This window comes from Balaenoptera musculus, chromosome 1 (assembly GCF_009873245.2).
Source record: "Balaenoptera musculus isolate JJ_BM4_2016_0621 chromosome 1, mBalMus1.pri.v3, whole genome shotgun sequence".
Lineage (NCBI taxonomy): Eukaryota > Metazoa > Chordata > Mammalia > Artiodactyla > Balaenopteridae > Balaenoptera > Balaenoptera musculus.
The window spans coordinates 58,247,194-58,369,089 of record NC_045785.1 but is presented as its reverse complement, the minus strand read 5'-3'; the positions used below and the strand labels follow the sequence as shown (position 1 = coordinate 58,369,089).

The 121,896-nt window shown below is 44.4% G+C and overlaps 1 long non-coding RNA gene across 2 annotated transcripts; it reads right to left on the bottom strand.

Annotated features, from left to right (window-relative positions):
• Positions 1-6,433: 6,433 nt before the first annotated feature.
• Positions 6,434-106,180, bottom strand: LOC118890702. Of its 2 annotated transcripts, none has more exons than XR_005018810.1 (2): positions 105,888-106,180; positions 6,434-6,680 (listed from the first exon to the last, which is right to left on the bottom strand). It is a non-coding gene; the product is annotated as an uncharacterized LOC118890702 (long non-coding RNA). The 2 variants fall into 2 exon arrangements; XR_005018811.1 differs by lacking the exon at positions 105,888-106,180 and adding an exon at positions 35,776-35,900.
• Between the last annotated feature and the right edge of the window lie 15,716 nt (positions 106,181-121,896).

The window sequence follows — 121,896 nt, the reverse complement described above, 5'->3', positions numbered from 1 at the left end:
GAGCAGACTTGCTCGTGAAACTAGGCCCTTTTGACCCCTGCAAAGGGTCTGCCTTACAGGGAAGTAGTGTAAAGTGAGGCCAGAAAACATGGTTAGGGTCCAATATGGAGAGAACTCAATACTGAAATAAGACATTTGCCGGTCAGTTTCTGTGAGCAAGGGGTGTCTTTAATCTGGTGTGCCAGCCTGGAACTCCGGACACAGGCTAGGGGAGAAATAAAGATTTGGGATTTGTGTGCCCAAAAGTGGTAAAACTATAGCTTACATTTTCACAGAGCTTTAGAGTTTGCCTAGCGCTTTCACACCCCAGGTATTTGCTAATGCTCACGATAACCTTATCCTTGGGGTGGGCAGATAACTCCCATTAAGTGCGTTACCACGTGTGAAATGCCTACTTTAAAGTGGGTGCTTAATTAAGGTCACTTCCTTTTGATAGACAAGACAATGAGGGTCAAAGATGTTAAGCAACTTGCCCAAGTCCACAGAGCTAGTACTGTTGGAGCTAGGAGTGGAACACAACTCCTTGCTCCCAGCTTATTCAGTTTTCCACACTTTACGTTGTCAGCCCAGTTATCAGTTCTGTATATAATTCATCCAACAAACAATTGAGCACCTATTGTATGTCTCATCAAGTATCAAGCTATAGAGATGCAAAGACAAATATGTGTCATGCTCGCAAACCATTGGGGAAAATAGACTTAAATTTTTTTTTAAAAGCAATTTGACAAGTGCTGAGATGGCAGTGGGTGCACAAGTGTTATGGAAGGGGTTGCATGGGGGAGAATGGCCTCACAGAGAAGACCAAGTTTGCACTGAGCCACGTATCCAAATTATGCTCTCACAGACGGTCTGAGTCTTGCACTTAACCCTCGCAGAATGTCAAGTGCTAGTGGACCTGCCAGAACCAGGGAGCCTCCAAGGGGAGGGACAGAGAGAGTAGAGGATGTAGCAGCCAAGGGAGCGCACCCTCGGATCTCCCTCCAAGAGAACAGGATGTGAGGATAACACAGCTGACAGCTCCCAGCTGCTGCATCCCTGTCCCCCGGGGGTGCACGCAGCAGTCACATGGAGGTGACATTCCCCGGGCTGCTCCCTGCTACTGTCAGAGTATGGCAAAGGCACTACAGCCAGGACATTCCTGCCCAACACAGCAATCCTCCAACAAATCCTCCAGAGCTCAGAGCTGCACAGCAGGCAGCCCGGTCCTCCTTCCTTCCTCTCTGCTTTTACAGGTGTCAGATCTGCATCGTGCTATGTGCTACGAGGCTCTCCCCACCTGCTCCTGCTCCCTCTCCTTCAACTGACACACTGAGTTAGACAGGAAGAGACACCGAGGGCAAATCGCTTGGGAAAGGCCTTCATCTTGAGCAAAGAGAGGAGGAGAACGAAGGAGACCATGGAAATAAGAGGAAACCCAGCAGAAAGCCCTGTGACCAAGACTCGGAGAGCAAATGTCAAGAGGATGGTCCCCAGTTGTATCCTGAAGAGAAAATAAGACTAGTGAGAAGACTCATAGCTGCCTGCCTGCTACAACAGTCTAGAAAAGTGTTGACTGAACTTAATGAACAGAAACGGAGAACTATCAAGGTATTTAAAGCCAGCAGCTGCACAGAAAAATCCCCAATTCTCAGTTGGTTTAACCCCATAAAGGTTTGTTTTTCACTCACAGCAAGGCGGGTGGTGTGGTTTGCCCACGTAAAGCAGGAGTTGCTGGTGATGCCAAGAAAGGTGGGGTGGGGGGATTTTTGAGGGTCTGACTTCGGAGTGGCTGGCGTCACTTCTTCTTATACCCCATTTACCAGAGCCCAGGTGCACGGCCCCAACCTAACAGGAAGCGGCGGGGGACGGCGGGGGGGAAAGATCTGTTCCCGAGTGCCTGGGCAAACCCATGGCGTGATCCAGAGATCATTCCACGTGGAATATGCCAGTGTTTGTCAGTTAGGAGCTCATCATAAACCTTCAAAAACGTGAGTGCATACATGAGGGACGGGGCGAGAAGTTCCCGGGGCATTTAAACCTGTGAAAGGTTTTAGCAGAGTGAGCAGACAGTCCAATTGCAGGGAGTGAGTGAAAGGGGGGTTGGGTGTAAGGAAGTGGAGGTAACTCAGTGCTGCCTCCCAGAATACTTCTGCTCACCTCCACCCTCCTACCCCAGGGTTGAGAGCTGCCCTCTCATCTCCCACGCACGTTTTGCATCTGCCCGTCCCGCACGAATTCACTTCAATGGGCCGAGAGCTCTGTAAGGAGGGGTGGTGTGTGAGGCGTGTCTGGACTCGCAGCCCCTAGCGCGGTGCCTGGCACAGAGTCACTGTCTGTTGGATGAATGAGAAGTGTTCTCCACCTGGAGATTCTGACATCGGGCATCTGGGCTGGAGAAAGGGCATCCTTCCTTTTATTATTATTTTTTTTAAATTGTGGTGAAATATACATAACATAAAATTTACCATTTTAACCATTTTTAAGTGTACAGCTCTGTGGCATTAAGTACATTCACATTGTTGTGCAACCATCACCCCCAGCCATCTCCAGAACTCCTTTCATCTTGCGAAACTAAAACTCAATACCCGTTGAACAATAACTCTCCATTTCCCCCTCCCCCCTTCCCCTGACAACCACCATTCTACTTTCCGTCTCTATGACTTTGACTATTCTAAGTACCTCATATAAGCAGATTCATACAGTATTTGTCCTTCTGTGACTGGCTTATTTCACTTAGTATAATATCCTCAAGGTCCATCCATGTTATACAGCTTATGTCAGAATTTCCTTCCTTTCTAAGGCTGAGTAATATGCCATTGTATGCATATAGCACATTTTGTTTGTCCACTCAGCTGTAGATGGACTCTTAGGTTGCTTTGACCTTTACTATTGTGAATAATGCTGTTATGAACATAGGTGTACAAATATCTCTTCAAGATCCTGTTTTCAATTCTTTTGGATATATCTACACTTTTTTAAGGTGGTTCGGGTGATCTGAAGTACAGCTAGGGTGGAAAACCTTTTTTTCATGCAAAAGAGGAGAAGAGGGTTAAAGGGAATGATGAGGAATGTAGGAGTTTGGGAGAATGAGTGACCATGGAAGGGTCAGGAGGAGACGGGCACGGGTGGGATCCTGGCTACAGTGGAGGAGTTTATGTGGCCAGGAACCACGGGAAGACAAGGAGGAGAGTCACAGGACTCTGGAAAGGAGAGGATGTCAGATGACCTAATTCCTTAAGTAGAGATGACGTCATTTGCTGACTAGAGCAGGAACGGGGGTGAAAGTGAGGCTGGGGCTGGAGGAAAGAAAAGATTCACAGCCGTTGTGGAGAGGAATGCAACTGGGAGATGATACAGGAAGATGAACGAAGGCCAGAGACAAGGAAAGGACCCAATGGCGTGTGTGTTGGAGGAGAGGGGCTGCAAGTATCAGGAATTCCTTTTTATTAAAGGCAGGGAGTGAAGAAAGTTGGTGGCAAGTGTGCTCAGAAACAGAAATCTTTAGAAGGATGGCAGGATGTCTGCGAGGCAGATGGACATATGGCAGGCCAGGTCACATGGTAGGCTCAGGGATCCAGGGCAAGGTGGAGAAAATGGATCGTGGAAACCATCCAGGTTTGGAACCCGGCCAGAGGATGTGGCAGAAGGTCAAGGGAGGCTACACGCCAAAGAAGTGCTGAGCATTGCATACCTAAACAGACCCATGCTCTTACAGAGGCTTCCTGGTACAAATAAGGAGAGTCACTGTCACACATACACAGACGATATTATTTTATCTTATCCCATCAGATCAGTCGCAATGTCCTGCAGAGCCTGACTTTGAGCAGAGCCCTCTCTACCCCTAGACCGACCGTCTTCCTAAGCAGTGAAAACTTGTCGCATAGATCAAGGTCCTCCTGGCTGCATTCGGGAACCAGAGTTCTCCCCTTGTGCCTGCCTCATTGCTCTGTCACTGCAGCCAGTGGCCCAATCTGGGGCCACCAGCAATAGATATCTAACACCTCAGGGAGTCCCCTCAGTGAGTCAAGGCAGTGACTTTGCACTTCTGAAGCCCTTGCCCTTTTACTATGGCAGCTGTGGGCTGCTGTGACAATGTCCCCAGTGATCTCATTTTGAGCTCGTCATCGTAAAGAGGAAAAAAATCAGAAGTTTTCTAAGCAACTGTACTAGAAAATCCATTCCCATCCTCCTCCCTTCCTCCCCCTCCCTTCCTCCTAGAGGACCCAATCTATCTTTTTGATCTGGAACTTTCTTTATCCGGCATCTTATGGCAAATAGGAAGCTTTGTTCATATTTCCCTCCGATGCCCCCATTTACCCCTGAGTCTTCGTTGGCCTTGTTCTCTTTCCCTGCTCTGTGGGTCTCAGCCTCATCCCTGTATAATTGCTCAGACGTCCCCCCTGCCTGCTCTGAGAGACCTGTCAGTTGCTGCTGGCTGCTTGCTGTCTGTTATCTTTTACTTGCTCCGCTGGGCTTCTGGCTGCCCTCTGGACATTGCTGCTGTTCTAGGATCAGATACGGATCTGTTTGTTTTTCTAAGCAGTCTCTCACATGAGCATTTTGCTGTCCACATTTTATCGCCTTTCTCCCTTTTTTGTTTCCCCCTCCTTGCCTATTTCCTGTTGAGAGAAGGCATGTAAGAGGCTCTCCAGAAGGCAGGCAGCCTCGGGAAAACACTGTCCTACTGAAGTCCTTGGACGTGTCCAAAGTGACAGTGTCCTTCAATTGCAAATGTGCAGGCAGCCTGGCAAGTGGCCTGCCGACTCTGGTACAACCCAATCATCAGAGGGTATGGAGGGAATAAACATTGTTTAATAAATAGAATAGCCAGACAAAGTTACCTCTAAAAGATGTGAGGCTGGGAAAGGAAAAAGATGAAAAGGAAGTGTCCCCTCATTCTTCTGTGTGTAGCGTGAGGCTTCTGATTGATAATGGGAAATGAGGCCCCTCCAGGCTCTCTTTGAAATGCCCAGGACCCTCTTTGCTCCATTTCTAGCTTGCTTCTACTTCTTTCCAGCTTCAGCAGAGCTGCTGAAATTTGACCTTTCTGTTTGCCTCTAGAAACTAGCACTGGCCCTTGGCTTCCTGTGTTTGTACCGTCAGCACGCCCTGGGGATTTAGGCTGTTTCAATTCTTGATTCTTCAGGCAGAACATCCCACACTAATTTTGGTCCCATTTTGACCTAACACCAGGTGTTATAGTCGGGCTTTCCCTCTCTGTCCAGGCCTTCAGAGGCTGTCAAGTTTGGGAGGTGGACGGGGTGGTGGAACACAGTTCACAAGGAAAATTTTTTTTTAATAATTTAAAAAAATTTATTTATTTATTTATTTTATTTATTATTTTTTTGGCTGTGTTGGGTCTTTGTTGCTGCACACGGGCTTTCTCTAGTTGTGGCGAGCGGGGGCTACTCTTCACTGCGGTGCACAGGCTTCTTATTGTGGTGGCTTCTCTTGTTGTGGAGCACGGGCTCTAGGTGCACGGGCTTCAGTAGTTGTGGCACGCAGGCTCAGTAGTTGTGGCACACAGGCCCTAGCGTGTGCGGGCTTCAGTAGTTGTGGCATGTGGGCTCAGTAGTTGTGGCTCGTGGGCTCTAGAGCACAGGCTCAGTAGTTGTGGTGCACGGGCTCAGTAGTTGTGGCACACGGGCTCAGTAGTTGTGGCGCACGGGCTTAGTTGCTCCGCGGCATGTGGGATCTTCCTGGACCAGGGATTGAACCTGTGTCCCCTGCATTGGCAGGGGGATTCTTAACCACTGTGCCACCAGGGAAGTCCCCAAAAGGAATATTTGAAGGATGCCCTGGGTGGCAGAAATGTGAGAGGAGAGAGTTTCAAGAAAGGAGTGGAAAGAGGTTTAGAATAAGTTCTTTGCAATATGAGTAAAAGAAATATAGTGGAAAAAATCAGAGCATCAGTCAAAAGTTAAGAATATCATGAATACAAAATTGGCAAAGGCCTTAAGAAATAGGGATAAATATTAAGTCAAATATCTGAGTTAAATGTAAGAATCTGTATAAGAATCAGATCTGTGTAAAATGTAATAATAACCATCTAGACCATCAATTCACAACCGGCTTACACTATTTAAGGTAATTACTGTACCACTCCATGATCAACAAAGTGAGGATACCTGGCTTTGCTCTTTTGTTCTTTCACTGACCTATTTTACAGATTTTTTTCTGAACACCAGCCAAGTGCCTGCCTGGTACTAGATGCTACGAGAGATACAAAGAAGTATAACACCTAGTGCATGCCCTTAAGATAGCTAGATGCATATAAATTTAAGATTAAAAAAAAAAAGGTGCTGCAAGAGAATATAATTATCTATTGAATAAGTACTGTAAGTCCTCATAAGGGAGCATCCCTGGGGGTTGGATGGAATCACAGAGGTTTCCTGGAGAAGGTGAGCCTCAAGGGACCTTGATGAATAGGTAAAATGATAAAGGAAAAGCGGAATCCTTATGCTTAGTGATGATTTACTGAGTTCTCATGATATATGACAAACTATAGAAGAGCTGTCTCAGGTTAAAATCAACAAAGGACATCTTTACTATCTTCCAAGACCTAGAATAAGAGAAGGCGAAGAAGACTCAATGGCGAACACCTGCTATCTGGTTGTTGGGGTGATCGGTCGGGCGTGTGTGTTTCAGAGGCTGTATGGTATCTTCACCATGGTACACACCTGGAAAGCACGTTCTGTGACCTGGAGAACAAGAATATATGTTTAGAATGTGTTCAGCTTCCAATAACAGGATGCTTGATTAACAGTGGCTTCAATAATAAAGATGTTTAATTATCACACAAAACAAGAGGTCCACAGTTGCTATAGCTCCCCACATATACCCTGAGGGGCCCAAGGTTTTTTTTTTTCTTACTCTGCCATCCTCAGTGAAATTGTTTTGCATGTCCTTAGGCTAATTTCCCTATGGTCACACGATGACAGCTGTGACTCCCACAGAACTTCATTCCAAGCGTGAAGAAAGGGGCAAGGGCCAAGGTTGTTCTCCTCCTGAGGCTTCATCTTTCCAAGAAAAAAGTCTTTGATAGAAGCTCTTCAGCAGATTTTCCCTGAAATCTCCTTGGCCAGAACTGAACCATATGCCTACCTCTGTAGCCAATTACTGGCAAAGATTTAAGCCACTCATGATTCATCTCCTTGGTCTGGGGTAGATGCCCATCTTCCGTGAGATTTAGAGATCTCTGCTCACTTTCTGAATAGACCCAGAGTTCTCTTTGGCAGAGAAGGGAGTGAAGATGGTGTATAAACAGACAGTCATTCAGCAGCATTAAGGGTCTCTGCCCAAGTGTCTGCTCCAGTGGCTACGGCCAGCTTCTTGCTTTGCTACAGCCAGCCTTTGACCTTGGCCTTCATTCACAACTCTGAATTTTTTCCCACTTGTCAAAAATTATTGTTCTTGCACGATAGATCTGACTTATACAAGAGGGGTGGTAACTCAAAACTCCAAGCAGCAAACCCTTATTCAGAGAAAACCTCTTGACCATACCCCATAAAATTGCTGAATGAATGTACTTTCATATGTTTTAAATTTAAGAAATGTTAAAGTTAGGTAACACTCTCACAACTCCCTCCTTTACTAGACTGGCTACAATGGAACCAGCCAGTCTCTAGACCCAACTGCTTTAGATAGCAGGGCTTCTCATACTGTAATTGTTAGGGGGTTTTTTTGCCTGAATTCCCTACTGGATTGAAATCTAGAGGACAGGATTCAATGTCAAACAAGTCTGCACCCTGAACTCCAGAACTCTGTAGTCCAATACAGTAGCCACTAGCTACACATTTGAAACATGGCTAGTTTGAAATGAGATGGAGGAACTGAATGTTTAATTATATTAGACTCTAATTAATTTAAATTTAAAACTGAATTCAGTTACTGGAAAAGTTTTAAGTATGCTTGGAACAATTCAGGAATGTGAATCTACTTTTCCAACTGTAAATTTTATGAAATCTAGATATAGATTGACTACTTCCAATGAGAACGTAGCATCTGAATTGAGAGGTGCCCTAATATAAGACATATACCAGATTTTGAAGACTTAATATAGAAAAAAGGACGAAAAAATATCACAAATAATTTTTATATTGATTGCGCAATACAATGGTAATATTTTGAACATACTGGGTTAAGTAAAATATGTTGACATTAATGTCACCTCTTCTTTTCACTTTCCTATAGTCACAGCTAGAAAATTTTAAATTACATGTGTGACTTCCTTTAGATTTCTCTCCGACAGTGCTGCTCTAGGACACAGGGAGCACTCGAATGTTCCCCGAGTGAATACGTGAGTTCAGTGACTTGATCAAGGTCACTCAGAAAGACTCAGAATGGAGTCTCGGGCTCCCTGGATCCCCACTCCCTCTTTCTTTCTCCCACTCACTGTAGCCTCCTTTATCCCACTCTGTGCTTGCACCTCACATTCTCATGCCCACCTGTAGGACAGAAACTTTCCTTGTGGGACTGAGCTTTGCAAACTCTGAGGACAGGGAGGAGCATCTGTGTTGAGGTCTGTGCTGAGCATCTGTGTAGAGGCAACAGCTTATGGGAAATGGAGCTCTCTCTGATGGAGAGAAGTCAGTGATCCAGGACGCCAAATCTCGGAGAACCCTTTTGTTTCATATTGTGCCGTTTCTGGCTATCTTTTCTGAGATCGCCAGTCATCTCAAGGTACCTTCGCATTCTGAAATTTCTCTCAGTGAAAGGATGGTTTTATACTTCTGGGCAGATTGCTTGCCATCCCCAGGGCTCTGGTGACACAAAACAGGCAGGAGTAACATAGGCTGTGTGCACACAACCAGAGAAGACCAAGAACTTCGGCCATCCACGCTGCTCGCCAGAGAAGCTCAGCACTGCCGTGGGCAGGAGAGCAGGGCTTTCTCAGACTCTGCGCCAGATGATTGGCTCCAGCTCCTCAGAGTCCAGTCCATTCTCCCAGACTGCAGTCGTTACAGAACGGCGCTTCTCCCGCAAAACATGCACAGAGCCACCTGGGCCTGTGAATCATACACCGAAGTGAGAGCACGGTAATTCCACATTTTCAGTTTTACGTCCTCATGTTCATGCTGGAAGTATCTTTATGAAAGATTTCATTCAGTAGACATTCATTCAACAAATATTTATTGAATACCTGCTATGTGCCAGGCAATGTGAGTTGCTGAGATAAAAGAACACGTACGGATTTACTGGTCGGAACTATACATAAATTACTTATTTACCTGAACTATAAATAAATTGTGTATAAATTTATGTGAACTATCAGAGGCACAGATAATTTGTAAGAGCATAATCCAAAGATGCATCTTTACATAAAATAGTATACTCTCCATCCTGATTCAAAACCAGAATCTCTCTGAATGAATTTTTTGTCTCTGACAGTGACATTAAAACATTTGGTGTACTTCTAGAAATCTATTCTAATGAAATAATTAGATACATGGTCAAGATTTATATACATGGGTGGATATTACACTGTTATTTAAAGGAGAAAAAAATGCAAACCCTCTAAATGTTGAATAAGAGAGGTTTGATAAAAGTTGGGCCCATCTATATCATGACAAGTCATTACAGATCAAGTTTTAAAGAATATTTAGTGATGTGAGAAAATGTTTCCCTTATATACTAAGATTTAAAACTCAGGATATTAAAATATACATGGTAAATGTTTTCAGTTTGGAGGAAGATCTATAAATGCAGGGAAAAATAAAGACTGGAAGGATATATACTGAAATTAACAGGGTATCCCTGGGGGTGAGATTATGCATGGATTTTATTTTCTTCTTTACATTCTATATTTTTAAACTAGTCTACATAATTGTTTATTATTTTTGTAATGAGAAAAAAATAAACTTTTAAAAGAAATTTGGTGTAGTAACATTATTTTCCTCTATGGAATTAATTTTTAAATATAAAAAAAATACTATCCCTCTAACATTTCTACATTTTCTTAAATATTCATTCTGGATCTGGCATGCTTGTCTCTATTAAAACTTTTGAATCAATTTGTAACATTGTGACAAATTGTGTTTATGACACATCCTATGGCAATTAACTTCATAAATTTACTTCTTGCTATCACATGGTGTAATACCAATTACCTCCCTAGGCTATTGAGAAGACTGGATGATACAAAGAATGTGAGGAACCTCATCCAATGCCACGCATAATGAGCCCTCACCACTGGTTCCATCCGCCTCTGCCTGGATTTATTCCTCTCACTACTCTCTGCCTTGTACAGTGTTAATTTTTTAATAATGAATAATTCACTTCTTTTATCATTGTGGTAAAATGTACATAAAATAAAATTTACCACTGTAATCTTTTTTTAAGTATACAGTCTGAGGCATTAAGTACATTCACATTGTTTTACAACAATCACCATCATCCATCTCCAGAACTTTTTTCATCTTCCCAAACTACAACTCTGGACCCATAAAAAAAATAAATAAATAACTTCCTACCCCCTTCTCTCCCCAGCCCCTGACAACCACCATTCTACTTCCTGTCTCTATGAATTTGACTACTGTAGGTACCATATATAAGCAGAATCATAGAGTATTTGTCCTTCTGTGACTGACTTATTGCACTTAGCATAATGTCCTCCAGGTCCACCCACGTTACAGAGCGTGTGTCAGAATCTCCCTCCTTTTTAAGGCTGAGCAATATTCTACTGAATGTATATAGCACATTTTGTTTATCCATTCATCCTTTGATGGACACCTGGGTTGCCTCCACTTTTTGGCTCTTGTGAATAATGCTGCTATGAACACGGGTGTGCAAATATCTGTTTGAGCAATTCTTTTGCTTGAAGTAGAGATTGTTGGTATGGTATTTTAAATTTTAAAATTCCATTTAAAATTTTTCATGGAATGGCAAACTGTTTAGTTTTGTTAGTGGCTGCACCATTTTACATTTTCTAGTGTCATTTTTATTCATGTTTCTTCTCTCAGATTAGGTTGATATCATCCTGCGATCAAGTGCATTCACATCCAAACCACCCGGAGCAACTAAAAAATTGCCACAAGCTTTGTAGATACTCAATAACTATTTGATGGACTCACAGATACAAAGAACAAACTAGTGGTTACCAGTGAGGAGACGGAGGGGGGAGGGGCAAGATAGGGGTAGGGGATTAAGAGGTACAAAGTTCTATGTATAAAATAAATAAGCTACAAGGATATATTATACAGTGCAGGGAATATAGCCGATATTTTATAATAACTTTAAATGGAGTATAATCTCTAAAAATATTGAATCACTCTGTTGTGCACCTGAAACTAATATAATATCGTGAATCAACTGTACTTCAAAAACAACTTACCATTAAAAAAGCTTTTTTGCTAACCTCTAGAAGCTCATTTCCATTCTTAATGTGTTCCTTCTTCTCTTCGTCATTCTTCTGTCAGCTCTCATGTACTGTGATTGAGTAGACCTCTGCTAATAATTTCCATATCCTTAATGATTTATAAACTTTGGTCATGTTGCTCCTTCTTTTAGTATCATTCAGCCTTTAAAACCTCAGACAAAGGAGTGAGAAAGACCTGGCCTCAAGTCCTGGCCTTCCCACTTACTTATAAGTTACATGACCTTGGACAACATGATAACCTCTTGTTTCAGATATTTATTGCTGTGTAACAAAACACTCTTAAGACTTAGTGGCTTGAAACAGTAACCATTTTATTATTCATTTCAATTCTGTGGGTCAAATTGGTCAATTCTTGTACAACACATGGTGTCCGCTAGGATCACTCACATGGCTGCATTCATCAGCGAGCTTGGCTTGGGTTCACGTGACCAAGAGGGCCTCACTCGGATGTCTGGCACTTCAGCTGGGGTGGCTAGAATTGCTGGGGGCTTGGCTGGGCCACTCTTTCTTCATAGCTTCTCATAAAAACTGGCCCCTTTCTCTATGAGGCCTTTCTCTCTCAACAGGGCAGTTAGACTTCTTTCCATGGCAACTGGCTTCCAAGAGAATAACGACACACATTGCCAGCTGTCTTAGAACATGGGCCAGAATCAGCCCAGTATCACCTCCAGTGTATTCTAGCCATGGCAATAGCCATGAGCCAGCCGAGACTCAAGGGGAGGGGAAATAGACGATAACACTTGGTGGGAGGAGGGCCAAGTGTGTCCTGGGAGGGGAGGAATTGGTGGCCATATTGGCAAAAAACCCATCTCTAAGTCTCTGTTTCCCCATCTGTAAAACTGAAGATACTAATAGATGCTATCATTATAAGATCATAGTGAAGATTCAATGTGATAATGCATGCAAGATGTACACTAATCATGACTCCAATCATTATTATTATTATTGCTATTTTATTCCAATCAGGGTGGAAGTTGTTCAGGGTCATTCTGAAAATCACTTCTCTTTCTTTAATAAGATCAACACCGTACTAATCATCACCACAAAGAGGACTGGAGCCAACATAAAAACCTCTATCCTCCCTGGCACAAGTCAGACCTCCCTGGGAATCCTCAGGGTTTTCCAGTCTCCATGACTGCTCCCCACTTCCCTCTTGCGGGGTGGCTCTTGGAGTGAAAGGTCATCAATATTTTTGGGGCCCACTTTCAAAATGCAACAGCTTCTGCAATTTTTATGAAATCAGCATTTTGCTTCTTGGAAAATCTTAATGCCTTTCTCTCTTTGAACTCTGAGATTTCACTATGTACTTTCATGAAAGAAAAATAAAAAGCAGAGGGTAGCACAAAATGCACTCACTTCATAACTCAGATCTTCAAAGAAACATGTCATTTCCATGCTGATTTGGTGTTCCTCACCAAATCGTATCCATTGGTGAGTGGGAGGAAAGATTCACTCAAGAGTGGATCTGAATTGAAGAGTAGTCTAATATGATCATTTAAACAGTTCCTTTTAGATGGGGTACCATGTCTCTTAGACACTCTTTCCCTCCTCCTGGTTTCCTCCCTAAACTGATCCCATATGGATATTGAGGCTTCCTGGACAAATGGAAGAGCCAAGGAAAAGAACTTGCCCATAAGCTTTTTGAGCCTGATGTCCTTTGCAGGGGCTGGAAGAAGGTACATTTTAAAAATATATATTTATTTATTTACTTATTTGGCTGTGTTGGGTCTTAGTTGCGGCATGAGGGATCTTCGTTGTGGCATGAGGGATCCTTCGTTGCGGCGCAGGCTTCTCTAGTTGCAGTGTGTGGGCTTCTCTCTAGTTGTAGTGCGTGGGCTCCAGAGTGTGGGCTCAGTAGTTGCAGCACGCAGGCTTAGTTGCCCTGTGGCATGTGGGATCTTAGTTCCCTGACCAGCGATCGAACCCGCGTCCCCTGCATTGGAAGATGGATTCTTAACCACTGGACCACCAGGGAAGTCCCAGAAGGTACATTTTTAATAGTTCAATTTCTTCCATGGTTACTGGTTTAATGTTTCGACTTCTTCTTGAACAAATTTTGGTTACTTATATTTTCCTAGAAAATCATCCATTTCATGTGGGTCTCATATTCATTGGTATAAGTTGTTCATAAATGTTCCCTTTAAAAAGTACCCTCTATATGTGTACATTTCATACCTTTTCATGGCTGATACTACCTATCAAATATTTTCTCTTTTTTATCAATCATTCTAGCCAAATAATTTTTAACCTTAAAAAAGCAAACCTGTGGCTTTATTGATCAAGTTTGCTGAGTTTTCTCCATTTCATTATTTTCTTCTTCTATATTCATTAACTCATTTCTTACCACTTACTTTGGCTTCATTTTGTTTTTCTTTTCAATCTTTTTTTTATGTTCTAATAAATAAATGTAGGGCTAGCGTTTTCTTCTGAAACTTGCTTTGCCATATCCCATTGGTTTTGATGTGTGTTTTCATTGTGGTCCAGTTCCAAGCAGTTTACTTCCTCTTTAAACCAAGAGATCTTTAGAAGTGTGTTTTTATATTTCAGGAGTATAGTGGTTTTTTTTTTTTTTTTTGGCTCCCTGTTTGTTAATCTCTAAATTTATTGAATTCTGGTCAATGAATGTGGCCTGGATAATAACAGTTTTTAAAAGTGTGTTGTTATTTCCTTTGGGCAAAGAACAGAGTCAATTTTGGCGAGCTCTGCATGTGTGCTTTTAACTAAAAAGAAGGGCTTAATATTGCATTATTTTTACCTTCCAGTATTGTCATAACTTCTGAGAAAGGCAACAATTTAGTTGCATTGATAACATTGGACTCATTTGTTCAACAGATCTTCACTGAGTGCCTGCATATTCTAGGCACCATAGGCTTTGGGAGACAGAAAGATGAGCAAAAACAGGTGCAGTCCACCCTTGTGAGTTCATGGTCCAGTGGGAGAAGCAGGTATGAACCACAGAGTCCCTTTAGTGAAGCAATGAGGCAAAGAAAAAAACATTTGGTTCTGTGAATGCATATCACAAAAGATCCTGTACTGGGGGAAGCTCTCCTGATATTAGAACAGAGAGCCAAAAGGTGAGTGGAAACTAACTAGGATAAGGACTGGGGAAGGGAGAGGAAGAAGAGCGTGTCACAACGCTCTGTGTGAAATGTGATCAGGTATATGTGGTGGGGCCCTGGGAGTAGGCCAGGGCAGCTGCAGCACCCATGGTGGAATGTTCACTGCACTGGCCGAAGCTGGGAAGTTTGTGTGTGTGTGTGTGTGTGTGTGTGTGTGTGTGTGTGTGTGCGCACGCGCGCGCACGCGCGCGCTGGCAGGAGGAGGTGCAGACCATATAAGGCCTAATAAAGAATGTTTATCCTAAGGGACTTCCCTGCTGGCGCAGTGGTTAAGAATCCGCCTGCCAGTGCAGGGAACACGGGTTCGAGCCCTGGTCTGGGAAGATCCCACATGCCGGGGAGCACCTAAGCCCATGCACCACAACTACTGAGCCTGCGCTCTAGAGCCCGCGAGCCACAACTACTGAAGCCCGCGGGCCTAGAGCCCATGCTCCGCAACAAGAGAAGCCACCGCAATGAGAAGCCCGCACACCGCAACAAAGAGTAGCCCCCGCTCGCCGCAACTAGAGAAGGCCTGTGCGCAGCAACAAAGACCCGATGCAGCCAAAGATTTAAAAATTTTTTTAAAAAAAAGAATATTTATCCTTAAGAAAAATGGGAAGTCAGTAAAAGAATTTAGCTAGGCTTATGGGACCATATTTGTGGTTTTAAGAGATATTTTGTAATGTTTGCTCAAGGAGTTTTTTATTCCTTGATGTTGTGCATAGAGGGGTCCCACTTCCCTTCTTGCCCTTTAGCAACATTGATCTAAATATAGTTAAGAAAACTAATCCCCAGGTGCATTTTCTATTAGAGGCCTGCAAATTACCCTGTACCTTTGGAACCAAGTCTGTACTGCTAGTGTAATAGATTATAATAATCATAACAATAAGAATCATATAATAATGGCTACCATTTTTTGAGCATTTGGTCTGTGCCCTAGTTCTGTGCTAGGTCCTCTACAAGTTTTATCTCATTTGATCCTCACAACAACCTTATGAGCTTTTTTTTTTTTTTATCACACATGTTAATCACCATGCCTGTCACCCTTTGTAAGGGAAACTCCCTGCCTACAACCTTCGTTGAATGGGGGATGCCCTCAGTGTCTTTGATTCATCTGATGTGATTATCCTCACACACACACACACACACACACACACACACACACTCATTTCTGATTGGATCAGGGGTGAGCCCAGGACCCAACAGCAGCAAATCCAATGGCCAGCCAGCAGTTTTTAGGGTATCATAACACAAAAAGCCTTGTCCAAATAGATTCTTGATTTTAGACATTTCAAGTTGGGATGTATAAAGCAAATCAGTTAATTGCAGAAACTGAAGTTGAAAGATGAAAGGCCAGCGAGGCCATGATGGGCCTGAGTAAGTCGAGGGCATAAGTAAGTCAAAGGTACAGAGAAGCAGAAGCTGGAAAAACTGGTTCATAGAAGGAAGAGAAGCAGATTCAAGAAGAAGCCAACTCTTGGACAACAGCTGAGCCATGTGAATGATGGGCACTAGAGAAAAGATCCACACATTCCTGCCTTGGCATCCAATTCCAGTCTCTGAAGCCCAGCCGCAGTGTGGTTCCTCCTCCCAGCTTTGCATGAGATACCTGCCTCCCCTGTCAGGCATCCCCAGAAGCTCATTACCAGAGTGCACCTGGAGGAATCTCCGCTCCATGAAACATGAGAAACAGCATTCTCGGGTGCAGATGAAGAAATAGAGGCTCAGAGAGGTTAAGTAACTATCCCAAATTGACACAGCACATTGGCAGAGCAGAAATTCAAACTCAAAGGAGTGTGACTGTAAAGCCCTCATCCTTAAGCATAGTACTGTTAATATTATAGCAGCAGGAATTATCTGCTTAAAAATATTTGCTCAGACCTTTATCTTTTTACCTTGAAAATAAACACCGGGGGTACACTACTCTCAAATTAGTAAACTAAGTGACCTGGCATTATTGGCCTATTGTTAAGTACCACAGCTTAATAATATTTAACATGAGATGATCATTGCTCTTGAGTGGACTACACAAAAGCAGTGTTTTGACCTAGTCAGCTATTTGGAGAGCGTGGCTGGGGGTGGTGGAGGGGGGCACGGACACATCAAAAGATGGGTTTATAATTTCTCTTCCAAGAACTGATTAGTCTTGCAGGTCTGAGACCTGATTATCCATTTAACTGGGGAGTGGCCATGGATGAACTGGATCATGTGAAAGAAACTTCTAGCAATCACTGGGAAGCAGACAGCTGCTAATCCAGTTTTTGGCTGTGGAGGAACAGAGCTGGGCACCCAATCAACCCTATTTGTGGTCCTCTAAGTGGAATGTCCTCTTCCTTGTAAAAGGGTTTCCAAGTGAAGTGGCAAGGGGAGTGAGTCCACAATGAATTTACTGAGTGCCTAGTAAGGATGAGGCCTTGTGCCCAAGGAAAGTGTAAAGGTCAGAGTCATCGGTCCGCAAAGACTTAAGTAGGTCACCTTTGCTGTGACACAGCAGGAATGCTCTGAGATTGCAGCCTTCTTGTAAACCACCAACACTTTCTCTCCCAAGACCCTTCTTGCATGTGTGCAGTGACCCAGTTGTCTCTCCAGATGGTCCCAGGTCCCGTACTGAGGGCCGTGGAGATCTTCCTCTTTGGTGTCCCTTCTCAGCAATGCCTTATGTGTCCTGAGCTAATTGCAGTTGAAGACATTTCCTTTTCTGACCTTTGCCAAACCACCTTTTACCTAATTCCTGGTGTTTACCCTGTTGAGAGGGGGTGTGGCCAGAACCCAGAGACCAGACAGACCCACAGAAGCAAGAGAGATTAGGAAAGTCCCAGTGGGATGCCACAAGCCCCAGCTACATGTCCCATGAGTGTCGGCCAACAAACTGAGTCACAGAGTCCAGCGGCAAAGATCAAAACCAAGCCTTGAGGGCAGACACCGGATTCCACAGATTGTCCCCCGGGTCCATTTTCACTCTTCTTTCCTTCTCCATATACCCACTATTACTCACTGAATGTTTTTCTTTTTAAAATTCATTTTTATCTTTTATTTTTTTAAATAGGCAATCACTTTTATTTATTTTTTTAATAAATTTATTTATTTTATTTTTGGCTGTGTTGGGTCTTCGTTGCTGCATGCAGGCTTTCTCTAGTTGTGGAGAGCGGGGGCTACTCTTTGTTGCGGTGCACGGGCTTCTCATTGCGGTGGCTTCTCTTGTTGCAGAGCACCGGGTCTAGGTGCACAGGCTTCAATAGTTGTGGCTCTCAGGCTCAGTAGTTGTGGCACACAGGCTTAGTTGCTCCACGGCATGTGGGATCTTCCCGGACCAGGGCTTGAGCCTGTGTCCCCTGCATTGGCAGGCAGGTTCTTAACTACTGCGCCACGAGGGAAGCCCCTAAAATTCATTTTTAAACTTAAATAAGTAAAACTGTGTATCAGTAGGGTAAATGAAGAATGAAGGTCACTTGTCAAAAATAAAAAAGGAAGCCTTAAAAATAGATTTAACTATCAAGGTAGAAACCGTCTGTCCACATTTTACCTAAAATTGTAGGTCATGGCCATGGCGGAGTGCCTGCCTCACCTTGGCCTGCCTTGGGCTGGAGTGTCCAGGCCTGACCCAGAGTCAGCCTTGCACGTGGGGCCTGTTTCCACCACCTGTGGTTGACAGACTGAAGTGACTTCAGCTAGCTGGACCTGTTTCCTTCCCCATCAATGGGGGACCACAATAGTACCTGCTTTGTAGGGCTATTGCAAAGATTAAATGAAATAATGCAATGAAAGCTCAAGGCCTGGCACACATTATACACTCCACAAATGCTGTCTATCTTTTCCAGAGCTCTCCCTATAAGTGCACTTGTGATTTTCAGACCGTTCATCCCAATGTTTGTTTGGGAAGCATGGTTTTTAATCAGTAAGGCCAAAGTTCAACTTGAAATAGAAGGCATCTAAGTGATGAAACAGAGAGAAAAATATAATTATAGTGCTATTATTGCTCAGGATGAGAAACAGTAAACTAGAACAATGGTTCATGAGGAGCAACTGGCCAAGATTAAACGCATCTTTATGAAGGCGGTCAGGACTGCCTCTAACAGAAGGGGCTGGCCCCGCCCCCTGGCTCCACCCCCTCACCCAAACAGCCCTGTAGCGGAACCTAACCCTGGCTTCTTGGCAGCAGTGGGAGTGAATCAGGTCAGCCTGAGTCCAGAGCCCTGAGTCCTGAGCCCCACTTGGCACAGCTTCAACCACAGGTCTGGGGTCACTGTCGTGCCTGCTCCAGGCCAGAGGCCTGGCTCCCTGCACTCAAGGTGCCTCTCAGCTTGGAACACAGGGGCACAGCTGTGGCCAGTTCCCAGCCTCCGGCACAGCAGCTTCCAGACATTCTGCCACAGAATTTTCCCAAATGAAACTTCCCCCCTTCCTGTACAGCTTGGCTCTGGCCACCTTGAACTCCTCTCACTTTCAACCACTTCCTTTCTTTCTCAACACGAGCTTCCCTCCACAGGCCCTGAGTTTCTTCATCATGTCACTTCACCCACCTTCCAGGACACTAATCTACCTTCCTCCTCTCCTCTCCTCTCTCTCCTCTCATTCTCTTATTCTTTCTTTTTCACCCTACCTTCTCCTCCCCTCCCTTTCTTCTTTCCCAAATGTTTTGAGAGCATTTACTAATGGGCTAGGTATTGTGTTAGAGATTACTGTGGTAACAGGATCCTTGTCTTTATGGGATGCTTTCACTAAAAGGAAAGACTAACACTAACAAATAATTTCTTGAATAATTATTTAATTACACCCATAATAATGCTGAAAATAAGGGATCCAAGTGGGCCAGATCCTACAGACCTGACTTGACATTGTCCACAACCAGCTGGCATATCTAATGTGCTAGATGGGGACTGCCCTGTAGAGCAAAGATTGTGTCTGCTTCACATTATATCTCCAGGGTCTAGTACAGAGCCTGGCATGAACATAGTAGACACTCAACAACTACTTGTGGAATCAATGAATAAAGTGCTTTTTAGTATAACCTGTTAGTGCTCATTTAGACATGGGAATCATGAGGGAAAGTCCCCTTTCTCAATCCCATCTCCTCCCCTCACCCTATCAACAGTCAGGTAATTAATAGCCAATTAGATGCTAAAGGAATGAGGTGTCAAGGAATAGAGGAAGGCCAAGTATTCTCCTAGATTCTCTGCCCTCAGCTCTCCCACTGAGGAAAATGTACCCAGAACCTCCCTTCCAGGAACCCCCAGCTTTGGGGACAAAAAAAGGGCAATCCCTCTGCCTGGCTTCACAACTTCTTTGGTGTGGAGGCATTTTGACTACCCTCACCATGGCCAAAAATTTGTCTTTCAATTCACATCCGCTTTGGGACTTGTTATTCTGACTGCCTCAATTATGTAGGAAGCAGTGGGTTACTGAAAATCATGCTAATATGAACAGCTATGAAAAGATATTAATCCAAAATGAGGGGCAGGGTACAACTTCTAGTAATAAGTGAAAGGAGAAAATATCCAGAACACGTCTACTCCATAACAGTTTCACTTCAAACTGGAAAATAATAATAAGGTGTTAAAAGATGGGAGGAAACAAACTGACAAAGTAAACAAACCCTCCAATTACAGCACAGGTACCACTGAGAGGAGGGCAGAGTACCACTGTCAGCCTCAGGCCCTCAGGGAGATGTGTGGAGGTCACGATGTGTGAGAAGGGAGAAGATGGGCCATCGGGCAAGAAATAACCAGCCTTGGGCTTGACCTGAACTTGAGCTGGCTCTGATAGGAATCTGTCCAACTTGGCAGTGATGTGACAGTAAATTCCATGGATTTGAAAGCACAATTCACAGCAAAAAACTTGATTGCATTTTGGACAGAATTATCCTCATTGTTACTGAGCTGGACAAAAAAAAATGTGCAAGAGATGCAGCATCTGTAACTGTCTGGCCTGGGACACAATTGGTCCCTTTCTCCCTGGTACCCAGGGGAAGTAGGCTGATATAAAGGCTGGTGAGGTCACCTTCAACGCACCGTGTGTGCGCCGGCAGGCACGTCAGAGCGAAAGAGAGACGGATGCTCAGCCCACTTTGGGACAAGCAATAAGCTCAGCATGTTTGCTTCATAAACTCAGAATTTAATAGCTGTAAAGGATGTTAGAAACTGCCCAGTCCAAAAGTCCTGAAGTAGTTCAACCCCATTGTTTCCAGGGTGAGACTGAGGTCAAGACACAGGAAATGACTTACTCAGAGAGCATTGCTAAATTGGTAGTAGAGCCAAGACCTGCTCACAAGGTGCCTTCTTCTACTTCAATTTCCTCATGTGGTAGAGGTCAGTAAATGTTAGCCATCATCACCTCTGTTACTATTATATGCACTTTGCACACCCTGTGGCAATTAGATTGTATCTTCCTGCCTTGTGAATGCAGAAACTGAGAATCACACAGCTAACGAGGAGCAGCCCTGGAACCCTGGTGTTCTGATGCCACTGCTGTGCTCCCTCTGGTCCTCACACTGTCTCCGTGCACGCCGTGTCCCGTGATCTGTATACTGTGAAGCTCTGAGCCTAGAAAGACCCTGTGATTGTTGGTTCTAGAAAATAGCTCTGCTAACTTTGTCTGCACAGCGGCTGGGCTGTTGGGATGCTCCCCATGGGGACAAACGAACAACCTCTTCAGGATGACTCTTTTCTTTCTGGTGAGTGTACAACTGGGGACCGTGCTAGAAAGCAGAAGCAGTTCAGACAGGATGCTGGAGAGGCAGACAAGCAGCATATCCCAGAAGGGCCCGGTCCAGGTTAGGGTGCTTGGATTTTAGTTTACCTATGGAAACGCTGGTGCAGTTTGAGGAATCAAATGCCGTGGCAAGATCTGTGCTTGAGGTATTTCGTGCTGGCGGTTGGGCGAAGGATGGTTTTGAGAGGGTTGGAGGAGAGGTGGGGAGGACTGACGGGGGTGGCAGCTTAGGGGAGATGATGGTCGTAGGGGAGCAATGGAGGGGCAGACTGAGGCCAAAAAGGGTGGAGTCAGGGTGAGTCTCCAGTTTGCAGCTTTGATGGCTGAGTGGGATGAGGGAGGAAGACACATGGCACCGGGGGGAAGACTAAGAGTTCTGATTTAGACAGTTTGAGATAAAGATGCCCAAAGGATATTTGAGCCTGGATTCCTCCAAAGCAAGGCCTGGCACACAGATTTATGTGCTGGTCGTTTATTTCAGAAGTGATCCCAGGGAACAGGAATGAGAGACCAGGGAGGCTAATATAAGACAGCATGGAAAGTCAATCAAGGATGTGTATTGTGTTGGCCCCTCCATGGGACACTAGCACTGGATCCTCCCAGGGCCTCCTGGGGAACTTACACTACATCTCAGGATTGGCCACCAAAGAGACAAAAGGGAGAAGCATTATCCACTGGTTCTTGTACCTCATTGGTCCAGGGCTTCTCCATGGAATGTTATGCCCTCCCTCTGCCCCCATATCTGAGTTGCACATGTGTAAAGGTCAGGCACTTCCACAGGTAGCCGGGATGAATGAATAGGTGTCCAGGGGCATCAGAGAAGCTCCAAGGCGGAAGCAAGGTGTAAGCTACTTGCTGAGGTAAGTTACTATGTGAACTAAATCAAAGCCAGGGCTGAACTGCCTGCCCGAGCTGCTTCTGGACTTGGAGGTGAGACCAAGGGTCTGTAAGATGATGCACAAGAGGCATCCAATTCATGAGACATCTAGGTGGGACTGTCCAGTGGGCAGATGCATAAATCATCTAACCACTTCTCTGGTGGCGCAGTGGTTAAGAATCTGCCTGCCAACGCAGGGGACACGGGTTCGAGCCCTGGTCCAGGAAGATCCCACATGCCGTGGAGCAGCTAAGCCTGTGTGCCACAACTACTGAAGCCCACGAGCCTAGAGCCCATGCTCTGCAACAGGAGAAGCCACTGCAATGAGAAGCCCGTGCACAGCAATGAAGAGTAGCCTCCGCTCGCTGCAATTAGAGAAAGCCCGTGTGCAGCAACGGAGACCCAATGCAGCTAAATAAATAAATTTTTTAAAAAAGAGGAGAAGAAGAAGAAGAGAGGCGGGGGCTGGAGATAAAGATTTGGGAATCATCAGTGCACAGGTGGTGGTTGAAACCATGGGAAAGTGAGCTGAGTGCCAAGAACAATAAGCTGAGGACGGCAGCCTGGGGAACACGTCAGGGGAAGGCAGAGAAGAGGCGCCCAAGGCAGAGCAAGAAAGGTTAGGGAGGTAGAAGGAAGCGTGCAAAGTGTGGTTCCGCGGGAGCCAAAGGGGCAGCAAGGGGACTGGTCTGAAGGTCTCTAATTCATCACAGGCCCTTAGAAACCCCACCAGGTCTGGGACTCAGGAGGTGGTGGGTGCTATCAGCAAGAGGAAGTTTAGTACAAGTGTGGCATCGGAGGCCAGAAAACAGTGGGCTGAGGTATGAACAGGAGGCATGAAACTGGAAGGAATAGTACAACCTGCAGAGTCACGGTGATTGCCCTCACACAGGATGAGGACAACAAGGAGGTGGGAACAGATTTTAGGACAGAGAGTGAGGAGATGAGGGAGATCAGACAAAAAACGATGCACTCTTAGACTGGGGGAGCACACGAGCTAGAACTGGCCATTTTTCTTTTCTGACTGTAACCTTCACACCTGAGGATCACAGGAAGAGTCTGCTCTAGCACTCAGTTATTGCTATTCGTCGGTTAGCATTTACGAAGCCTCGTGCAAGTAACTGAGGACAATACAAGAATGACTGTGATCCCGTCCCTGCTTGTCAGGAGCACTCAAGCTTAGAGCCTGGGAATTAGCTATGCTCCAGAGGAAGTTAGAAACTGGGCTGGGTCAGGGATGCTGATCTGGGGTCCAGGAGTCTATTTGTTCTTTCAACAAATTTGCTGAGGGGCTACGATTGGCCAGGCCTGATCCAGGTGCTGAGAATACATCAGACAACAAAACAGACCAAAATCTTGCCCTCGTGGACCTTGTATCTTAACAAGATGTATTAGTCAGAAGGGTCTGCAAAGCATCAGTGGCTTAACCAAGCAATGCTTCATTTATTTCTCCTTCACACAAAGTCCACTGTGATTCTCCAGGGCAACTGTCCTCCAGGCAGTGACTCAGGGGCCCAGAAGGCTTCACCAACTCAGTCTGAGGTTCCTTGGTTGCTATAGCGGAGGAACAGAGGAGAGACGGGAACCTGCCATGGGCTGGTCAGTACAGCAGGAAATACCCACCACACTTTCCTTCAGGACTCGTCACATGGCCTCACCTAATGACACACAGGCAAGAAATCTGGAGGAGCAAATGGAATAACTGGTAAGCACTATCATTTCTGCCCCTTGTGAGGAGACAGCCTATAGACATAATAAATAAATAAGTTATATACTATATAAGAAGGTGGTTAAGTTCCATGGGAGAAAGAGAGCAGGGTAAGGTGGATGGGCAATGTCTGGGTTGGGGGGGAGCATTTTTAAAGAGGGTATTCATGGTAGGTTTCATTGAGAAGGTGGCATTTGAGCAAAGCCTTAAAGGAGGTGAGGGAGCCATCTGAATATCTGGGAGAAGAGTGGCCTCGGCAGAGGGAACAGTCTGTGCAATGGCCCTAAGGCGGGAAGATGTCTTGGGGAGGAGAGAGCAGTAGTAGGAAGTGAGGTCAGATGGGTAAGGAGGGGGCGGAAGGAGGAGAGGAACAGTGTACGGATTGGGTAGGGCCTTAGAGGCCATTTGTCAAAACTTTGACTCTGAGGGGAAAGGAAGCCACTTATAGGACTGGAGCAAAAGAGCGTGCAGCTTTAACGTGACTCCTCTGGCTGCTCTTTGGAGAAGAGGCTGTAGGGCAGGGAGGCTTCCAGGAAACCAGATAGAAGGCCGTGCTAGTCACCCAAGCGGGAGATGGATGGTGGCTGGGGCCAGGATGGTAGCACCGATGAGAAGCAGTTCAATTCTGGACATTTTTGTAAGTCCGAGCCATGAGGCGGAGTTTCTGGAGCTTTTGTGCTTCATCAGCTCTGACTGTTTACGTCACAACAGTCCAGAGTTCCCGAGATGAAAGTGAGTCCGGGGTGGGGGGGAGGAGGCTGGGAGAGCGAAGGTGGAGGGAGGGGGCAGGTAGCGAGTCCAGTGACAAGGCTGAGAACTAACTGGACTCTAAGCCACGCCCTTCCCTGCGCAGCGAGCCTGCGGAGGGATTTGCCTTCAGAGCACGAGGAACCTGCTGACGGCACGGTCATGCCCATTTCCCACGAAACCCCAGCCCTGCAGTCTGGCCACCTGTCAGTTATCACAGATACACGTTAAACAGCAAGGTGAAGAGCCTGAGGTCTGCAAAGTCAAGATGACCTTAAAAGCCAGGTCAGAGTCAGAAAAGGAACGCTGGTGCCCTGCCTCCGGGCTTCGTGCAGCTGCTTCCTTCTCCTGCTCTTCCCTCTTTGACCCATTTTTACCGAGGTCAGAAGAATTGGGGCAGGGGGGAGAGACGATCCGAGCGAGTCTTTCCGACCTATCCTGTCATCCCACCTCACTCCTCTGCACTTGGCACAGGCTTTGGGAGTCCCCGCACCCGCAGAATGTTCAAGTCTAGCCCTGTGAGGTGGATAGAATGTATCAGGAAGCACAGCAAAACAGCCGCAGTCTGTGTAGTGGTTGGAGGTGAAAAGCAAAGACTCTGGTATTAGAACTGGTTCCAATCCCAGTTTTGTCACCAGTTAGTTATGGTACCTGGGACAGTTACTTTAGCTTCAGTAAGGTTCAGTTTCCCTATCTGAGAAATGGGGATAAAACCTATGTCATAGAATTGTTACAACAGACATTATTGTATGTAAAGTGTCTGGCTCAGAATAGGAGGATATGACAGATCCAGTACGTTGGTTTGCTCAAAATCTTTTCTCAAACGTCTTCTGCCTTCCTCTACTAGAGAGGGTAGAAGAGGGACAATACTCAAACTCCCAGCTCTTCTGTAGCTAGGGGTGGCCATAAAACCCAGTTAGGGCCAATGGGATGTAGGTAGAAGTCCTTGACTTTTCCAAATAAAAAGGCAGGGCTTCCAAGCATCAAGTCCTTACTCTTCTCTCCACCCCTCTCCCCCACCTTCTTGCCTGGAACTCAACTGTGAGAGTGGAGGTAGAGCAGCCATCTTGCAGTCATGAGGTAACAAGACAAGAATCATAAGCAAAGGATGATGGGGTGGCAAGACAGAAAGCACTGGGTACTTGAGGACATCGTGGAGCTTCTATTTTAGTCCATGGCTACCTGCCCAGAAATTTATTGTTGTGTGAGACAAATACCTCCTCACTGGTATTCACCAGTGTTTGGTGGGGTTTCTGCTATGTGAAGCAAACACAATATCAGTAGCTATCATCATCATCATCACTGTTCTCCTGCATCTATCACAACTTCCAGTCACAGATTTAGATTTTATTATCTAATTGGGGAGCCAATTAGGATTTATTAAATGAACCTCTAAGGTATCATTTCCCAGGGAGTATTCCAAGAAACACTGGTTCTTCCAGATATTAATAGGTGTTCTGAGAAAAGAAAACTCTCTACTGTCAAGTGAACAAATGGTGGTACCTGGCAGAGATATTTTAACAGTGATTTCAAGCCGGTGTACTATCTGAGGGTTTTCCAAAGGATATGTGTAAAAAAAATTATTTTAGAGAATCAGGTTCAGATCCTCAGCTACCATAAGTACTCTTTGCAAAAATTAATATGTCTAAAGACTCCTCATTAGGGTTCCTCTCTCCCTCCTGTCTTTTCATCACGTCCATCTTCCCACCTTACAAAAGAAAGGTGCATCTCCCGCCCGACCAGAAATTACCCTGATGCAAGGCACTAAAGTTGTAGAAAGCTCTGTGCCACAAAGAGACGATTCCGAATATTGCTGTTTAACTGGATTCTAATGGCCAGGTCATCCTTTTGCAAGCCTTGTGGTTCCCAATTCTTTGCTTTCAACAGAATTAAAGGACACTCTAATTGAATTGTCAGCTGATAAATCATTAAAATCTTTTCTTAATGATGAATGACCATGTGATCTTCGCCGTATATCTTTGGAATAGTGCAGACGTGAGTGGCAATGCTATTAAATCTATTCTCACCTACTTATTTATGTGAACACAGCTTCTCAATGCCTATATCTGTAAAAATAATAAATAGGAATAGAATGGATGCTGCACCCTGTCTCATTCTAGCAATAAATAACCCACCCACGGATACAAAAAACAATTGAGAAAAAGCGATACTCAGCTTATTAATGAATGCAATTCCAATAAAAATTTAATTTTACGTTTAATAATTTTGCATCATAATGAATTGTAATATTTGTCTGTTGTTTTGACTAATTCTGTGCTAATGATAACTAAGTCCAGAAGAAGAACTTTTACAACGCTTTGCAGCCCTCGACTTACATTTGCTTGTGTGTGTGTAGGTACAGAAGTATGATAGAGTGACCAGTAAAGGCCTTTAAACATTTAAACATTATTTTAGAATAAAATTCTGTGGGAGGGATTTCCCTGGTGGTGCAGTGGTTAAGAATCTGCCTGCCAATGCAGGGGACACGGGTTCGAGGCCTGGCCCGGGAAGATCTGACATGGCACGAAGCAACTAAGCCCGTGCACCACAACTACTGAGCCCGCGTGCCACAACTACTGAAGCCCACGCACCTAGAGCCCATGCTGTGCAACAAGAGAAGCCACCGCAGTGAGAAGCCCGCGAACCTCAATGAAGAGTAGCCCCCGTTCCCTGCAACTAGAGAAAGCCCATGCACAGCAACTAGAGAAAGCCCGCGTGCAGCAACCAAGACCCAATGCAGCCAAAAAATAAATAAATGAATGAATAAAAATTAAAAAAAAAAAATTCTGTGGGAAAAGTGGAAAGGAGAAAAATGGTGACCATGTGTATTAAAGAAAAGCTTGTTCATGTACTTTTAAACTAGATGGTGGTGGATATCAAATTCTTGTAGCTGGTGTCAAATTGCTGTGGTATTTAGAATTCCTTGGAAAATATTTAAGAGAGCAATGTAAGAGCTTTATTTTTAAATGGCAATATTTATAATATGTCAGAAATCATATCCTTTGCAACTATTTAAACTTATCGTGAAACTTTTTAGATGTTTATTTAAAAAATGGATGGAGGTATACAGTTTTCAAACTTTTGGAGGAGTATACAGGCAAAAATTTGAAGATCACTGCCTTAGAGGATCTGCTTTCATGGATAGATAAAAATGCCAAGTATTAAGAATGATATTGTGGAACTAGTGCTTCTACAATCATTTATTCTTCTGAAAAAGGCTAATTATAATCACTGCCTTGCATATTATACTGTACCCAGCATCCTTTACACATAGATAATGCAAAGCTAAACTTTACTCCTCTCTCTCTCCCACTTAATCACAAAAGACAGCTGTTTGGAATCCAAAGTTATTAATCTATTAATAAGATTTCATCTAAATTGTGAGGACAAGAATATAGTCTACAATCAAGTAGCTTAAAAGAGAAATACATTTGTAGGACAAAATACCAAAAAAAAAAAAAAAAAAGGATAGGATTCATAACAAAAAGCAAATTAAATATGTTGTCAGTGAGAGCTCAGTAGGAAAAATAGGCAGTGCCAAGGGATGAGAGTTAACTGCTCTGTCCCAGCTGTCTTTTGAAGAACGTATTGTCTACTTTTATGGGATGCATATGTTGGGACCCAGTAGATCTAGAAAGAGATGGAAAAGGCAAAGAATAGCAATCAAGAACAATGAAGATCTGATTTTACTGAAAGGCCTAGATTTCACTTTAAAGTAGTTCACTTATTAAAAGATTTATGTTTCTGTCTAAATAGGAAGTCAAATGGTAACCCAGGGGATGTTTTAGAGTCAAACCTCTCAGAAGAAGGGAATTACTCAGGGTGTATTAAGGATACATTAATATTTTTTTGAAGGGATATTTGTTTTGGTAAAGAATCTTTGGTGATCAAAATTCCTGCTTAGACTTCTTCCACTGTATAAAAGGAAAAATGGGATAAAAGTGAAGAAAATAAAACTTCAGATTATCACAACCATTGTAAGATGATCGACTTGTAGCTTGACTCAATTCTAATAACTAAAGCCAACTTTTGGTTAATAATCATAAGAGATGCTATTAATAATATTAATAATAACTCAATTTATTGGTTACTAACTAGTACTTATAACTGAATAAATTATTCAGTTTCATAACTAATTGTCAAGCTTCATTTAAGCCAAAAGTCCTAACATCTCCTCTGGTAGAGGTGTCATAATGATCTAAAGACAGGAGAGATGTAGGAAAGACCCGACTGATTCACAGTAGGGACTCTTGACATTTGAAAATAAGGAGTCAAGAGAACAGGGCAGTTCTCTCCAGCCCACCCAGGAGAGAACAGAAGACCTGCTTTTAAGAAATCAAAACAACAACAAAACAATTCTCTCATTTCCAGTCCACTCCAACATCACATATCAAGTGTTAGTTATTTTGGAATGAAGAATAAGACTTTTCCCCAGTGAATTTGCTCCTTCTTCTGCATTGCCTTGCTCATTGTGAGTCTACAACCTGTACACCTGCACACGGCAGCCTTGATTCACCATCTACCATTCTCGCACACTAGAAACCTGGGAATCATCCTTGGTTTCCTCTAATATTTCCCTCATCCACTTCTCTCCTTCTGTCTGTCTCCTAGCAAAGAACTCAAACATGTATGGAATAAATGACCTGATTTAATATGATCTATGATTGATCTCTTTCTTCAAGGAGTGCTCTGTGAAAAATGAGGAGCTGGATACAAAAACCCCTTGTCCTTTAGCTCTTCAGGTGCCACCTCCTCCAGGAAGCCTTGCAGACCCCCTTCCACCAATCAGACTCGGGTATGTGACCCTCCTCTGATCTCCCAAAGCACCCTGTGCTTACATTTGCCGAAGAACTTATAATTCTGTCTTGCAACCATTAATTTACTTGCCTGAGTCCCCCACTAGTTAGAGACTTTTATACCTGGATCCCCAGTGCCTAGAAGAGTATCTGGTGCAAAATACAAAGACAATGAATGTTGTTGAATGAATGAATGAATGAATGAATGAATGGTACAAGGAATAAGTACAATAAGAGGTACCCACAAAGCAGTCCTATGGGGAGACATATGAAAGAGCAGCTAATTCTGCTATTAGGGTGAGTCAAAATATGAGTTGGAGTTTCCCTAGTGAATAAGGCAAGGAAAGGTGTTATAAGCAGAAGGAACAGCATGAACAAAAGCATGTGGGCAAGAAAGCACATGAAATATTTAAGATAATGGGAGCCTGGCAAAGCTCAAGAACAGCTTTGAGTGGGAGGAAATGGGGCAGATGTGGCTAGAAAAGTTGTTTTAAACAAGTTGTAAAAGATCTGGAAGAGATATCAAGGGGATTGAAAATTATAAAGTAGAAAGTCACTGAAGTTTTTAAGCAGTAGTAACATGATCAGATCTCTAAAAGAGAAAAAATACTTTGTTTCCTTTTTGGTAACTAAAAGCCATAGATCTAACTTCCTCCATCTTTATATTTCTTGCTACTTCATGAAAATAAAAAAACAAAGGCCAGCTGAAGCAATTCCTTGCCTGGTCTGAACTAGGCACTTTTTTTTCTTTTCCTTGTTTTCTGGCCAGTCGCTTGGTGAAGCGAGTGCATCATACAGCTGGGAAAACACGAGCTTCTCGAGTTTGTTTGGCTTTGGAGCTATGTGGGTGAGCGTGAGTCTGGGCAGTGTGTCAGCTCCTTCCTGAAAGTCTGGGTCAAGGAAGTCCACGACACAACCTTGTTTACTTGATTTTGCTTTCAGTGTTGAGAACACTGGTTCTGATGACTACAAAGGTGTATGTGGTCGCTGTTGGCTCACAAGCCTGCAATTCCTTTGAAAAGATGATCTGATTGGGACAACTGTGACCTTATTTTAATACCTCAGTTCCTTTTGAAATGCCCAGATGGAACTTGATGCTTTATTTTCCTAGTGGATTTTGTTCCTGGCTAACCATCGTAGTTCAGTGGGTCATTAGGAGTAATTCTTCAGGACTGAATCGCTGGGCTGGCAGATTTGGAGGTGGGGGACTCCCACCTTGAGGGACCAGTCTGCTAGCCCAGATACATGGAGTTACAGTTAATTGACAAATGTACACTGAGTGCCTGCTTTGTGCCAAGCACTGGGATCCCAACATGATGAAACAGTTTCTACCAGAGTCCAGTAACTAGACTGAAAACTCATCAAAGGTAAAAGCCAACTCTTATTTCTCTTATATCTCCCAAACTGCCTAGTGCAGTTAACTCAAGGTGGAGCCTCAGTAGATACGAAGGTCTTAAATAAACAGGTATATTTCAATTTTGCCCAAAAAATATTTACTAAGAACCTACTATGGGCCAATATCATGTTAGGTAGTAGAGAGACAAAGATGAGAAAGATTGGGCCTTTAACCCCAAACTTCTCACAGTCTGGTGGGGAAGACAGACATTGAAACAATTATTCAGCCTATTTGAATCTGAGCCTCCAAGGAACCCCAAGGCCCCTAAAGAACCTTTTGCCACTTTGTCCCTCCTCTGGAACCCCCAGGCCTCCCTACAAAAAGGCTGGCCGGGATACTGCCCAGCACAATGTCCATTCTGATGCTTTTGCCTTTTCAGTTGGTATTTTACTATCATTCCTACAGGTAGTAATAGAGGCACAAGCCTCTCTTACTTGGGGCTCAGAGGAGGGAACAACTTGACAACACGACCTGAGACGAGAGCCTGATTAGATCTGGAAGGGGATTATGCAATCTCCAGCAAAACCCAACACAGCAGGTGATGTTTTGTTTCAAGGAGTCTACTCAAACCAAAAAAACCCCTACTCCCCCAAGCATGGATTGTGCAATCCAGATAGAAGGGCACCTGACCATTATTTCATGTTGGAAATGATGGATTCCAGATACAGAAAATCATTTTGAAATGGTATTATAAAACATTTTAATTTTAAAAGTTAATTTAAATAGTCATTTCTTCTGATTCTGCACCAAACATTATCCACAAGCCTGGTTTTGTAGCCATCTTGGTTCAAATAATCTTGTTACCTGCTGAATCCTTAGACTCACTCATGAGCCATAGTGATCCAGAGAACCTTCCAAGGACCAGTTTAAGAATCTTTAGAGCTAACCCTCCAGGCAGAGGAGAAAGGAATGTTTTCGCTTCCTTTTCATCCCTTGCAAAGCTGATGTTTAGAGCCTAGAAATGTGGAACCTTCAACATTCTGAAAAACAAAAAGAAAGAGATGGAGAGAGAGTGAGAAGGAGAAAGGAAGGAAAGAAAAAAGGAACGAAAGGGGGAGGGAGGGAAGAAAAGAGAAAGGGAGAGAAAAGAAGGAAAATCATCTACCCAAACCTCTCCTCAGATTTTCAAAATATAAATTCATAAAACCCTAAAGCTGAAAGGGCCAATTTCCCACTTGTAGAAGCATCAAACATCACCTGAGCCGGTTCTTCAGTAAGAACCACAATTATTCTACAGAAACATGTCCACAGTTCTCTGCTCAATTTTATGAGCAAAAGCAATGAAGGAAATCACACTTGTCTGTGTTCTATAGGTAATTGAATTTGGCTTCTTAAAATTCAGGTGTTGGACTGTTGAGCAGAACATGCTAGTTCCTTTGTTAACGCTTTTGTTTCTACCTCCTTTCACCCAAAGCAAGATTTCATAATTGGATTATTTAAAAATAAATTACTGGCACAAGACTAGACTAGTATCTCGTCACTTTTCCAGCCTCATCTTTCTCCACTTCTTGCTGTGCCCACAAACTAGAGCTCTCAATTCCCATGCAGACACCACACCATTTCACCTCCAGGCATTACCCACATCCCCTCTCCACAGAATGACCTCTCCCACAGTTCTCCCTGCAAGCATGGATTTCTCCAGGATGACTTTCCTCCTCTCCCTTCCTCCTCTGGATAAGAAGCCCTTCCTTTGCGCTTCTCTCTCACGCTTAGTGCATCTTTCAGCATCCCACTTACCACCTCACATTGTAAGGACCATGTTTGTGCACACACCCGTCTCCCCCTCTCCCCAAACACAGTGACTATGCATCACTTATTTTTCACATTCTTAGGGCCTAGCATACTATCTGAAAATAGTAGGTACTGGTATCAGTTCTTTATTGCTGCCTAACAAATTGCCTCCAAACTTAGCAGCTTAAAGCAACAATATTGATAATCTCACTTTCTGTGGGTTAGGAATTCAGGTGCAGTTGCAGCTTAGTTGGGTGACTGTGGCCCAGGGTCGCTCACGAGGCCGCAGTCAAGGTGCCAGCCAGGCTGCCATCATCACAGGGGTTACTGCAGGAGGGCTCTGCTGCCTAACTCGCTCCTGAGGCTGTTGGCAGTCTTCAGAAGACCAACTTCCAAGCCAATCACATGGCTGTCCGGCAGGCTATAGGTCCCTCTGGGCTCTCGACTGAAGATATTATTTCCTTACCACATGAGGCTCTCCGCAGAGTTACTCAAAACATGGCAGCTGGATGCCCCCAGAGTAATGGCTCAGAGAGAGACAGAGACAGACAGACAGACAGAGAGCTCACGTGCGTTAGAGCACGTGAGCAAGATGGGAGTCTCTGTCTCTTTGTAACCTAATCTCAGAAGAGACATTCCATCACTTATGCTGTGTTCTATTTGTTAGACCCCAGTCACTAGGTCTAGCCCACGCTCAAGGGGAGGGGACTGAACAAGGACGTGAATACCAGGAGGTATCAGGGCCGACCATGGTGCTTAGTAAATACGTTGAACAAATCGATGCATCTCTCTAGTCAGAATGAGTTTTTCCCTCCCTGAAGATGTACAGCATTTAATCTATTTATTAAGCAACACAGCACAGTGTGTGTGACTTTTTAGCTGAGCATATGCTCATACGCGTCAGTGGATTATAAGCAACTGCATAAAAACAGTGCCAAATATATGGCTGAAATGAAATAAATAATTATTGATTGGGTGAGTAAGGGCAAGAAAGGTTGACGGAGACTAGTATGTGTCCATCAATATTTGTTCTTCAGTAAAGGAATTGTCTTACTTTTAGCTGGGCACATAGGTATTCCACCAGAGACTATATTTCCCAGTGTCCCTCACAACTAGAGATTGGCCATGTTACCAGTTTTTGGCTAGGGTGATATGAGTGGAAGACTGGGAGAGCACTTTTCTTCCTTTCTTCCCCGGCTGACTGGGAGACAGAGGTTTGGGTGGGTTTCTACGAAAGAAGATAAACAGTGAGGGTGGCAGGACCACCCTATCAGACAATTTCCCAATGGACTAGTACCTGAAGCAGAGCTAAACTTTCACCTTATAAAAGCTACGTGCTTTATATATATATATATATATATATATATATATATATATATATATATTACTCAGCCATGAAAAAGAATGAAATAATGCCATTTGCAGCAACATGGATGGACCTAGAGATTATCATACTAAGTGAAGTAAGTCAGACAAAGACAAATATCATATCATACCACTTATATGTGGAATCTAAAAAAAAAGATAAAAGTGAACTTATTTACAAAACAGAAACAGACTCACAGACTTAGAAAACAAACTTATGGGTACCAAAGGGGAAAGGTGGCGGCAGGGGGAGAGATAAATTAGGAGGTTGGGATTAACACACACACATTACCATATAAAAAAGAATCAACAAGGACCTACTGTATAATACAGGGAACTCAATACTCTGTAATAACCTATATGGGAAAAGAATCTGAAAAAGAATAGATATGTGTATATGTATAACTAAATCACTTTGCTGTACATCTGAAAGTAACACAACATTGTAAATCAACTATACTCCAATATAAAATAAAAATTTTAAATAAAATAAAATAAAAACAATGTGCTTTAGGGTCTTGGTATTATGTCAGTTTAGGCTATTACCTGTCTGGTACAGAGTTTTTTTTGTTTTTTTTTATTTATTTATTTATTTATTTATTTATGGCTGTGTTGGGTCTTCGTTTCTGTGCGAGGGCTTTCTCTAGTTGTGGCAAGTGGGGGCCACTCTTCATCACGGTGCGCGGGCCTCTCACTATCGCGGCCTCTCTTGTTGCGGAGCACAGGCTCCAGACGCGCAGGCTCAGTAGTTGTGGCTCACGGGCCCAGTTGCTCCGCGGCATGTGGGATCTTCCCAGACCAGGGCTCGAACCCGTGTCCCCTGCATTGGCAGGCAGATTCTCAACCACTGCGCCACCAGGGAAGCCCTGGTACAGAGTTTTTAAAAAATCCAAAAAGAAGTCTCCCACGACCCCGTCCCCTACCCCAGAGCTTGCCCCATGCTTTAAGCATGCTCTAGGAACTCCACAAATATTTCTTAGATCAAATTGTGCCTGAAGACCCACTGGGCTGTGCTGGTGAATAAGAGAGGAGTATTAAAGTCACCACCTTTCCCTACAGTCAGGCGAGCACAGGCTTCTTGGGTCAAGTCTTGTAAAATTCAGGGCTATGAGGCTTCTCAGTGAAGCAGCTACAGCAGCATGGAGTGGCCTGAACTTTCAGAGGTCGGAGGCAGAAAGCCAGCAGGGAGAGGCTTACGTCAAAATGGATTCTTCGCAAGGAAAACCTGTCCAGATTGAGGTTTCCTCACAGGATGTTGATTTGCTTTCCCAAAAAGGAGAAGAGTTCTCAGCCCAGCTCCTGCAGAGGGCCAGGCCAGCAGCTCCTCCAAAGCCCGCAGCCATCAAGGGCAGGTGTCCCACTGGGCAGCGGCGGTACTGTCAGTCTTGCTCCGCACTCTGCTCTTGGAGAGCCAGCCAGCTCTCCCATCCTGGAGGAACAGGGCCTTAATCTGGAGCTGGAAAGGATCCATGGCCTCGAACTGAATGTTTTTGTTCGGTTTGTGTTCTTTTACAGTATATGGACAGAAGGCTCCAACCAACACCATCCGCAGATGCCAAAATAAAATGCTCACCTAGCCAAATCCTCTCTGCTGAGGCTGGCTCAAGGAGATGACAAACCCTTGTTAAAATACAGGAAGGGGAGAGGAAGGAAGTGGGATACACTTGCCTAGATTGAAAATCTGTTAATAAGATAGCTATGTGCCAAGCGCAGAGTAATTTGAGGCTATTTCTCTTTTATGGGAAGGCAAATTGGAGAAACCAGAAGAGGAAGAAGGGCTGAGGAACTCCAGGTTGAAGTCTACAGATTCAGTCGTCTTGGAACGTGGGGAAGCCTTCAAGAAGCATTCAGGGTACTAAAGACGACAGCCAGGTCCATTACCGATGGTGATTCCGAGTGGGCAAATGTTTTCATGCTGTTGTTCTCAGAGGACGGAGACAGTCAATCTGACCGAAGGGTGGTTTTATGCAAGGGGACTGAAGGGACTCACCCTTGAAGGATGATTAAGGTTTTCCAGGTGGTCACTGGCATGCAGTGGAGAGCATGTCAGGCGGGGAGAGGCTTGAACCACACTCCAGAGGTCTCAAAGGGCAAGGTATGTTTCTGGAATTCCCCATAACCTAAGAAGGTAGAATCATAGGGCACCTGAATTAAGTCTTTGATAAGAAAGAATAGAGATGACTTCAATTAAAAATATGGAGACTATATACAAAATAGATAATGAATAAGGACATACTGTATAGCACAGGGAATTCTACTCAATACTCTGTAATGACCTACGTGGGAAAATAATCTAAATGAATCTAAAAAAGAGTAGATATATGTGTATGTATATGTATAGGTATAACTGATTCACTTTGCTGTACAGCAGAAACTAACACAACATTGTAAATCAACTATACTCCAATAAAAAATTTTTTTAAATGTTAAAAGATATGGAGAAAATAGTGCAAAGGAGATGGGAGGGGATGAGGAAGAGTTAATAGAGCAGAGAGAAAAGAGAGACAGAATCCGTTCCCTAGGATCCAGCTATAACAGGAGCATAGGGTTCAGCAAAATGGTTGTAAAACTCGGTGGTTTAAAAGTCACAGGCTCGGGGCTTCCCTGGTGGCTCAGTGGTTAAGAATCTGCCTGCCAATGCAGGGAACACGGGTTCGAGCCCTGGTCTGGGAAGATCCCACATGCCACGGAGCAACTAAGCCCGTGAGCCACAACTACTGAGCCTGCGCGTCTGGAGCCTGTGCTCCTCAACGGGAGAGGCCGCGACAGTGAGAGGCCCGCGCACCGCGATGAGGAGTGGCCCCCGCTCGCCACAGCTAGAGAAAGCCCTCGCACAAAAACGAAGACCCAACACAGCCAAAAATAAATATAAATAAATTAAAAAAAAAAAAAAAAGTCACAGGCTCTTGAGTCAGCCACTGCACCAGTGTCCTAGGGCTGCTGTAACTACGTACCACACACTGGTGGCTTAACCATCAGAAACTTATGACCTTGCCATTCCAGAGGCTAGAAGTCCAAGATCAAAGTGTTGGCAAGGTTGGTTCCTTTTCAGGCCTGTGGGGGAGAATCGGTTCCATGTCTCTCTCCTAGCTTGTGGTGGTTGGCTGTCAATCCTTGGTGTCCCTTGGCTTGTAGATGCAGCACCCTGTTCTCTGTCTTCATGGTCACACAGCATTCTCCGGGTGTCCATGCCTGTGTTTGTGTCCAAATTTCCCCCTTTATAAGGACACAGGCATTTGGTTCAGACCCACCTTAATGAACTCATTTTAACTTGATTACCTCTGTAGAGACACTCTCTCCAAATCAGGTAACATTCACAGGTACTGGGAGTTAGGACTTCAACATCTTTGCGGGGAGGAGGCACTCAGTTTAGCCTATCACAGCCATGTCGGTTTGAATCCCAATTCTGACACCTCACTGGCTGGGTGGTCTTACAAAAACTCTTATTAGCCCCATTTTATGGGACGGAGAGCATCCTCGGTGCAAGGATGAGCACGGAGTAAGCGCCTGATCCACATCAGGGGTTACTACTGCACGCCCTGAAGGACCACATAGGCAAGTCAAGCCCTGGCATCCTTCTACTTCAGGAATGGAGACTGAGGGGCCACGAACAGGCCCCTGTTTTACTCAGTACTTTCCCCCCACCTCCACTGCCTAGCCTAGTGCCCGGAATCTTAGGGGCTCAGTAAATACTTTCTGCAGTTTATGACTCTCTAACTCAGTTTAAATTTTGAGCCACTGTACCCCCAGGGTGACAGTAACTGAACCGATCAATCTGGGGTTTCCCTCTCTTTTTTCTTGGGATTGTGGCTCAATTTCAGTGAATCCCATTGTGCTGGGACTCAGAACAGAGGCGTGGGAGCTCGTCGTTGTCTCGCTGGTCCACCAGGCCTCTGAAGAGCCCCGGTTTGTCCTGGCTGGTCCTACAGCAGAAGTCTGCACAGGCCCTGTTCCCATCTGAACGCCCCGGCCTCCCCCATGCCCGGCCGCCGTGTTTCCTCCGTACCAGCCCAGAACACAGAAGTCTTTCTGAGTCTGTCTGAGGCTTCATCTCTGCAGCCAGCCACTCATAGGGGTCTCTGTTTCCCCCAGGCAGAGCACTCCTGCCCCTGGGCTCCCCAAAGTTTTCTGAGGACCTGCAGCCCCCCGACCCTGCGTCCTGAGACCACCCCACCCCGGCCCTCATTAACCCCCCCTCTACCGTCCCAAAGCCAGCCGGACTGGAGAAATCTTTGCTCTCTCTTTACTGAATCGTCCGCAGGCATTTCGGGGATAACCCCCATCTTCTCCGTCCACTGAAGAACTCGGGTTTGGAAAGCAAAGCCAGGAAGAGACCTGCAGTCTTCCTCCCCACTCAGCCTCCCAGGCATGGACCCAGACCAGTCTATTGACTCAAGGGGGAAATACCAGGAAAGGGGAAAAGAAAATAAGTTAAGACTGAAAAAATATTATCCCAGCTTGTTTCGGTGAATCAGTTAAGTGAATACATGGCACGGGCCCACAGAGCTTGGGGGAGATCCTAGGCCAGCTTCGTGAAAAACCTCACTCCTGAGACTCCACTTAGGCCTCTGTTCCCAACGAGAGGGCCCCAAACCCCTCACAACTCTCCCACCCAGAAGTCTCAGCTCAGGGCTGAAGCGTCTACAGTTGAGGTGCTGCCTGGCCACGTGCCCCAGGTAGGATCACAGGTTTCTTCCCCCCTGCTCCCAAGTGCGGCTGGCAGTTCTAATGAGCACTTAGCCCTGCTGCCTGGTATTATCACAGTTAATATTTGACATGGCTGACCTCCTTGCTACCTGGAACCGGTTCTTACTCAACCTATGCAGCAAAGTGAAAGTTTTGCCACTTACTACCCAGGTGACCCTCTCCCAGCCTCATTTTCCTCATAGGTAAAATGGGGATAAGAACTCCCACCTGCCGGATTGCTGTGAGGATTAAGTAACGTTACCTAAATAAAGCCCCAAGCCCACGGCCCTCTAGGCGATGTCTGCTGCTGAGAATCACTGTGGTTGTGGCTATGGCTTGCTTGACCGGGCTCTCCTGTACCTCACCTGTGCAGAGAGCGAGGGGCGGTCAGGCTACCAGTGTCACCACAGCACAAGGGGCCCTGCCTGTGGACTTCACCCAACAGAAGGGCCATCACTAAAACCCACTCATGCCTTAAACCACCCCAGATTAAGATCAGCATTGATCCACTCAATAGCTAAGCCCTTATGAAACATCAACCATGAGCCTGGCACTTGCATACACCTGAAAAAGGGCTCCACAGGGAGATACACATGGGCAGAATAATAATGAAATGGGCTAAAACAACTGGGTTTAAATGGAAGGAAATCATTTGTTTGCTTGTGGTCATTGATTTATTTATACCACCTTCAGAGCCTCTTGTGTTTCCAAAAAGGATGTAAGGAGGCCCGGGAGAAATAAGGAACTTTACCCAGGAAGTCGTCTGTGAGCTTGGCCTGGAAGACTGTCACTGGATAGCAGTGAGGACAGAGATACTCTGGGAACAGCATGTGCAGGGACGTGGCTGTGTGGACACGCCGGGCACAAGATGCTACTTTTCCCAGGAAGGAAGCGAAGTGCTCACCCCCAGATATCCACACACCTTCTCCCTCACCTCTTTCAGGTTTCTGCTCAGACGTCATGTTGTCTACCAGGCCTTCCCAAATCACCAGCGGCATGCTGGAGCCGGCAAGTACCAGCTCAGGAGAGCTGACTTAAATGTTCAGGAAACTTGCAAGCTGGTTAGTATACACGGTGATTAATGAGAATTAAATTATGTAAATGTATAATTAAATGAATTGTATTAGAAATCAAGATTTAAAATATCCAAACTCATCACTTCTTAATATTTTTTGGCTCGTTTATGCCAACAAATAGTATTCTTTACATATATATATATACATATATATATATTCTTTTTCAGATTCTTTTCCATTATATTGAATATAGTTCCCTGTGCTATACAGAGGCCCTTGTTGGTCATCTATTTTGTATAGAGGAGTCATCACTTATTAACTATTTTACTATTATCTCTACTCAAACTTATTTATATCTACTATATTGGTTTGGTAGAAGTTGTGTATAATATTGTGCACTTCTTCCCAATTTCGTGTTTAATGATGTCACATTCATAGCATGCAATCTGCCATGACAAGAATATTTACACCATTGAAATTGGCCATTGCTACAAATCAGGACTTTTTCCACCCGGAAAGCCAGGTATTGGACATTTCCCAGCACCCCGCTGCTGGCCACCTTCCTGCTTCCCACTCCCAGCCCCATTTGCTCTGATTTGTTGTTCCCATAGACCGTACTACTCTTTAACATGTTGCACAATTTGCTCGGTATCATTATTTTCTATCTCGCTACATCAGAAGTAAGCTCCATGAGGGCAAGGATTTTTCTTCTATTATGTCCTTCACGGATTTCCACACCCAAAGAGTGCCTGCCACCTGGCTGGTGCTCACTAAATCTGTATGAAATAATGCTGGTGAACGCTGGACTCACCGCGGGGTAAGATGGGTGGGCATGGGGCTGGGGATGGAGCAGGAGCCCCTTCCACACCTCTGCCTTCGCCCAGCCGCGCACTGCCCAGGTTTTCCTGAAACTCAGGCTGAAGCTCTCTTTCCCTCCCTCCATCCCTGCAGTCCCTGTGCTGCCTGCAGCCTGAGGGGTGTCTTATGTAAATGTGTCCCCCAAGGGCCCAAGTCTGAGGATTCACTTTCCCCCCCCCCCCCCCCCCCCCCCCCCGCCAGCTCTAGTCACAGGCCAGAAGGTGCTCAGCACACGTTCCTTAGTGCTCTGGAGACCAGCGCTTTGCATCTCTAGGGCAGAGTGGTTCCCAAGTGGCCCCAGGCCAGCAGCACCCGCAGCACCTCATTGGAAATGCAAATTCTTGGGCCCCACCCCAGACATTTCGAGTCAGAAGTTCTGGGGATGTGGCTGTCTTAGTTTGCTCAGGCTGCTAGAGCAAAATACCACAGCCTGGGTGGCTTATAAACAACAGGAATTTATTTCTTAGTTCTGGAGGCTGGAAGTCTGAGATCAGGGTGCCAGCACGGAGGGGTGAGGGTCACAGACATTTCATTGCATCCTCATGTGATGGAAGCGGCAAGGGAGCTCTCTGGGGTCTCTTCTATGCAAGCACGAATCCCATTCATGATGGCTCTGCTCTCATGACCTAATCGCCTCCCCAAGGCCCCACCTCCTGATACCAAGAGGGTTAGGTTTCAACATATGAACTTTGGGAAGACACATTCCAACCCTAGCAGAGGCCCGGCGATTTGCGTTTCCAAGATTCCAGTGCAGTGGTTTGAGGACCACTGATCTAAGCCTGAGTTCTCTAAAGCAGTGGTTTTCAAATGGGGCTATGTTTTCATCTGCCCTCCTCCCCCCCGAGGGGACATTAGGCAGTGTCTGGAGACACGTGTGGTCATCAAACTCTGAGAGTCGGGGTGCTACTGGCATCCAGTGGGTAGAGGCCAGGGACGCTGCTCACCCTCCTACAATGCACGGGGCAGTCCTCCACAGCAAGAATTACCTGCCCAAAAGGTCAGTTGTGCGGGGGTGGAGAACACTGCTCTAAGGTAGCCTCACTCCCCCATATCCATCCAGCCCTCCTTTGCTTCTTTCCTATCACATGTTCTTAGCACCCAGCAGCTGATAAAAACCAAGATGCCAGCCTCTGACAGACAGCTGTGAGGAAGACAGATGAGACTGGGGACCTGCTTCATGCAGAGTCCCTGCACCGAGGAATACAAGCACTGCAGCTGACCTTTACAACCCAGCGTGTAAGTGTTATGATCAGAGAACTATCAAGGAGATGCTCCCAAGCCAAGCTTGGAGCATCAGGGAGGACTTCCTGGAGAAAGTGGCTTCTGTGCTGAGACTTAGAGTTAGGATTCATCAGGGATGGATGGATGGGGGATAGCTTTCCTTACGGAGAACTTACTATGTTTCAGTCACTATGCTGTGTGTTTTATTATCTCATTTCATCCCTGAAACACTTTCCAAGGTTGATACTATTATTATCTCCATTTTATAGATGGCGACACTGATGTCCAGCTACACTAAATAACTTGCCTAAAGCCACAGAGCTGGGAAACATTGAAGCAGGGATTTGAATCCAGGTCTGTAGATTTTAAAGCCTGACAGGAGGTGATTGCCTGACAGAAGGCAAAGAAGGTAGACGGGAAATTTTTTAAAAAACACCACAATTCTTGTGTTAAGGGCTGAACCCTGTCCCTCCCACCGCCCCAAATTCATATGTTGAGGTCCCAACGATCTCTAGTACCTAGAGAATGTGACTGTATTTGGAGATAAGGTCTTGAAAGAGGTGATTAAGCTAAAATGTGACCATTAGGGTGGGCCCTAATCCAATATGATGGATGTCCTTATAAGAAGTGGAAACCTGGACGCAGAAAGGGACATCAGGGACATGCATGCACCGGAAAGACCCTGTGAGGACACAGCAAGGCAGCCGTGCACAAGCCAAGGAGAGAGACCTCAGAAGAAACCAAACCTGCTGAAACCTTGATCTTGGACTTGCAGCCTCCAGAACTGTGAGAAAATGAATTCTTTTGTTTAGGTCCCCCAGTCTTCTGTGCCGGCAGCCCGAGCAAACTAATACACCTTGTTTCCTCTTTGGGGACATTGCTTTGAGCGTGGGAAAACTTAAGGCATGTTAAATCTTTTTGTGTTTTATGTTGTACGATAAAAGAGAATGAGAACTCTAGGTCTGTGTCCCCTTCTCTTCCCAACCTGACCCATGCATCCCCTGCCAAAGGGACATCTGTTCAACCAAAGCTGCTAGGAGACAGTTTCTCTCCCTGGCTTTTGTTAAGAGCCAAAATTCATTCATTGAGGAGATTGTGCAGAGCGTCCTAGCAGGGGAGGAGAGCTGGGAGGATCTTAAGTGGCAGAGGCAGATTCTCTGAGGTGAAGAGGTGATAGAGATCTGAGGGTGCCACCAAGGGGGACCCAAGCCCATTTCCTTGCAGTACCACAGGGAGTGGCCATTGGGCAGCGGACATGGCAGACCAGGCCTAAATTCTCATGCAACAGAGCACTGGCACCTCAAGGCATAGATCACGGACGTCTCAGCCACTGCCAGGGTAGATCCAAGACTGTAGGCAGGGACCGCTAGGAAGTTTTTTTCCGGTTGTGAGCCCTAGAACTGATACTGCTTCTGAAGGACGTGGGGTGCAGTCAGCAACAGCACAAGCTGAGATCGAGTCTCCCATCAGACCAGAGGGATGGAGGGCCCAAGTTAGACTGAGGTGAACTTAAATGTGATATTTTTGCACATCCAAACTTGTGCATTAAGATCCAAACTGGCTATGCTTTATTTTCAGAATTGGGATACAGAAAAGCAGGGCAGAAGCCAATTCAAGGCAAACTGAAAACACTTCTGTCAGCAGGAGAGACAGTCAGCCAGAGGGGAGGAGGAGTAAGCGACCCAGTGTTTTTCTTCTGGCTCTGCCGCTGTCTCCTGGCTCTGTTTTGTCTCCTGACTAGACCTAATTATGCTTGTCATCCGCATCAGAAGGATGGGGCTAAGATTAACAAGTTAATGTGGGTAAAAGCTCTTGGAGCTCAGTAGATGAAAGGAGATCTAATTAGCAAGGCCAGCAATGACCGCAGGCAGGCTGGCCAGGGTGGGCTCCACCCCCTGTACTCACCAGAGAGCTGGTTATAGCTCCTGGGAGGGGCTTCTGCAAATTCCACCCAAGGCTTCAGCACTGAGAGAAGAACTTTCTGCACTTTCTTTTCTTTTCTTTTTTTTTTGAATTTTATTTACTTTTTTTATACGGCAGTTTCTTATTAGTTATCTATTTTATACATATTAGTGTATAAGTGTCAGTCCCAATCTCCTAAATCATCCCACCACCACCACCCCGCCCCGCTTTCCCCCCTTGGTGTCCATACGTTTGTTCTCTACATCTGTGTCTCTATTTCTGCCTTGCAAACCGGTTCATCTGTACCATTCACATTTTCCTTCAGCCCTAGAATTCTGTGACTCTTCATGGGTGGAGGCAAAAATGTGTGCACCTCTCTAAACTGACTGAGACAAGGAAAAGGTACAACTCTCATCCTTTTTTTCCTCAACATGGGCTGATCTGCCTGAACAGGCGTTAATGATACACAGAGGTCAAGTGAGTTCCGTGAGGGGCATCAGAGGGGTGTGGGTTCAATCCCGATTGCCATTTACGAGATGCGAGCATTTCGGCAAAACACTCAATACCCTCGAGGCTCTGGTTCTTCCCTTGCCCAAATGGGGATAATACTTCCTACCTCAGAGTTGTGAGGCTTAGATTTGTTCATGCTGGACCCAAATAAGTGCATTTTTAAAAATTAAAGTTAATAATAGTGGTGCCTGGAACATAATAGCTGCTTGAAATATTGGTTGGAGTTAAGTCTTTCATTCAACAAAAACTTGTTGAATTATCTATCATGGGCCAGGGAGAATGGGCATTGTATATCCTGGGTGTACAGTGATGAGCCACAGACACGACTCTGCCCTCACAGAGCTGATGGGTGTATCAGACAATAACCTCCATAAACTCTCCAATCTTCCCCCAGTGCCTTGCTTCTACTCTTAAAAGGCATCACTTGAGAACTTTTTTTAAATTAAAAAAATCCTAAAACCTGCTCACAGGTATATCTGCCTGAAAGAAAAAGACAATTGATTCTACCCTAAGAATTAAAGGGAACGATTAGTTTAGAATACCCCAAATTACCCAAGAATTTTTAAGTGTAAATGCTGGAGCAAAACTTGTAACGTTTCCCCTTCAGCTGCATGATGTGTTACCCAGAGTTTCACCTGTTATGTAAATGGGAGCCTGGCAGGCTTGGAAATGGGGGAAGAGTTTGCCCTTTGTGAAAAGGACTGGTTCCCACTGGCCCCTCTCCTTCTGGGCACTCACTTATCACCATTGCTGCAGAGCACAGGTCTGTGTAAATATTTAGTTAATGGCTATCTCCCCCACTGGCCAGTGACCTGCAGGAGGGCAGTGACCCTGACTGGGGTTCCTGGTTGAACCTCCTGGGCCTGGTGCTACCTTCTACACCTGGGCTCGGGGCAGGTAGTATTCCCTGCAGTTCTCCTGCAGGATCCTTATGAACTGGTACTCTTATCAGGTACTTTTTGCACATATAGAGTATGTGGCATAGGAGGATTGCTGACTTGCCGGCAATTCTACAGCTAGGGAGGGGCAGAGCCATGAATCAGAGCATTCAGGCACGCTCACCCACTCCACCATGCTGACAGATGTTAGGTGGACATGTGTAGGATGCGAGAGGGGGTGCGAGGGTTGCCTGGAGAGCTGGGTGCTCAGGTGCAGCAGGGCCCAAGAACATTATGTGGTGCAGGCTAGTCTCTACCCATTAGCTGAACAACCTTAGGAAAGTTACCTCGTATTTCGAAGCCTCAGTTTCCTGTTTGCATAATGACAATTTAAAAAAACAAACCAGCAAATCACAAGCAAATGAGATACTACCTCACATTCTTTGGGATGGCTACTATTTAAAAAAAAAAAAAAAAGGAAAAAGAAAAAGAACAAGCATTGGCAAGGATGTGGAGAACTTGGAAATTTTGTGCACTGCCAGTGGGAATGGTGCAGCCGCTATGGAAAACAGTTTGGCATTTCCTCAAAAAATTAAAAACAGAATGACCATATGATCTAGCATTTCCACTTCTGAGTATATACCCAAAAGAATTGAAAGCAGGCCCTCAAAAAGGTGTCTGTACACCTATGTTCATAGCAGCATTATTCACAAGAGCCAAGAGGTAAAAGCAACCCAAGCGTCCATCAAAGATGAGTGGATAAACAAAATGTGGTCTATATATACAATGGAATATTATTCAGCCTTAAAAAGGAAAGAAATTCTGACACATACTACAACATGGATGAAACCTCAGTACACTATGCTAAGTGAAATAAGCCGGTCACAAAAAACTAATACCATATAATCCCATTTATATAAGGTACATAAAGTAGTCAAATTCATAGAGATAGACAGTAGAAGAGTGGTTGCCAGGGGCAGGGGGCAGAGGATGGGTCGTTGTTTAGTGGGTACAGAGGTTCAGTTTTGCAAGATGAAAAGAGTCCTGGACATCTACAGTGTGAGTGTCCTTAACACTACTGGTCTGTACACGTAAAAATGGTCAAGATGGTAAATTTTATTTTATGTGTATCTTACCACAATTTTAAAAAGAAAGAAAGAAAAAAGAAGCAAGCCTGGGAGTCTACCTGGGAGGAGTAGATGAGATAAAGTCTAGCATATCAACTATCTGGAATGAAGAGGTTAAGGGCCCAGATACCTTAGGATCTCCCTCAGACTGCATTTTAAGAGAGAGTTTCCATACTTTTAGCCCTAAAGAAGTGACGAGCACTGCAAGACTTTCATCCAGTGTGGCAGTCCACACAGAGAGGTTTATTGTTGGTGGTTGTTTGGTTGTTTTTCTTAAAGCAGAGAGGACTTTGGGGGCAATTGCCAATTACAAAGCAGACACCTCTCACCATCCGCAGCCCACAGGCCTAGGGAGGGTTTGGAACTAGCCTCCAGACAGGGTAGGGCAAGAACAGGGCCTGACGGGGTGAGGTCCCATTTTTATGTCTCTGCCGGACACTGGTGCCAGGTTGCTACCAGCTGCCGGCATCTTTCAGTGCTGCCAATAAAAGTTTCAGCAACACTCACCGAGCCAGAACTGCCAGGCCTACTGCCCCGGTCAGCACCCAGCACAGCCGTCTGCACTGACGCTGCACTGTCTCTCTCTGCAGAGCAGGAACAATAGATTCTGTTTACAGAGCCCTGGTGTTTTGCATATATGATCTCATTTAATCTTTACAACAACTCAATAGGGTGTTATTATATTCACTTTTTAGGTGTGCAAACTGAAGTTCAGAGAGGTAAAGTGACTTGCCCAAACTAGTAGGTGGAAGAAACTAGACTTAAACTTAGGTCTGGGGACTTCCCTGGTAGCGCAGTGGTTAAGAATCCGCCTGCCAACGCAGGGGACACGGGTTCGATCCCTGGTCCGGGAAGATCCCACATGCTGCGGAGCAACTAAGCCCGTGTGCCACAACTACTGAGCCTGCACTGTAGAGCCTGTGAGCACCACTACTGAGCCCACGTGCCGCAATTACTGAAGCCCGTGTGCCTACAGCCCGTGCTCCGCAACAAAAGAAGCCACCGCAATGAGAAGCCCGTGCACCGCAACGAAGAGTAGCCCCCCACTCGCCGCAACTAGAGAAAGCCCGCGTGCAGCAATAAAGACCCAACGCAGCCAAAAATAAATAAATAAATAATTTTTTAAAAAGCTAAAGAAATGGCCAAAAAAAAAAAAAAAGAATCCTAACCAGTTTTCCTGCTTTCAGTCTAAGTCCTCTCCACATCAACACCTACAAATCTATTCTCCTTTTAGATTGACTAAACAGTTTTAAAAATTATTTTTAACTCTTTACTAGATAGGAAGTCATGCACTTTTTGTTTTAATGGTTATCTTTAAAATTTTAACATGCTTACTTAACAGTGTCTAAAGTTTATTAATATTTCTAACTTCTCAGTATTAAAAAAACTTAAAATGCTTATATTTAAACACTCCCCTTCCATCTTGATATTGTTACCAATATTTTATTTCACCTTGTTTTGTTACCAGAAATTAGTAATTACTCATTTTTTAAAATATATATCCAAAAAAGATAAATAAATAAATAAAAATAAACTTAGGTCTGTCCAAAGCTGCCATCCATTTCATTATGCTACATTGGAACAGTATGAATGAATGGATGGATGAGTGAATGAATAAATGAATGAATGAAAACTGTAGGGGTTATTTCCAAATGTCTTTCAGCTGAGGATTTCAAAGCACTTCTCAAGAATTCAACAGTGATTTGTTGAATATCTACTCTGCAGGCACCTCAGAGTGCTGGATTTATAAAGTCAGGCCATGGTTGTCCTTGTTCTCAGGGAGCTAGAGAGACAAACGTGTGGTAACTAGTAATAGCTAACATTTACTGACATTGCTGGGCTAGCTTTCACAGGGGTTATTTTATTCAATCCATACCAAAAAGTAGCCTATAAAGGAGGAACTGTTATAACTCCATTTTTCAGATGAAGAGACTGAGGCTTTGATGGGCTAATCAACTTATTTCTGGTCCTATAACTCAAGGCTACTCAAAGGATTGTCCTTGGCCCTAATTGCTTACCAGTGATCAGCTACAAAATTAGTACAGAAATAGCGTATTAGTGTATTGTATCAATCTAATAGAGCAATTTTATGTCTGCTGAATAAAATACTTTTTAAAAGTTGGTCTTGTATTTCATATATTCATTTCTTTTTATTTCATCTCATTTTTAATGAATTCCCCTCAGTATTTGAGGAGAATTGGCTCTAGGACCCCCAAAGATACCAAAATCCACAGTTGCTCAAGTGCCTTATATAAAATGGTGTAGTATTTGCGTATAACCTACACACATCCTCCCATAAATCATTTCTAGACACCTAATACATGTAAATGCTATGTAAGTAGTTGTAAATACAATGTAAATGCTATGTAAATAGTTGCTGGCATGTTGTAAATTCAAGTTTTGCTTTTTGGAAATTTCTGGAATTTTTTTTCAAATATGTTTGATTCACAGTTGGCTGAATCTACAGGTGCAGAACCCACAAATACAGAGGGCCGACTGTACTTCATTTCATTCTGTTTTACAAAAGCATTGATCTGCTACGGATTGAGGAAAAACAACTGCTCCTTTGCCAGAGGTAGCTGGAGAAGCAATGAAACAGTTTAGCAATAGCAGACGTGGGACTTGACTTGTGCAGTCTAACTTCATAGCCTATGCTTGTCCTCAGGGTTGAAAGATGGCTGCCGCCCCTCCAGGCTCTGTATCTGCATTCCAAGGAGGAGAAAGGAAAGGGAAAGGGAAAAGGCACATGCCAGCTAAGTCACATGGCTCCTTATCGTTTGTCTGTCAGGCCAAATTTATTCCCTAACTCATGGCCTTTGTTCTTCGTATTTCTCCTCTCCAGATATCCACATGGCTTGCTCCTTCACTTCATTTCCCATCTGCATTTGAATGTCACCTCCTAAGAGAAGAGGCTGTCTCTGGCCACCCTGTCTAAAATAAGGCCACTGTCCATTCACTCCTTAGCTCTGTGCTGTCCAATACCATAACCACCTGTGCCTAGTGAGCACTTGAAATGTGGTTGGTCCAAACTGAGATGAGCTGGAAGTGTAAAATACACACTGGATTCAAAGGCTCAGTTTAAAAAATAGAATTTAAGAATCTCATTAATAACTTTCCTATTTACTACATGCTGAAATTATAATATTTTGAACATACTGTACTAGGTTAAATAAAATATATCATTAAAAATGAATATCACCTGTTTCTCATTACTCTTTTAAATGTGACTACTAGGAAATTTGAAATTGCAAATTGTAAACATGTGGCTTTCATTATATTTCTATTGGACGGAGCTGTTCTAGCCCCGATGCTGCTTTATTTCCCTTCATAGGCGTTATTACCACCAGACGTTAGATGACATATTTCTACTTCATTTGTTTATTATTAGTTTCTCCCACTGGAATGTAAGCTCCGTGATGTCAGTGACTTTATTTCCTGTTCACCACTCTAACCCCAGTGCCCAGAACAGTGCCTGGTGCAAAACAGTTACTCCAGATCTGTTATATGAATGGATGAGAAATGAACAAAACCAACTAGACTAGAGACTCTCTCGGGCCCTTTCATCTTTGTATCATTTGTATGTCTGACAATTGCTTAAAAATATGTTTTTGTAAAAAGTGGAATCCATGTGTGTATTCTAACTTTAATCTATATCCTCCAAGTGGTTAGATAATATTCAGTGTCCTACTTAGAAATCCACGCTCTAGTGGAGACTGCTTAAGCTTTTCAAATACAGAAATCTATATCAGGGGTTTCTTAATTAGCATTAGGAATGTCAAAGATAATTACTCATTGTTGGAGAAAGAGCAGTGCTCCAAGTAGCTTATCTAGAAAGACTAGCCAGTCCAACTTGCTTGCAGAACAAAGTAGAAGAATCAGCAAGTTTGGCAGCATTGTACCATGCAGCGTGCTTGTGGGATTCACCCCTCCTACCTCTTAGACTTAGAAGAATTGATTGTGCCTAACTTGCTAATAAATACAAGTCTGGCAGAATTTGGTCTAAGACCTGCTTTCATAATAGCATACCCCCTGGTAGCAAGGTAAGGGGGATCAAGTGTATGCCCCCAATCCCACCCCGTCTACCTCTGATCACTGGGGGCAGCTGATATTTATGAAAAGAAACTGACAGTTGTTAAACCAACAGACTGGCTTGGGCCTGGTAGTAAGGGACTGTTAGACCTCATCCCAGATGCTTCATCTTCAAGCTCTCCCTCTGAGTAACAGAGCCCTGACCCTAGCTCAGACAATGCCTATCTGCACTTTGGCTGCAGTGCTTCTGGTCTCTTCCATGCCTGTTGCAACAAGCTGCTGCCAGGGTGGCAGGCAGCACGTCCACAGCATCAGAGGTCAGGGTGAGTTGCTCAATCTGAGCCAAATGTTTAAAGGCAGCCGACATTCACACGGCCAGGCCTCTGGAATTAGCTGTGGGCCTTTATTCCCCCTTTGGTGAACAGAGAGCTTCAGTTTGTATTGACTCGGGGTAGGCCTGGCTCCAGGTTCCCAGCCCATCTCAGGGTGTTGCAGGTGGGCTGTGAATACACACACACACACACACACACACACACACACAGAGCATTGTCTAGGGGCTAAAAAAAACAATATGTTTCTCCCAAGCATTTACCATATTTTGTATGCATATAGATAAATACGTTTCCTTTTGATTGTGTTACTGACTTCATAAAAACTTCTCGTCAATATCTGAATCCATAGATCCTAAAGGAACAAATGCTATCCCTCAGGGTCCCCAGTGCTCAAAGGCTGGGTGCTACTGAACTAATGATAAACTTTTGAGCTGGAGGAGAGTTTAAAGAGCAAAAAAATCAGTGATTTTCAAAACTGGGGGGACGTGGGGGTGGGAGGGAGGCAGCATCTTTTTTAAAAAAACTAAAATACAATTTTAAAAAGAGAGAGAGAGAGAGCAATGAAAGTCCCAGAAGTCTCCCTACACAAGCAGGTGTATAGGGGACGGGCTTACCCCAGATGTACCCTTGCAGATCTGAGCTGAGGTGTCCTGTCACTCATGCACCACAAATGTCTGCGAACCCTGCACCCCTTCAACATGGGGCCCGCTACCTATCGCTCTGGAGGAGCCATCGTTCACTCCATCAGTCCACCAACATTCATGAGCACCCTGTGTGTGCCAGGCAGAATGGTGGGCCCCAAGAAGAGAGTGGTGCGCAAGTCAGCAAGGTTCATCAGACAAGGGCACAGCGGTATCACGGTGGAACAGGCAGCCACAGGAGTACAGCGACAGAGCCTGTGACCCCTCGAGGGAGGCAAGGAAAGGAGATGATGTCTTAGGTGACCCTGGAAGGTGGATGAAGGGAGAGGAAAGAGTGGGGATGGGGACGGCAAGGATGGTGTGAGTTCTCCAGGCCAAGGGAATCACATGCAGAGGAAATAGTTATTACAACTAATCCATGTGACAGAGATCTAAGTGCTTTTGCATGTATACAACCCTCTAAGGTATGTACTATTATTTGCTCCATCTTGCAGATGAGAAAATGAAGGCACAGAGCAGTTAAATAACTTGTCCAAGGTCACAGAGCTAGGAAGAGGTGGAGCCAGGATTTGAGCCCAGATTGTCTAGAACTAGAGTCTTTGTGCAGAACCACTGTATTGTGCTGCCTAGGAGTTCAGAAGAGCAGAAAAAACAAGTCAGTCAGGTTCAGTCCAGTGCTGCAGCAGACTCAGAGGTAAGGCTGGGGAGGCAGGACTTTGCTTTCAGTGCTGAGGAGCCTGAACTTGATCCTAAGGGCAATGAGAGCCCTTAAAGGGTTTTAATCAGAGAAGTGAAATGAATAGATTTCACTAAATTTCCTGCTACAAAACCAGATTCTTATAAGATTGTCAACACTACTCCCACAATTTCCCACCTCCTTGTTCACCTCAGTCACTTCCAGAAGGTCAAGGCCCCTTCTAAGTCAACCACCAACACCCTAACCCTTAGCTCCATGGCGCTCTGCATATCTACTAATCTGACCAGTTGCCACCCTGCCCATCCTTTCAGCAGCCTCCCCTCCTATATCCTTAATCCCTTCTCAGCATGTTTCTCTCACCTCTTGCCCTGTCTAGTGCCTGAATTTGCCTGAAAACTTTGCTTCCATTGCTGCTACTTGAAAGTAGTTGGCTTTTTTCTTTTTCTCACACCCCGCCCATGCCACACAACCAGGAGATGGGATGGGTATGTGCCTTGCTTCCCATGGCCACTTCCAAATCATTTTATCCCCTTCTCCTTCAACCCTTCTTCCCTGGAAGTTTATTTTATTAGACTTTGCCCCACCTCTTCTGGATTGCCGCCCTCTCCGGTCCATCCTGTTTCACCCTTTCTACTAATGACTTTTAGCGTCTTCTCATTTCCTTCAATTGCAGCCATCCTTGGTTACTTCAGAATTCCAATGGCTTATCCATCTAATACCTTGGCTGCTTGTTCTTCAGCCAACTCACGCTAATGACCCTTTCCTCCATCCTACCTAGCTATCTTCTTCCTTGGTCCTATCCTTTCATGTTGCAAACCCCACTAACTGTACCACCTCTGAAATTTCAGCCTCAAATATCCCAGTCTCTATGCTTCTAGCTCACTTTCTCTGATCCTCCAGTCCTGTAAGTCCTGAAGGTCATAAAGACCTTCAGTGACTATTCACTTCAGAACTTTCTCATCAGTCACCTCACTCTCACCTCGCTCAGCTTAGATTCATGGTTCTTTCACTTCCCTGCAAACTCCCTCCCACAGCCTCACCTGCCAAGTTCCAACTTCCCAGCACCTGAGCAGCTGCAGGTTCTTGACAAATCCACTGATTATGATGATGGGATTCCGTTTACATTTATGGACACCAATCTCAAGTGGGTTCTCACCACTGACTGGCAAATGCTTCTCCAGTATCTTCACTTCCCACTCTCTCCCAAAATATTGTTCACATTTTCTCCTCTCCTCAAACTTCCTATGTTGCTCCTTCCCTCACTCTCAGCTGATGGCCTTGACTTGTAGTTCAGTGAGAAAAAGAGAAACAATCACATAGGAACTGCCTCATCTTCTCACTGATAAAATTCCAACTTAACCCAAACTGTGGTCATATCCTGCACGTTTCCTTCTGTTTCTATGGAGGGCACTTCCTTGCTCCCATCTCAGGTCAGCCCATCCCTCCCCTCATGCCCATGTGGAATCCCCTCTTGCCTTCTCTTGGACAGCACTTCTGTAAGTATCTCCTCTCTTTTCCTGCATCACTTTCTCCCTTTCTACTGGCTCACTCCACTTGCCCTTCCTCCCCTCCACAGAGGGTCAAGAATCAAGGTTCTCAAAAAACAAAAGCAAAAGCACAACAACAACAACAAACTTTTCTGAGCTCCCCATTCCCCTCCAACTATGGTCTAAAGCTTTATTCTCCTTTACTGCAAAACATCTTAGACGTGGTTCTCTACAGCTGCTGTCTCCTCTCTCCTACTTCAAATGTTCTCCGCCACCCATTCCTTCTGAGGTTCTATCTCTCCACCTTCGTAGAGATGGCTCTTGGCAAAGTGGCTGGTGACCTCTGGATGACCAACCCAATGGTCACTTTGCCGTTCTTACTAGAACTCTGAAGCAGCATTTCACAGTTTACCAGGCCCTCCTTCCTGGAAATACTTTTTCTTTTGGTTTCTGTGACACCAGATTTTCCTGGTTTTACCCCCACTTCACTGGCAGCTCCTTCTTCATTCCCTTTGCTGGCTTTCTCCTCTTTGATTTTAAATATTGGAGCTCTTTTCTATATTTATTCTCCCCTTTGGTGACCTAATTCAACCCCATAGTTCAAATACCAATTTAAGACTATGTTTCCTGAATCTCTATCTCTAGACCAACCTCTCAGCTGATTTTGAGACTCATATCCAACTGCTTTCTTGACACCTCCATGTGGATAACAAATAGACCTTTCAAATTTGATGTGGTCAGAGCACGACTCTTTATTGCCTGCCACCCTGAACTTCACCAGGCTTCTCAACCATGGTAATTGACACCGCCACCCACTTAGTTACTCAAACCAGAAACCTAGGAGTTATCTTGATTTCCTCCCCTCCTTCATTCTCATGAGCCAGTGCTCTTCACTTTTTTCTCCAAAATATTTCCAGTATCCATTCGCTTCTTGTTCCCTCTACTATTACCATCCCCAACCAAGTCTGCAGTATCTTTGAACTTGACAACTGCAAAAACATTCCTAATTATGCTCTTTGCCTCTTCTCTTGCCCCTCCCCTATAACCTATTCTCCACACTTCTGCCAAATTATCTTTTTGAAAAGTAAAGCATAATATGTCTCTTTGCTCCTTAAATCTTCCAATGTCTTCCCATCTGACTTAGAATAAAAGCAATACTTCCTGTTCCAGCTCACAGAGTCCTCCATGACCTGTTCCCTGCCCACTCTCCCCTTTGCTCGCTCTGCACTACTTGGTGACCTTTGTGCTCTGGACTTGGAAGGTTGTTCCAGTCTTAGGACCTTAGCTCTAGCTCTACTCTGCCTACAATGTTCTTCCTCTAGATCTCTGTATGCACGGATCCTTCTCAAGTCTCAGCTGAAGTGTAGCATCCTCAGAGAGGATTTCCTCATCATCCAACCTAAAGAATCACCCCACCACCATATACATGTCATTTCTCTCACGCTATCTTGTTATATTTTTATCATAGCTGGTGAAGGAAAAAAAAACACCACTTGACATTTTTATATTTATTTCTTTGCTTATCTAGTGTCTGTCTACTTCCCTCTCCTCACCCCTGTCACACACACACTCTAGACTGTAATCTACACCTTTTCCTGTTCACTAACCTAGAAGAGTACCTACACTGGTTGAATGAATGAGTTATAAACTATGTGTTTTACATTCCAAAGTCCGGAATCTGCACCTGTAGCTAGATGTACTGTGAGAAGGAAGCATGAGCAATCAAGAGAAAAATTTTCAGGTAAAATATGAAAAGGCCTGCAAATAAGTAATTTAAAACCTCCCAACAAACAAAAGTCCAGGACTAGACAGCTTTACTGGTGAATTCTACCAAACATTCAAAGACGCCTTAATACCAATCCTAAAACTACTGCAAAAAATAGAAGAGGAGGGAACACTTCCAAACTCATTTTATGAGGCCAGTATTACCCTGATAACAAAACCAGTTAAGGACACCACAAGAAAAGAAAATTACAGGCCAGTATTCCGGATGAACGTAGGCACAAAAATCCTCAACAAAATATTAGCAAAACAAATTCAACAGTACATTAAAAAGATCATAACCGGGCTTCCCTGGTGGCGCAGTGGTTGAGAGTCTGCCTGCCAATGCAGGAGACACGGGTTTGAGCCCTGGTCTGGGAAGGTCCCACATGCCGCGGAGCAACTGGGCCCGTGAGCCACAACCACTGAGCCTGCGCGTCTGGAGCCTGTGCTCCGCAACGAGAGGCCGTGAGAGTGAGAGGCCTGCGCACCGCGATGAAGAGTGGCCCCCGCTTGCCGCAGCTAGAGAAAGCCCTCGCACAAAAACGAAGACCCAACACAGCCAAAAATAAATAAATAAATAAATAAATAAATAAATAAAATTAAAAAAAAAGATCATAACCATGACTAAGTGGGATTTATTCCAGGGATGCAAATATGGTTCAAAATAGATAAATTAATCAACTTGATGTACCACATTAACAAAATGAAGGATAAAAATCATATGACCATCTCAATAGATGCAAAAAAAGCATTTGACAAAACTCACCATTCGTTCATGATAAAAACTCTCAACAAAGTGGGTACTGAGGGAATGTACCTCAATATAATAAAGACCATATATGATAAGCCCACAGCTAACATCATACTCAACAGTGAAAAGCTGAAAGCTTTTCCTCTAAGATCAGGAAAAAGACAAGGATGCTCACTCTCGCCACTTTTATTCAACATAGTACTGGAAGTCCTAGCCAGAGCAATTTGGCAAGAAAAAGAAATAAAAGTCATTCAAATTGGAAAGGAAGAAGTAAAACTGTCACTATTTGCAGATGACATGATACTATGTAGAAAACCACAAAGACTCCACCAAAAACTTGTTAAAACTAATTAAATCAATATATGGAAATTTGTTGTGTTTCTATACACCACTTCAGAAGGAGAACTATCAGAAGGAGAAATTAAGAAAACAATCCAATTTACAATTTCATCAAAAAGAATAAAACACCTAACTATAAATTTAAACAAGTGAAAGACCTGTACACTAAAAACTATGACATTTTGAAATAAATTGAAAAAGACACAAATAAAGGAAAAGATATTCCATGCTCATGGATTGAAAGAATTAATATGTTAAAATGTCCATACTACCCAAAGCAATCTACAATTCAATGCAATCCCTATCAAAATTCCAATGGCATTTTCCAGAGACAGAACAAACAATTCTAAAATTTGCATGGTACCACAAAAGACCCTGAATTGCCAAAGCAATCTTGAGAAAGAAGAACAAAGCTGGAGGTATCATGCGCCCTGACTTCAAACTATATTACAAAGCTATAGTAATCAAAAAAGTATGGTGTTGGCATAAAAGCAGACATTTAGATCAATGAAACAGAAACAAGCCCAGAAGTAAATCCATGCATATATGGTCAATTAATTTACAACAAAGGAGCTAAGACTATACAATGGGGAAAGGACAGTTTCCTCAATAAATGGTGTTGGGAAAACTGGGCAGCTATATGCAAAAGGATGAAACCAGACCACTATCTTACACCATACACAAAAATTAACTCAAAATGGATTAAAGGCTGGAATGTAAGACCTGAAACGATAAAACCCTGAAAGAAAACAAAATAGGTAAGCCCTTTGACATTGGTCTTGGCAATGATTTTTGGGGTTTGACACCCAAAGCAAAGGCATTAAAAGCAAAAATAAACAAGTGGGACACATAAAACTGAAAAGCTTCTGCATAGCAAAGGAAACCATGAACAAAATGAACAGTACACCTACTGAATGGGAGAAAAAAATTGCATAGCATATGTCTGATAAGGTGCTAATATCCAAAATATATAAAGAACTCATACAATTCAATAGCAAGAAAACCAAACAGTCCAATTAAAAATGGGCAGAGGATCTAAATAGACACTTTCCCAAAGAGATACAGATGGTCAACAGGTATGTGAAAAAGGTGTTCAACACTAGTAATCATCAGGGAAATGCAAATAAAAACCACAGTGATGTATCACCTCACACCTGTTAGAATGGCTATCATCAAAAAGATAAGGCATAACAAGTGTCTATGAGGATGTGGAGAAAAGGGAAGGCCTGTACACTGTTAGTGGGAATGTAAATTGGTGCAGCCTCTATGGAAAATGGTATGGAGTTTCCTCAAAATATTAAAAATAGAACTACTATATGATACAGTAGTTCCACTTCTGGGTATTTATCTAAAGAAAATGAAAACAGTAACTTGGAAAGATATATGCACCCCCATGTTCATTGCAGCATTATTTACAATAGTCAAGATACCCTAAGTGTACATTGATGGATACATGGATAAGGAAAATGTGTCATACATATATATATATTATTCAGCCATAAAAAAGAATAAAATCTCACCATCTGTGACAACATGGATGGACTTGGAGGGCATTATGTTAAGTGAAATAAGTCAGACAGAAAGACAAATACTGTATTATCTTCCTTATATGTGGAATCTAAGAACAAAAAACAAAAATGCAAGCTCATAGATATGGAGAACAGATTGGTGGTTGCCATAGGTGGGGGTCAGGGGTTGGTAAAATGGGAGTCAAATGGTACCACTTCCAATTATGATATAAATGTCATGGGTATATAATGTATAGCCTGGTGACTTCAGTTAATAATACTGTATTGCATATTTGAAAGTGGCTAAGAAAGTAAATCCTAAAAGTTCTCATTACAAGGAAAAAAAATTCTGTAACTATGTATGGTGACAGATGTTAACTAGACATTTATTGTGGTGATCATTCCACAATATATACAAATATAGAAATATTATGTTGTACACCTGAAACTAATATAATGTTGTATTGTCAATTATACCTCAATAAAAATATATAGAAGAATATTTATTGCAATAAGAAAATATACTACTTATAATATAATTAAAAATCAGTGCATATAATGGCAGTGCAAATAATAGCACAATGGTATGGTAACATTATCATTTTGTAAGAAAAACAATATGTAAGAAAATATTGTCAATTGTTACTATGTTTCAGATTTAAAAAAATTTTTAGTTTATTGTTTTCCTGTGTTCCTGCATCAAACTTAGATTCTCAGTGTAATAGGGGAAAAACGGTATTTTTTGAATGTTAAAAAAAAGGCTTTTCAAATAATTAGAGCTAAAAAGGATTGGGCTCTTCTAGAAAGCGGAAAAGTTTCAAGGAACAATTATTTAGTACCTATCTCAAAAGTTTCTCTCATTCTCACAAGAATGCCTTGAGGTACATATCATTATGTACCCCATTTACTTATGGAAAAACAGGTTCAGAGAGGTTAAGTAACTGGCCCAAATTCACACAGTAGGAAGCAGGAGCTGAACCAAGGATGTTTAATTCCATAGCCTATGCTTTTGACTACCACACTAACCTGGCCCCCTTACTTTATCTCCTCAAGTCTCAGGGTCCTCAAGTGCAAAATGATGACAATGACATGCTTCAGAGGTTGTCATGAGTATTACAGAAGATAATGCATTGAGAAGAGTTTAGTCAGTGTCTGGCACATGAAGTACACTCATTACCTATTCGTTATTATCCGTATCAGTGTAATCTAATATTACAGAATTAGTGGATGGGAGAGCTAAGAGGTGAAACCAGTCCTAGCTAATTCCAAAGCCTGTGATTTTCCAATGGAGTTGGGTGGGAACTAGTCAGATCTGCTATAGAATGAAAGGTATTCAAGGATAGACGATCTACATAGTCCCACCTGATTCCGAGAGTGTATAGTTTCTGCCTTTATTTTCATGGGCCAACAGCAGTTAGAGTTAGGCTGGGTAGGAAAGACATTCCTTCATCCTTCCCTACTTCCAAGCAGCCATGGCATTATGGGAGCACAGGTGAGGTCCCTTGGCTTCACCTCATTAGTCAAACCCAGCTGGGTGTGGATACCACTCCTATATCAAATTGGGTGAGCAGGCAAGTTCCTTTGTCACCTAAGGTCTTGGTTCTTTTATCTATAAAATGGGGATAATAATAGGACTTAGCCTCATGGATGGTAAGGATTAAAAGGGTTAATACACGTAGAGCACCTGTCTCCGTGCCCACAGAACCTAGCCAAAGTTCAGAGCGGCCTCCTCTAGCTGGTGGCTCTGTTTATTATTCTCATCCGGGAACCCAGGGTGAGCAGGGCATTGTTTAAGGACCCGGGAAGCCATGTTTGTGCAAAATTCACTTCCTATTGTTGGACCTGTCCGACTTGTAACCGGCTGATTTAGCGTTTGCTCACATGTGTAAAAGCCAGGACGTGAAAGGGCTTGGATCCCTGTACAGAACACATAATAAGGCAAACAAGTTTTGCTGTTCCTGTTTTTGAGCTGCAGGGAAAGACCAAGGGCTATTTTTAGCTGCGGTAGGTGTGGGTTCTGGGGAGGGCACTGGGGCCGTGTTTGTAACATTACATTTTAACATAATACAGTCACCAGGCTGAAAGGATTTGTTACGAGTTGTTTTTATTAATCAAAGAGTGGTTTTTTTTTTCTCCCCCGAGTTGAGATGTTCAGACTTAATGGGCAGCAAGCAAACAGTGCCTGATACACAGATTTAACCTAACAAAAATAAATCCTTTGTTCTATCAAGTTTCCATGAGGTATCCTAAAAACAGGGGGGAAAAAATGTCATAAATACAGCATTGCCTTCACTTGAGTAAGTTGTTCTCTCAGTAAAAAAATATTTTGTAGGGGCTTCCCTGGTGGCGCAGTGGTTGAGAATCTGCCTGCTAATGCAGGGGACACGGGTTCGAGCCCTGGTCTGGGAGGATCCCACATGCCGCGGAGCAACTAGGCCCGTGAGCCACAATTACTGAGCCTGCGCGTCTGGAGCCTGTGCTCCACAACAAGAGAGGCCGCGATGGTGAGAGGCCCGCGCACCGCGGTGAAGAGTGGCCCCCACTTGCCGCGGCTGGAGGGAGCCCTCGCACAGAGGCGAGGACCCAACACAGCCATAAATAAATAAATAAATAAATAAAATAGACCCAAAAGTTTAAAAAAAAAAAAAAAAAGAGAGTCTGCAGAACTGAACGTCCTTGCCCTTATTAAAAAAAAAAAAAAATTTGTAATTATACTATTGTATATCTCACACAAATAAACTTTGGAAGAGGGTTCTGTGATTCAGGAACAAAGCACGAGCAAGACCTTCCCATGGAATTTTCTTGAGCTCTTTCAGGTACAGACAAGACATCTTTCTCCTGAGATGAGAACCAGCACAAAGTGGGGGAGGTGGGAAATAATTACATCAAGTACAGACAATTTGCATTTGAGATATTAGAAACAAAATGCATATTGCTGGGGTGTAATAAATGATGTCCTCCAAAATCAGACCTCACAAATTCACTTAAGAAACATTAGCTGAGTGCCTGGGATGGGCATGCCATGCGAGATGCAAAAAAGAACAAGACAGATTCGGTTTTTGCCTTAAGAGAGCCCGCGGTTCAGAAGGGAAAATATTATAGATAAGAAAACGGCGTGACAGGTGCTCTCACAGGGGAGATAGCCTCCTAGAGTGAGTGGACCATTTCCAAGTTGCTTAATATTCCTGAATTTCAATTGCTTCATCTCTGACATGAGGCTAAGAATTCCTGTGAAAGACGGAAAGTTTGTGCGTATGTGGTTAAAGCAAACAAAAACACGCCCATGTCCTCTTTCCCACACCACAAAATGAAACATTAAGAAAGAGGAAAGCACAGGACCCAGAAATAAGGAGTTTTAACCTAAGAGAGAGGCACAAGGAAGGCCCAGGATGACAGTGAAGGATCCTGGGATGACAGCTGTATACCAGGCCCAGGGGCTACCCGTCCAGGTCAGAGCCGGTCAGAAGGCGCCCAGAGGGATTGCTTCAAAAAGATAACACTGATAGAATCCCAAATGTATTTGAAACTTTTCAGAAAAGATTTATGCAACTGCAGACAAGTTTGAGGTTGAATTAGAGCTAAGTACACAGAAAATTAAGCCAGCTTAAAAAAACAGGAAAATGACTCCATGGGAAATTAAAAATTGTGCAGGAAAAGTAAAACATCTAGTGTGCTAGATGACACAGTTGTGAAAATGCTGATCTGGCTCAGATTAAGTTATATCTATACTGGGAAGATAGGAGAATGGGGAAAAGTGTGTGTACATGTGTTGCACGTGGGGTGGTGGGTTGATGTCAGATAAATTCTCATCTTGCCCTGGTGGAAAGCCAATAAATAATGCCTAAAACAGAGAAATCACCAATTAGCAACATAAGCATGTTATAGAGAGATATGGAGGTGAATAACAAAAAAAGTCAGCTGAGGTGTTCAAAGTGGTTGCCTCTGGACCATGGGAAACTGCACTGTGTGAGTTTGGGGAAAGAGAGGGGAACAGGAGGTAACTACCATTTCTTGTATCTAAGCATGCAGAACTTTTTGACTCGTTAACTACCTGCACATATAACTAAATTATCCAAAAACTAAAATTTAAGTTATAAACTAAATTTTGAATTATAGCTACACAAGAACAGAAAGTGCTGGAATTCCTTGCTGTGTTTGTTAACAATCATAAAAGTCATGTGCACATCTCATGAAAACTTTTCTGAGAAAGAACTGCCATCACATGGTGTACCAGGCTGACTGGCCCTTCATATTATCTCTCAGATTTGCAAAGTCGGCGTGTTGATAAAACATCATTTGCTTAAAAATAGGAGGGAGGATAATAACATTATTTACCCCCATAAGGTAGCTGACAGGGTCAAATGAGAAAAGGCAGTGACTTAGCACAGCACTCTATAAATATTGGCAAGTTATCCTATCTGTCCTCCTCCTCTCTGTTCTAATTATATAATTATCCCCAGGTGATGCCCTTAGAGCCAGGGGGAGAAGGGGCTTGCTCTCTCCCCCTTGTACTCAGCTCTGGCTGCCATAAGAGAATGCCAAGGGCTGGGTGGGTTAACAATGTCTTTATTTCTCGCAGCTCTGGAGGCTGGAAGCATGAAATCAGGAGGCCAGCATGGTCAGGCTCTTGGTGAAGACCCTCTTCCTGGTTTACAGGTGGTCAAGCATCTTCTCATTGTATCCTTACATAGCAAGGTAAGTGGGGATAGGAGAGAGTGGGAGGGGTGGTGGTGGAGAGAAAGCTCTCTCATTTTTATTCTTATAAAGGCACTAATCCCATCATGAGGGCTCTACTTTCATGACCTAATTACCTCCCAAAAGCCCCATCTCCAAATGCCATCACATTGTGGATTAAGGTTTCAACATACAAATTTGGGAGGACACAAAGATTCAGTCTATAGCAACCACCATACTGGCTGGATAGCTGGAATGTCAGGTGTGGTGGTGAGCCAACTGGGACCATGCCAACAAGGGCCACCACCCTGAGGATGGTGAAACAACAAAATAGAAGGAGACACGACCTGTTGCCCAGGCCGCAACCTCCAGTCTAATAATGAGAAAGAGATACACTTCTATCTTGTTTAAGCTCCAGGCAGCTGTCATATTCTAATTAATACTCATCTTAATTTCATTCATATTAACAGTAGGAGTTCTAGTAGTAGCAGTTACTTACGGTGTTCTAAGGAGGGACACCTAGCTCAGACCTGGAGACCTGAAGTCCTGATATGTATACAAAACTGAATGAACTATTAGGCAATCAGGCAAAAAGAAAGGCAAGAATATTCTGGGCAGAAAAAACAACATAGACACAGCACTGAAGATGAGAGACACATAGTGTTTGGGGAACAGAAAGTGGTTGAGGTTGGAGTGGGAGAGGGAGAATGCAAGAAGCAAGGCCAATGAAGTAACAATGTTATGCCCTCATAGGTCTTACTGAGGAGTTTCAGTTATCAATCAGGGACAACAGGGAGCCACGGAAGGAAAGTTGATGTGATTCGATTTTTTTTTTTTTTTGGACTAGCACTCACTGATCTTATTTATTTATTTATTTATTATTATTTTTGAAAAATTTATTTATTTTATTTATTTATTTTTGGCTGCATTGGGTCTTCGTTGCTGCGCAGGCGCTTTCTCTAGTTGCGGCAAGCGGGGGCTACTCTTCATTGCGGTGCGTGGGCTTCTCATTGCAGCGGCTTCTTTTGTTGCAGAGCATGGGCTCTAGGTGCGCGGGCTCAGTAGTTGCGGCTCGTGAGCTCAGTAGTTGTGGCTCACGGGCTCTAGAGCGCAGGCTCAGTAATTGTGGCGCATGGGCTTAGTTGCTCTGCAGCATGTGGGATCTTCCCGGACCAGGGGTCAAACTCATGTTCCCTGCATTAGCAGGCAGATTCTTAACCACTGCACCACCAGGGAAGTCCCTGTGATTCAAATTTTAATTGATGTGTTTGCAGTATGGAGAATGGATTGGGGTCAGACAGGATGGAGGCAAGGAGACTGTTTCAGTAATTAAAGCAAGAAATAAAAGGGGCCTGAACTGTGGTGGGATACCGGGGGTGGAGACACGAAGGCAGATTTGGACAGATTCAAAGGACAGGAGGTAGAATCTGACTCAACACGAAGGTAGAGGGGGAAATGGGTATTGAGAATTAGGACCATATTTCTGGCTATTTCCCTGGAAGGATGACTGGGCCGTTCATGGAGACAGGGAACAAAGGAGGAGGAGTGGTTTTGAGGAGGAACGTGGAAGATGCTGATCTTGGTTGCAAGAAGCTGCAAACATCCAAATGCTGAAGTTCCAGGGGCTACTAGATATTCAAGAGAGAGTCTGGGGCTACCCATGGATTTGGACTCAATCCAGAATTAGTCTTTTCAAGCATTTTTAAAAAGTGAATTAGGTAGGTGATAGGGTAATCACCACCACCAGCAGAGGAAACTGAAGCCCAGAAAGATCCAAAACCTGCAGCCAAGAAAGTTAATCCCCTAGTTTTGCTGAAAGAAAGAAAGGAAGGAAGGGTGGGAGGGAGGAAAGAAACCTAGACCGTACAATTAAATACAACATACAGCCCTGGATCTTTGCAAAACTACTACTCGGTACTACCAATCACTTCTCTCACTGAGTCAATTATTTATTCACCAAACAATAACTGAGGACACAGCTGTGCTTTGCGCAGAACTAGGAGTTGCAAATATATAAGGCAAACGAGACAAAGTCCCACTTGAATGACTTCTTTTATTGAAGAGGCTATTCTGACTGGGGAAGACAGAAATTCAGCCAACAACAACCAGAGAATGTCAGGTAGCGAATGGTAAATACTACGATGAAAAGAAAGCAAGACAAGTATGATCAAGAGTGACGGGAGATACTTTAAACTGGATGATCATAAAGACCTCTCTGAGGATGTGTTGTGAATAACAAGATGAGCCAGCCATGCAAAAAAATTCTAGGAAAAAGGGACCTGCCCGTGCGAAGGCCCTAAGGTGAGATGGGGCTTAGTGTGAAGGTGCAGTTAGAGGCCCGTGTGGCCAGGGTGTGGTGAGCCCAGGGAAGAGTCACAGGAGATGGGGTCGGGGAGGTGGGTGGGGGCCAGAGCAGGGGGCTTGCAAGTTAGAGCTTGGATTTTATTCTCAGTACAATGGGGGGTCATCAGAGGGTTTTAGCAGCAGAGTAACCTCAATGAACCTACATGACCAATGGTCCTGGCTGCTGTGTGGAGGGCAGACTTTGGCAGAAGTGGAAGCAGGGATGAAAAGCCATAGCCCGCTCCCGTTCTAGCTCCACTTCTATGCTGTCTGTCATCACAATCTTCAATTCCTCACAATGACTGGGAGAGGTGGGAGTTATACCCCAGTTTTCAATGAGGATTTTATTTTTATATCCTTCCACAAAGCCAAGTACAGTTTGGGGCATGTAGCTGTCTCTTTAATAATATTTGATGTTTGATTAATAAGTTAAACAACCCATTGATTCCATTTATTCAAAGAATCAGACAAACCAATTAAAAGGCCTAAAAACAAAGCCCAGACATAGCAGCTGTTTGCTGGCCCTGGTCAGTTGCTTGACCGAGAAGGCTTGTCAAGCTCAATCAACAGGGTGAAGCCAAGAGTTCACAATGACACAGAGTTCCCAAGTCTGCCATTGTTCTCTCTCCCCAGTGTTAAGCTGTGTCTCTGTGCCTCCAGGAATCTGGAGGAAAACAAATACATTCCTTTTAAACCTGGTGTTTTCAAGTCTTCAGTGGTTTGTCATTCTCTAGCCATCCTAGGAGCAACCCAGGTTTGGGTGTGAAGCAGCACACACGGGGCAGTGCATGGCTCACACTTTATCTGCTTCCTCCCAGATTCACTAGTTAACACAGGATCTTTGGGCTTTCCTTGCAAACAAGGGCCTGAATCACCACAGAAGCCCGGGAAAGGCATGGTCATACTTCCTGCCCTAGCTATCCAGTTCCTGGGCCAGGCCAAGGCATCAACGCCAACCATTGGATCACTGCCATTCTCACATAAAAGGCGCAGGGCACTAGAGCCGCCTACCCAACACAGCCCCTCCTGGGGACCCCCACCCCGCCCTTGCTGAGAAGATTCCATGACCTGATGGTCAGGAGTGAACTTTTGACCCAAAAGATTTCCAACATAGAGTAGCCTTTATCTTGCAACCTGGCAAGACAAGATGAATAAAGGCAATCAAATTACTCTCCTAGGATGTAAAACCAAAAAACAGAGGCTTGACAGTCAAAAGTGGGCCCTGAGCTGAGAGGTGAGGCAGTAAAAGTAGAGCTAGTAACTGTGGTTGGCCATGTGTAAAGGATGAAGAGGAAGCCAGGGTGGAGTATTTGTGCCCATGCACATTTGAGGGAGAGAGAGAGACAGAGAGGGAGAGAGGGAGGGAGAAAGAGGGAGGGAAGCAAAGTCAAGAACTGTGCTGTACAGTACAGTAGCTGCATATGGCTATTCAATTTTATTTATTTATTTATTTGCTTGTTTGTTTGTTTATTTATTTATTTGGCTGCGTTGGGTCTTCGCTGCTGCGTGTGGGCTTTTCTCTAGCTGTGGCGAGCGGGGGGCTACTCTTTGTTGCAGTGCACGGGCTTCTCACTGTGGGGGCTTCTCTTGTTGCGAAGCATGGGCTCTAGGCACGTAGGTTTCAGTAGTTGCAGCACGCGGGCTCAGTAGTTGTGGCTCACGGGCTTAGTTGCTCTGCGGCATGTGGGATCTTCCCAGACCAGGGCTCAAACCTGTGTCCCCTGCATTGGCGGGCGGATTCTTAACCACTGTGCCACCAGGGAAGTCCCTCAATTCTAGTTAAATAGTAATTTTAATTAATTGATTTAGTTAATTTGTTTAAATTTAAATTAATTTCTTTAGATAACATTAGAAATTAAAGATTCAGTTTCTCAGTTGAACTTCACAGATATAGAACATTTCTATTATCGCAGACAGCTCTATTGGATAGCACTGGTCTATAAGACCCACTAGGATAAAGAATAAAAAAACCTTAGTGCCAGGTTTTCAATTCCTGATTCCAATTGACATGAAGCTCAACTATATATACCTCCTGCCCTGTTATTCCATGAGATCCTTTGTATCCTTATAATCTGCATCTACCACCCTACATCTCCCATCACTACCTTTTTCTTGAGCTAGTTAGATTTTAGTTCTTATTTTAGCTTATTATATTCAAAAGAATCTTAATTAAGAACATATTTTTGACTGATATTACTAATAGAAATAATAACAACCAGTACAATTTATTGAGTGCTTCTATGTATGAACACCATGCCTTAGCATTTTACATGCATGTTTTTATTTAATCTTCACAGGAACCTTATAAGATAGATTTTTATCTCTATTCAACAGCTGAAGGAACCAAGGCACAGAGAGGTTAAGCAAGTTATCCAAGGTCACAGAGCTCACAGGTGGTAAAGTAGGAATGGAATCGATCTTCCATCTTCAATGATCGATGCATAGGTACCTGGCCTGACTTTTAACCATGGAAGCAGACTGCGAAAAGTGGCAGGTACCCCATCCTGGGACATCGTAAGTAGGAACTAGAAGTCTGAAACTTCTTTAGAGATCTGTGGATTCTGGGACACCTACTTAGGGCAGCTGGTCTGGTTCCAATCATCTCTCTGCCTAGCATTTTTTTCTTCCACTAAAGAACAGGAAGTTTGAGAAGTGACAGGCCATGGGCACAGGCTGACCCTGCTGCAAAATAGCCCCTCAGGAGCAAACTGCATGTCCTGTGAACCCGGGGACTAGCCAGAGAAATTCCCTGATCCTAGAACTTTGGTCAGAGGACCTAAGTTGTATGCTGATTGGTGTTGGAAGCCAAGTTTGGTGGGGGAAGGGAGTCAGCACATACTTCTCTGCTGAACTCCGTTTCCCATGTGGTCTGGCAGCTTGTTTTTAATGAGGCCAATCCAAGAATTCCGTGTCAACATTGCTCCTTTTACTGGAACCGCAAATGCAGCCCCCTGGGACCTGGCTCTATCTCTGGGCAGACATCAAAAACAACTCCTTTTTACTTTGAAATCATAACAGTCTTCTAAGAGCTACCCACTTCCTTACTTTCTTTCCCCTCTCTGAGGAAGAAAGTAAGGGCCAGGGTTTGTGGGGTGCAGCACCCCAGGATTTACGGTCGGCAGAGAAAGCCTCAGGGCTGGCCAGGCTGAGGGGGTTTTCCCGGACCCTGCTGTCAGTTTTCCCTTTCTTGTGCTTCCAAGGCCTCGTGGTTCCTTCCTGCCTGCTTGTCTCCTGTCCAGGACCAGCCTGATGAGTAGGTATAGCTTTCCCAACCCCCTCTTCACCCTGCCACAGCTGCCTTCACGTTGTGACTTCCGGGGGTTGTAAAAGATGCTGCCACATCCAAAATCCTCTCTCCGTCGGTGACCGAAGCATGATGCATCTGTCAAACTTCCGTAGCTCTCCAGGGTTCCTCTGCTTTGGGGAGAGGGGCCACTTTTTAGCCACTCCAACACTTGAGATCCCAGCAGGAGGTGGGAGGTGGGGAAGGGTATGGGGGTAGGAGGAAAGAAGACACGTTTTGGGAAGGAGAATACTAGTGATTAGTGGACAGTTAAAGGTGGATTTGTTGGCAAGTGGTACATACTGATGGGGCATGTCGACGGTGGGGTTTGCTGCATACAAGGTTCTCTCCAGGAGAGAGGAGGTGAGAGAAAGGCTTTTCATGCCCTGTCCCCTGGGGCATGGCATGACCTGGCTCCAGGTCTCCTTTCTCTAGGAAGGCTTCTGCAACTCCTGACTTGCCCAAACATGGATATGTAGTCCTCCTCTGTGTCCTCATAACATCCTGTGCTTCTCTCCTTTGTGGCTCTAGCCACTCATTCATCACCTCTCCACTTTCCTGCCTTCCTCTTCACTGTTTCCTGCCGTGCTCCCAGCACCCCTGCATCTACGTAGTGAGGTTAGCAGACACCTCCGCTCTTTTGAGTGAATGAAGGAATACTAGCTGCTCCTTGCGGAGCTAGGAGAGGAGCAGCTGAGGGAGTGGTGGGGAGATTGCTGCTCTAACCGAAGTTGAGGCTGTGATCCACGAAGAACGTGGTGGTTAAGCGGCGTGCCTCGGGTGTGAACCTGCGCTCCATCACTTACTAGCTGTGTGCTTGGGCAAGCTGTTTCATCTCTCTGTGCCTCAGTTTTTTCATTCATAAACTAGGGATGATAATAATACCTATCTAATTTTTTGTGTGAGAAATAAATGAGTTAATATATTTAAAGTCCTTATAGTTTAACACATTGTAAGCTCTTAATAAATGTCAGCTTAAGGAAATTTTAAAAAACCCTAGAAGAGTCAGCTCTTTAAGCTGTCATCATTCGTTGCTGACTTGCTTTATTCCCACCTCACTGGCCCCCTCCTATTGCTTTAACATGCTGGCCCAGTCTTGCCTCAGAAGCCTTTCCTTTGGACTCTATCTGAAAGCGCCCACCCCTTGCCCTCTTTGGGTTTCATTATGAAGCACTTACAGTATAGTGCCAGACACCGCATCTGTGCATTACTTTATTTGAGTTTTGTTTGTGTCCACATAAAAAAGTAAGCTCCATGAAGGCAGGGGCTTTGTTTTATTCACTGTATCATTCCTAGTGCCCAGTATACTGTCTGCCACATAGGAGGTGCTTAGCAACGGTGGATGGATGGATGGGTAGATGGATGGGTGGGTGGATGGATCCACTGGCCTCCTTTGGGAGACTTCTGTGACCATTGCTCCCGGCCTTCCCCTCCTCAATCTCCCAATCACACACCCTCATGTGCAGCCCTTTCTCCGACTCCCATTCTACCAAACTTGCCCTCTGGGTCCCTTTCCCCTCAAATGGCCATTTGCCCAAGCCATGCACTGTCTCAGGCGGTGGGGTTCCCACACAAGCAGTTTGGGATTTGCTGACTAGTCCAGAAAGATCAGCTGCCCAGTGTCAGCTGTTAAGGGGACACAGTGAACAAGACAGTCCAATGGGAGAGGCAAATGAATGGAGAGATGATTACATCTGCATTGAAGCTGTGTCAGAGAGAAACCCAGGCAGTACAGGGCCACTGAGGAGGGGCCCATAACCTACACCCAGGGCAGGAGTTCCCCTTAGACCCAAAGCCAGGCTCCACCGTAGAGCCTCATCCTAAATAAAGCGCATGAATAGACGACACACAGCTAGTCTGTTGGATTTCTCCTGGAGCTGAAAAAGTACCTGGAGAACCAAAGTGAAACTGAAAGCTTTTATCAGTCACAGGAGCGCAGATTTGATATCATCAAAGAAATATTTTCAAGACTGTGGGGAAGGGCAGACAGTGTAATTAGCTGTGAGTAGAACACTTCCCGCTTTCGAGGGTGGCGAGAACTTGGGCTCCAGATGCTGTGGGCCCAGAATGGGGGGAGGAGTGACTCGACTCGCAAATCCCTGCTGGGAAGGAAACGTTTCACCAGCCTCCGTCATCTGTAAATCACAGACTCAAAGACCGTTTTGTATTTTTTTAAATTAATTTTTATAGTCCCAGAAGATTCCTGCTGATCTTAGTTCCTTGATATGATTTTTTAAATAATTTTCAAAATTAGAGTGTTATGGGTTGAATTTTATCTCCCCCCACCCCGCTCCACCGCCAAATTTATATGCTGAAGTCCTAACCCTTAGTACCTCAGAATGTGACCTTATTTGGAGATGGGATCTTTACAGAGGTTAATCAAGTTAAAATGAGGTCATTAAGGTGGGTACCAATCCAGTATGTCTAGTGTCCTTCTAAGAAGGGAAATTTTGGACACAGAAAGGCCTTGAGGGAAGAAAATGTGAAAAGACATAGAAGACAGTCATCTACAAGCCAAGGAGAAAGACCTGGAACAGATTCTTCTGTCCTCAGAAGGAGCCAAGCCTGCAATACCTTGATTTTGAACTTCTAGCCTCTAGAACTGTGAGATAAATTTCTGGTGTTTCAGCCACCCAGGCTATGGTACTCTGTTACAGCAGCCCTAGGAAACTAATACAGAGAGTAAATAGCAATTCTTCTTCAGACTGAGACAAAAAAGGACCCCATCCATGTCTTTCCTAATCACTGGTAAATTCAAGTATTTCACAGGATAGGTTAGTTTCTCAATAAGAGTATATATATATGTTATATGTATATCATACCTATGGTTTGTTACAAGACAGAGAGTAACCAAGCCTTTACATTCTTGAAGGGGCTAGTTGAGTGTTAGGCACATAGATTCAACTCAGTTTAACAAATATTTATTGATCCTTCCATGTGCCAGGTGCCAGGCTGGAGACGCAAAAAATATAGTCCCTGCTTTTAAGGAACTCACAATCTGGTAGAAAAAGCACAAGTGTATAAACAACTATACCTCAGAATGATAAACACAATGATTGAAATGCATAAAAATGACACAAGGAAGAAGTGCCTATCTCAAGGAACGGGGGCTGGTCAGAGAAGCTTCTCAGAGGAGGGTCCGATCTGAGTTAAACCTGCCATCTTCTCTATGAGGTTACAAATCAGGGAAACAGATTGCACTAATACATGTTACGAGTCTGAATATGTTTTCAGAAGCAGAAAAACCATTTGTGAATCATTGCAGCATTGTTTATAATAGCCGAAAGAATTGGAAGCCTCCCAAATCTTTATTAATAGACAGTTTAAAGTAAATTATGCTATATTCATAAAACGGCCACCCTATAGCAATTATGCAACTGTTAAAAATGAGGTAGAGTTATATATACTGGAAAAGTATATATACTTTTATATACTTTATATATACTTTCCAAGTTATATATACTTGGAAAGATCTCCAAGACATTAAGTGAACAAATTAAACGGTAGAATAATGTACATAGTATGATACCATTCATGTTATAAATAAAAGGATATATGAATAGTTACTTAGATTTATGAATGCATGGAAAGAATCTGGAAGAATACCTAAAAACTGGTAATATTAGTTACCTGAAAGGATGGGAGAGGAGAGGCAGGGATATTTTATATATAGGTATATCTTCATTTAATCTTTTACAATAAAAAGGTTTTAAGGCAAAAACAAATTTTAAAAATATTTCCTGGGAACTTGCTCTGGATGCCTGAGCTGACTGCTGGCGAATTCACCTCCCAGACAACTCAGCTCTGCTCTCTGTCCTCATGCTGTGTCCACCCAGCCAGCATGTCCGTTTACACAGTGGCCCTGTCCCCAGATCCTCAGTCATGTGCACACTGTTTGCTTTGCTAGGCTTATAGCTAAGAGCTGTGAGTTCAACAGCAGGCAGAACTGGCTTCAAATCCCCAAATTTTCACTCACTAGCTGTGTGACCTTGAAAAAGTTATCTTTATCCTCTGAGCCTCAGTTCTGTCATCACAGGGTGATTGTTTGAATTTAAAAAGGCAACACCCATTGAGGGCTCAGTAAATCGTAGCTTAAAAAAAGATAAATAATAGGAATCAGCCAATGTTCAATTGATCCCCACTGAATTCAGACCACCCCCCAGGTTGCACTTACCTGTGGCCAACTGGACTGTCTACCTCATCTTAGGTGACTGAACTTCTCCAGTTTTAGTGAAAAATTATATCATATCAAACCAAAAGGAAGTAAATAATGGGATTTGAAGATTTGATCAAGAGTGTTCATGTTTAGTAAAAACAGATTCTACCTTCTCCCTCTGTCCTCTCTATTCCCACTCCGTCTGACACACACACCCACACCTCCCCCCACACACCTCAAAACCACTAGAAGTTTGGGCAGAACTGTTCCCATGGGAAGAAAACCCAGTATGACACAATCCGAATGTGCAGATTTGCTGTATCCATCAAGAAGTTTCTTTAAAATAATGCTTGCCCTACAGCATTTAGCATATGTTTATAGAATAAATGCAATTCACTAGATATTTATTCAGTCATCATAACATTAAAAATAATAGTGGGACTTCCCTGGTGGCGCAGTGGTTAAGAATCTGCCTGCCAATGCAGGGGACACAGGTTCAAGCCCTGGTCCGGGAAGATCCCATATGCTGCGGAGCAACTAAGCCCGTGGGCCACAACTCCTGAGCCTGCACTCTAGAGCTCACGAGCCACAACTACTGAAGCCTGTGCACCTAGAGCCCGTGCTCTGCAACAAGAGAAGCCACCACAATGAGAAGCCCGCGCACTGCAACAAAGAGTAGCCCCCACTCACCACAACTAGAGAAAGCCCGCGCACAGCAACGAAGACCCAACGCAGCCATAAATAAATAAATAAATAAATAAATACATACATACATACATACATACATACATCTAATCCTTAAAAAATAAATAAATAAATGAAATAACTGTGCAAATAACAATCTAGAAACGCTAACAGAGTATTTCAAATAATGACTTTAGAAAGTAAACCCACCTAACATAATAATGCACAAATTGGTGCTATTTAAAGGCAAAATAGCTGTACTCTAAAAAGTGACACTGATACTACAGTCTCAGTGTCTACATGTCTTTCACATGTCTTTCAAACAGTATGAAAAGCTGTAACTTCAGGGTCTACCTCAAATAAAAGCAAAAACAAATAAAATAAAATAATAGTGTAGTGGATTCTTGTCATTTTCAGCTATGTAGCACCTGAGCCTCTTTCTTACGTTAGGGAATTCTCTCATTCTGTGGGTTTAGGGAAGAAGCAGAGACCTTCCTCCTTCAACGGAAGCTGAAAGAAAACAGGCATCTTTTCATCCCATTCCCTGGCAGCCAGAGCTCTGGTCTGTACACTGGACTCAGCCATTTGGATGTCTCCATCTGGAACTTTAAATCTGGAGCAAGGAATATAAAGACAAGGGGAAGTCTCGAGTTGATCACAGCCTCACAGTGAGCCTCACAACCGGACAGTTCCTGGGTCCAGGCCTGGGCTGTGTTCTCAGCTGCCCAGTCTACCTTAGTTCCTGCCCATTTTCCACGCCTGGTTCTCCAGCCTTCCTGTTGATCCTGTGAACTACCCCAAATCCTTTCAAAAGCTTCCTATTCTCTTTAAGTTAACCAGAGTTGGTACCTATTTATTTGTAACCAAGAACCCTGACTGGAACTAATCACTGCAAATTATTGAGCAGCTACAAGCGAGGAATTATTCTAAGCTCTTACATGGAGTATTTCACTTAACCTTCATAACAACCCTGGGAGAAGGGAACCAGTTACTCCCATTTGAAAAGTGAGAACACTGAGGCTTGTTGAGGTTAAATAGCTAACACAAGGTCAACAGCTAGAAAAAAGGCAGAGTCAGGATTCAAATCCAGATCCATCTGACTGAAATCCATTTAGCTCTCTCCTACTCAGCTCCCCACATGTTTGTGGATTAGTTTACCTGTTACTCAAAGTGTCTTATACCTTACCTAATGTAATCCTGACAGTTCCTTGAGGTTGGAATTTTTAATCCCTTTTTTACAAATGAGGAAACTGAGCCTCAGCAAGATTAAAAGCAACTTGATCAAATATTTATCATAAGCCATGAAAAAAAAAAAGTTGATGACTTGCTGTATGTCACACAAGTATTAGAAGAGGCTAGAAATTAGGACTTTGCAGCCAATTTAATTGTACCTTCTACTATGCCTCAGAGTTTCTACTCTGTACCAGGAATTGTTGTATTGCATGCTTTGGAAAATTGCCTATAAAACATGTTCTTGCCTGTGAGGAACTTGAACTCTGCACAGAAGGGTGAGGAAGGAGTGATTACATCTGATTAGGGGAATCAAGAGAGGCTTCACGGAGGTAGATTCTGTGATGAGCCAGGAAGGATGAGTGGAACCTCGATGGGCAAAGACCAAGGCCATGAAGGCGAGAGAGTCTTCAGTCCGGACCGGCGGAGTCTTGTGGAAGGGAACACTGGGGGATGAGGTGACAGGAGAATCTGGAAACTCCATTAGGAGGGGCTCTTGAATGAGGCCTCAGCACCTGGGTCCAACAAACCACTGTACAAGGCATCCACATGTTAGCAGGGCTTAATCCCTCTTCCTGATAAAGATCTCTGAGTTATAATGTAAATCCGTGAGAAAATAAAACACAGTACTGAAAAACCTAATTTAGGACTACTTTGGGGGGCATATATGACAGATGTACCTGTACCATAGCCAGCTCAGATCTCCAGAAGAACAGCTAGATGGCTCAGGGTTACTCAGCTACCTCTCCTTACCATACCATGAGGACCCCAAGGGCAGTATCAAGGCCTTATTGAATTTTGTATTCTGGTGCCCATCACAATGTGTACCTGTGACTGTTACAGAGCAGAGGCTCAGTAAATGGCTGTGAAATGAATAAGAGAGACATTTACATTTTAAAAGGAAATCTAAGAGAGGCAGTATGGTGTGATGGTTAGAGCTTGGACTCTGGAACCAGATTGCTTGGCTTTGAGTCCAGGCTTTGCCACTTACTGGCTGTGTGGCCTTGGGAAAATTTCTTAACCTCTCTGTGCTTTGGTTTCCTGTATCTATAAAACGAGATCATGAGAGTGTCTGTCTCCTAGGCTGTTTTGAGGATCAAATGAGTTAGTAGATAAAAAGCACTTAGAACAATGCCTGGTGCCTAGTGAACTCTATATAAGTGTTAGATATTATTATAAGAGATTTTTCTAGTCCAACCTCCTTGCTTTAGAAATGAGGAAACTGAAGTCCAAGGAAAGGCAAGTGACTTGTCCAAGATCACAAAAGGAGTTGAAGGTGGAACTGAGGGCTCTGAATCTATCAATCAATACATGTGTGGAGTGAAACATGTACTGGTTGGCTTCTTGCCCTGTGTCTGGCACTGTCCTAGATTTCATCTGGGGAACATAAGCCATGCTTCCAGACTTTGGATAGGATGAAAAGATGTTAACACAAGAAACAGCTGGAGACCAGTGCAATACAGAATGCATTCCTAATTGGACAGCACAGTGAGAGACGGGAGGTCAGAAAATGGGAAGATCAACATGGGCTGGCTGAACCAGACAGGGGCCTCTTGGATCTGCAGGGTGGAGAAATAATCAGGGCAGTGTCTTTCCATTTTTGTGTGTGGAGACTGACTGGGAAACATCAGACACCCCAGCTCCACAAACTCCCCCTCCACATAACACTGAAAGGGGCAAGCCCTTTGGGATCAGGCAATCTGAGTTGAAATCCTGGCTCTGTCACTTATCAGGTAAGTGACCTGGGGACAGTCACTTGCTGTCTCTGAGCTTTAGTACCTTAACCCGTAAAATGGAGGTAAAAGTACCCTGACTACTGGGTTGTAGTGGGACCAAAGGAGCTAGTACCTGAGAGACACAGAAGATCAATCAAGATTAATCCTGTTTTTTTTTTTTTTTTGCCCTCTTCTTTGGCCCACCAGATTGAGGAGTCCTTTAATACCTCTCTAATGAGGGACAGGATGTAAGATGGAGACAGAAAAAATCAAATTAAATCATTAGAAGAATTTTAGTTATCTTCCCCTGAGACCTGGCAGGGGGGGGAGGGTGGTGAGGATGAGAGAGCATAAGGCTTTGGAAAGGGAGTGGTGAGGACTGCAGAGGAAAGTCCCAGAAAGGGAGAGGGTAGGCACTGAGGACGTTAGGTATGGCCAGCCCCAAGTAGGGTATCAACTTTCTTTTGGTGGAAAGGAAAGGTACCAGCATGTGTTGAGCCAGGCATCGTGTTAGATGGCAGGGATACAGCCTTGAACTATATATGAGTCTGAGCTTTAGAGGCTCCAGTCTTTTGATAGACATTAGCAGGAAAATAAAACATTATAAGTCACATAATTATAATAAGAACAAGACAGCACAGAAGACAGCATGATTAATACTATGAGGAGGTCATATGGAAGGTGGGTTTTGAAGGATGAATAGGAGTTCAATTCAGGTCGGCAATCTAAGGAAGAGCAAATAACATAAGGTTCAGTACTGCTGGAGTAAAAATGGTTTGAAAAGATGAGTTTGAGAGATGAGGCTGGGGAGGTGGATGGAAGCTAAATGATGATAATTAGCCTTTATCCTAGAGTGATGGGGGCTAATAAAGGGTTTTAAATGAAAGGAGGACTGTGTCCAATTTTTAAGTTAGAAAGACACCCTGGCAGCAAAATGCAAGGTGCGCTGGAGTGGGGGCAAGCCTGGAAGCAGAATGCTGTTGAAGACACATTTCTATGGTCCAGGAGAAAGGATAAGGGTCTGAACTAGGACACCATGTGGCCGTCTTCTCTAGAGCTCCTCAACCATGTGCAATCTTATCCTCTTCTATCCACAGCGTATGTTTTCCCTCACTCATGGCCCCCTGACTCTGAGCCATGTGTTGTGATTATCTGTATATTTGTCTTCCCTCCACTTCCAGGTTGGGAGCACTTTTCTTTCTCTGCATCCCTGGGCTGAGGAGCTGGTTCACAGTTGGCACTGATGTGTTTTGAGGGTCATGGGGTTTGGGAAGAAGAGCATGGGGTGAACACAGCATGTGGTCCAGTTCATGAGCCAAACAAGACCTCCAGGCCTTCTGTTCACTCACTTCCCTTCTGTATAAACTGTGCAAAGAAACCTTAACCGCCTTCTCTATTGTTTTGTGAATCAACAGAAGAGTCTTGCATGTTTACCATCCAGAGCTTTAAGGAAATAACACATAATCAGGGGAGGAAAAGCCAGCTGGTGGCAGTTGGAGTTTGCCTGCATGATTATTTGTTTCCCCTCTCATAAAAAAGTTGATGTTGGTTCAGTCTAGGACATTTTCCAGAGGTGAATTGGCCAGTCCACAAAGACACTTGGGTGCAGTATTATTTTCTCCTTTGCTCTTCCACGACTGTCCCTTTGCTGCCTTCTGATGCATCTGTGTGGGCACAGACAGGGCGGCTGCAGGTTAACTGGAGCCGAAAAGTTGTTATCACCTGACATCTGCACCGACAGCTTATGTAAAACGAGCTGGTTCCCGAAAGCACGTGTCCCAGGCCGGAGCCGGCCCACCGCCAACATCCTCCAGGCGCCGGTGAGCTGCGCACCGCCAGGGCCCAAGAACCACGCAGCGCTGCGGGCTGTGGCTGCGTGGGGTGTTGGAAAGAGCTGCCTCTGAGGAGGGCCGGGACACGTGGGCAGAGAAGTCAGGCAAGAGAGGACTGAGAGTCCCGGGCAGCACCTGTTCCCAGGGAGTAAATAATACTTTGCCCTTGTGTCATAACTCCTGCCTGTCGCCCAGCAGGCAACCAGTTCACCCTGCACTCTGGGCCACCAGCCTTGCACCAGCGCGCTGCTGGTTTCAAATGTGCTTTGGAAAAGAAAGCAAAGGTCCTAATGGCTTCTGCTCCCTGCTCAGCTTGGTGTCCCTCCCGGACACTCATTTCACAGCTGCCGTCCAGCTGTAGGGCTCACAGGGCGAGCCTGCCAAGTATTTGAATCTGGTGCCTCCAGCTTCGGAGAGAAACGAGGTGACAGGGGTAGAGAGCCTGAGATGCACTCGGCTGAGGTCCCAGGAGGACAGGTGCTGGTGGCTGTAGCATCATCCCTTTCCCCCCCTTTCTCTCCTTCCCCTCCCCCACTCGCCTCTCTGTTTACAGTCTATTCGCAGGACAATATTTGAAGTATTCGAAATATGGGCGTCATATCCCATTGTGCGGAAGGAGAATTAGTTAAGTTTAGAGACAGGGAAGATTAATCCGTCTGTTTGGGAATGTATCAGAGTTCGGCGATCACTCTTTTTTGAAAGGACATCATTTATCAGTTTAAGTAATAATGCAGTGGTTCAAAACTTGGGTACTAAGGGCAAACAGGCCTCTATTCAAATTCCAGCTTGGCCACGAGCCTGCAGCAGAATTATATTTGGGTAAATTCCTTTGCTCCCATTTGTTGAGTGACCAACTCATCCAGGTTTGCCCTGGGTTTTCCAAGTGCTGGGAACCCCCTCAGTCAGCCCTGGGCACACTTAAGAGAGGATAATGATTGTGCTTAGCTTCTCAACCGTGTGAAGTCTAACTGAATAAGACTCATACAGTGTTTACCACAGTGCCTGGTGCACACCGAGTACGCTGCTAAGTAAGCTAGTGTGATGCCCTTTTGAGTGCTCAAAGGTCTTGGGGTACTCAGCTGTGTCTCTTGCACTGCTAGAGTGCAAGACACACAGCTGCAAACAAAGCTGTCACTGTGTAAACATGGCAGCCTTTGTGACTGGAGCCAGCCCTGTTAAGTAGCTAGTGTAACCTCTACATTACTGATGAGGAAATTAAGTCTCTGAGGGATAGGACTTGCCAAATGTTAATAGGAAAGGAAGGACATGGATCTTGAACCCAGATCTTCTACATCAAGCCCTGAGTTCTTTTGCCCTAGATCATTCCACCTCCCTTGAGGCCATTCACACTACAGCTTGAGTACTGCATAAGCCTTTGCTCAAGCTGTCCGCTCTTCTGGAATGCCCCAGCTCACTGCCCTGGCCTGTGAGCCCTCCATCTCTTCACCTGGCAAACTCCTACTCTCCTTGGCACCCAGCTCAGGCATCACCTTCTCCAGAAACCTGTACTGACCCTTCTTCTGTGTCTCTACCCTCTTAACATCCCTTGTGTATCTCTGCTGCTATAGTTCCCTCATGGTATTGTAATGACTTACTGATAGACTGTCTCCTGTGAGCCCCTGGAATGCAGGGATAGTTTCTCTCTCTCCACCTCCCCAGAGCCAAACACGGTTCCTGACACAAACCAGGTGCTCTGTGAATGTTGTGGAAGTGAACTGAATTCACTAAGGTCTGACATGATTGTTTTGTACTTAGTAATAATAAAACAGCTACAATTACTTGAGTCTTATGATATGTCAGGCACTATGCTGAGCATATATATTGTCTCATTTAATCCTCACAACAAACTCGTGAGGTTTGATAAATGACAAATAGGAAAACAAGGCTCAGAGAGGCCAATAACCTGCCCTAGGTCACACAGCCAATAAGCATCATATCCAAACTTTAAGTCCAGATCTGCCTAACACTCTCTTAACCTCTGCGCTCTTTACTGTCACTGGTGCCTAACTCAGTTCCTTGCACAGATGAGGCGCTGGGTACTAGCTGACAAGGTGGATGGATGGCGTGGTGCACGGACTGGCAAGCTCTCCACGGGACGGGCAGTACTGGACACAGGCTCACTGTCTTTGGGCCCTCAGAGCCAGCTGGGGTGTGTTTTCAGGAGCTGCCGGCTCCCTGGGCTGGCACTGAAAGCCCTTCCTAATTCCAGGGCTCATTTTCACCCTCATACCTTCCCAGACTTTCTCATCATCCCAGGGCAAGGTGAGGTGTGAGAAACCTAAGGAATGCAGTTGAATTGTCTTCAACAAAGTTTTGACGGTAAAACCTGGGGGAGTTTCCAGACACTTTCCTCTGACGTTTCAGCTAAGAACACCAGGATAAGCTGCAATGACTCAGCCCATGGAAAACCAGGGCCGTCAAAGTCTCCCAGGAAGTCAAGTTGCTGTACACATGTCTTCATCCAGCCAGGCAGGAAGTCACAGGCAGCCCAGGGTCCTCCAGCCTCCCTGTGGGGGGATGGGCAGAAGGACAGAAGAAGGAGCACTGCTGCCCCGGTGAGAAAGGCTAGGTCTAGAGGCAACTTCTGATCTATAAGAAACCTCAGGGAGAAGCAAGAACTACGATCCTGCAGCCTGTGGAACAAAAACCACATTCACAGAAAGATACACAAGATGAAAAGGCAGAGGGCTATGTACCAGATGAAGGAACAAGATAAAAACCCAGAAAAACAACTAAATGAAATGGAGATAGGCAATCTTCCAGAAAAAGAATTCAGAATAATGATAGTGAAGATGATCCAGGACCTCAGAAAAAGAATGGAGGCAAAGATCGAGAAGATGCAAAACATGTTTAACAAAGATCTAGAAGAATTAAAGAACAAACAAACAGAGATGAATAACACAATAACTGAAATGAAAAATACACTAGAAGGAATTAACAGCAGAATAACTGAGGCAGAAGAATGGATAAGTGACTTGGAAGACAGAATGGTGGAATTCACTGCTGCGGAACAGACTAAAGAAAAAAGAATGAAAAGAAATGAAGACAGCCGAAGAGACCTCTGGAACATGAAATGCAACAACATTCGCATAATAGGGGTCCCAGAAGGAGAAGAGAGAGAGAAAGGACCAGAGAAAATATTTGAAGAGATTATAGTCGAAAACTTCCCTAACATGGGAAAGGAAATAGCCACCCAAGTCCAGGAAGCACAGAGAGTCCCATACAGGATAAACCCAAGGAGAAACATGCCGAGACACATAGTAATCAAATTAGCAAAAGTTAAAGACAAAGAAAAATTATTGAAAGCAGCAAGGGAAAAATGACAAATAACATACAAGGGAACCCCCTTAAGGTTAACAGCTGATTTCTCAGCAGAAACTCTACAAGCCAGAAGACAGTGGCATGATATACTTAAAGTGATGAAAGGGAAGAACCTACAACCAAGATTACTCTACCTGGCAAGGATCTCATTCAGATTCGATGGAGAAATCAAAAGCTTTACAGACAAGCAAAAGCTAAGAGAATTCAGCACCACCAAACCAGCTGTACAACAAATGCTAAAGGAACTTCTCTAAGTAGGAAAAACAAGAGAAGAAAAGGACGTACAAAAACAAACCCCCAAAAATTAAGAAAATGGTCATAGGAACATACATATCGATAACTACCTTAAACGTGAACGGATTAAATGCTCCAACCAAAAGACACAGGCTTGCTGAATGGATACAAAAACAAAACCCATCTATATGCTGTCTACAAGAGACCCACTTCAGACCTAGGGACACATACAGACTGAAAGTGAGGGGATGGAAAAAGATATTCCATGCAAATGGAAATCAAAAGAAAGCTGGAGTAGCAATTTTCATAACAGACAAAATAGACTGTAAAATAAAGACTATTACAAGAGACAAAGAAGGACACTACATAATGATCAAGGGATTGATCCAAGAAGAAGATATAACAATTGTAAATATTTATGCACCCAACATAGGAGCACCTCTATACGTAAGGCAAATGCTAACAGCCATAAAAGGGGAAATCGACAGTAACACAATCATAGTAGGGGACTTTAACACCCCACTTTCATCAATGGACAGATCATCCAAAAGGAAAATAAATAAGGAAACACAAGCTTTAAATGATACATTAAACAAGATGGACTTAATTGATATTTATAGGACATTCCATCCAAAAACAACAGAATACACATTCTTCTCAAGTGCTCATGGAACATTCTCCAGGATAGATCACATCTTGGGTCACAAATCAAGCCTCAGTAAATTTAAGAAAACTGAAATCATATCAAGCATCTTTTCTGACCACAACGCTATGAGATAAGAAATCAATTACAGGGAAAAAAACATAAAAAACACAAACACATGGAGGCTAAACAATACATTATTAAATAACCAAGAGATCACTGAAGAAATCAAAGAGGAAATCAAAAAATACCTAGAGACAAATGACAATGAAAACACGATGATCCAAAACCTATGGGATGCAGCAAAAGCAGTTCTAAGAGGGAAGTTTATAGCTATACAAGCCTACCTCAAGAAACAAGAAAAATCTCAAATAAACAATCTAACGTTACACCTAAAGGAACTAGAGAAAGAAGAACAAACAAAACCCAAAGTTAGCAGAAGAAAAGAAATCATAAAGATCAGAACAGAAATAAATGAAATAGAAACAAAGAAAACAATAGCAAAGATCAATAAAACTAAAAGCTGGTTCTTTGAGAAGATACACGACATTGATAAACCATTAGCCAGATTCATCAAGAAAAAGAGGGAGAGGACTCAAATCAATAAAATTAGAAATGAAAAAGGAGAAGTTACAACAGACACCGCAGAAATACAAAGCATTCTAAGGGACTACTACAAGCAACTCTAGGCCAATAAAATGGACAACCTGGAAGAAACGGACAAATTCTTAGAAAGGTATAACCTTCTAAGACTGAACCAGGAAGAAATAGAAAATATGAACAGACCAATCACAAGTAATGGAATTGAAACTGTGATTAAAAATCTTCCAACAAACAAAACTCTAGGACCAGATGGTTTCACAGGTGAATTCTATCAAACATTTAGAGAAGAGCTAACACCCATCCTTCTCAAACTCTTCCAAAAAATTACAGAGGAAGGAAAACTCCCAAACTCATTCCATGAGGCCACCATCATCCTGATACCAAAACCAGACAAAGATACTACAAAAAAAGAAAATTACAGACCAATATCACTGATGAATATAGATGCAAAAATCCTCAACAAAATACTAGCAAACAGAATCCAACAACACATTAAAAGTATCATACACCATGATCAAGTGGGATTTATCCCAGAGATGCAAGGATTCTTCAATATATGCAAATTAACAAACTGAAGAATAAAAACCATATGATCATCTCAATAGATGCAGAAAAAGCTTTTGACAAAATTCAACACCCATTTATGATAAAAACTCTCCATAAAGTGGGCATAGAGGGAACCTACTTCAACGTAATAAAGGCCATATATGACAAACCCACAGCAAACATCATTCTCAATGGTGAAAAACTGAAAGCATTTCCTCTAAGATCAGGAACAAGACAAGGATGTCCACTCTCACCACTATTATTCAACATAGTTTTGGAAGTCCTAGCCACGGCAATCAGAGAAGAAAAAGAAATAAAAGGAATACAAATTGGAAAAGAAGTAAAACTGTCACTGTTTGCAGATGACATGATACTATACATAGAGAATCCTAAAGATGCCACCAGAAAACTACTAGAGCTAATCAATGAATTTGGTAAAGTTGCAGGATAGAAAGTTAATGCACAGAAATCTCTTGCATTCCTATACACTAATGATGAAAAATCTGAAAGAGAAATTAAGGAAACACTTCCATTTACCACTGCAACAAAATGAATAAAATACCTAGGAATAAACCTACCTAGGGAGACAAAAGACCTGCATGCAGAAAACTATAAGACACTGATGAAAGAAATTAAAGATGATACCAACAGATGGAGAGATATACCATGTTCTTGGATTGGAAGAATCAATATTGTGAAAATGACTATACTACCCAAGGCAATCTACAGATTCAATGCAATCCTTATCAAATTACCAATGGCATTTTTTACAGAAGTACACAAAAAATCTTAAAATTTGTATGGAGACACAAAAGACCCCAAATAGCCAAAGCAATCTTGAGGGGAAGAAAACGGAGCTGGAGGAATCAGACTCCCTGACTTCAGACTATACTACAAAGCTACAGTAATCAAGACAATATGGTACTGGCACAAAAACAGAAATATAGATCAATGGAACAGGATAGAAAGCCCAGAGGTAAACCCACGCACCTATGGTCAAGTAACCTATGACAAAGGAGGCAAGGATATACAATGGAGAAAAGGCAGTCTCTTCAGTAAGTGGTGCTGGGAAAACTGGACAGCTACATGTAAAGGAATGAAATTAGAACACTCCCTAACACCATACACAAAAATAAGCTCAAAATTGATTAGAGACCTAAAGGTAAGACCGGACACTATAAAACTCTTAGAGGAAACATAGGAAGAACACTCTTTGACATAAATCACAGCAAGATCTTTTTTGATCCACCTCCTAGAGTAATGGAAATAAAAACAAAAATAAACAAATTGGACCTAATGAAACTTAAAAGCTTTTGCACAGCAAAGGAAACTATAAGCAAGACAAAAAGACAACCCTCAGAATGGGAGAAAATATTTGCAAATGAATCATCAGACAAAGGATTAATCTCCAAAATATATAAACAGCTCATGCAGCTCAATATTAAAAAAACAAACAACCCGATCCAAAAATGGGCAGAAGTCCTAAATAGACATTTCTCCAAAGAAGACATACAGATGGCCAAGAAGCACATGAAAAGCTGCTCAACATCACTAATTATTAGAGAAATGCAAATCAAAACTACAATGAGGTATCACCTCACACCAGTTAGAATGGGCATCATCAGAAAATCTACAAACAATAAATGCTGGAGAGGGTATGGAGAAAAGGGAGCCCTCTTGCACTGTTGGTGGGAATGTAAATTGATACAGCCACTATGGAGAACAGTATGGAGGTTCCTTAAAGAACTAAAAATAGAATTACCATATGACCCAGCAATCCCACTACTGGGCATATGCCCTGAGAAAACCATAATTCAAAAAGACATATGCACCCCAATGTTCATTGCAGCACTATTTACAATAGCCAGGTCATGGAAGCAACCTAAATGCCCATCGATAGACGAATGGATAAAGAAGATGTGGTACATATATACAATGGAATATTACTCAGCCATAAAAAGGAACTAAATTGGGTCATTTGTAGAGACGTGGAAGGACCTAGAGACTGTCATACAGATTGAAGTAAGTCAGAAAGAGAAAAACAAATATCGTATATTAACGCATATATGTGGAACCTAGAAAAATGGCACAGAAGAACCGGTTTGCAGGGCAGAAATAGAGACACAGATGTAGAGAACAAACGTATGGACACGAAGGGGGGAAAGCGGCGGTGGGGGGGCGGTGATGGTGGGATGAATTGGGAGATTGGGATTGACATGTATACACTGATGTGTATGAAATGGATGACTAATAAGAAAAAAAAATTAATTAAAAAAAAAAAAAAGAAACCTCAGGGATGGACTTGGAGGATGGGTTCGGTTAGAGTCCTTCCAGTGTGACGATGGTCAATGATGCAGCCTTTCTGAGCTTTGGGGTCTTCACTGCAGAATGGGGGGAATGGTACCTACTTTTAAAGGGCTGATGTGAGATTAAAAAAATTAATGTCTACACGGTGCTGAGCAGTCCCCACAGCGAGTAAGTGCTTGACAGCAGTAGCTCTTACATGTGAGTGAAGGAAGGGAAAAAATATGAGTGGAGCCCTGGCATCTGGGGTGGCCGTGAGTCGAGCCGATTCCTCACTGCTCCCCCTATGAAAGAGTCTGCTTGCTGTGCCACCGTGACCGCTCCCAGGCTGAGCGGCACGTACCGTGTTCCCCTGACCAGTGGCTCCCAAAGTGTGTTTTCTGCAGGCTGGTATCTGCAGGAAGGACTGGTGTAGCCACAGCCCACTGTGTTCACAGCACTTGTGTTTTGCAGCCTGGGCAAGCTGGTAGTGCGTGACCCTACGACACTGTCTCAAGGGGACCTTTCCTCCAGAGGTCAGGCTGGGTCTGCACTCTTACTCAGCGAAGCCCTGCCTTTGAGAAATTCCTTCTGGACACATTGCAGGAAGGCTCATGGGCTCCACGGTCTTGGCCGTGTTCCTTTCCTCTCCCTACCACGCACCCCCTTTTTTGGCAGAACCTGAGGCAAGTGGAAAATTTGTGCTCAGGTGAAGAAAGATGTGTAATGTCTTAGATAATATCTCTTCTTCTCTGACTTTGAAGTGTGTTAAAGAAATACACGTGACCTAAAATTGATAATAAATAGCCTTTAAAGTGCGGTCATGTCTTCTTGTCAAGTCAACAAGTATCTATTAAGTTGTTAAGTGTTTGAAGACTGGGGCTCATGAAGCCTTTATGGATGGAAAGGCCTGTGGAACTAATGTAAACAGTTAAGAAATGAGAGCCTCAAGAGAAGTGACATTCTGAAGATTATCAGCCAGCTGGGGGGATTTAAATCCAACACCCTGATCTTTGGCTTAATTCTCTCTCCTCCTTCTCCTCCTGCTTCTTATGGCCACCCCATGGTGTGGTTGGTATGGTGCTGGGCAACATAAGAACACCAAGAATTAAGGGGAACACCTCTGCTTTCGAGAACCTTTCAATCTAGTAGAGAAACCAGCAGGTTAAACGATGAGCAGACGATGCTTAATAGTATACTCAGGAGAAAGAGCAAAGATATCGTACAAGGCTGATGTACCCTGGCTCCAGCTCCTGGAAAGGCCCCACCACTCACCATCTGTGGGACCTGGGACAGGTTGCCTAGCCTCTGGAAGCCCCAGTTTCCTCACCTATAAGCCTGCCTCTTAGGGTTGCTATGAAAGCATTTAGTGTAGAGCCTAGCACATACTAGGTGCTCAATAAATGGAAGCAAAAATAAATCAAAGTCCTACAAAAATGCCACCTCTTCCTATTAGACTTTCCTGTGGGTACCCCATCATTTGCATTGTGAATTTACATCTGTTTTTTCCTTCAGTCCTCACAAGAGTGTTCAAAGATAACTGGAGAAGATTCTGAATAAATATTCATTGAATAAACAGTGCATGAATAATAAAACTAACAAGCACAGCTCATATGTCAGAAACTATTCCTAGCACAACCTGTTCTATGTAACTTATGTAATACATGCGTTATACCCGTACAACCACTCTATGAGCTGGGTACTATTATCCCCATTTTACAGATAAGGAAACTGAGGTCCAGAGATACTAAATAAAATACCTAAGATTATACGGGCAGTATATAATTTAGCTGAGAATGAAGCCGGGTAAGCTGGCTCCAGTGTTTGTGTTCCTATGAATGAATGGCGAATGAGTGGATGTATCCCCTATCTTACAGACACTGAAGCTGAGGCTGCCAGAGCATAACTGAATTGCCCGAGGTTACACAGTTGGTTTAGTGCTAAAATGGCCATCAGATGGCAGGAGTCCACTTCCTTGCCCCCATTTGAAGTGTAGCCATGTGACTTGCTTTATTCAGTAAAACGTGAGTGAGAGTTGCCTATAGCACTTCCAGATGGAAGCTTTAAGAATTTGCCACATTTCTTAGAAGCACATGTTGAAGTGAAGCCTCTGTCTGCCTGCGTCACAGAGAGACTAAAATAAGCAGAGTCCACCTGCCTATCAATGATAGCATTAAGTGAGAGATAAATTGTTATTGTATTAAGCCACTGAGATTTGGGGGGCTTGTTATCACAGCAGAACCTGGCTTCTCCTGACTGGTACAGGTAGAACTAAGAATGAGAGCTTGGGTAAGCAAATGCTCATACACCTCCTGTTGCATTACCTAACCCCAGTCTCCAGTGCACACTCGGGGGTTTACCCACCAATGGCTTCTTCCCCTGAGGGACTAAGCTCAGACTGAGTGAGCTGGATCATTTACGGCAGGGGTCCTCAATCCCCGGGATCTAATGCCTGATGATCTGAGGTGGCGCTGATGTAATAATAATAGAAATAAAGTGCACAATAAATGTAATTGCACTTGAATCATCCCGAAACCATCCCCCGCCCCCGACCCTGGTCCTTGGAAAAAGTGTCTTCCATGAAAACAGTCCCTGGTGCCAAAAATGTTGGGGACCGCTGATTTACGGCATGAAGCGAAGACAGCTGCAGAATTCCAGCTCCTGACAGAAGGCTCTAGACAGACATTGACAGCTTGGCTCTGCTGGTTTGATGCACCAGAAACCCCCTCCCCAAAGTGCTATCTTGTGTCCATTTTTCTTAGTGAATAGAATGCTGTAGAGAGAGTGAGCTTTTCATAAAGCAATCCATAGGTATTGAGATTAGCATCACTATCTCCTAAAGCTGAAGATGTAAAGTCAAGTTTAACTGACCAATTTGTATTTGACTGATTTTTTAAAAGGTTGTAAAGAGAGTGGCATGGACATATATAAACTACCAAATGTAAGATAGCTAGTGGGAAGCAGCCGCATAACATAGGGAGATCAGCTCGGTGCTTTGTGACCATCTAGAGGGGTGGGATAAGGAGGGTGGGAGGGAGACGCAAGAGGGAGGAGATATGGGGATATATGTATATGTATAGCTGATTCACTTTGTTATAAAGCAGAAACTAACACACCATTGTAAAGCAATTATACCCCAATAAAGATGTTTAAAAAAAAAGAATAGTTACATAACCTAATAGGCTTATCATTTTCTATTTGACAAACACATTAACATTGAAACAATTGATATTGACACCAAAAATGTTCAACTACTTTTTCAAAAAAATTTTTGATTGGTTAAATGAATCCAACTAGAATTTTTTTTTTTTTTTTTAAATGGTTTTTGGGCTTCCCTGGTGGCGCAGTGGTTGAGAATCTGCCTGCTAATGCAGGGCACACGGGTTTGAGCCCTGGTCTGGGAAGATCCCACATGCTGCGGAGCAGCTGGGCCCATGAGCCACAACTACTGAGTCTGCGCGTCTGGAGCCTGTGCTCCGCAACAAGAGAGGCCGCGATAGTGAGAGGCCCGCGCACCGCGATGAAGAGTGGCCCCCGCTTGCCACAACTAGAGAAAGCCCTCGCACAGAAACGAAGACCCAACACGGCCATAAATAAATAAATAAACAAATACTTAAAAAAAAATGGTTTCTATATATAGAGAGTATCCCTTATATTAAACTAATGAGAGATTGATTATACACAAGAAGAGTTTCAGGATTTTAGCTACTGACTGACATATATTGATTTATTTTAATTTAAAAAATTTGGTGACACACACCAAAAAGTTAATGGTGTCTCAGACTAGATGAACTCTATGTTCATCCTTAGATTTTTCTGCATCCTCTAAATTTCATTTCTAGGCTTTATACTTTTCTTTGTTTTTCAATATCTTCTGAATTTTTGCATAGACTAGTCATAATCAAATAGAACAATCAAGGTTTGGAGTTTTTTTTTTAAGTTATGGTAAACTTATGTATCCTTTCCTGAGATTGCCTGGCTATCTTTGGGGCCAATGGAGGCCAACTTGAAGGTGAATCTGAGCCCAGCTGTGTCAAATGGTGAGGGCAGACCCAAAACCACACCATGCGGGGGCTGGAAGAGACCTTGGAGCACATTGGGCACAATCTCTCCATTTCACAGGTAGGGGAACTGAGGCCCAGAGAAGGGATGTGCCCAGGGCCACACAGCTGGTGAGTGGTAAAGTAGAGCAACCACTAGAACCCAGGTCTGTCTGATGCCAAAGCTCATGCACTGCTCGCCAGTTTTGAGGAGACTGGAAGCCTCTGGTTTGCACTACTGCACTGGATGTTCTTCTGGAACTTAGGTAGATACAACATCATTCCCCATGTTCTGACACCATCTGCATTTGCCATGCACTTTCCAGGTAAAGCATATACAAATGCATAATCTCACTTGAACCCCTAACAACCCTGTGGGCTACAAAAGACGTTGAGCACTAAAACTCAGCCTCCTGTCTTCTCGGTCCCTCTTTGCATGTCAGCACCCTCCCTCACCTTTACACATTCAGGTGGAAAACTGTGTGGCACCAGCCATATCTTGGTGCTTCTGTTTCTCAACTGTGTGGTTTAGGACAAGTGACTGAACCTCCCTGAACCTCACTTCCCTCCTCTGTAAAATGGGTATACTAATGTAAGTTGTCCGAATGATCAAAGGAAATAACGCAGGTAGTGTGCCCGGCCCATGTTCATTTCCAGGCTGCAGCTCATCAGGCCCTCTCACAGAGGCATTTGACCAACAACTTCACAGCATGCCCCTTCTGTTCCCTTCTATGAGGGCTTCTCCATGTCATAGGCTGGTGTCCTCCACCTCACCAAAACCTGCCCCTCCAATGCAGTGTCACCTCCTCTGAGAAGCCTGCCCTGACTCCTTCAGCCACGCTGAGCACTCCCACTTTTGCATTGCTATTGAAAGTATGGTTCCTGCCACATTTTCTTGTATTTTAGGCTCATGTCACTAAGTAGGCGACTGCCTTTTCTTTCCGGCATCCACTGTGCCATACCAGAATCAAGGATCTTTCATAACAGGTAAAACTGGATCTTTAACTCAGGATTTCAAAGAGTTTATGTATCTATACCTATATCTATTTATCTATCCATCCACACACACACACACACACACACACACACATATATATATATATATATAATGTGCATATAGGTATATAAGTAGACACATGTATATTTGCATGTATATATAAAATATATATGCATATATATTTAATAATTCATCCCTAATTCTTGTTCCATTAGAAAAGTAGGTCAAGACCTGGAAGATCTTTGCTTTTCTTCACTAGCTTTGAAAAGCAAAGGTAAAGAAATGTGGATGTTAAACAGAGGTAGAGGAAACTGGGGAAAGGAGGGAGGGAAAGCTTGAGAAGGGAGAAAGGGGAAGACGATGGCTAAACATATGATCTCGTTTAGTCCTCAGAACAACCCTGGTGTGACTTCCACTTTGCAGATGAGGAAAGCGAGGCCTGGAAAGACGAAGTGCCACACACAGGGTTGCAGAGCCAGATCAGATGTTCGCTCTGCCTGATGCTGAAGTTGGTGCTTTTGTTGCAAAACCAGGCTGCGTCCCCTCTGCCAGGTGTGGGATGGTGGTTAGGTGCACGCACTGTGAGCCAGACTACCCGTGTTGAATCCTGACCTGCCGCTGACTAGCTGAGGGGACTTGGGTGAGTTACCTCACTCTAGGCCTCAGTTTCATCATCAATAAAATGGGAGTGACAAAAAGAGAAGGATCGCTTCATGTGGATGTTGTGGACATTAATGATCTCTAGCAAGTAAAGCACTTACAAAAGTTCCAGGTGCAGAGTTCATCCTCCGTCAGCACTAGCGATGGTCGTTCTCCCAGGTCTCCCCATGACGGGAGCAATGGCTCCGGCAGAATCCAGCAGACTCAGGGGGAGCCCACTTCCTCATTACTCCAGACCCAACTTCTCCCTTGTCCTCCTTGCCCAAGGTCAGGACCCCACCAGGATCCTGTTGCTCACATCATTACAACATAGCTTCCCATCCTTTGTGTAGGTGATTTGCAACTAGGGCACAGGTGGAATTTTGACGACAGGAAATATGTCTTGTGGAGAACAAACCAATGAAGGCAAAACTCCTCAATATGCTCCATTTTACCAATTTCTTCTCTTGAGTTTCCAATTCATAGAGCACCAGCATTGGTTTCTGCTTCATTTTCCCATCTCCCATCATTTCCAACATAGGAAAATGCCCAGGATCACACAGCTACCAGGTGGAGAAACCGGGATTTGAACATAGATCATCGGATTCCAGCCCCTGCCTGCTGAACCACTACTCCACAGGGCCAACCTTTCCCTACAGAATATAACTTGAGGACAGGCATCACCTATTACACTTCCAACCACGGCTGGTACCTCGCAGCTTGCTTATAATAAATAATCAGTACCCACTGATAGACTTGTTGCCTGACAACATTAAAGGCCTTCATTTAATCTCTTCTCTTCAGAGTTGATTATCTCAGGGTTGAATTGAGGAAAGGCTGAAATAGTTATTCATTCATTCATCAAACATGTACTGAATGCCTAACCAGGACAAGACTCTAAGCTGGGTGCTAGAGAAATGAAAATCAGCAAGACAAGTCCCCTGCACTCCAGCTGCTTCAAGTCTATGTCAGGGAGGCAGTGCAGGGATTCCCAACCCTGGAAGAACATTTAATCTCCTGGGGAGCTTTTAAAAAAATCCGGATGCCTGGGCCTCACCTCCAGTGGTTCTGATTTAATTACTCTGAGGTGGGAGCCCAGGCTTTGTTTGTTGGTTTGTTTTTTTTTTAATAGTAAACTTTTTTATTTTAGAACAGTTTTAGATTGACAGAATTATTATGAAGGTAATAGAGAGCATTCCTATAAACACCATGCCTAGTTTCCCCTACTATTAACATCTTACATAAGTATGGTACATTTGTCACAATTAACGGACCAATATTAATGCATTATTATTAACTAAAGTCTATCCTTTATTTAAATTTCCTCAGCTTTTCCCTAATGTCCTTTTTCTGTCCCAGGATCCCACCTGGGACACCTCATTACATTTAGTCATCATATTTCCTTAGGCTTCTCTTCTGTGACAGTCTCTTGGCTTTGGTATGTTTTTAATTCCTCAGATTATATTATGCAGCCAGGGCTGCAAACTTCTGGTCTGGGGTCAAAAGCATGGAACGTCTAGAGGCGGCTGTCTGGGTTCAAATTCTGGCTGGGCTGCTTAATAGTTATGAGGCCTTGGGCAGTAAGCAATCCTGTAGGGCCCCTATTTCCTCACATGTAAAATGGAAATATTAATAGTAGCTACCCCATAAGTTGTAAAGGGCGAACGAGGCCAGTGTTTCTCAACTTTGTCATATCATAGCAGCCAGAGAAAATACATAGCATTTGTAGGATGTACTGACATAGCACACAACCCAAGTTCTAGTGGCATAAATGGATGAATCTTCTCACAGCCAGGGATGAGGGGGTCAAAGCTTGAGCCGCCGGTAGCTCTTCTGTGCCGGGTTAGGAAGTTCTGGGTTGACATGTGTAGAAGCACTTAGACTCTACCTCGGCCTGTGCAAGCCCTCCATAAACGTGGAAGAGGCAGACCTGTAAAGTGCAAGGAGTAGTGCAGACTGGGGAAGCGATAGGGGCAAGGCATAGAGCAGTACTTCCCGGGCCCATTTGTACCGACCTTTTGCCTTTCCAAAGGGAATGGGCATTGTCTCTGGAGCAGGAAGGAACTGCTCTCATTTCCTGAAGCTGGGTGACCAGCTATGGACATAAACCCAGGGCACCTCGTTACACTTCGAGGAACAAGAGCAGCCAGGCTGCTGACACATGAGAAATGCAGAGTGCCGGGAAAATTAAGTAGTGGCCCTTGGAAACAAGATTCAAGATTTCGTGTCCGGAGCCTCCTGCAAGGATGATCCCTCCTGCTGGTTACTGCCTCTCTGGCGCCACCCTGTGGTGTCGGCTGGGTGGTTCACGACTGGTCGAACCTGCCAAAACTCTGGTAAGTTTTTTTTTTTGTTTTTTTTTTTTAATGGAGAGTTTTTTTAACTAAGAAACTTAAGACTTGGGTAGATCAAATAAAAACAATTTCTAGGGGAAAAAATAAAAACTCCCAATGAAATAAAACGTTAACACTGTCTGGGCCATTGCAGAACCCAGAGAATATATTCGTGTATTTGAAAAATTCCAGGCACTTCATAATTGACCTTTTGATACAAAATGACCTATTAAACTTGCAGTTTGTAGTTCTTGGCTTTGAGGTTCACAGGACAAGCTGGGAAGTCTTCAAACCTTGAGCTGAGTTAATCCCAAGAGGAGTTATTTGGCTTTTGAATCAGTTTTTCTTTTCTAAGACGTAACAGCGGCAACAGCACCCACCTTCTGGCCTCCTCTTTCTGGGCTTGACGACCCTGCAAGAACCACCACAGCTTCATCTGCCTGGGAGCCGAGAGACTCGGTTAGACTATAGCACGCACAGCAGCTGGGAGTCACCCGTTCCCAGCAACATTCCCTTCATCTTTCCAGCCAGCTTTGAATGCAGTGTTTGGATGAGTGGGATCAAACGTTCTCCCAGCACCTGCTTCTGTTCCTGGGCAAGTGCTGCAGCCAGCATGGAGGTGCTGGGAGGGTCCAGCCCCACACACGGACCAGCAGGCTGTGCTGCCCTAGGAGGTGCTATGGTAGGATGAGGGCTGTGGCCATTGGAGGCATACTTGTACAGTGCAAAGATGCTAATCATTTTGATCCCAGCCAAGCTTTGTTGCCTCAGAGTTGATCTTGGGATCAAGCTCTGGGTTCAAATGTTCCAGTCCATCTTCAGTAACAGAAAGTCTGTTTTTTCCCCTCATTTGCTAGGTGTGAATTTCCCGAGGCTGAAGAAATTAGAGATGTGAAAGATTGTTACCATGAGATGGTTCTCTCTGCAATTTGCCCACAAATGTGTCAGCACCATCTCTAACAGACAGTCCTTGTACCTTTGAGACCCAGAGACATTCATAGATGATTTAGAAATAATAAACGCTGATATGCAGAAAAGACCTCTCACTACTATAAAGCATTTCTGTGTTCCTCATCTCATAGTGAAGTGTGTCAATGGCAAGAGTTTTATAGTTGACAGACTAGGTTTCAAATTTTAGCCCTGCTGTGTGACCTTGGGTAAGTTGCTTAACCTCCCTGAGCCTCCATTTTCTCATCTGTGAAATTGAGATACAAATGCCATGCTCAAAGTGTTGTTTTGGGAGGATTAAGAAGCATAGTCATTGCTAAGCTGAATGTCTGGCATGTGGTAAAAGCTCAATCATGGGTGGCTAGGACTGTGATTACTCCCACTATAACTTTATGAGGTGGGACAGGCCCGCTTTACAGATGAAGGAATTAGAGCTCAGAGACACAGAGTGACTGATCCACGTGAGTGGCACAGCCCATGGGGGCTCAAACTCTGGTTCTCTAGGCACTGAGTCTAGAGCCCTTTCCTCATTCCACATATAGGGTGCCTGCTCTCCTCCCTGCCAGATTCTCAGACACTCAGCTGAGGCTCAGACCACAGGGCTGGAGAAACAGCCACATCAGAAGAAACCAAAGCAAGGAACGGAAGATCCACCAGACAGGCGTGAGCTGGCTGCCGGGAGCTCAGGGGCTTAAGGACCCAGACACAGAGGTGGGGAGATTCAGCCCTGTGTCCACAGCAGGGAGGGCCAGAGGGGTGTGCGAGGCTGAGGTCTTGGCATTAAAGGACAGACGGCCTAGCAAGCAGCCAGTGAAGGCTGACTCAGGGAGCCATGGACTCGAGAGGCCAGAGGCTGGAGACAAGGACAAATATGAAGAACCAAGAAATGGACAGAAATAGAGGGAGGGAAACTTGACGAGAGGCTCCAAGATAGTATTAATTGAGCATGGCACCTGGCTTCTGGGGTGTGGCAGGTGACAAGTCTGTCTGTGGTGGAGTCAGTTAAGATACTCCTTTAAGATTCCTTCTAATGACAAAAAAAGAAAGTGTCTTTCCTTAGCAAACGAAGCAAACTTTCATAAGCCAAATTCCTCCAAGTCTCCAGTCAAGGGAAATTGGCTAGGAGAAATTTGATTTGCCATGATTTGATGTCAGATGCTCTGGATATCCATGTGATGTGTCCATGTGATGCCCACGTGTCGGTCCAGTAGAAGTAACCAGAATCTCTTTCAGCTTGTTTTCCAGAGAACCTGGAGTCATGGAATCTTAGACTGAAAGGTCATCCAGCTCACATTTTCCTCCAGTGCATGAAGCTTCCCTTTCAAAGTGGTCTGCCAGGCTCTGCTTGAACATCTCTGGTGATGGGGAGCTCACTAACCCCCAAGGCAGCCCTTTACATATATGGACAGCTCTGAATCTTAGAAAATGTTTCCTTATTATATTCTTCAGTTGCCAGTGACAGAAAAGACTAACTGAAACTGCCATTAGCAAAAAAAAAATTCACAAATAAGCAATAAATAAGGAATACATTTTGCAGTAGACCCTTGATGTGCCACCCAGATCCCCCCCCCATGAAGGACTTTCAGCACCAGCTGCTGGAGAGCTGCCAGCAGACAACCTTTAACTGCCAACCCCTTCACGGGTTGCTTCCCTGCAGCCGTCTTTCCTGGGGCAACCCACAGCCAATAACTAATCGATGCCAGAGTATAGCTATCTGGGTCATCTCCACCTAGGGCTCCTCCTGGGCTTGGCTGAAGTCATCAGGACTGCATTTGGCTTGAGCCTTCCCTCTGCAGCTTCTCCTCCCTTCCCTTCCCTTCCCTTCCTCCGGCATTCATCCCTAGGGCACTCCTGGCACTCCTGAATAAACATCCTGCAACCTAAACTCTGCCTCAGAGTCCACTTTCCAGGGAACAAAATTGTGGCATACTGGCTCCCCTAAGTGGAAGGTCTAGGGCAGGGGTCCCCAACCCCCGGGCCATCTGCCCCTCCCCATTGCTCTCATTACCGTCAGAATCATTCCCCTTCTGCCCCTGTCCATGGAAAAATTGTCTTTCATGAAACCAGTCCCTAGTACCAAAAAGGTTGAGGACCGCTGGTCTAGGGGATATCAGGCACAGCTGGTTCTAGGGGCTCAGGAGGAACGAGTTGGGGCATAGTGTCACCCCTTCTCTTGGCTGTGCTCAGCTTTGTGCCAACTTCACTTTCAGATACTCACATCCATGCAGCCTCAAATCTAAGGGGGGGGCAGCTTTTCACCACTAACTCCATAGAAGTTCAAAATGTACTTCTCATTGAACTGATTTGAGTCACAGGCCGTTTCTTGGATCAATCATTGTGGCCAGAGAGGATGGGATATGCTGATTCTCTTAGGCCAGAGTCATAAGATCATCTGGATGAAGGGACGGAGTCATCGGCCAAAACACAAGGGCCAAGAGTAGGGGAGGGACTGTCCCGTGAACAACACATGGGTTCTGTGACCAGAAGAAAGGAAGGCTGACGCCATGCAGGCAAACACCAAAAAAGTCTATCACAATTCTGCTGTGCAGAAGTCCATCTCCTTGCTGTTCCCGCTCACAGGGTCACATGGCACGGAAGTCCTAGCCCTCTTCCACAGGACGCATATTTGAAGAGCCCCGTTCTCCCCCCACCTCCAGGCTGTCCCTCCAGTGTCCATCTCCCATCTTCTCCTACGTGGCTTGGCTCTGAGTCCTCTTACCTCTCAGAGCATTTTCTTCTAAAAACAATCTCTTTTGTCTTTAGTTTCATAGTGTGCTGTCCAGAATGAAATACAATGCTCTTAGAAGTGTACCAGATAATCACTTCTCTCCTTTGAGACATTCTGCTTCTATTAATGAAGTCCGGGGTCAAAAGAATGAGCTTTACTTGGTGGACATAAAAATTGACTTCTAACAATAAATTAGGTGCTATTTGCCTAAAGCCCTGAGTTGCCTTCCCAGGTTCCAGTACTGTCACGTACCTTCTCATTCCACAGTTGTGCAGTTAGGTTTTTTGAACAATATTGCATATAATGAATGACAATTCTATATATATATATATATTGATTGGATATCAGAGCTCATCCTACTTTGACTCTCTGGGTGTAGGCGTATAAAATTATATACGTGAGAAAGATTATTGGACCAGAATTCTGGATTCAAGTTCTAAGCACCAACACTTAGAAGCTGTGTGACCTTTGCTGATCACTTAATTACCTGGTCTCCACTTCATCATATAGATATGAGTTAAAAATGAGTTTAAAAAAATTTACCTCATATAAGTCGTACATATCAAATCAAATATCATATATGCTTTGAAAACTATACGTATGTGTGTATATAGTATAAAATGTTTTATATTATTAAATGCTTTTCTTACTGTATAAGAAACGTTACAGTATAAAATGTTTTCTTACTGTAGGTCACAGTTTAAAACTTTGAAGAAAAACACTCGTTCCAGGCCTATACCTGTCTTATTCACCAGTGTACACACAAACAGACACACACATACACACACACACGCACACACCCGCGTGCGTACACACACACAAACTGAAACAAAGTTTCATGAAACAAAACTCTCTCTTATTGGGCTTCCCTGGTGGCGCAGTGGTTAAGAATCCGCCTGCCAATGTAGGGGACACGAGTTCGAGCCCTGGTCCGGGAAGATCCCACATGCCGCGGAGCAACTAAGCCCATGCGCCACAACTACTGAGCCTGCACTCTAAAGCCCACGAGCCACAACTACTGAGCCCATGTGCCACAACTACTGAAGCCCATGCTCCTAGAGCCCGTGCTCCACAACAAGAGAAGCCACTGCAATGAGAAGCCCGCGCACCGCAATGAAGAGTAATCTCCCCGCTCGCAGCAACTAGAGAAAGCCCGCATGCAGCAACGAAGACCCAACACAGCCAAAATAAATGAATAAATAAAATTAATAAAGAGAAAAAAATTCAAAAACAAAAACAAAAACAAAAAAACTCCCTCTTATTACATATGCATAAGAAACAAATAACAAAGTTAAATAGCAAACATAATTGTATTTCTATTCAAATACAACATAGAAAGATTATCCCAAAATAAATAATACAAAACCCAGAAATGCTGGTCACGACCCCACTACATTGATTTCATAGACCATCAATAATCACAACTCAGACATGTGGATGGCGATTCCAGCAGAGTGCGGTACAGGCGGGGCTGAGGAAGCCACACCTGTGGGTACCACCTACGGTATGGAAGCCCCAAGCGGGACACCCAGCAGAGACCCAGGACGCTGGAGGCATTTAAGAAACAGAAAGTGGTGTTTAAGCTGAAAGCTGAAGGCTGAATATGAGTTGCAGAGGCTGGAGGGTGAGAGAAGCCTGGGTGAGCTTGAAGAACTGCAGGCAGAAGGGTCTGCAGAGAGAAAACAGACCCCTGGCCTCTCACCACTACAGCACAAGAAAAGGGAAGACGACGTTTCCTCCCTAAAACATCATGGTGAGAACAGGTCATTGAACTGAAAGTTTGCAAGATAAAAACAAAACAAAATCTTGACAAAAATATTAAGTAGAAAAAAAAATATGTATACCCAAATAAACAAACAAAAATTCAAAACTCTTTAGAAAGATCCAAAGAAGTCAATTATGATCAAAATATTTGATGAGTGGGATGAAGTTCAAGATTCTTCTCTCACACTTCCTTAGGGAGTAGTGAGTCAGGCATAATTTACCTAATTGCTCACACTTACTTTTAATCTCAGTGGAAATGAAACTGCTTAAATTGCAAAGTTGATAAAGCTTTGAAAAACGTAGACAGGTATGGTTCCTGGCTCCAGAAAGCTCCCTTCCTCCCCGGGGCCTGCCACTCTCAGCATTACTCACACCTGCAGACAGGCAGGGCCTGGGACTGCAACTCCCAAGTGGAGACAGGGCAGGACTATAAAAAGCGCCTCAACCACAAATCAACCATCTTCCAGCTGACTGGCCTCACACTCCACTTTCAGGTGCTCTGATAATTGGGCCTCTGATTGACCTGTTTCCTGGTCTGGGTCCATCTCCCTCCTGCCAGGGCCTGGCTCCCATACTTCACCCCCTTTGGCATGGCATTTAAGCAAAGGATTTTCTTTCGCCGCTTGGCTCCAATCTCTGCCTCCGCCATTTCCTATCTGCATAACCCTTCCACACACCTGCAAGCGGGTTATTGCATGAAAGGCCCTTAGAAGCTAGATGATCTGAGAAGGAAGAACACGCATTGGCATTCATGTTTTGGACTCATTAGAAAAGTCCAAGGGGATCAGAATAGATTAATTCTGAAGGAGAAAAGGTGGATGTGAGGAAAACAGCAGGTCTGAGAAGAGAGGAGGAGAGAGAAGGAGAGAGAGAGAAAAAGAGAGAAGCCTCAGGCATCCAACAGTCCACATGCAGATGGAGGCTTTGGAGTGATGGGTTGAGGCAAAGAAAGGAAGGAGCCCACAAAACAAAGCTCTTTCTTTACATCAAAATTTTGCTGCCACCTGGCCTTTCAGTTGCTCCAACACAAGTTCTTTCCTACAGCGTGTGGACCCCTCTGCTGGGCAGGCTGTCCCCCACCTGGCTCCCCCCTATTCATTCTGTAAAGTCACCTTCCAGGTCCCCTGCTTGGGGAGGTCCTCTGCTTGGGGGGCCCCCCTGGACCCTGAGACAAAGTCCCTATTGTAAACCCTCATCCCACCCTTTCTTTTCCTTCGTGTCTCCCATCTCACCATGATTCCTCTATTGAATCTGCCCTATTTAAGGTCTCTCTTCTCCACTAGATTGTAAGGCCTGCAGGCCAGGGATCACATTTAGCTTGACTTTCTGCCCAGCTGTGCCTGATCGCCCCTAGACTTTCCACATAGGTGAGCCGGTATGTTGCAGCTTCACTCCTGCGAAGTGGACTCTGAGACGGAGTTCAGGGTGCAGGCTGTTGGTGAGGCAGTGCCCTGGGGGGTGAACCCTGGAACGAGGGAGGGGGAGGGAGCCGAAGATGCGGAAGAAGGACTGAAGCCAAATGCAGGCCCGGGGACAGCCTCAGCTGCAGCCAGGAGTTGCCCTGGAACTAGAATGGCCTCCAGAGTTAAGGAGTGGGGCGGAGATGATGGGCATTTATACTCAGGTATCGTCAGTCACTGAAAGGGGCTGGTGTGGGGGGGCTCACCTCAGGAAGGGGTGTGCTGGGGCAGGGTGACTTGGTGCAAAGCCATCCCTGAAGGGGCTGACTGTTAAAGGTTGTCTGCCATCTATGATGGCACTGAGTTAAAAATTAAAAGGCATTCCATAACGATTTCATTGTTGCTCATGGTTACTGGGGTGGCAGCGGAAGCCTTTAAATGCACGTTTTATTCATTTCTCCATTCATCCCTCCATCCGTCTGACCACTGACCTCACAAATATTGGCTGAGTGCCTACGAGGTTCCACATGCCCCTCCATAGCACGGAAAGAGCCTACTCACCACACCTCCAGTGGAGGTTTCTCTAAGATTGGAGAAAGTATGTGGGGGGAGTAAGGGGCCAGAAGAGTAATGAAAGGGAATAGAAGGGTCTCTAAAGCAAAACCTACACCTGTGGCACAATTTGAGGAAAGGAGCACATAAATGATGGGCACCAACTACAGAGCAGCACTCGCCCTACGTACTTTCATCTCCCCAGTGAGCGACAGACGGTACTGTCACGTTTCATTAAAAAGAAAACTGAGGGCTTCCCTGGTGGCGCAGTGGTTGAGAATCTGCCTGCCAATGCAGGGGACACGGGTTCGAGCCCTGGTCTGGGAAGATCCCACATGCCGCGGAGCAACTGGGCCCGTGAGCCACAACTACTGAGCCTGAGCGTCTGGATCCTCTGCTCCGCAACAAGAGAGGCCGCGATAGTGACAGGCCCGCGCACCGCGATGAAGAGTGGCCCCCACTCGCCGCAACTGGAGAAAGCCCTCGCACAGAAACGAAGACCCAACACAGCCAAAAAATAAACATAATAAATAAATAATAAATAAAAGTTAAAAAAAAAAAAAAAGAAAACTGAGTCTCAGAAAGTTGATGGAACTTGCTTAGAATCATGTAGCCCCCAATGCTGCCAGATGCAAACCCAGCTCTGCCCGAATGGAGGGCTTTTGCTCAACCTTTGTTGAAGACCTTGGCTCAGCCCTTGCTTCAAAGCCATCAGCCAGATGGACACAGAAGGCTGCAGCTGCAAGTGGGCCTCGAGGTGGTTGGGGAGATGCCACCAGCCAAGGATTTGACCAACTGAGTCTGAGCCACCGTGGTCCTCTCTGTCTGCTTCCCCTATGGGTGAACCCCAACCTGCTCACCTTACCTGGCCTGACCCCTGACTGCTCTCTTTGCAGGATGAGTCAGCTCAGCCCTCCTGACCTTGGGCTGTACTCTGACTCCAGTTAACCTGAACACAGCCACAGCGGCTCAGCCACGAGGGCCCATAACCTTTTCTCTGGTGCCCTGCCTACTCTTAAGTGAATGAGCTCATGGAGTATAACAGGTGTAGGTGATCTTGCTTCTACGGAAATTCCCAAGCCTCCCATTGTCTGTGTCCTTCCATGAAAACAAGAACTTGAGCTGCTAATTGGTAAACTCCTTCAAGGCAGGATCACAGTTTAATTCAACTTTGATTCCTGGTACCCAGCGCATTACCCAGCTACAGCAAATGCTCATGATGCATTCATTAAAAAAAGTAAAACCGGTCAACACACATACACACAAAATGAGTAAGGCTAGAGCCATTCAAAACTAGAATGACACTAACAGAAATTACTCATGTGTTCCACTATATCAGAAAGATCCAGCTTTAGAACATCTTTTGTTCATTTAACAAATACTTATGGAACACTTGCTAAATGTCAGGCGTTGTGCTAGGTGCTGGAAAGACATCACTGAAAAAGAAGATACAGCTCCTAACTTCATGGAGCTTACAGACTAGTGAAAAAATATATATATATAACAAATCGTTGACCAAATGGCAGTCATTGTGACCAGCAGCACAGAGAAGCAGCATGATGCTGTGCAAATTAGCATCACTGGGTGCTAGTCTGGTCCCAGGGGTTGCAGATTTTCCTATGGAAGGAATATTCGAGCTGGAAGTTAAAAGATGAATAAGATTTAACCAGACAAAGAGGAAAGAAGTGCCATGACAGCAGGGAGGGTCTAAGGGATTGGAGTGCGCCTGTGAGGCAAGAGCACTGAGAGGTCAGAGAAAGAAGGCATAAGGACACCAGAGGACATTGATGAGGAGGGCGTAGCCAGGTCAGGCAGGGCACTGTGAGCCGTAGCAAAAGATTGGCATTTTTTAATAAAAGAAATGGGACATCACTGATCATGTTTAAGCAGGGGAGTAACGTAATTAGATTTGTGTTTTTAAAAAATCTTTCTGGCTGCGACATGGAAAATAGATTAGAGAATGCAAGAATGGACGTGAGGCTTAGTCCAGGCAAGAGGCTCTGGTGTCTGGTGTTGGGGAGCAGGGTGCTGGCAGTGAAATGCAGAGTAATGGACAGAAGTGAGAACTCTTCGGGAGGTTATTGGGTTGCAGGACTTGATGACTGTACGATCATGCAGTGGATTGGGGTGGAGGGGAGGTGAAAGGGAGAGGCATGGATAAAGAAGATGTGGCACATATATACAATGGAATATTACTCAGCCATAAAAAGAAATGAAATGGAGGTATTTGTAATGAGGTGGATGGAGTTAGAGTCTGTCATACAGAGTGAAGTAAGTCAGAAAGAGAAAAACAAATACAGTATGCTAACACGTATATATGGAATCTAAGGAAAAAAAAAAAAAAGGCCATGAAGAACCTAGTGGCAAGACGGGAATAAAGACACAGACCTACTAGAGAATGGACTTGAGGATATGGGGAGGGGGAGGGGTGAGATGTGACAGGGTGAGAGAGTGTCATGGACATATATACACTACCAAATGTAAAATAGATAGCTAGTGGGAAGCAGCCGCATAGCACAGGGAGATCAGCTCGGTGCTTTGTGACCACCTAGAGGGGTGGGATGGGGAGGGTGGGAGGGAGGGAGATGCAAGAGGGAAGACATATGGGAACATATGTATATGTATAACTGATTCACTTTGTTATAAAGCAGAAACTAACACACCATTGTAAAGCAATTATACTTCAATAAAGATGTTTAAAAAAAAAAAAAAAAAAAAGGGAGAGGCAGTGTCAGTGATGACATCTCCCGGATTTCCTCCTTGATTATCTAGGTGTTTGGCGCTGTCATCCTCTGGACAGGAAACCAAAGAGGAGGGGCAAGTCTAGGAGACAGCTAATAAATTCATTTTAAAGGAGTCAAGTTTGTGATGCCAGGCCGATATCCAGATGGTGATGACAAGTCAGTGGTTGGAGACAGGGGTCTGAGCTCAGAAGACAGAACTGAAATGCAGATATATGGTAACCACTCCCACATTTATAGGTGGCATTAAAAGCTGTGGGAATGGATGAGATCACGTAGGGAGAGACTAGAGGGGAAAGAGAAAAAACTGACAGGAGCCAGTCTAGAATAAAATCTTCAGGACACCTCACCACCAACAACAAAGCCTCAGGGAGGACCAGGAGATCCTCACATGTGCCCAGCACGGATTCTTCCATGTAGGTCCTGCAGCTTACAGGATCAACAGTGGATGAAGGTCAGGAAAGCCTTTGGCAAGGCAGCCTCAGGGGAGGGAGGGAAGTGCATGTTTACACACTGATAACCCTGAAATAAGGCAATGCCCCACAGAGGCACTACTGGAAATCTAAATGTCTCTTGGGGAAAAGTCTCTGTGTCCACCTCCCTCCCGTTCTCTTCCTTGACATTTTTGCAGCATTGAAATGCTGGAGTCCTGTAGGGTTGATCCCCAAAGCTGAGGAAATCCAGTTTCTCAGATACGAAAGGGACTCTGGCTCCCGAGTACCAGTGCTCGCCCAGAAGAACTAACCTACGCAATCGAGTTGGTTAAACATGAACTCGCCCACAATCAGAACATCACCCCACCGTCAAGCCTCACAGTCCCCAAACTGAATTATGTAACCTCGTGGGTTTACTAAGAGCCATTTGTCAATTTAATAGCACAAAACCAAGGAGAAGCCAGATTCTCGACTGAGGCGGACAAATTTATGAAGACTATGACTCAGGTGCTTTCTCCCTGGAAGCTCCCTAATAAGATGCTGTACGAAGACTAGCTTGTACCTTGGAAGCGGCGGCTTCCAGAAAATAAATTGTGAGATTCTTGATACACACCCACCCACTCATGTACATATCTACACCTGCACACATATGCATGCACACATGGACACATACACATCTGTATCTGTGTATACACCCATGTGGATGTGTAGATGTATACAAATACTTTCTGGAAATGAGAAAAGCATTAGTGGGAGTGAAGTCCTAGATTCTAAGTCTGCCTGGTAACTAACCCTCCTCTGCACAATTTACCATAATGTGTGCGTTGGTGTGTGCACACACATGCACATCCAAAGAAGCACAGTATGTTTTAAGCAATGACAAAGTGGTGGTAACTGATTTTTTCCCACCCCTTGCCCCCCGCAAGGAAAAAAGCACTTGGCTCCGTTCCTAGTATATTTATTGGAGAGGAACAAGGCTTTCTGAAGAAGGTGGCATCTGAGCCAGGCCTAGAAGGTGGCCTGGGGTTCTAGTAGCTGGAGAGTTGGTGGGGATGGCGTTCTGGGAGCAAGGGAACAGTCTGAACAGAGATGGGAAAGTCAGGACCTTGAGAAACCCTAGGCTTTCACTAGAGCATTGGGTACATCTGGAAAAACAATGAAGGTAAAAATGAACAAGCAGGTTGGGCGGAGGGTCCTATCGTGGAGGGTCTCAAATTTTGGGTGAAATAATTTGGACTTCATCTGCAGGACATGGGGCGTGGGAAGCATTTCAAAGTGTTTCAAGAGGAAAGTGACATGATCAGGATTATGCTTCAGGAAGACTAATCTGCTCACAGGTTGGTGAGAATTGGAAATGGAAAATTCGGGAGGTTGTAACAGCACTCCAGGCCAGAATTTAAAATAGCGAGATTATGAATATCTCTTAACATGGAAAGATGCTTGTAATAAAGTTCTAAGGTTAAGTCAATTGCAAGTTGATATGTATTATATACATAATCTCATTTTTGCAAATATAAATACACCTACACCTACAAGCTATAACTGCAGAGGAAAAGTCCAAATACACAAACACTGGTTATTTCTTGTTGGTGGGATATTGGGTCACTTTTATTTTTTATTTGATTTTGTGTATTTTATATTATTTCCTACAATGAACATTTTCTTGTGTTAAAAAAAACAGGAGGAGAGAGGAGGGAGACAGAATCTGCCTCTATCAACCAGAAAGTCTGTCAAAGTATTTTCCTAAACAATAGAATCATCTACCTTGGAGCTGGATTGGGCCTCTCCCCTCATTTAATAGCCCGAAGTCGAGGATATGGTGACCTAAACCATTGAGGAAGCCACTAGAATGGAAAGGACACAGTATTTTCCTTCCGAGGTTCCTAAGTCAGTCAATCCTGGCACTTGAGAGCTAGACAACCTAGTTTAGGTGAAGAATGCCAACAGCTGTGAATCTGGGCTGCAAACTGGACAGGCCACAATACCACTCACAGGCTGAGAAAGTCTTATTGCCAGAAGAGTTTGGGGATTATTAGACCAACCGTACCACTGAGTAGCACTGAAAAACAGGACAGTGAAAGTGAAAGGGCTTGACAGCGTTCCGGTAAACTACCGAACTTTCTTGTCTAGTGCTCGTTAACTCAGGCTGTATCAGAGTCACCACACACACCTCAACTCCACCCTCCTCGCTGAATCTAATCCATCCACAGCAAATCGTGTATCAAGCTCTTACCGTGTACCAGGCAATGTTCTACGGGTGGGAAGCCCAGCAGCGATCAAAGCTGATTCCGTGGGTCAGACCTGTGGCATTTCATGTCCTTGAAGATCCCCGCCATGTTTCTTCCTCTTCCATTCTCCCTGCTCCCTTCCTTCTGGCTTCTTGAATATAAGCTTCGCGATAGCTGGGATTTGTATTGGTTGTTTTCTCGGCTGTGGGCCCAGGACCCAGAACACCTGCTTGGCCCATAGTAAGGGCTCCACAAATAATTGTTGAACCAATGGCCTTCACATGGGCTGTGTCTTTGACAGGGATCATGCTTCCTCTACCATTCTGTCAAGCTTATTTCTCTGAACCCCTCAAACATCACTCTCTCTGAGAAGCTTTCTGGAATTTACCAGATTCTTCTGTTAATGATTCTCTTGGTATCCTGTGCTGCTTCTCTTAGCATTTAGCATCACTGTAATTACATAATTACTTAATCTGTCTCTCCTGTGAGTACAGCGACTCCATGAATCCTGGGCCTGGCTGGTCTTATTTACCTCTATATCCCCAGTTCATGGCACAGAACCGGGCCCATGGGAGTCACTCAAAGTTGTCAAGTGACTGACTGACTGAAAGAATGCATACAACTTGATGGCTACTGAATCCCAGCTGGAAACAAGAGTAATCATCATTCCTGTGGTTACTAAGGATGCTCCTGGACAGCTGTTGGCAGGGTGGATCACAGCAACGAGGTTAAGCCCCAGGGCATTTTTTTGCCGCCTGGTCCTGTTTCCGAGAGTAAATTCAGGAAACTGGAGGATGCACTGCAGTCACTGATTCATTCAACAAATACTTAGGTGTCATTAGATGAGGTACAAAGATGACTAAAACAGTCTCTGCTTTTGAGGGGCTTGTAATTTAGTGGGGGTAATGGTACTAACAAGATAAAGGCACTGATATCTTTTTTTTTTTTAACATCTTTATTGGAGTATAATTGCTTTACAATGGTGTGTTAGTTTCTGCTTCATAACAAAGTGAATCAGTTATACATATACATATGTTCCCATATCCCCTCCCTCTTGCGTCTCCCTCCCTCCCACCCTCCCTATCCCACCCCTCTAGGTGGTCACAAAGCACAGAGCTGATCTCCCTGTGTTATGTGGCTGCTTCCCACTAGCTATCTATTTTACGTTTGGTAGTGTATATATGTCCATGCCACTCTCTCACTTTGTCACATCTTACCCTTCCCCCTCCCCATATCCTCAAGTCCATTCTCTAGTAGGTCTGAGGCACTGATATCGTGAAAGCTGTATTAGTTTTCTAGGGTTATCATAACAAAGTTCCGTGAACTGAGTGGCTTAGGGATTTATTGTCTCACAGTTCTGGAGGCTAGAAGTCCAAGATCAAGGTGTCAGCAGGGTCATGCTCCTTCTAGAAGCACTAGGGAAAGCTCTGTCCCAGGCCTGTCTACTAGCTTTGGGAGTTCCTTGGCTTGTGGCAGCGTGACTCCAGTCTTTGCATGGCGTTCTTACTGTGTATGTCTGTGTCCAAATTTTTCCCTTTTTATAAGGACACCAGTCATATTGGATTAGATCCCAGCCTAATGACCTCATTTTAACTCGATTACCTCTATAAAGAGCTTATCTCCAAATACAGTCACAGTCTGAGGTACTGAGGATTAGGGCTCCAACACAACTTTAGGGGAACACAATTCAGCCCAGGACAGAGCCACTCTGAGAGAGGTCTGCACAGGACCCAGAGTGGCAGCAGAAGGAAATAATCCACTCCCATGGGGATGGGGCTGGCGGGTGAGGAAAGGGTGCAGAAAAGGCTTCTCAGAGCACATGAACCTCGGACTCAATCTTGAAGAAGGAACGAGTATATTCCAAGTCATGTGGGTGGAGGTGGGGTGGGGTGGAGGTGGGGTGCAGAGAGGGTTGGACAAGGTGGGCAGGAACCAGATAATAAAAGACTCAGTGTAACCAAAGGGTTGGTCCTGAATGTCCCCCAAGTCCTCCAGCTTTCCAGAATGATCCTTTTGTTCAATATGCAAATGGAAAAAGCTGAAATAGCTACGCTGTGAACAGCGGGAAGCCTGATGTCGCTGAGGATTCAGTGTGGTTCTGGTGGAGGCAAGACTCTCCTGGGCCACTCGGCACTGCAACTCACCTGTGACTGGGGCTCGGCGCTGCTCTCAGCCTCTGCTGCTGCCGTCTGCCTCTGCATCCCTCAGTCCTTTCCGGACTCTTCTCCCACGACTGTGGGCATGGCAAGCTTACGCTGCTGGCTGGGGAGAGCAAAAGGACACAGCACAGAATAGGAAACAGCTTACGTGAAACACTGGCCATGGTGGCCCCAGCTTCCCTTGGCCACCTCCACTAAAGGAAAGTTCTTACCAGCCAGCTGTATCTTCTTAGGCTCCTGTCACCCCACCTTCTCTGTCTCACCAGTTAGAATCTTCTAGAAGCTTTTGAAAGGACCAATGCCCAAGACCATCTCAAACCACTTAAGTCAGCCTCCATGGGAGTGGGGTCAGGCAGGGATATATCTCCAAGCTCCCAGGTCCTTCTAGAGTGATGACAGCACTAGGAAGACCACTCTGTGTACAGACCTGGCTCATATCTCCCCTTCCTCATTGTCCTGGCAGCTAAGGAAAGCTCTGGTTCCTATTACCTTACTCTTATTATGCAGAGCAATTCCTCTGTCTGTCTGTCTGTCTGATTTGCTCTCACTTACCCAGGCCTAGGCACATTAGGCCAGCTCTTCTCAAAATAATAAATAAATGAGGTCAGTCATGATGTGCTCCTACAAAACAGCATCCTTTTCCTCTAAAATGAATCGTGTCTCTCCCCTTACAGGGAAAACCATTATACCTCCAAGCTTTTGTATTAAATACCATATTTCAGTGATTTTAAGACTCAAATATTTCCCACATTTTAACCTATCTGAAAGCATATGTATCTTATCATCAATGGGGTATCACAGTTTATTTGACAGTGTTTTGGTTTTTTTTTTCAGTGTTTCAAATAACAGTACACCTTACAGTTGTAAGGGGATTTGATTTGATGAGATAGTGTAGCAAGAACCTTTTTATTCCTCTTGCCACAAGGGCTGGTTTTGCCAAGGAGTTTGGACTTTATGTCATAGGTAGTAGGGAGCCATCAAAGGGTTCTGAGTGAGGGAGTAACATGGCAATGCCTGGCTTTCCAGAACCACTTTGTCACATGCCCGTGGGAGTAAGGCAGGAAGGCTCCTCAATGGAACTGGAAAATCAGGCCTGCCTAGGGGTGAAGGGATCCAAACTTGGTTCCTTGCGAGCAGGAAGGATTTTGATTCCCTGTGCTAAGGCCCTTGTGTCACTGTGGTCCAGGGGCTATCCTTAGGGAAGGCTCATCTGCTCTCTCCTAAGAGACCCAAGGTGGTAGCCTTCACTGCCTGGTGGATGAATTCTCCACCTGCAGGGCTGGCTCTCTCACCAGACCAGAACTTGACTCTGTTGGTCCTCTCCACCCGGGGTCTTCTTCCCCAGGTATCCTAGCATTCACCAGGCACACACAAGAGAGCGAAGTATAAACCACAGGATCCCATTTGTCAAGTTCCAAAGGGAAATAAAGATGACAGGCAGACAGCACACTCTGGTAGGGAGATCAGACCATTCCCTCCCTGAAGGCAAATTAGCGGGAAAGCCAAGTTGTCACGAGAAAGCCAATTGATTCACTTATAATGAGAAAATCAACTTTCAAGAGTACTGAAAGTTCACACTGGCTGGAGCACCTTGTTCTTTCCCTGTTGAAAAATGAATCCAGAAGCAGCCAAATCATCCAGCAGAGACTTAGTGAGCAGGGAATCAGGGCAGGGGTGACGGTTAAGCATTAGCCACGTCTCACAGCTGAATTGCTTGCGTTGTTCTCCTCTGCTAGAGGGGTTGCTGTGCCCAGTGAACCTCACTGCTCACGTCTGCCTGCCAAGCTTGCTTCTTGCCTGGACGCTGAATGGACGGACCTCGCCAGCATTTGCCCCTGAGACTTGCCATGTTCAGCTTCCAAGGCTGGCCCGTGCCGGCCTCTGACAACGTGGCCCTCCCACCCCCAGAGGACTTGGGTCTTTGTTCACTCCCTCATGGTCACAGTCAAGCCCAGCCTCATCTATCCAAGAATACATTTAAGCACAATCTCTTGGATTTTTCCCACAAATGACTTATCTCAACTTCCGGGTGTGTAGTTCAATATTTAACCCTTCACAAATTTATTTACAGGCTCTTCAGACTCCTGGCTGTCACTTACTGGGGGCAAGCACCAGGAGGAAATGGCCTTCCTTTTAATAAGGAACTTAATTTCCCTTTTTCATCCTGGGTATGGAAACCCTCCCTCCTCCTGGGTTGGAGTAGCCCACAGAGCTTGTGAAATAAGCTGGATTTCACATGCAATTGAGAGGAAGACAAGAGCTCGTAGCCCAGGGAAGTCTCATAAGCAGCTTCAGGGCAGGGATGGATTTTGCTGGGTCTGCATCACAGGGATCATCTTATCAGAGTGTTAACAACACAGACCCTGAAGCCACACAGAGCTGGGTTCCAATCCTAGCTTTGCCTTAGAGACAGCACTCAACCTCTCTGAGCCTTGTCTTTAAAATGGGATAATAATACCTGTACCTCCTGGAAGGATGAAGTAAAACAATAATGCACAGTGCTTGGCACACAGTAAGCATTGTTCCTTCCTCTTTGCTTTCTCAGTTTTTCTCATTATTGGAAACTGTCCCATAAAAACCTTAGACCTCCACAAAAATCTCCTCTTCACCCTCCCTGCACAACCCCACCCACCGGGCAATTCAAAGCAGTGAGAGAAGCCTAGCAGTTAAATTTTCTTCTTTTCTTGTCTTTTTTTAACAATGTCTTATACCCACCCTAATATTCACATCTATGTGTTTACTTCTAAGATTTACTTTAAAATAATAGGATGAGGAAGTGGGGAAGTGGAGAGTATAGAGGAAAGATGATGGGCCATGAGTTGATAGCTGTTGAAGCTGCATAATGTGTACAAGGGAACTCATATACCATCCTCTGTACTTTTGTATATATTGATATTTGAAATTTTCCATATTAAAACATATTTTTAAAAGAAAAAAATCATATTGATGAGTTTCTATTTGCCAGACACTGGTTGAGGAGAGAGGGTTTGAAAGAAGAATAAATTCAGACCCTGCCCCTGAGGAATTCACAGACTGGTGGAAGAAGACAGGAGTGATAGTGATCATTTCAAGCAGAGCGATAAGGGGTAACAGCGCAAGTGGGGGCTCGGCAGGGCACCTCGGGGAGAAGGAGGGCGGCTTCACAGCTTCTGCTCTCCCCCAGACCACCTTGCTGGCTTGCACAAATGCACGTGAGAGGCAGCAGGCATGCAGAGAAAGATATGCCTGAATGGACATCATTTCCATCATGACCCAGTTCATACATCATCTCCTCTAAGAGCCACTTCATCCTTCTCTCTTCCAAGCTGTGTTAGGTGCCTTCCTCTGAGCTATGTCTTCCTTAGCCTTTATAACGCTGAATAAAGTGATTATATTTGGGTGGGGTGGAGAAGGAAGGAGTCATCCCTGAAAACCTTGTATAATGCAAAGCTCCCATAATTCAGGACCAACCCTGACAGAATGGCACGTATGTCCACCTACCAAGCAATGGTGGCACCCCTGTGTGGCAAAAGTGTGAACGTTATCTGCAAATGACCAGGTTCACCTGCGTTCAACTTAAGCAACTCTTAACCGATTTACAAGTTCAGAAGCTTCTCATTTCTTCAATACTTGCACATAAATGAGACTTAACATAGTTCTACCACACCCCTTCAAATCTGTGGCATAATTTAAAATTGCACAAAACCTGATTCTTGAATTGTAATTATCTACAATACAGGGTCCTCTTCCTTACCTCTTTTTTCCCAGCTGAGTAGGAGGGATAGAGGAAGGAAAGGAGGAAGGGAGGGAGGGAGAGAAGGAAGGGGGACTTCCCTGGTGGCGCAGTGGTTAAGAATCCGCCTGCCAATGCAGGGGATCCCTGGACCAGGAAGATCCCACATGCCGGGGAGCAATGAAGCCCGCGAGCCACAACTACTGAAGCCCCCATGCCTAGAGTCCATGCTCCGCAACAAGAGAAGCCACCCCAATGAGAAGCCCACACATCACAACGAAGAGTAGCCCCCGCTCGCCGCAACTAGAGAAAGCCCACGTGCAGCAACGAAGACCCAACGCAGCCAAAAATAAATAAAAATAAATAAATCTATAAAAAAATTATTAAAAGAAAAAGAAAAGAAGGAAGGGAGGGTAAGATTAGACAGAAAGACGGTCTTCTCTTCCTCTTCTCCCTTCTCCATCCCCCAATGCAGAGGCATATCATGAGAATTTGACATTAGAGATCATCTTTTCTGTGCTGAGCAGTAATTGACATATAAGTGATGTTATACCCTGATGCTGTCTAGCTCCCCCATCTTGGGCTTGTCATTTCTCCTTCCAAAACCTTTATTCCCCCATCTCTCATGTAGGAAGAACAGTACCAACCAGACCTCTGAGGGGTCATAGAAGGGTCACATTAGATAATGCAGGAGAAAGCCCTTTGAACGCTGTAAAGCTGCAGACTCACGTTAGGGGCGTTGTGACCGGCTGACACAGGGCATCCACAACCCGGTACTTCCGAGTGACTCACCAGCCTCTTATATGAGCCCCTCTCACTAGGAGGCCCTGAGGGTAGCTGAGCTAATGTTTGCAAACCACTTTAAAGAAGAGAAGGGCTTTAAAACTGCTTGGATCGCTTCCAGTTAGATGACCTCTTCACAAGAGTACAAAGAAGAGCAAATGTGGACTTTTCTCTTCCTTTTAATTTTCTTTCAAAAAGGGAGACAACTCACTCCATCATTAGTGTACATCACTGTGTTTGAATTAGCCAAGCGAGGGCAGAAGAGTTTGGGGGGTGACAGGCTTATTAAAAATATTATTATTGTTATTTTTTAATGGAGAGAGCAATATGTGCTTATTTTTTAAGTGTAAATGATATAGAAGTATAGAAAGTAAAAGGGAAAAGCCCAACTCTTCTAAATACCACCTCCACCCCTTCCCAGAATTGGCCACTGTTAAGACAGAGGTAAGAGCTTTCTGTGCATATGGTCCTGCAATTCTCTTTTTTCACTTAACCATAAACAGTAGGTTGTTTTTTTTTTTTTTTACAAGGATGGAAGTTTTTTTTTTTTTAATTAATTTATTTATTTTTGGCTGTGTTGGGTCTTCGTTTCTGTGCGAGGGCTTTCTCTAGTTGTGGCAAGCGGGGGCCACTCTTCATCGCGGTGCGCGGGCCTCTCACTATCGCGGCCTCTCTTGTTGCGGAGCACAGGCTCCAGATGCGCAGGCTCAGCAGTTGTGGCTCACGGGCCCAGTCGCTCCGCGGCATGTGGGATCCTCCCAGACCAGGGCTCGAACCCGTGTCCCCTGCATTGGCAGGCAGATTCTCAACCACTGCGCCACCAGGGAAGCCCAGGATGGAAGTTTTAAAAGAAATTTAGAAGGCAGTATAAACGTTTTACCAAGGCGACTGCTTATTCAAATCTGTTTTTTAAGCCAAAACCCAGACTTGGAACGTTACCACAGCATCTGAGGGGAAGGATGTCCTGTGCACACCTTTGTCGCGTGTTAGTCCTCCCAAACCAGAATGTGAGCTTCCCAGAGCCTAGCACCATGCCCGGCACAAATCAGTGTTTGCCGAGTGAATAACTGAATGACCTTGATTCCGCAGAATTAATCTCCACTGGGCCCCTCTGTGCTTCACGGCATCTTGCTTTCCCAGCACTTTCACACTTTGGGTCATTTTGGCCTCACAACATCCCTCTAATTTGTGTTGCACTCCATATTTCATTTTATGGTTATTTTACAGCGGGGGAAACAGTCCCAGTGAAGTCACAGAGCTGGGCCTAGAACCCAGGTGTTTTTTTTTTGCACCCACTCTTTGTATTCACCGATGCCTGCCTCTACTGTGTACAATGGTCAGAGGATAACAGAATCAGTTGAATGTCTACATAGCTGAAAGCTTGCTTTGAGGTGGTGAGGGTTAATCCTCTTCTGTGTGTGAGCTAGGAAGGCTAATTTATGTTGGGCGCACTAAACTTTATGAAGGCCTCTGGTTTGCAAATCCATCTTCCGCCATCTGCTGGATGAAAGCAGCATTTCAGTACTGCCGCTCATCAGCCATGGTAACAGTTACCATCTGTTAAGGTACTACTTCGTGCCATGCAATTAACATGTATAATTTCTTTTACTCCTCCAAACAACCCTATAAGGTAGGTCCAATCTTATCCCCATTTTCAGATGAGGCAACTGAGGTTCACGTGGTTAGGTAACCCACCCTATGTGCACTAGTTTCCTAGGGTTGCTGTAACAAATTACTGTAAACCTGGTGGCTTAATACCATAGGAATTTATTCTCTCAATTATGGAGGCCAGAAGTCCGAAATCAAGGTGTCAGCAGGGCCAGGCTCCTTCCAAAAGCTCCAGGGAAGAATTTTTCCTGGCTCTCCCAGCTTCTGGGGCTCCAGGTATTCCTTGGCTTGTGGCTGCGTCGCTCCAGTCCCTGCATCCATCTTCACACGGCCTTCTCCTCCTTCTCCCTGTGTGTCTTTCCTCTGTGTTTCTCCTACAGGGACATTTGTCATCTAATTTAGAGCCCACCAAGATAATCCAGGGTGATCTCTTCTCAAGGTCCTTAACTTAATTACATCTACCAAAACCCTTTTCCCAAATAAGGTCACACTCACAAGTTCCTAGGGTAAGAAGGTGAGCATATCTTTTGGGGGTTGGGGGAGCAACCAGTTAACCCACTACCCTATGTTCTTTAGTTGACATGTTGCAGAGTCTATGCTCTTAATCACTGTGAGGTGGGATCGAGACTGCTGCTAGCAACCCTCCTCTCTGTGTCTCCTCTACCCCTCAATCCTTCCCATTGTAGGTCCACCCCTTCTCTCTTTTCAGTTAAAGGACATGCCAAAAAAAAAAAAAAAAAAGGCTTGCACCCTGAGCCTCCCTGCTCTTGCTCATTGCATAGGGTGACCACGTGATTTACTGTCCAAATGAGGACACATTTGAAGACCAAAGAGTAAAAGTGAGTGTTAACAATGATCCTGTGATGACAGGCACATCAGGACTGTGAGGGCAAAGCTAGATGCAGAGGGTCCCTGCCAGGGCCTCCCCAGGGTGGGCCTCTCCTGCTGGCTTTCCCAAGACTCCGTGCCTCCCTTTTCTTTTGCACCCAAAGTCAACTCCCTCTGCCAGGCACCTCCACTTGGCAGGTGATCAGGAGACTCTGAGGCCCAGCAGACACCTACTAAATGAGTGTTGAATTCTTTTTTAACATATTTGTTGAACATGGACTTTGTGCTGCTGATCCCTGGCACGAAATCCCTGCCCTCAAGGAGTTTATAGACTAGCAAGGGAGTGGTTGACAGTGGAAGTGTGCTAACTTCACCGGCTGCCGAGTAAAGATCTCTGGCTGCCGCCTAAGGGGCACGTTGCACTTGGGAAAGGCTCACTGGGGCAAAGGGGAAGGAAAATGCCCCGGCAGGGCTGATCCAGGTGCTCTAGCCCACCATCTCACACAGCCCTCACATTCCTATGAGGAAGGTATGGATCCATGGTCTATTATCAAAAATCCTTGGGGCCGGGCTTCCCTGGTGGCGCAGTGGTTGAGAATCTGCCTGCCAATGCAGGGGACACGGGTTCGAGCCCTGGTCTGGGAAGATCCCACATGCCGCGGAGCAACTAGGCCAGTGAGCCACAATTACTGAGCCTGCGCGTCTGGAGCCTGTGCTCCGCAACAAGAGAGGCCGCGATAGTGAGAGGCCCGCGCACCGCGATGAAGAGTGGCCCCCGCTTGCCACAGCTGGAGAAAGCCCTTGCACAGAAATGAAGATCCAACACAGCCATAAGTAAATAAATAAATAAATAAAGTTTAAAAAAAAAAATCCTTGGGGCCAATGTATTTTGGAATTCAGATATTTCTCGATTTCAGAGCAATAGTGTGTTGTAACCATTTTCTATTCTGTACCTGATGGTCTGGGGCTATACTCCCCCCCTCCCCAGTGAATATATTCACAATATAGAGCAAAACATGTATATTCACATTCAATAAAACAAACACAGACTGTAAAAAGTTTCATGTCAGTTCAAGGTAGGATTTTATGGCAAATTAATTCAGATCAATTAGATTTCACTGCTAAATGAGTTAAGAAAAAAAATGTCCGTTTTTATAGTTTGGGGATTTGGGAATTGGAGATAAGAGATTGTAGGGCTGTAGTATTTGCTCCAATGTGAAGACAAAGAAACTGAGGCTCAGAAAAGTTATGAAAATTGCACAAGACACACAGTAAGTGGTGCAGCTGGAATCGAACGTTCATCTGTCTCCTGGCTCACCCACAGTATCAATCTGTTTTGATTTTTTTTTGATTCAGGTAAGAGAGCGAAGCCCGATCATGAGCAATATCATGATTTCTGAGATAATATTGGCTGCTCCGTCCTGCTTGTCTTTGTAGAAACACTTGAACCAAAGTTTTAAGTCATATAAACATGCATGATCTTTTTGTCTGCCCGTGTTTGTAGCGTGCCATTCTTGAGCCATCTGTAGTGTGAATGATTCTGTGGTTTCAGGCACGGGGGTGCAGTTCCTACTCATGAACTTGGAAGGGGCGTTAATTAAAAAGTGATGCAGGTGACAGTACAGGCAGAGTTGCTTAGACAACAAAACCAGACAGCTCCGTTTTGTTGACCTACTTCAAACACATATGATTACTTCACTTTATAAAAAGAAAATAAAGTCTTGGGGAGAGTAGTAATCATTCCTAACAGCACCTTTAAAAGAAATGGTCTGATTAGTAGAAAACACCCAACCCACGAATAATTTAAAATGCTTGCTTCTTCAACCATAGTGCGAGATCAGATTCCCTGACCTGGCAGTCCCAACATACACACACACACACACACACACACACACACACATACACAGACGCACAGACCCATACACACATCTCTCTCACACACACCACACATACACAGACACACATACTCCTTATACACACATCTGTCACACACACACCACACACACACACACACACACACACACACAGATGATAAACATCCTATGGACGGTGAAGCTTGGTTGAATTTGTTCTTCCAGTCCCCTCTGCTGGGCGGTGGAGTGCTAAACTCCACTGGATGTTACTAACCCCAGCTAAAGTCAGCTGGCCAAGGCTTTAGTATTGTCAGGCTTCACGACCACATGACTTATCACAACTTTTTGGCTTCCTGGGGTGAGAATTCACTCCAGGCCAACAAAGATGGTAATATTCCTTCCATAGTTAAGCCTTTCAGCCTCTCCTCACGACTAGGTTTTCACCATTGTTTTGTCTCTTTACACAAAAGATGACATGCCCAGAAAATTCCCTTAACAGGTCAGTTTTGTGTTCCTCCCACTTCTGCAACAAGGAAAGAAATAACAACTTACCTAAAACAATCCAGAGTTTTCCATTCAAATTGCAACAATGACAGTTATGATGATTCCTAACTTTATTGATTGAGAGGCTACTATGACCCAGGTGACATAGCATGCTGTGTGATTTATCTTGGGAGAATGAGAGCGATCAAATTACAGCTTTCAGGACTGTATTATATTGTATGCAAATACCAATAAATACTTAACATAGCATTGTCATGTGCCAGGCACTGTTCTAAGTACATTATATGTAATCCTCTCACTGTAACCCATACAACAACCCTATATGGTAGATACCTATGTTATGCCATTTTACAGATGGGGAAACTAAGACCCAGAGAGGCTAAGTAACTTGTCAAGGTCACACAGCTAAAAAGTAGTGTAGCTGGAATTATGATTGAGACACTCAGGTCCTAAAGTTCATGTTTTTCCTGCTACTGTAAGAACGTTGTTTCTCTAGGGATGAGGTCTATGTCTTATTGTCCCTGCATCCCAGCTCTCAGCATTGTACCTGGCAGAAATACATGCTTAACACATGTTCAAAGAGGAAGTAAAAGATGGGGGGATGGGAGGGAAGGAGGACACCTGTTTCAGAGACATACCTGCACAGTGCTCCCCGTGGAAATGAAGGTCCGGGACCCATTAGTAATCAATGGCATTTTTCTGAGAGAGAAGAGCTGATGGATAGATCTTCGGGGGTTTGCTTTTATGAGCTGTCTGCTGCAACCCCATAAAGGGAGGACCCTTTGCAACTTTACCAACGGCCAAAGGACAGAGCCTGTCAGAATATGCTCATGATCCCAACAGCAGGATTAAAAGGCTCTCCACGGACGGGGGTGCAATATAGGGAGCACAGAAGCATAGCTAGGTAGGGAACAATCATTCTGCTGGGTCCATTCTCTAAATAACAGTATTTTCTAATATTTGTAAAGAAATATTTAGATCTGAAGATTGTGAAGACCATGCTGATGCAGAGCAAAAGCCAAACTGTGCAGAGAACTGGCCCTCTATTTCCTCAGGGTTCCAGAATATCAGTCATACCTAATTAATGTAGGTAGCATGTTTTAGAGGAGTTATTTGTTTATATCTATCTCTCCTGCTAGCCCAAGTGTTCCTGAGGTGCAAGGACCTTGTTACTCATCCTTAGTATGGTGTAAGCAGTTAAACATGTGACTTGGGGAGTCAGATTACCTGAGATAACATTAAGGCTTCCTCATTTACTGTGTGGCATTTGGCAAGTTACCTAACCTCTCTGAGCCTCTCTTTTCTTATTTGTTGAATAGGAAATAATGTTTTCCATAAGGGAACTTCACCAGCTTCTGAGCAAAGATCTCTGGCTGCCTGGGAAAAGTCTTACTGGGGGGAAAGGAAAAAGAATGGCATTAAAGTAGGGTTCTGCATGCATTACTTCATGAAACCTTGATGATTAAGTGAGAGATTTATGTAAATTGCTTAGCACAGCACTTGGCTCATACTGCATGTGACAAAGACTGTTTCCTAGTACCTACACTCCCCTTCTTTCTTTAGTAATAGTGTCACCAAAGTTTTAGTGGGGTGTGTACCTGGTTTCAGAAAGAAGGCTCTGGAGAACCGTGAAGAAATGGTGGGGTGCATGTGGCTAGGGGCAGATGTCCACTTGGCCATGGCCAAGGTCAAGGTGAGAGGAATACTGAGCACCCTGTCAGCGGTGGAGAGGAGTGGTGAGCACTAGGGTGTTTCTGGGGCAGAGTCAGCCAGATTTTATGAATGACACAGGGAGAGAAGAAGGCAGGTGGCAGGGAGGGGAAGAGACCAGAGGACACCGGGTTCTCAGCATGGTGACTAAGTGTGGGGACTTAGTAATTAATAAGTCACTGAGCTAGAGAATGGAGGAGGAGGAACAGGTTTGGGAAGCAGGTGATGAGTGCAGTTAAGGACACACTGGGCAGAGGGGCCTCAGGGATGTCCCATCCAGAGGTCCAGCCAAGTTCCTTTGTTCGCCGCCTCTGTGGAATGGCCTTTCATCATCAATATGAATCCTTAAAAAGAGAGTGGCATGGACATATATACACTACCAAATGTAAAATAGATAGCTAGTGGGAAGCAGCCGCATAGCACAGGGAGATCAGCTCGGTGCTTTGTGACCACCTAGAGGGGTGGGATAGGGAGGGTGGGAGGGAGGGAGATGCAAGAGGGAAGGGATATGGGGATATATGTATATGCATAGCTGATTCACTTTGTTATAAAGCAGAAACTAACACACCATTGTAAAGCAATTATACTCCAATAAAGGTGTTAAAAAAAAGGGGGGGGGTTGCAAAGAGCACTGCAAATGTTCTGTGCCTGGAAGGTCAAAATAACCGGCAGAGGGAGCAACTTTCACACACATACTCTCACACACACACACACACACACACACACACGCACACACAGCCTACAGTCAGCCCTCAGGTAGCTCCCCCTGCCCCTCCAGGTCTGCTTCCCAAGCCTGCAGCTCAGCCTGGTCTTGCCCCACACCAGGCTCCCTGGGTGGGATACAAAACATGTGTATCCACAGCACAGAAAGACCATATCTACCTCATCAGCGATGGTTTCTATGGAACGTTTGGTCACAGTGTGCAAGTTTTTGTTTTACTGCAGAGTCGTTTCCGTGAAAATAGCCAACGTGATTATGTTGAATTGCACAGCTAACGCTGGAGCTCTCTCCATTGCAGTTCTGCTCCCTGCAGACATTTCCCTGCAATTCTATTTTGCACCAACTCCATGCAGGCTCTTAAAAGTCTTGTAAAACTACAAAGGGCCTGAAGCAAGTGTGCTACCCAATCCCCTGACCTCAGACCAGGGAGGTCAAACTGCAAGGATGGATGATTTTCTTTCTCAGCAGGGAGTTTTAAGAGGTCAAATCACCACCTTGAAGACCCAGCCCAGTATTTAATGAATGCTTGTTAGTGCCTGTCACTAAACAAAATATTGTGTATTTATTATCTTATTTAATCCTTAGACCTAAAGAACAAGGCAGGTAAGATGAGGCTCAGAGAGGGTGAGGAACTTGCCTAAAGCTGTACAGCTAATAAATGGTAGAGGTGGGATTCCACTCAAACCTGTCTCACCCCAGTTCTCAATGCCTAACCACTGGGCTGAACTGCCCTCCACCATCAGTCCAGGGCTTCATTCTCCCAGTGATAGGACCACAGTTAGCATTGCTGTCATTTAGTTCCAGGTCCTCTAGCTCAGTTTGCCCTATTTTCCATGTGTTGTTCTTCACATCTGGACTGGTTTACTGAAAGGGATGTGTGTGGTTTCCTACCATCCACCAAGTGTTAGAAAAGGAAAGGTCTTGGCCATGAGGAAACTCAGAAAAGATATCTCTGGCTCTACTTGCTCTCCTAGAAGTGATGAGTGGGGTAGACAGTGGTGACCAGTGTCATGCTGGCTCTGTGAGAGTGGCCGCTTGGTGAGCTCTTTGCGCAGGTGACCATCGTACCTAGCTCGGGGCATAATGGTCTTAAGATAGAAAAGCTATCTATTTGGGTCCACATCAGTGTACTTTTTATAAAGCAAATCTGGGCTATGAATGTTTAGAGTTCTGAGGTAAAACAAATGAGAAAGGATGGACATGTTTAGAAGAGACTTTGATAGTTCTGTTTGTCTTCTCTCTGAATTGTTTGTTTCCTCTGAGTTGCCCTCTTGCTTTCTCTTTGTTTGCCTCCATCACCATCTTTCCCGGTAGACGCTGAGTTGTCAGAATGGAACAGGCTAGGTTGCAGTGCTTATAGGGTCGCAGAGGTAGAGGAAGAGTGAGTGTCAAGGTAGCACCCCGGCTTTAAATGCTTCAGCCCAGAAGCAGCACACGTCACTTCTGATCAAATTTCACTGCTGAGAGCTAGTTCCAGGGCTGGGGAAAGTGCTCTCTCCCTGTGCCTAGGCAGGAGAGGAGAAAGGGACCTGGGGAGCACTGGTGATCTCTATCATTGAGACTTTCCTTTGATGTCTACTGATAGTTGTTGACATGATTAGGGACAAGGGGAATTCTGGTAAGATGTCATGGTAATGGTGCAGGGTTGTTTGTGAGGTTTGTTTGTTTTTTTTTTTTTAATTTTGTCAAGGTGTGATTTATATATCATAAAATTCACCCACTTTCAGTGTACAATTCAATGATTTTTAGTAAATTTACCAATTTGTGCAACCAGGTAGTATAGCAGTTTTTGAACCTCCTTGAATCCCACCACTAAAACATTCACAGCCACTAGGTTAGCAAAACCAAAACCCCATGGACAATACCTACTACCAAACCTGACAAGCAGTGCTTCCTTGAACTCCAAAATTTGAGTCAGTAGGAACAAGCTGCCAATAATTGCATGACCCACCTGATATCAGAAACTGCAGAAGGAAAGGTAAAGGGGCTTCTGATGCCCCTAAGAATTGGAGGACCCCCCCCAACCACCAAAGGAACTCACTGGAAAGTTCCGCAGGTGTTGGGCTGCACCCCGCAGGCCTACAAGGCCTGTGCTTGCCAGTTTCAAGACCGAAGAAAGAGCCCGGAGTCAGCGGC